Raw genomic sequence first — 144,179 nt, 5'->3', positions numbered from 1 at the left:
GCTCCTTCACCTTGTCTCAGGCCTGCCATTGCAAGGCATGTGTGTGCAGTTTCACTGTCACTTCGACTTGGGATTTAAAAGTACTTGCCATGCCTAAAAACTCCCCTTTTTCTACATATAAGTCACCCCTAATGTGTGCCCTAGGTAACCCCTAGAGCAGGGTGCTGTGTGGGTAAGAGGCAGGACATGTACCTGTCTAGTTTACATGTCCTGGTAGTGTAAAACTCCTAAATTTGTTTTTACACTACTGTGAGGCGTGTTCCCTTCATAGGCTAACATTGGGGCTGCCCTTATACATTGTTGAAATGGTAGCTGCTGATCTGAAAGGAGTATGAAGGTCATATTTAGTATGGCCAGAATGGTAGTACAAAATCCTGCTGACTGGTGAAGTTGGATTTAATATTACTATTTTAGAAATGCCACTTTTTAGAAAGTGAGCATTTCCCTGCACTAAAATCTTTCTGTGCCTTACAATCCACGTCTGGCTGGGTTTAGTTGACAGCTCCTTGTGCATTCACTCAGACACACCCCAAACACAGGGTACTCAGCCTCACTTGCATACATCTGCATTTTGAATGGGTCTTCCTGGGCTGGGAGGGTGGAGGGCCTGCTCTCACACAAAGGACTGCCACACCCCCTACTGGGACCCTGGCAGACAGGTTTGAACTGAAAGGGTACCTGGTGCACTTCTAAGCCACTCTTTGACGTCTCCCCCACTTCAAAGGCACATTTGGGTATAAAACAGGGCCTCTGCCCTACTACCTCAGACACTTCCTGGAGAAGAAACTTGAACCAGAACCTGCATCCTGACAAGAAGAACTGCCTGGCTACATAAAGGACTCACCTGACTGCTTTCTACAAAGGACTGCTGCCTTGCTGTTGCCCTGCTGTCTTGCTGCTCCCTTGCTTTGCTGCAGAAGTGCTCTCCAAGGGCTTGGATAGAGCTTGCCTCCTGTTCCCTGAAGTCTCAGGACCAAAAAGACTTCTCTCTTGCAACTGGACTCGAAACATTTGACGCACAGCTTGTTACGTGGTGAAAAATTCACCGCACGCCGGACCGGAAAGACGTCGCTCGACTTCGCGAGGAAAAGATCGACGCAGCGCCTGCGGTGCGACCGGAACTTCAACGCACGGCCCGCCTGGACAACGCTGGCTGACTTCCAGAGGGGAAATCGACTCAGCGCTTGCCGTGAGGAAGAAAATTCCACGCACAGCCTACCGGAACTACGAGCAGCCGGACAACAAGCCCAGTATTCCACGCACAGACCCCGGGGTATCTGAAAAACCCTCAACCCACAGAGGAGACCTGTCCACGCGCCAGAAATCGACACAACGTCTTCCCCGTGTGAAAAATAATGACGCAAGTCCGTGTGTGAAGGGGCGAAACTGACGCACACACCATTTTCCACACATCTCCCCCTCTGCGACCCTTTGCGGAGATTTTTCACTCCAAACCAGGTACTTTGTGCTTGAAAGAGACTTTGGCCCTCATTACAACATTGGCGGTAAAAGCCGCTTACCGTCGTGCAGAAGACCGCCAACACACCGCCGCGGCCGCGGAATTCCACCACAGCTATTATGACCCACATCTCGGAATCTGCCAAAATTCAGACACCCACACAAGTCCGCCACACCAAAGGTCAGTGATAAACTGGCAATAACAAAACCTCCACCATCACGCCAACAGAAATACGCCCACACTACCACTACACACGAATCCATGCGGCGGTCTTTCAACCGCGGTATTCCATTGGCGGTACACACCGCCGAGCTCAAAATACACACACATTTACAAAACACAGCCACATTGGACGATTCAAAATACACACACCTGAGACACATACACACAACACTCCCACACACCCATTACAATATAAACCACACACCCACATCACCCACAAACCCCCACAACAAAAAATACTGAAAGAATGCCAGAGAGAGACACCACCAGCAAGTACAACAGCATCCACAGACACATAACACCATCACCCACACAACTTCCACTCACCTCACACAACACACCACTACATATCACCACACTTATCACCACACACTCCACCCCACACATCACCTACACCACCCCATGGCACGGCAAAGACACCCCAGGTTCTCGGAGGAGGAGCTCAGGGTCATGGTGGAGGAAATCGTCTGGGTAGAGCCACAGCTATTCGGATCACAGGTGCAGCACACCTCAATTGCAAGGAAGATGGAGCTATGGCGAAGAATAGTGGACAGGATCAACGCAGTGGGACAACACCCAAGAAATCGGAAGGGCATCAGGAAAAGGTGGCACGACCTACGGGGGAAGGTGCGTTCCGTGGTCTCAAGACACCACCTGGCGGTTCAGCAGACTGGTGGCGGACCCCCACCTCCTCCCCCACAACTAACAACATGGGAGGAGCAGGTCTTGGCGATTCTGCATCCTGAGGGCCTTGCAGGAGTAGCTGGAGGAATGGACTCTGGTAAGTCAAAGCTTTACTATTACATCCCCCACCCTACCTGCATGCTATCACATACCCCCACCCTCGCCCTCACCCCCATCACACCAACTCCTCACAAATGTACCAATATCACAAACCACCCATCCCAACACCAAGCCCTGCATGCAACAACAAAGCATGGACACCCATCACTAAAGCATGCACACTGCACATAGCCATACAACCCCCTAAACCATCATCACACAAGCTCCCACACTGGAATGCCAGCACTGGGGTACACGGTCACCCACCCATTGCACACCATGGCACACAGAGATGCAATAATCATACCTTTCCACCCCTGCAGGACCCCTACCCAACGTCACCAGACAGGAGGGTCCAGACATGTCCACTCCACCCACAGAAGAGGCCCACAGTGATGACAGCAGCTCTGTCCAACTGGATCTAGATGACCAGCCCGGACCACCGGGGACCTCAGGACAGTCGGTTCCCCTCACACAGGCACAGGCCACCACAGACCTTCCCCCCTCTGGAAACACCAGCACAGCACCCACCCAGCGAGCCCATACCTCCGTCCCCAGGACACGTCAATCAGCTGTGTGTCCACCACTACAGGGAACCCAGGCTAACCCACCACCCCAACAACAACAGGGACCTGGGGGCAGTGGCAGTGGGCACACGGTCCAGGGGACGGAGGCCCAGGAACACAGGGGAACTGGGAGGGCTGCTGTGCGACAGGGGGCGGACAGGCCAAGGGAACCCACTCTCCACGTGGCCCTCTCCTCCATCATGGGAGCCTACCACCACTCCCAGGAGACGATAGCAACAGTACTGGCCAAGTTTCAGGAGACCCAGCGCATGCAGGAGGAACAGTATTTGGGCTTCAGGGAGGAACTCAGAACCATCAGCTCCACCCTGGGCACCATCGTAGGGGTGCTGAAGGAAGTACTCAACACCAGGAGGGACACTGTGGCACTACAAGGTGCCCCTGACACTAGCATGGACGATGAACTGCCCACCACCTCCGCCGGCGCTAGTGGACAGGACGCCCTGCCACAGGACCACCACACCAGCACCCCACCCCCTGCAGACGGAGAACCACCCCACAAACGGTCCCTGAGATCCAGGAACAAGACAGAGAACGATGCCAAGACCCCCGCCAAGAAATGAGACCACCCTGATTGTCATCCTACTGTCCCACTTTGTCACCCTGTCCATAATTAAACTGCCCCAGCTCCACTTCCTATGCCCATATGGGCAATGCACCTGTGAGACTAATAGACTGGACTCTGCCATGGACACTCCTCCTCCATCACCCCTCACCACTTAACTTCCCCATCCAATATTTTGCATTTAAATAAACACTCCTAAAGCACAAAATGATCTGTCTGTCTGTGATTTCGAAATAGTGTATTTGCAATTACAGTGACAAAATGTTTTTGAAATAGTAATGTCAACATACCTATGTCACACAGCTGTAGTCCATGAGGAATTTAAGCAGATGACACACAGTGGGAAACCGTAAGGGAAACCGTAAGGGAAAGTGACAACTCAGTGACCATACACTGGGTGAAAACGACAGACAGGATAGAGGTAGTAGTGTAAAAGTACATGTAGTAGGCATAATTGTATTCTCACCTGTGTTTCACTGGAAATATTGCTGGATCACTGAGTCCCTGTTCTGCATGTCTTCTTCCTGTGCCTCATCCTCATCACTGTCCACAGGCTCCACAGCGGCCACAACACCGCCATCTGGACCATCCTCCTGCAGAAAAGGCACCTGTCGTTGCAAAGCCAAGTTGTGAAGCATACAGCAGGTCATGATGATCTGGCACACCTTCTTTGGTGAGTAGAATAGGGATCCACCTGTCATGTGGAGGCACCTGAACCTGGCCTTCAGGAGGCCGAAGGTCTGCTCGATCACCCTCCTAGTTCGCCCATGGGCCTCATTGTAGCGTTCCTCTGCCCTGGTCCTGGGATTCCTCACTGAGGTCAGTAGCCATGACAGGCTGGGGTACCCAGAGTCACCTGCAAATGGCGAGGGACAACTGTTAGACACACACTAACCTGTAGGGATAACCCCAGACAACCATTCCCACTGTCTTGCTTCCAGGGGCTCACCTAATAGCCACACACGGTGCCTCTGGAGTTGACCCATCACATAAGGGATGCTGCTATTCCGCAGGATGTAGGTGTCATGCACTGAGCCAGGGAACATGGCATTCACATGGGAGATGTACTGGTCTGCCAAACATACCATCTGTACATTCATCGAATGATAACTCTTCCGGTTTCTGTACACCTGTTCACTCCTGTGGGGGGGGGACCAAAGCCACACGGGTCCCATCAATGGCACCTATGTTGTTGGGGATATGTCCCAGGGCATAGAAATCACCTTTCACTGTAGGCAAATCCTCCACCTGAGGGAAAACGATGTAGCTCCGCATTTGTTTCAGAAGGGCAGACAACACTCTGGACAATACGTTGGAAAACATAGGCTGGGACATCCCTGATACCATGGCCACAGTTGTTTGAAATGACCCACTTGCAAGGAAATGGAGCACTGACAGCACCTGCACTTGAGGGGGGATTCCTGTGGGATGGCAGATTGCTGATATCAGGTCTGGCTCCAACTGGGTACACAGTTCCTGGATTGTGGCATGGTCAAACCTGTAGGCGATTATCAAATGTCGCTCCTCCATTGTCGACAGGTCCACCAATGGTCGGTACACGGGAGGATACCGCCATCTCCTCACATGTCCCAATGGATGGTGCCTATGAAGGACAACAGCGAGCACAGAGTCAAACAACTCAGAGGTACATACCCACAGTTTACACAGAACACCAATCATACACAAAAGGTAGCCTGTATGTGTGTTGAGACTAGGCCTAAGTATGTGTGATGCAGTTAAAAATGAGGCCATGTGGGCCCCTGAATTGGCGGCTGCCTGACCTCTAAAGTGGGACAATGGTATTTGAGCTAACTGCGCTGGCATTGTACACCGTCACGGTAGTCGGTCGGAGACCGCGGCGCAATGCTGCATTGGTTAACATTGGACCCTATGGGTCCCAGGATCCAATGGCGATGTACGCTGGCGGTGATGGTACGCACCGCCGTGGACGTGACCGCCGCGGATGTGACCGCCATTTTCTATCACTTCAATCACTCGATACCTGATCTCCGACAGGAGAGGACCTACACTGCAAGTGCTGCTGTGACCTCAGTCTGGAAGAGACAATGGCTTGTGCGTCTGGGGAAAGGGCCCCTGCCTTCACATCGGAGGAGTTGGAAAAGCTCGTTGATGGGGTCCTCCCCCAGTACACGCTACTCTACGGTCCTCCAGACAAACAGGTAAGTACACAGGGAGCATGTTGTATGGGCTATGCCTGTGTGGGGAGGGCTGGACGTAAGAAGGAAGGGGGCAGAGTGCTGCGTGCATGTAAGACGATGAGTGCATGTGCCACATGGCAAGGGTAGGGATGGGGGCCACTCACTTTGACGGTGCAGTTGGTAATGACTTCTCTTCTTCCCCTCTACATTTCATGTAGGTCAGCACCCACCAGAAGAAAGATATTTGGCGTGCCATCGCCAAGGACGTCCGGACCCTGGGGGTCTACCACAGATGGAGCACCCACTGCCAGAAAAGATGGGAGGACATTCGCCGCTGGAGCAAGAAGACCGCGGAGGCTCAGCTGGGGATGGCCTCCCAACGTGGGAGGGGTGCCCGTCGAACCATGACCCCCCTGATGTTCAGGATCCTGGCGGTGGCCTACCCGTAGTTGGACGGGCGCTTGAGGGCATCACAGCAGACACAAGGGGGTGAGTACACTCTCATTCAGCTGACTTTGCGCGCAGTGGAGTTGTCTGGGTGGGGGAGGAGGGCTGTGGGTTTCCCTAGGCCAGGGTGAGTTCCGTAGTCTAGGCCCCTCCGTAAGGTATGGCCCTGTGGCCCCCCCACCCCACCTCTGTAGAGTGCCAAGTACAGCTATTCATGCCTCTGTGTCATCTATGTGTGCAGATGTCGTCCATAGCCTTGTAGGCCATTTCCCAGAATTGCACTGTGGAGCCCAAGAGTGCGGCGTAGTGCAGGGGGCCTCTGTGTCTGTGTTGTCCGCCAACGGTAGCGGTAATCCATGCACTCAACATGTCTTTTTTCTGTCTCCCACCCCTTTTTTTGGTCTTCCTGTTCTTGTGTGCATTAGCATCATCAGGCGGAGGAGCAGTGGCACCGGAGCACGAGGGAGCTGCATCCCACATGGCCCTGGAGGGCGAGACTACGGAGTCGGAATTCAGCAGTGGGACGGAGGGCGAGGGGAGCTCCACGGCGGGGACAGGAGCTGACACCAGCGACACGGACTCGTCCTCTGATGGGAGCTCCCTTGTGGTGGCGTCAACATCTGTGCCCCCGCATCTACAGGTACAGCCGCCACCCCCCCTACCAGCACCACCCTCCCAGCAGCCCCTCAGCCTTCGGCCTGTGCCCGCTCACCCACGAGGGTGGGCCTCACCTTCGCCCCAGGCACCACAGGCCCTGCCCCAGTCACCCCTGCTGCCGTCAGTGAGGAGGCCATTGACCTCCTCAGGTCCCTCACTGTTGGGCAGTCTACCATTTTGAATGCCATCCAGGGTGTAGAAAGGCTGTTGCAACAAACTAATGCATTCCTGGAGGGCATTCATTCTGGTCAGGCGGCCCTTCACCGAGCTTTTCAAACTCTGGCCTCAGCACTGATGGCAGCCATTGTCCCCGTCTGTAGCCTCCCCATCCAACTTCCTCCACCCAATCCCCTGTACCTCTGCCTATCCCAAGCACACCATCAGACCATCCTGCACACACCTCAACACACAAGGGAAGCTCAGGCAAACATAAGCACCACACATCCCACAGGCACTCACGCAAGCAACACACACATGCAGACACACCAACATCCACTGCCTCCACTGTGTCCCCCTCCTCGTCGTCTCCCTCCTCCCTCCACACCTGCATGCACTACCTTTACAGCCACTACGTCCCTCACCAGCACACCCACCAGCACACCCCGCTCATGTGCAGTCACCACCCCCACTACCATTCACACGTCCCCTGTGTCCTCTCCCAGTGTGTCTGTGACGCCCCCTCCCAAGATACACTAACACAGGCACACACACACCCAACAGCCATCCACCTCACGACAGCCTCCAGCGCATGCACCTGCACCCAAAGTCACCAAACATACACCTCCTACTACCACCACCTCTTCCTCCACTCCCAACCCCCCTCCAGCTACCCGTCCCAGTGTGTCCATAAGAAATTTCCTGTCCAGCCTTGACCTTTTTCCAACACCTCCCCCACCCCGTCCATCTCATAGGTCCCGAAGTAGCACCTCAGCCACAACATCTACGGGACCAGTGGTGCCTGTTGTCACAGGTATGTAGAGTGCACCGGCCACCAGGACAGCCAGTGTGGCACGGAGTCACAGCACAGCCAGTCCCCCCCCTGTGAAGCATCAGAAGTTGGGCAGTGCCCGGCGGGAGAGGGGGAAGACTCCAGCCACCAAAGCCGCTCCCAGGGATCCCGGTGGGAGTGTGGAGTCAGCTGTTACACCTCCCAAGGTGGGGAAGGGCCACAAGAAACCCGGCAAGTCTGGGAAGAGCTGCACGGCGGAGAAAACCACCATCATCCCCGCTGCCCAGGAGGCCACCGCCAGCCCCATCCCAGCTGCCCAGGAGGGCCCCGCCAGCCCCAGCCCAGCTGCCCAGGAGGGCCCTGCTAGCCCCATCCCAGCTGCCCAGGAGGGCCCCGCCAGCCCCATCCCAGCTGCCCAGGAGGGCCCCGCCAGCCCCAGCCCAGCTGCCCAGGAGGCCACGCCAACCCCATCCCAGCTGCCCAGGAGGGCCCCGCCAGCCCCAGCCCAGCCCAGCTGCCCAGGAGGCCACCGCCAGCACAAGCCCCGCTGGGCCATGAAGGACCTCCAGCACAAGCCCCGCTGGGCCAGGAAGGACCTGCAGCACAAGCCCCGCTGGGCCATGAAGGACCGCAAGCACAAGCCCCGCTGGGCCATGAAGGACCGCCAGCACAAGCTCCGCTGTGCCATGAAGGACCACCAGCACAAGCCACGCTGGGCCATGAAGGACCGCCAGCACAAGCCCCGCTGGGCCATGAAGGACAGCCAACTCAAGCACCGCTGAACAGGGCACCACCAACTCAAGCACGGCTGAACAGGGCACCGCCAAATCAAGCACCGCTGAACAGAGCACCGCCAAATCATGCACCGCTGGGCCGGGCACCGCCAACTCAAGCACCGCTGAACAGGGCACCGCCAAATCAAGCACTGCTGAACAGGGCACCGCTAAATCAAGCACCGCTGAACAGGGCACCGCCAAATCAAGCACCGCTAGCCCATGAGCGGCAGGGGCACTGACGCAACTGGGTCCGTTCCGGGGATGAGTGATGCACTCTCTGCACCAGTTTCCCTCCAGAACCAGTGGAGACTGTCATCCACTACCTCTGTCCTTCACAGGATGAAGCACTCTGAGCACCAGTCCCCCTCCAGAACCAGTGGAGACTGTCATCCACTACCTCTGTTCTTCAAAGGATGAAGCACTCTGGGCACCAGTCCCCCTCCAGAACCAGTGGAGACTGTTATCCACTTGAGAGACTGTGGCTTTGCACTCCCCAGGATATGGCAGTGGGCAAACCACCCACTGGAGAGACTTGAGAGACTGTGGCTTTGCACTCCCAAGGATAATGCAGTGGGCAAACCACCCACTGGAGAGACTTGAGAGACTGTGGCTTTGCACTCCCAGGATAATGCAGTGGGCAAACCTGTGTATATACATTTTTGAGTACTGGATTTTAATATATTACAATGGTTACACTCATTTCCTTTTGTCTTTGCATTCTTCCGGGGGCCTTGGGGGGTGTAACTGTAATGTATCAACATGTATTAGTGTGTGTGTTGTAGTGAGTGAGGGTGGGGGTGGGGGTGTTGCATGTGTGTCCCTGTTTTTTGCCTCCCCCCTCCCCTGTGTCGTAGGTGCAGTACTCACCGTGGTCTTCGCCACTGGCGTTCTTGCTCCTGGTAGAGGAGCAGGAAGACTATCGCAGGTAGAATTTGGAGTTCCGGTTCCATGGTGTCCTCGTTCCTCGAGCGGTGTGTAGAGGTGAGCGTTTTCCCTTCGGAATTCCTGTTTCCGCTGTGTTTTTATCCGTGGTGAATCCGCCCCGAAAAAAGGTGGCGGATTGGCCTGTCATAATAGTGTGGGCGGTACATTGTCTCCCGCCTCTCTGTTGGCGGTGACCGCCAAGCTGTTTGTTTGTACCGCCGTGGCGGTCGGAGTGTTAAAGTGGCTGTCTTTGTTGGCGGTTTCCGCCACGGTCGTAATTGCAATTTTTTTACCGCCAAGCTACCAGAGGGAGGGCACAGGATAATTTGGATTGTGTGTGACTTACCCTGACTAGAGTGAGGGTCCTTGCTTTGACAGGGGGTAACCTGACTGCCAACCAAAGACCCCATTTCTAACAAAGCCCTTGGTGATCTTCACAAGATGGAAGGCACACAAAGTCCAGTCTTTGCCCTCTTACTCTGGCAGAAGTAGCAACTGCAGGATAGCTCCACAAAGCACAGTCACAGGCATGGTAGCTCTTCTTCCTCAGTTCTTCAGCTCTTCTCCAGGCAGACGTTCCTCTTGGTCTCCAGAAGTGTTCTAAAGTATGTGGTTTTGGGTGCCCTTCTTATACCCCTTTTCTCCTTTGAAGTAGGCCTACTTCACAGCAAAGTCTCTCTTGATTGTGAAATCCTGCCTTGCCCAGGCCAGGCACCAGACACTCACCAGGAGGTTGGAGACTGCATTGTGTGAGAGCAGGCACAGCCCTTTCAGGTGTGAGTGACCCCTCCTGCCCTCCCTCTTAGCATAGATGGCTCATCAGGAAATGCAGACTACACCCCAGCTCCCTTTGTGTCACTGTCTAGTGTGAGATGCAACCAGCCCACCTGTCAAACTGGCCAAGACAGGGAATCCACAAACAGGCAGAGTCACAGAAATGGTATAAGCAAGAAAATGCTAACTTTCTAAAAGTGGCATTTTCAAACACACAATATTAAAATCTACTTTACTAAAAAGATGTATTATTAAATTGTGAGCTCAGAGACCCCAAACTCCGCATGTCCATCTGCTCCCAAAGGGAATCTACACTTTAATCAGATTTAAAGGTAGCCCCCATGTTACCCTTTGAGAGGGACAGGCCTTGCAACAGTGAAAAACTAATTTAGCAATATTTCACTGTCAGGACATATAAAACACATCACTATATGTCCTACCTTAACCATACACTGAACCCTGCCCTTGGGGCTACCTAGGGCCTACCTTAGGGGTATCTGACATGTAAGAAAAGGGAACGTTTAGACCTGGCAAGTGGGTTCACTTGCCATGTCGAATTTGTAGTCACAACTGCATACACAGACACTGCAGTGGCAGGTCTGAGACATGATTACAGAGCTACTTATGTGGGTGGCACAACCAGTGCTGCAGGCCCACTAGTAGCATTTGATTTACAGGCCCTGGGCACCTCTAGTGCACTGTACTATGGACTTACTAATAAATAAAATATGCCAATCATGGATAAGCCAATTCCATACACATTTTGTAAAGGAGCACTTGCACTTTAGCACTGGTTAGCAGTAGTAAAGTGCCCGGAGTAACAAAAACAGCAAAATCAGAGTCCAGCACACATCAACAACCTGGGAAACAGGCAAAAAGTTAAGGGAGACCACGGCAAGGATGAAAAGTCTAACACAGTGGAAATGTGCCATCTGTGTAGTCTGATCCCAATAATGCTTGTACCCTCGCATATGTACGCTCACAGCAAACATGTTGTACACATGGGAAGACATGAAGGTGGTTAATAGTAAAGCCCCTGTGTTGCTAGCAGTTGTAAATGAGACCCTAAGTATCTCCACACTTGCCAGCATCATACATTGTAACCTCCTTTGCGTGACAGCCTGATGTCTCTACTTTGGGACTCAGCACAAATTGTTTGACATCTGCACAGTCCTACATGTGGGTGTATGAACCACATTCCATGGCATCTCTGGGAGTAAACTAAACAATGGACTGTTGTGCCAACACATAGGGGCATATTAACAAGGAACTGGTGTATCAACTCCAATGGGCCAGTTTTCTTGTGCAGCCCTGCGCCCCCTAATGATACCATGATAGTGCTGTATTTACCATGGAGCTCGTTAGCACAACTGGCTTAGTTGTAGCGCTTTGCTAGATTAGCACCAAAAATTGTGCTGCTAGTCCAGCAAAGCTAAGGTAGGCCCATAAGATATAGCACTAGTGTTAGTTTAACATGGGACCTGGGCAGGCACAAAAAAATTATGCTAGACTTTTTTGGACCTCCCTGCGGGGGAATGCCCCCCTTGCATACATTATACCTGCCTCAGGTATAATGTGGTGATGGGTTTACTAAGTGGCGCGATGCTAGCATTGCACCACTTTGTAAATATGGCATACGGTAAAGGCCTGTTTACCGCCACCATAGGGTAAAAATAAATGACTCTATGGTGGCGCATAGGGGTGCAAGGAGCTTGTAAATATGCCCCATAGTTGGCACATGAGGCAACCCTCTGAAGTTGTCATGTCCATGACTCATAGGAAATGTGGCTTATGCATTGTCTGATCCTAATAAGGCATGTACCATCACCCATGAAGACTTACAAGACATACATTGAACACATGTAAAGAGCGGAGTATGTTAAAAAGAACTATTCACCGGCAACACAACAATCCACATGACTGACAACATGTAAAAATGAGTTCCACGCGACACCATATTCTTTACACATATTTCAGTTGTTTCTTCTAAAAAAAAATATTATGCATTGTCCCAATGCGTGTTATCTGAAGTCATTGTATCTGCCAAAAATAACGCATCCCATGTGACACGTCGGAATGGCCTCATGTTGCATTGTCATGTGACATAAAAAATCAAGCATTGATGCGTAGCATAAAAACTCATTGTCAAAAATGTGATGCGTCATCACTGGAAGTGAGGTAATGGATCTCCCATGCTGCACACCAGGAATTGCAAAGTTACTTTCACTTTCTTTTACAGTAACTTTCTTCTTGTCTGTGTTGGAGAGAGGTGGTGTTTTTTGTGAGGTGCGTTTAAGAGTGCTGTTAGAGGTGTCTTTTGTGCTGTCTCCATAGTGTCCCTCACATCTGTTTTGTTCTGCAAGTTTGTGAATTGTATTGTTTTATGATTGAATTGTCAGGTGTTTGTCTTTGGGGTACGTTTGTCAGTTGGGTTAGTTGGGGTAGTTTGGGGTTATATTTGCTTTTTTTGGGGTAACATGGATTTCATTAAGGACATGTCAGGAAAAGGTAGGGCCCGTCACCTAGGAGCAGATGAATTGGGAGGCTTTCTATGGCTGGTTACTCATTACCTTCCTACTATGGTGGCCATGGGGGGGAAGAGTGATACAGGGATACCTGATGGAGGCATAGAAAGCTGTGGTGGGTGAAGGTCATGTCCCACATGACCCGTATCTTCAAGGTAGAGTGCACTGCCCACCAATTGAAAATTAGCTGGGCAGGCATTATCATCATGGAAGGGGACCTTCAGGACCACCTTTGAAACAAGGTTGGTGAAACTGTGGGTGAGTACACAATCAATGTGGCTAGCTCCCATTTTGCAATTGCAACTACATGTCTGTTGTCAAGAGGGACTCCTTTACCAAGTTAAAACAACTGCCAGAGCAGTGTGTTTGGGCAAAACAGCATCCATGACAAGGGCAGCAATGCACCATTAAGAAGACAAATGGCATATTCCTGTCCTTGTCCATTGAATTTTCCACTAAATTCTGATGTGCACCAATGCCGACTCAACTCTGTCATGGTTCAACAGTACATGGTTATCACAAACATGTGTCCATGTCCACTAAGTGCCTGACTACTGTTGAATGTTGCATAGTCATGTATATCTGATGTTAAAAATGATGCAGAGGTAAAGGGAGTTATGGCTGAGTGTGTCCTGTGAGTCATGTATGTGCAGAGTGTCATTACACTTAGCTAAGCTTGGAAAATGTTGCAGTTGGAAGTCATTTGCAAAATGTGAACAATGTAGAAGAGACATGAATGTCAGGTTCCAGCACATATGTGTACATGTCAGCCTGGCCTACCAATGTATGGCATTGAGACTGGATAATGACCTTGTAGAAATGGGGTTTCTGGTTGGGTAAGGTATGTACCTAAGCAGGCAGAACACACCTACTCTAGTCAGGACGAGGGAGTTACACACCCAAGATAACCACTGCTGACCCCTTTGGTAGCTTTGCATGAGCACTCAGGCCTACCCCAGAGGCAATGTGTAAAGCGTTTGCACAACACACACAACACATTTGACTCACTATCCCCACCACAAAGGAAACACTACCCCAAGTTATATAAAAATAAACTGTATTGTACACCACATCATTAGATCAAACACAACATGTCAGTAATACACTGCTACCCAAGCAGTTGTCAGACATTACACAGTAATATTACTCTGAGAAAGCCAGCAGTAGTCACGTAAAACATACATGTTACTGGTTGTCCTGCAACATAACCAGTAGTCAGGTAAATATTACCAAAATGCACAAATCAGGGTAAAACTACACATTACCAGAAAGGCATAAGGTCACAGTAAACATGTTACTAAGAATGCACTTGCCCTAGTGAACATACCATTAAAAATGCCCCTGAAAGGAACATCAGGGCATCATATAACCCATGGGCAAGTCATGAAAAACAAGTTGCCATAATTGCATGAGTTGTAGAGAACACATTACCAGTAATGCACATGTCCCAGTAACCACATTGCCAAGAATGCCACTAAGACACCCTGGTGAATGCATTCTTACCAATACAACAAAGAGGCAGTAAATCCCAGCCCCATAAAGGTCATTCAGGAGCTCACAGGCTCCGATGGATAGAAGTCCGGTCACTGCGGCGATGCCGGGTAAACTTGGAGCAGGCCGGGGACCTCCATTGAGAATCACCACCCCGGCCTGCTCTATGTAATAAAACACGGAGATCCGGCGCGAGTCAGGGGTGTGCCCTGCCCCAAGACCATGCATCTCCTACTGCAGAGGGGCGTTCCCCCCCTTCACAGGGACCTCCGGGGGCCTGGCTCTTCTCCTTTGCTGTGGGACCTAACCTTCTGGGTCCCAGTGCGTGAAGATACACCTGCTGCCTGCAGCCGCCTGGGTCCTCAAGGTGTCCGTTGGGGCGAGCAGCTCCCCAGTGAACTGTGCTCCTCCTGGAGACTGAGGCTGAGGTCTCACTGGGTCTCCCACATCAATGGCTCGGCCCACTCCTTGGTTTCTCCTCCGCCTTCAGGTCGCACCTCATCCTCCATCTCTAAGGAGTACTTCCTGAAGCTTCTGGGCCACGGCAGTGAATTTTTAAAAAAGAGGATGCCTGGTCGTCGCCGTCAGGGCAGCGAGAGGAGCTTGTTTGCTCCTGTCCTTGGCCGTGCCCTGTGAGTCCTCAGCACAGCGTGTTTCGGGCACGTTTCAAAAATACAAGCTGCCCAGGTCGCTGAGGTGACTTCTTGGTGGCAATATTCGAGAAGTGCTCTCAAGGCACTAAACAATTAAAAGAAAGATCGCTCTCAAGGTGCTAAGGGGATAAAGTAAAGTGCTCCTGAGGTGCTGCTGTAATCAAGGCCAAAGCACTCTCTGTGCTGATTAGCAAATAGAAGCAGGATGGCAGGGGTCACAGTACCCAGCTCCTGGAGGACACAAGTGGAACACAGGGTGGTGGGGCCCAAAAAGCAGGTCAGCACAAGGTGTATGCAGTCAGTGGCAGTTCCTCCTAGGGACCCAGCAGGTCACAGGTCAGCACAGCAACAGCTCTCCAAGGTGGTTCCTGGTGAGTCCCTCCAGCAACATTCTGTGTCAATTTCTCCAAGTATGTTTGTTGTACGTTTTACATGGGAAAATCCCCTGTACTTATACTCAGTTTTGCACAACACTTTCAAAGAGGGGGAGAGGAGGTTCCAACCAGTTACAACTGGTTCTAGAGTGTCCCTTCTCTCCTCTAGCACAGGCTACAGACATCAGTTGGGGGTAAACAAGCCCTTTGTGTGAGGCCAGGGCACAGCCTTTACAAATGCAGGTGCTTCCTGTCTCCCCTTCTCTCAGCCCAGGAAGGCCATTCAAAATGCAGATGCACCTATTTGATACCTCCACTCTCCCTGTGTACAGGCTGTCTGAAAAGTATGCACAAAGCCCAGCGGTCACTCTGCCCCAGAAGTGGATTGGAGTCAAGCTGCAAGACACCAGAGTCATTAAGCACAGAGAAATGCTGATTTTCTAAAAGTGACATTTCTATAATGATAATAAAAAAAACACCTACATCAGTAAGCAGCATATCTCACTACTATTACAATCATATCAAACATGCCTACACTACCCCTCAATGATCAGACAATACCCCCTAGACTTAAGACAGGGCCTTTCCAATGCAATCCTGTGAGCAAGGCAGCATTTACTGCAGTGAGAAACCAAATAGGCTGTGTGTCACTACCAGGACAGGCCAAACAACCATGCACATGTCCTGCCTTCTACATACATAGCACCCTTCCCATAGGGCTAGCTACGGTCTACCTTAGGAGTGACTTACATGTAGTAAAAGGGGAGTTCCAGGCCTGGCAAGTAAATTTAGATGCCAGGTCCCTGTGGCAGTAAACTGTGCATGCAGGCCCTGTGCTAGCAGGCCTGAGACAGGTTTGAAAGGCTACTTCTGTGGGTGGTGCAAGCAGCGCTGCAGGCCCACTAGTAGCATTTAATTTACATGCCATGGGTATAGGGATATCACTGTACAATAGACTTACAGGTAAATTAAATGTGTCAATTAGGTGTAAGTCAATCATACCAACTTTAGAAGGGAGAGCACCTGGACTTAAGCTCTGATCAGCAGTGATAAGGTGCTCAGAGTCATTGAGCAAACAGCAAGAGGTCAAAAGAAATAGGAGGAAGACGGCAAAAAGTTTGGAGATGACCCTGCAAAAAAGGGCCAGGTCCAACAGGCCTATTTGAGCATTCACTATCTTAAGTCTTCTATGTTCATTAGCAAATCATTTCTGATGTGCAACAGTAGTCCATAGTATTCATTGTGCAACATTCACAGTGCTATGTCTTATGTTCCCTCTTGCCGGAGGACCAGAACTGTACACCATTGGAGAGATGGCAACCTTCACAGACCCCAATGCTACTGGTGAGTGTCAATCTGTATGTGTGATGTGTAGTGCAATTATTGTGTGTGCTGTTGTATGGTGTGTGCAATGCCATGTCCCAAGTGCATGTATGCTACTACAGACATCATATGCTATACATGAATATGAACTAAATGGTTGCAGTTGTGTGTAGGATGTGCATCCCAGGAAACAAATACACTGGTGGTAACATGTGCAGCAAGGGCCATGTAAATGTTGGACATGGTACATGAGTCCAAACACAGTGATAACAGGACATGTGCCTGAAGTTGAGGGTCCTACACATGTATGCAGGGTGGCAAGATATTGTTCACTAAACATGTTACCGATCTGTGTGCCAGACATAGCACACAGTAACTCTGGTCATGGTGTGATTAATGACCATGTGAATAGTTCCCTAAGTTTAGCAGGACAGTGGTCAACAAACTACACTTGAAATTGCCAAAGTTTTGGCCACCATTGTGGTGTAATGCCCCATAATGTGGCGTAGGTCACAACATTGCCAACCCGTGTCATCCTGACAGATCTTGTCATGTGTGTTTGGCCAGAGGAATGTCTATACAACATTGTCATACGACATTCAGCACTCACAACATCATCAGATCGTGGTGGTCCAGATAGTGTCCATGATGTTATGCAAACAGCTTCACACAATGTACAGCATTTGCCAGCGCTGTTTCAGGATCCCTGTGCAGTTGAGGTGTAGGGCATGCATGCACCCACATATCAGATGGCAATGATAAGTGCTGTTCTGCAACACACTGACCAGAGTTTTGGTCACATATACAGCCAATGTGCAGCATAATGGGAGACATCAAGTAACTCTGGGATTATGCATTAAGTCATGGCACAGCTCACCAGGTACTGACATGTGTGGATATGAGAGTAGTGTCATGCTCCTCTGGTGACATGAGTGGCTGCTCCACCCTCCATTTCCACATATGATACCTGTTACATCCATTGTTCACGTGGCAATGTGTCCAGACAACTGTCCTTGCCATATGAGGCACAAACTGTTGTGAGACCACATTTAACTTGCAATCCTTGCTCAGATGAGTTAGGTACATGTCAAAAGGATTTGAGATTGCTTGAGCAAGAATGAGGGACATTGATGAGAAAGCCCAACATGATGAGTGTGACCTACCATGGTCACATGGCTATGTGTATGTCAGTCTTAAGCAGTGGTGACATGCTCCTTTGAAAATTTTCCAAGATGATTCAATGTTATTGTGCAACAATAGCTAGCCTTGATACCTTGGACATGAGCAGGGTGGAGATGATGGTTGGTGTGCAGATGTGCATTGCCACTGCCCTTCAGGATGGCATTGTGATTTGTGCTGGCCACCATGTGACAACTGAAGATGGTGTTTTCATTGCATGTCTGTTATTCATTTGTCTAATATACATTTGGCTGACATGTCCCTTTCATGTTGTAGCTACAAACATGACCCCATCCCAGAAGCACCAGTTTGAAAAGCGTGCAGAATGCTACCAACACATACATCAGGTCACAAAGGGCTACTGGAGGATGGAGCGGCTGTGTGAGAGGGCATGTGTGTAGGAAGGTAGCCTCTTTCTAGCCTTGTTACCTCTACTTTTGGCCTGTTTGTGACTATATGTCAGGGTGTTTTACTGTCTCACTGGGATCCTGCTAGCCAGGGCCCCAGTGCTCATAGTGGAAACCCTGTGTTGTCAGTGTGTTTGATATGTGTCACTGGGATCCTGCTAGCCAGGTCCCCAGTGCTCATAAGTTTGTGGCCTATATGTGTTCCCTGTGTGGTGCCTAACTGTATCACTGAGGCTCTGCTAACCAGAAGCTCAGTGTTTATGCTCTCTTTGCTTTTACAATTGTCACTGCAGGCTAGTGACTAATTTTACCAATTCTCATTGGCACACTGGAACACCCTTATAATTCCCTAGTATATGGTACCTAGATACCCAGGGTATTGGGGTTCCAGGAGATCCCTATGGGCTGCAGCATTTCTTTTGCCACTCATAGGGAACTCAGACAATTTGAACACAGGACTGCCACTGCAGCCTGAGTGAAATAACGTCCACCTTATTTGACAGCCATTTTACACTGCACTTAAGTAAATTATAAGTCACCTATATGTCTAACCTTCACTTAGTGAAGGTTAGGTGCAAAGTTACTTAGTGTGAGGGAACCCTGGCACTAGCCAAGGTGCCCCCACATTGTTCAGGGCAAATTCCCCGGACTTTGTGAGTGCGGGGACACCATTACACATGTACACTACATATAGGTCAATACCTATATGTAGTGTCACCATGGTAACTCCGACCATGGCCATGTAACATGTCTAGGATCATGGAATTGTCACACCAATACCATTCTGGTAATGGGGGGACAATTCCATTCATCCCCAGGGCTCCAGCATAGAGCCCGGGTACTGCCAAACTAACGCTCCAGGGTTTTCTCTGCAGCTACCACTGCTGCCAACCCTCAGACAGGTTTCTGCCCCCCTGGGGCCTGGGCAGCCCAGTCCCAGGAAGACCGAACAAAGGATTTCCTCTGAGAGAGGGTGTTACACCTTCTCCCATTGGAAATAGGTGTTAAGGGTCAGAGAGGAGTAGCCTCTCCTGGCCTCTGTAAATGCTTTGAAGGGCACAGATGGTGCCCTCCTTGCCTCAACCAGTCTACACAGGTTCAGGGATCCCCCCAGCCCTGCTCTGGCGCGAAACTGGACAAAGGAAAGGGGAGTGACCACTCCTCTGACCAGCACCTCCCGAGTGTTCCAGACCTCTGCCATCTTGGATGCAGAGGTGTGATTGCACAATGGACACCTCTGAGTGGCCAGTGGCAGCAGGGGACGTCAGAGACCCCTCCTAATAGGTGCTTACCTCTCTGTAGCCAATCCTCCTCTGAGGACTATTTAGGGTCTCTCCTGTGAGTTTCCCTTCAGATAATAAATGCAAGAGCCCACCAGAGTTCCTCTGCACTTCCCTCTTCGACTTCTGCCAAGGATCGACCACTGACTGCTCCAGGACGCCTGCAAAACCGCAACAAAGTAGCAAGAAGACTACCAGCAACATTGTAGCGCCTCATCCTGCTGGCTTTCTCAACTGTTTCCTGGTGGTGCATGCTCTGAGGGCTGTCTGCCTTCTCCCTGCACTGGAAGCCAAGAAGAAATCTCCCGTGGGTCGACGGAATCTTCCCCCTGCTAACGCAGGCACCAAACTTCTGCATCACCTGTCCTCTGGGTCCATTCTCATCCTGACGAGCGTGGTCCCTGGAACACAGGAGCTGGGTCCAAGTGTCCCTGACAGTCCAGTGGCCCTTCTGTGCAAAATTGGTGGAGGTAAGTCCTTGCCTACCCACGCCAGACAGTAATCCTGTGTACTGCGGGAACTGCAGCTGCTAGGGCTTCTGTGCACTTTTGCAAGACTTCCTTTGTGCACTGCCTAGCCCAGGTCCCCAGCACTCCATCCTGCACTGCTCAACTCGCTGAGTTGGACTCCGACTTCGTGGGTCCCGCTTTTGTTGTGCTGAGTTAACCGTCGTGCTCAGATATTCTGAATGCCTGTTCAGGTGCTTCTGCGGGTGATGCCTGCTTCTGCGTGGGCTCTCCATATTGCTGAGCACCCCCTCTGTCTCCTCCTCCAAGGGGTGACCTCCTGGTCCTTCCTGGGCCCTGGCAGCACCAAAAACCTTCAACCACAACTCTTGCAGCTAGCAAGGCTTGTTTGTGGTCTTTCTGCGTGGAATCAACTCTGTATCCTCCAGGACACTGTGGGACATCTTCTGACCAAAGGAGAAGTTCCTGGCACCTTCCGTTGTTGCAGAATCTTCGGCTTCTTCCAACCGGAGGCAGCCCTTTTGCACCTTCACATGGGGTTTAGTGGGCTCCTGCCCCCCTGGACAATTGCGTGACTCTTGGACTTGGTCCCCTTCCTTTACAGGTCCTCAGGTCCAGGAATCCATCTACAGTGCTTTGCAGTCAGTTGTTGTCTTTGCAGAATCCCCTATCTCGACTTTACTTTACTGTCTTTCTAAGGTAGTAGGATAAATTTACTTCTACTTTTCAGGGTCTTGGGGTGGGGTATCTTGGACACCCTTAGTGTTTTCTTACACTCCCAGCGACCCTCTACACACTACACTAGGCCTGGGGTCCATCCGTGGTTCGCATTCCACTTTTGGAGTATTTGGTTTGTGTTGCCCCTAGGCCTATTTTCTCCTATTGCATTCTATTGTGTCCTACAGTGTTTGCACTACTTTTCTAACTGTTTACTTACCTGATTTTGGTTTGTGTGTATATTCTGTGTATTTTACTTACCTCCTAAGGGAGTATATCCTCCAAGATACTTTTGGCATATTGTCACTAAAATAAAGTACCTTTATTTTTAGTAACTCTGAGTATTGTGTTTCTTATGATATAGTGCTATATGATATAAGTTGTATAGTAGGAGCTTTGCATGTCTCCTAGTTCAGCCTAAGCTGCTCTGCTATAGCTACCTCTATCAGCCTAAGCTGCTAGAATGCCTCTAATATACTAATAAGGGATAACTGGACCTGGTACAAGGTGTAAATACCACAAGGTACCCACTATAAGCCAGGCCAGCCTCCTACAGCGTGCATCAGTCACAGGGAAAGCTTTCCCCCAAGGGGGTCCACCCAAGGAACCATCTGCCTTCAGGACCCACACAGCAGGCAGGTCTCACCCACAGACAGGGCATGGTGTACAGGGGCAATTGCATCAACACCAGCTGCAACAACAAGTGCCCTCACTGGTTCACAGACTGTACCAACATATGTGGAGCCACCCCATGTGCAGGAATTCATCACAGAGCTTGCAGACCAGAAATATCGGATTACCAGATTTGAACACCAGAATGATCAAATTAGGAAAATGGTCAGAGAAATCAGGGCTGCAGTGGTGATCCAATGATCTAGAGATCTAGAGAGACACTACTTCCCTTCCCCTTGTGTATATTTTTTACATTGTTGGGGCATGTAGACAGTTAGGGTTAGATAGGTTATCATAGCGTAGATTAGGTGTAAGACATATTCGTTTTTTCTTAAGGGTGGGTTTTTGGGTAACTCTTTTTTTTTGCTATGATTGGGGGTGATGTTTTGGGTATGTGTGTTGTAAAAAAAAAAATATATATATATATGATTATTTAGGCTATATGTTTAGCTGTAGTTACTGTTGTCCTTGTCCTTAGATGTCTTTTAAGAGGGGTGGGGGGTTATGTTTATCATGTGGCATTAGATGTATAGAACAAGTTAAGATAAGTTTGTTGTAGGAATAAGTTAGGAAAAGGTAGTGTAGTTTAGGTAGGTAAGTTATTTAAGGGTTTTTAGGCTAAGCTTTGTAGTTTGATTAAATCATGCTTCTTCTTACTGTATGGTCTCCATCATGATTTACTGTCTAGATGGTAGCATGTCTGCACAGGTCATGTTAGACACATGCCTTTCCAAACAATAGTTCCATGTGTGACTATGTGTGTCCACTATGGTCAAATACCTGTCAGGTTGGCCATGGAGTCCCATCAGCAAATCCAGACATCATTCAGCAATGTACATGCTGCTCTGCATGTGCTTGGATACACATCCCAAAACAGGTATTCATACACCATTTCTCTGTGTTGTGAAGTAATGTGACTTACTTTGTCATTATGGTGTTGTCATTGCACTCCCCCTAAATCAGTCCACATGTGTGATTGGTCAACAGTGGAAAAGTGAAAAAGGGACATTGATAGTTGTTGTAACACTGGCAGGATCTTAAGCACAGAGCAAAAAGGAAACTGTCCATGTACTACAGACTGGAGCTACCAGGTGGTTATGCAGGTGAAAGACGTTACTTCCATGCAGTGCCTCCTGTGCCAGGGGTAGTGCTCGTGTTGAAGTGGAGGGGGGCACACACACATCAGGGGCTGCAGATGTGGATTCAAAGGTCCCAGCAGCTGTCATTTGTGGAAAGATGAAAGGCATCACTGCAACAAGGGGGTACTGCTGGTTTCACAAAATAGCAGCAATGTCATGGTGGTTGGCAGCCAGGTTGTCAATGAGGGAGGTTAGCATCCACTTCATGGAATCCAGGACGGTTTGGATAGCCCCTAAGCCTGTTGTCAATCACGCTGGTGCCACTTTGGGAGTATATTTTTTTGTGCCTCTGCCTCATGACACCACTGATGTCGGCCAGGGTGTTCTGGAGTACACAAAGCAGAGAGTGCATGCCTCTGATGGCTGCAGAGTTGTTTTTATTCAGACTGAGGCACCTATGGACTCCCACTAGGCTGCCCACCACAGTATCCATCTCCACCCGCACCAGCTGTGCCAGCTCCTGCTGGACTCCTACGACTGTAATTTGGAAAATGACGTCTGGGTCCTGCAAGTCCAGGGGTCTGGGGGAGCTGGCAGGTGGTGTGTGTTCTCTGTTGGATGGGTGATCTGGAGATGCTGTGAGTCCTCCCTGCCACCGGTGATGGTGTCTGGATGGCACCCATGATCTGCTGAAAAGTGTTGGGATTGATGCTTGGCAGCTTTTCATCACCATCATTGGAGAAGTCTAGGACAGGCAGGTGATGGTAAGATATGGCATCATCCTCTGCAATGAGATGGAGAAATGCCAATGTGGATCTGTACTAGCTGTTCATGAGTCATCAGTTTGTTTATCATGGTGCCTTACTTACATGGCACATTAAATCCCTCATTTATGGGCTCTTAGCGGCACATGGTGCCAACTGGGCATCATTTTTTGGAACGCTTCATTGGCACATTATGCCAGTCCACATTTACAATACCAGATAAAGCCATCTTGTGTGGCTTTTCATGGGCTTCTGTATATGGACCACTTTCATGCATTACACTGCGTGGCAGTTGTGTGTTATGGGTATTGCTTGAGGTGTTCACACAGCAACACCCATGGAAGCGTACAGAATCTGTTGCATTGCCAGATCTACAATTTTTGGTATGTGTCACATTCCTCTACCAGAGCACATGTTGTAAGAGTGATGCAAGGGGAAGAACTGTCCACATTCCTCCTGCTTGTCACCTCTTTTTATGTGCGCTGTATCCTGCACCACCCATGTTAAGATGCAACCACCTCTTGTATTGTGTGTGCCTGAAGGTGTCCCTTCCTGCACAACAAAACTCATTCCTGCAACATGGATTCATGCAACGTGGAGCCTGGGTGCAAGGGTGCATACCTTACATCACTCTTACAACACATGTGGGGTGGCATAAGGACTTGGCACATTCCTAAACTTGTCAATGTTTGAATGCATCAGGTTTCTACGTTGCCTCAGGGGTGGCATTGTATTGATGCTACATATGACTAACAATGTTGTGGGCCTATTTTTGCATTTTTCAATGTGTAATGTGATCAGCAACAGACATTGGTAGTGGCAGACAGCATTCTTGATTGTTGATGTTACAGGATGTGTCCCTCCCTGCCCATGTGCAATCAGACCTGCAACACAGGCAACTCTACACTATGTTCAATGTGTGCCTGTGTTGGTGTTAAGCAGTAGTTTGTGCCCCATCACCAAGGGTAGTACTGCATGTTAATGACAACTACACATCACTGCACATTCAAGATCATGCAGCATAGCACAGTAGACTGGATTGCTGCACGTTACTGTATCATTTCATCATACCTGGTTAACAATGGACCACATTTCCCAGACACTGACAGCACACTTCCCCACCAGAGTATAGTTTTTACGTTACACTCCAGTGGTGCAGTGTACCAAGCCATATTTACCGGCCAAGGAAGGCACATTGTGTGCCTTTTCATGGCCTGGTATTTATGTGCCTCTTTCAGGCCTCATACTGCATGTATATAACATTCTATGCGTGTTGCTGGGGGTGTTCCCACACAACACATGTAACCCACCCAAGTTCTGAAGCCTTCCCAGATCTTCACATTTGGGAATGCTGCAGTTTCATACACCACTTCCAGGGTGGTGTAGAAGGGACAAGAGGGTGAGTATCATCTTTGTTTGTCCCAGTAATGTAATGTTTCTATGTGTGCTGCATTGTGCATCACACATAGTAAGACAAAAACACCACATGTGCCTGATGTTGTGCAGGAAGGTGTCTCTTCATGCACAACAGCAATCATCCCCAAAACAAAGGCACCCTTACAGCATGGTGCAGGTGGGCCTGGGTAGGCACATGGCAGGAAATTGTGCACCAGCACAGATGATAATGACAGAAATGCCCCATATGATGTGTGTATGTTACATTTGTACCCTTTCCCAGTGGTGCAGTGAGGCGTATCTCAGCCTTTGCTGCCCCGCCCTGAGCAACAGCCCTGGTACATGATGCCCAATGAGAGTTAAACATGGTCAGATGGTACAGTTGATACAGTAAAGGGAGTGGTGTGAGGGTTGTGAAGTGGCCTGTGCATTTAGTTGGGGGGTAGTGCACATAACATGTGTTTGGTGTGTGGCCATTATTGTTCTCACATGCTACCCTTTTTCATGCATACACTGCCTCCTATGTGCCTCCCCCTTATGCCATTTGTTAGCTACAACTTACCCTGTGTTTGTTGTTGGTCAACATATGCCACAAGTTTCCTGTTCTTGGACTCCGGTCACCACCTCCTCAGAGATGACTACTGCCACCATCTCCTCCACCTCATCCAGCTGCTCCTGAGGTGCAGGACTTCCACCACCCGTCTGCAGTGCTGACTTTTGGGTGCTGACCAGTTTCTCTTTTGTTCGGTGCTTGCAATCGTTTCAGTGCTTCTTACAATCCACAACAGTGCTCTTCACCTCTGCCACACTGTTAACTGTATCAAATATGAACTGACAATAGGCCTCCTTCCTACCTATTGGCAATATTAAAGTGATGAAGAGCTGGTGTTGGTGCTCTGTCGCCTCAGTGATCAAGATGTTGTTCTCCTCACTGAACATACACTTCCCCTTCTTCCTGGGAGTCTGGCTAGACATCCAGGCTTGTACTGGACTCATTGGGGTATCTCTGGGGTCTCTCCTGTCCTGACTTCTCAATTAAATCACCTTGTGGCTTCTGTTTGGCATTTACACAGGCTTTTTTAGATGCTTTTATTGCCACAAATGACAGTAGTGCAACTAGTGTAAAAAAACGTGCTGCTATTCAGCACCACTTTTGCAACACTAGCGGCATTTTATTTTTGCTTCATGTGCAAAGTCGAGTGTAATTTTTTTACACTAACCTTTTCGTACTGCCATGATGCACAAGTTTGTAAATATGGCACATGTATGGCGGTAAGAAACAAGAGCTCAGAATTCAAATTTAGTTTTTGTCTTTGAGAACAGATATTATAGACAAATCTCTGGCATGGCTACAGGCACCTGCTTCACCTCTTCCCTTCCCCAGTTACACCAACCTGTTCTGGGGCTGGTGGAGGATCAGGTGGTCTTGTCAAGAGGTAATGAAGTATGTGCCAATCAAGTCATTCTTTAGATCTGCTAAATGGATTATTTATTTTTAATTTGGGAAGGTGAGGGACAATTGGCAGAGTCCTTCACACAGGCCTTCAATGCCAATGATTTGAATTTGATATTCATCACATGCAGTGATGACAGTGAAATTAACATTTTGATTATTCATCTTGAGGTACATGATTGACAACATGAAACATGTTTGTTCAACAAAACCACATATGGCCATCGCCCTGTACTCTTTGAAATGGAGCATTCCATATACCAAAGTGGTTAGGGCCAAAAGAAACTACACCTCCACAGCTGGTTACCAGAATGAGGAGTCAGGTTTTATTAATGTTTTCATGCAAAGAGGCAACAGTGGGAAATGTCTAAAACTAGCTGCTGCAAAAATATATAACAAAACTAGGGACATTATTTTATTTAAGTCAGCCATGAAGAATAATTAGTGGGTCTTGTCAGATTTGTAATCACCTACAACCCCAAATCTCAGGAATTCAGTAGATTAATGGCCAAAAAAAGGATTGATTTATGGGGTGATGTATTTATTGGTAATCATATATTGAGATGACCCTCCATTGCATACCTTAAGCCAAATCATTAAAACATCTTCTTGTGCATAGTGACATGCAATCCTCAATATCTGCTGGTAGGATGTAACCAATACAGGGGTTTTATATTTGTGCTAGATGTAACACATGCCAGTCATGTCCAAATGTCAAGGAGCATCAGGAACCAGGAGACAAGTTCTTTAGAATCTAGAAACCCCTTACATGTGTATCTGACCATAGTGTAGATGTATTGTTGTATGTGTGCAAGTTACAATATGCTGGGAGCACAATTTTCCTCTCACACAAAAGACTCCAGGAACATCAGAGAACCACAAAACCATACATATTCTGTAGTCAGCCACTTTTGCAACAAATATGAGTTTAATGTGAAACTTATTTCCTTTTTTAGTGATTAGTAGCCCTTATCCTGTACCCCATAGCGCTGGGCAGTCTCAGTCGGACTCAGCACTGCCCAGTAATCAATCAAAAAGTCCTGTTGGGAACATCCTCGGTATTGTCTCCTGGAACACTGCTGGAGCTCGCTCAAAAATATCAAACCCAGACTGGGTCAGTTTAATAAATTCTTTAGAAATTATGGCCCATATTTATACTTTTGCCATTAAACAGCGCAAAAGCAGTTTTGCAGCAAAAAGTATAGTGCTGGCTTGCGTCATTCCAAAGCGCCAGCCAGGCGCCAAATTTATGGAATGCCTCAAGCCGGCGCTCAGTTTGGGTTAGCATCAGTAAAAATTATGTTTGCTGGGTGGGGGTACGGGTGAAGGGGGTTTTGCCTCAAAAAAATTACACTAGGATGGTTAGAGGCAAAAGAAATGCTGTTAACCAACCAAGCGTCATTTCCTGATGCACAACCATCCATACCACACGACTCCTGTCTTCTAAAAGACAGCACTCATGCCCACCACCCAAATGGCCAGCATAGGGGACCAGTGTCCCCTAGACATGGGCATGGCACCCAGTGCCATGCAGGGGGCCATGTCAGGGCCCCAATGGCACTTATTCATTGGCCCATCAGGCGAATGTTCCTCCCACATTAGTTCTACCTGGGCTGTTTGTCAGGCATGTTTATATTATTAACAATATTAACAATCACTTGGCAGAAAATGGAACGGGTGTGCCACACATGGCAAGTAGACCCATTCCCCACCCATCTATATGCTGATGATGCAGTACGTGTTGCCCGTATCGCAAAAGGCCTTTAGATTCTTTTAGATTTGTTTGTAGCTTAGATTAACAATTGGACCTCCAGGTAAATCACTCAAAGTCTTATATGATGACCTGTGGTCTTCCAAGCATGTACTCCAAACGTTTTTTTTATTTAATTTTTTTATGAGGGACTCTAATTTGGCAAAGGTAAATAAGTTTAATTACTTAGGAACTTCTTTTTAGTCAATCCCTCAGCTGGACCACACTTTTAACATCCAGACTGCAGCAATTTAACAGGAATATTGAATTCATATTCAGATTTGCCCATAAGCTAAAGAATAAACCAATTGCAGAACTGACAAGTTTATATAAAAGTAAATACACCTTGGTTGGGGTATACGGCCCTAGGCTATGGGGATAGTGTTGAGGGGGCATCCTCTAATGGGCTGAAAACTGCTTTATGCTCAGATTGTTGTCAGTCCCAGGGAGCACTGCCACCTCCAAATGTCATAAGGAACTCAGGATGCCATATTGGGAGGATCTGACTGGGCTGGCCCATTGTTACTTTGGATTATAGTTTGGGGAACTCCTGAGACCAGCCTTGTCAGAACCTGTATTACTGATTGCTTATCACGCAATAGGGCAGATCTGATACCCTGGATCTCCTACACGAGGGCACCTTTTAAAACCATAGGCCATCAAGAATTATACAATAACCATCTTAGAATTGGGCATGAACCGAAAGTATAGGTTAATTAATGCTATCTGGAATATTGTCCGAACTTATGCTTGGAGAAGGCCCAGCCTAAGAAATCAATAGTCAAATATGCATTAGTGTCAGCAGCAAGCAGGATAGAGCATTACTTAGGATGGATCACAAATCCCACATAGCGCCATTGGTCACACTTTTTAGGCTTTGCATGTTGCATTTTAAAATTGCTTTCCTCATGCCAGGGGCTTAGCAACGGGATTTACCTCCATGCGGTTTTGACAATGCTTCTATGCAAAGCACTTGACACTATAATTTGTTCTGCAGTTTATATTCAGCCTGAGGCTTTCTTTTCCAGCCCCCATTTTGCAAAAGACTAACTTGAGACATCACAAGGACGGCCTTGTATTTCTATATTGTCTAGGATTACCAGGAATTTGTTATACAATTTTAAATTGTATAGGAATGGCTTTTATTATTGGGAAAATATATGAATCCCAAAAATAATCCTAATATTAGGCTGTTAGACTATATTAAAGCATTTAATTTCTGAATGAATGAGTTCATGCCTTTGCCAAAATGTTTTCTATGCTAATGTTCAGCTTATAGTGTTAAGAAATTAATTTATGATTTTAGTATTTTAGGATATACATGTTTTATTCATTGTGCTTGAGCAAATTATTTTTTATTGTCTTGAATAAGCTGTTGCAAAATTTTTCTTTTTTGCATTCCATTTTTATTGTAACCACTGTGCTTTTATGGCTCCGGTCAAATAAAGATTGAATTGATTGATTGATTTATTGATAGTGATCAATAGAATAGCAGGATGGGTTGTGATAGAAACAATTGCTCTGAAGATGTGAATCAAGATTTATAATTTAATTGGAAACTAAATATCCAGGAAGCTTGATCTTGGATGAGGAACTGGCAGTAAACATAAAAAAATGTATTGTTGATGTTTGGTCATTATACATTACAGTATTTGAATACCGTCCGCTACCACATGTCTGATCTAAAATTGTAAAGTTGGGGTTTCACTATACTTGAAACCAATTTATTGCAATTTGGTCGCACAAATTCATCATATTTCACTGTTGATCTTGAACCAGGAAATATGTGTGCCTACCTATCTAATCAGGATCACTCCTTGAGCTTGGTACACAGCTCCCCTTTCTAAATTCATCATTAGCATATTACCCACCCACTGCTGCTCCACTGCATATGTTAGCACCAAAGAGATAACCATGTCCTTTTTATACCCACTGGGACTACAATACACTATTAATGTACATCCCAACAGTAACACATTAACAAGGGACAGCTACATCCCATGTGCAACACACCCACTTTGGGAGAACATAAATTAATATGTCTAGTCAATTGAATTAACATAGGCATTAAGGACGGTCCCATTGTAAATGGTGCTCTCAATGTAACTCTTGTTCACTTGGTATTCATTTTTCCCTAGAGAGACACACTTACTAGCATATTCATGCTTTTATAAGCAAATATATTAGAAATAAACATTTCATCCACTCATTGCATGTATATTCTGAAATATGTAAGATGCCTTTGGTTTTATACCCTTTTATATATTACAACAGTTGTGTTGCATCTAATTTACATAATGCTATCTAGTCCTGTCTCAATTTTGATCAAAGGGGAATTTTAGCTACTGACTAATGTGGGAACGAACCTACCATTATGCTGAATATTACATATACATCTATTAAATGAGTAAAGAAGCAAACATGATATTGTAAAGAATTTTATGATGGTCGGTTGATTTTTCAAGAATTAAGATGCACTTGCACTCTAATTGCACGGATCACATTCAATGAAACTTGAATGCTTTTTTAAAATGATCATATATAGTCTTTGGAAAACAAACAAAGATTGGGATGTCAGGGGGAACATGGCAGCCGGCAGGGCCACGGGCCGCGGAGCGTCGGAGTAGAGGAGCCTGACCTGAGGAGAGGAGAGGAGGGCCTATGTGCCAGCTTACCGGCGGTGCGGAGGAGGGCACAGGCGGCGCCGCTGGTGCAGTGCTTTAGGAGCGTACCGCTCTGGATCTGCGAAAGACTCGTTTGGCTGTGGCATGTTTCCCTCTCCGAGGGCGAAGCAGCAGCAGCAACAGCAGAAGCAGCAGAGTCAGCACAAGCAGGTTGCTGCCTCGGGAGCAGAGAGTGGATGATGGGGCACACAATGTATTTGTGCCTGGTGTAAAAGGAAGAAGCCTTGCAGTCCAAACTGCGGAGGAGACAGCTGGTTTGGTAAGAGGCAGAGGCAGGAGGAGACTTTGGGAGGAGAGCCTCGGCAGTACTAAAAAATCTGGTCCCCCCCCGGAGGTGAACATCAGAGGTAAGAGCGGGGGGTTTGGGGGAGTAACTTGTGAATATTTAAAGGAGACTCCGTTAGTGAGCTCCCACCGGAAAACGTTTCTTGGTGCCAAGCCTGCCAAAAAGGGGAAGGCAGACTCCCATGGGATCGCAAGGCCAAAAATAACACCCTCATTTCGGTCTTATTTCAAAATCCTCCCCCTAGTGGCGTCAGATGACTGTAGTAGGTCTATGGGACCAGAGGAAGGGACACAGCCTTCTGTAATTAAGATGATGGAGGAAGTGGGGACTGAAGCGAGAGTGGAAGAGATGGCAGTATGGGATAAGAGCAGCAAAAGAAAAGACCGGTGCCCGGTTTCAGCAGAAGACTCAGAATCACAAGAAGAACAGACTGGTGAGTCTCCCCCAGGACCGATGGGAAATAATAATCATGCACAAGGCATATTGCAGACATTAAGGGTGGAGGATGGTGAGGGGAATGCCAGGCTCTCTCCTATGGAAGAGATGATTACGAAGTTAGCGGAGGAGATCAAAAAGGGTTTCTCGATATCCGAGGCAAATCAGGCCAGCCTAAAAGAGGTGTCCGAGATATTAGAAACTAAATTTGATTTATTGACTAAAGGAACGCAGCTCTTGGAAGAGACAGTGGAGTCTCTGAAAGTAGATGTAGTACAGAATAAGTAGGATTTGCGGGAGTCGAGAGCTTGTGAACAAGACCTACAGGATAAATTGGAACGGATCAAGAATGTAGCAAGGAGGAATAATCTGAGAATTCTAAATATACCGGAGGGGTAGGAGGGGAACGATATTAAGGCATATTGTGCCTCACTCATTGAGAATTCCCTCCAGTTGGAAGAAACCGAACGGGAAATTGTGGCGGACATTCAGAGGATACATAGGGACCCGTTTAGGAGAAACCCTGGCAGGAAGAAACCTCGGAAGGTCTTGATCAATTTTTTGACCTGTGCTTTAAAGGAGAAGATCCTGTTGCAAGCGTTAAAACAAAAAACTTTAAGAGGGAAAGATTTCTCCTTTGAAGTTAGGTCGGATCATGCCAGTAGTACCCTTAATAGACAGCGGGAATTGGGTAATCGTATTGAGGATTTCAAGAAGTTTGTTGCTTCAGCGCAACTCAAATTCCCAGCCACTTTGCATGTGATGTAAAACAATAAGATGTACAATCTAAGAGATATAAAAATAGCGGATGATTTATTAGAGACGATTAGAAGTGGATCATCTTAAAATATGGGGGTTGCGTCCTCCTCTCTATGTCCCTCTAGTCAGGCATTTTCTGGTAGCGCTCCTAATTAGGGCTTTCTCATCTAGCCCAGTATGAGTCAGGGATGGGTTCCCGGGGGGGGGGGGGTTGGGGGTACATGGTAGGGTAGGGGGAGGGATCACAGGGTGGGGAGCATTGGGGAGAAAAAGAAGAAAAAAATAATAAAAGAAAAACCTCTTTCACCAGGACACATTAGAGTTGGGAGTAAGGATAAGAAGCGATAGGTGAAGGTGATGAGACACTGGGTAGGGATAGTAATCTCCTGCATGTTATGACATGGAATGTAAATGGATTAAGAATAAGCGGTAGGAGAAATAGAATTCTGCAATATTTGAGGGATTATCCAGCACACATTTTTATCTTGCAGGAGACCCATCTGACGGGGATTGAATGCTCTAAGTTATTTAAACCCCAGCAGTAGGATAGGCATGTGGTGGCCACAGAGAATACTACTAATACCAGGGGGGTTGCTATAATCATTAAGCATCAACTTAATGTAGTAGTGTTAAAAGCCTTAGTAGATAGTATGGGTCGCTGGGCAACTGTTAAACTTCAGATTCGTGATGTAGTGATAACAGTGGTTGGTTTCTATGGCCCAAACTCTGATGATTTAGGACCAATGAGGAAAATGTTTTTCCACCTCTGGGATTTTTCTAGTCCAGTAATTATAGCGGGAGATTTTAATGTGTTGTTGGATAATGATTTAGATAGATCACAAAGTGCTAGGTCCACAGTTATGTCAAAATCTCAGAGTTTCTTGAGGTCTAGGATGAGAGAACTGGGTTTGCGGGATATTTGGTTTTCTCATTTAAGAACAAGAAGTATGGCCATGCATCCAGAATAGATTACTTTTTGATAGATCAGGGATTGGTGGATATGGTTGAAAATTTAGAATACAAGGCTGCCCATCTGTCAGATCATTAAGCGGTGGTTTTAACAATAAATCTTATCACTAAAAGAGAGATGAGAAGGTGGACATTAGATCGAACCCTATTGTTGGAGAACGAAGTGAAGTCTCAATTGTTTATTGAGACGGAAGAATTATTTAAGTTTAATATTGGTTTAGCTTCAATAAGTATGGTGTGGGACACGTTTAAGGCATTTTTAAGAGGCAAAATGACAAGTCTCATCATTGCCAAGAATAAGAAGTATAGGATGAAAATGAATATATTGGAAAATAAACTGAACGAGTGTGATCGTTTGGAGATGGGTGGCCAAGAATCTCTAGAACAGCTAGAAGACATGAGGTCCCATTTGAAATTGCAACTGGAGACATTATTACAGACTAGGTTAAAAAAAAAGATGGGAATCCAGTAAGTTGGCTCATTTTTAATATGGAGAGAACCCAAGTAAATTGTTGGCTTGGAAAGCCAAGACAGATAGGACAAAAAACTTAAATTAGAGCGATTTTTGATCAAATGGTGCAGAGACAGACTAGCTCTCATGATATAAGGGAGGTTTTTTAATTTTTTTTTTCGGACTTATATAAGGAAGATACTGTGGTAACGAATGAAGAGGTATGAAGATGGCTGGATGCGGATATGCTCCCAAAAATTACAGATATAGAGAAGGAAACGATGAATCAGAAAATTACAATGGAAGAGATTAAGGTGGTCATTACAACCCTGGCGCTCGGTGTTAAAGCGGCGTTAAGACCGCCAACAGGCCGGCGGTAAAAAATTTGCACTTACGACCGTGGCAGAAACCGCCAACAAAGACAGCCACTTTAACACTCCGACTGCCACGGCGGTACAGACAAACAGCGCGGCGGTCACCACCAACAGACTGGCGGGAGATAATGTACCGCCCACACTATTATGACAGGCCAATCTGCCACCTTTTCCGGGGCGGATTCACCGCGGATAAAAAAATGTCGGAAACAGGAATCCCAAAGGGAAAACGCTCACCTCTACACACCCCACGAGGAACGAGGACGCCATGGACCCGGAACTCCAAATTCTCCCTGCGACAGTCTTCCTGCTCCTCTACCAGGAGCACGAATGCCGGCGGCGAAGACAACGGTGAGTACTGCACCTACGACACAGGGGAGGGGGAGGGAAAAAACAGGGACACACACATGCAACACCCCCACCCTCACCCACAACAACACACACACTAATGCATATCAATACATCACAGTTACACCCCCCAACCCCCTGGAAGAATGCAAAGACAATAGAAAATAAGTGTAACCATTGTAATATATTAAAAGCAAGTAGGCAGAAATATATATATACACCATGTACATGATATATACCAAGCATAGTAGTCCAGGTAGTGCTCTAAGAGAGTCTGTGGAACACTGGGACCATACGGTATGGGCGAGGCCCAACAAGATCCCCGACCATGACGGAGAGAACACTGCAGGGGCATCAGACAGCAACTAAACAGGCACCTCAGGGGGAGGGAAAGGGAGGGGGCATCTCAGCCGCTTGAGTGCATGACGCCAAATCCACGAGGGGGCCACATGCCCACTGTTCCATCCTGGGGAGTGCAAAGCCACAGTCTCACAAGTCTGTACAGTGGGTGGTTTGCCCACTGTTCAATCCTGGGGAGTGCAAAGCCACAGTCTCTCAAATCTCTATAGTGGGTGGTTTGCCCACTGTTCAATCCTGGGGAGTGCAAAGTCACAGTCTCTCAAGTCTCTACAGTGGGTGGTTTGCCCACTGGTCAATCCTGGGGAGTGCAAAGACACAGTCTCTCAAGTCTATACAGTGGGTGGGTTGCCCACTGTTCAGTCCTGGGGAGTGCAAAGCCACAGTCTCACAAGTCTCTACAGTGGGTGGGTTGCCCACTGCTGCATCCTGGGGAGTGCAAAGCCACAGTCTCTCAAGTCTCTACAGTTGGTGGGTTGCCCACTGCTGCGTCCTGGGGAGTGCAAAGCCACAGTCTCACAAGTGGATGACAGTCTCCACTGGTTCTGGAGGGGTCTTTGTGCCCAGAGTGCTTCATCCTGCCAAGGACTGAGGTAGTGGATGTGAATCTCCACTGGTTCTGGAGGGGGCATGGTGCCCAGAGTGCTTCATCCTGCCAAGGACTGAGGTAGTGGATGTCAATCTCCACTGGTTCTGGAGGGGGCATGGTGCCCAGAGTGCTTCATCCTGCTAAGTACAGAGGTAGTGGATGACAGTCTCCACTGGTTCTGGAGGGTGCATGGTGCCCAAAGTGCATCATTCACCCCGTGACGGACTCAGTTGCCTCAGTGCCCTTGCCGCTCATGGGCCAGCGGTGCTTGAGATGGGGGTGCCCTGTTCAGCGGTGATTGAGATGGCGGTGCCCTGTTCAGCGGTGCTTGAGACGGTGGTGCCCTGTTCAGCAGTGCTTGAGACGGTGGTGCCCTGTTCAGCAGTGCTTGAGACAGCGGTGCCCTGTGCAGCGGTGCTTGAGACTGCGGTGCCCTGTGCATCGGTGCCTGAGACGGCAGTGTCCTGTCCAGCGGTGCTTGAGATGGCGGTCTCCATTGCAGTGTCTCAGCTGCTGGCGGTCCTTCATGGCCCAGCGGGTCTTTTGCTGGCAGTCCTTTATGGCCCAGCGGGGCTTTTGCTGGAGGTCCTTCATGGACCAGCGGGGCTTTTGCTGGTGGTCCTTCATGGCCCAGCGGGGCTAGTGCTGGCAGTGGCCTCCAGGGCAGCTGGGCTTGTGCTGGCGGTGGCCTCCTGGGCAGCTGCGCTGGTGCTGGCGGTGGCCTCCTGGGCAGGTGGGCTGGTGCTGGCGGTGGCCTCCTGGGCAGGTGGGCTGGTGCTGGTGGTGGCCTCCTGGGCAGCTGGGCTGGTGCTGGCGGTGGCCTCCTGGGCAGCTGGGCTGGTGCTGGCGGTGGCCTCCTGGGCAGGTGGGCTGGTGCTGGCGGTCCTGTCCTGGGCAGCTGGGCTTGTGCTGGCGGTGGCCTCCTGGGCAGCTGGGCTGGTGCTGGCCTCCTGGGCAGGTGGGCTGGTGCTGGCGGTGGCCTCCTGGGCAGGTGGGCTGGTGCTGGCCTCCTGGACAGGTGGGCTGGTGCTGGCCTCCTGGGCACGTGGGCTGGTGCTGGCGGTGGCCTCCTGGGCAGCTGGGCTGGTGCTGGCGGTGGCCTCCTGGGCAGGTGGACCAGTGCTGGCGGTCCTGTCCTGGGCAGCTGGGCTTGTGTTGGCGGTGGGCTCCTGGGAATCGGGGATGATGGCAGTCTTCTCCACCTTGCTGCTCTTCCCAGACTTCCAGGGTTTCTTGTTGCCCTTCCCCACCTTGGAAGGTATCACAGCTGACTCCACACTTCCACCGGGACCCCTGGGAGCGGCTTTGGTGGCTGGAGTCTTCCCCCTCTCCCGCCGGGCACTGGCCAACTTCTGATGTTTCACAGGTGGGGGACTGTCTGTGCTGTGGCTCCGTGCCACACTGGCTGCCCTGGTGGCCGGTGCACTCCAGATTCCGGTGACTACAGGCACCACTGGTCCCGGAGATGTTGTGGCTGAGGTGCTACTTCAGGACCTATGAGACGGACGGGGTGGGGGAGGTGTGGGAAAGAGGTCAAGGTTGGACAGGAAAAGTTTTTGGGAGACACTGGGACGGGTAGCTGGAGGGGGTTTGGGAGTGGAGGAAGAGGTGGTGGTTGTAGGAGGTGTACGTTTGGTGACTTTGGGTGAAGGTGCATGCGCTGGAGGCTGTCGTGAGGTGGATGGCTGTTGCATGGGTGTGTGCCTGCGTTTGTGTATCTTGGGAGGGGGCATCACAGACACACTGGGAGAGGACACAGGGGACGTGTGAATAGTAGTGAGGGTGGTGACTGCATGTGAGCAGGGTGTGGTGGTGGGTGTGCTGGAGAGGGACGTAGTGGCTGTAGAGGTAGTGCATGCAGGTGTGAGTGTAGACGAGACAGGGAGGGAGGAGGGAGACGAGGAGGAGGGGGACACAGTGGAGGAAGGGGATGTTGTTGTGTCTGCATGTGTGTGATGCTTGCGTGAGTGCCTATGGGATGTGTGGTGCTTATGTTTGCCTGAGCTTCCCTTGTGTGTTAACGTGTGTGCAGGCTGGTCTGTAGGTGTGCTTGGGATAGGCTGAGGTACAGGGGTTTGTGTCTGGGTGGAGGAAGTTGGAGGGGGTAGGCTAGAGACGGGGACAATGGCTGCCATCAGTGCTGAGGCCAGAGTCTGAAAAGCTCGCTGAAAGGCTGCCTGACCAGAATGAATGCCCTCCAGGAATGCATTAGTTTGTTGCAACTGCCTCTCTACACCCTGGATGGCATTCAAAATGGTAGACTGCCCAACAGTGAGGGACCTGAGGAGGTCAATGGCTTCCTCACTGAGGGCAGCAGGGGTGACTGGGGCAGGGCCTGAGGTGCCTGGGGCAAAGGTGATGCCCACCCTCCTGGTTGAGCGGGCACGGGGCAAAGGCTGAGGGGCTGCTGGGAGGGCGGTGCTGGTAGGGGGGGTGGCGGCTGTACCTGTAGTTGCGGGGGGCACAGATGTTGCCACCACCACAAGGGAGCTCCCATCAGAGGACGAGTCCGTGTCGCTGGTGTCAGCTCCTGTCCCTGCCGTGGACCCCCCTTCGCCCTCCGTCCCACTGGTGAACACTAAGTCCGTAGTCTCGCCCTCCAGGGACATGTGGGATGCAGCTCCCTCGTGCTCCGGTGCCACTGCTCCTCCGCCTGATGATGCTAATGCACACAAGAACAGGGAGACCACAAAAAGGGGGGGACGACAGAAGAAAGACATGTTGAGTGCATGCATTACCGCTACGGTTGGCGGACACGACAGACACAGAGGCCCCCTGCACTACGCCGCGCTCTTGGGGTCCACAGTTCAATTCCTGGGAAATGGCCTACAAGGCTATGGACGACATCTGCACACATAGATGACACAGGGGCATGACTAGGTGTACTTGGCACTCTACAGAGGTGGGTTGGGGTGCCACATGGCCTGCCTTACTGAGGGGCCTTGCCTACGGAACTCGCCCTGGACTAGGGAAACCCACAGCCCACCTCCCCCACCCAGACACCTCCACTGCGCGCAAAGTCAGCAGAATGAGAGTGTACTCACCCCCTTGTGGCTGCTGTGATGCCCTCAAGCGCCCATCCAACTCCGGGTAGGCCACCGCTCCGCCGTCTTCTAGCTCCAGCGGTGAATGTCCTCCCATCTTTTACGGCAGTGGGTGATCCACCTGTGGTAGACCCCCAGGGTCCGGACGTCCTTGGCGATGGCACGCCAAATATCTTTTTTTCTGGTGGGTGCTGACCTACATGAAACGTACAGGGGAAAAAGAGAAGTTATTACCAACTGCACCGTCAAAGTGATTGGCCCCCATCCCTACCCTTGCCATGTGGCACATGCATTCACTGTCTTTCATGCACGCAGCACTCTCCCCACTTCCTTCTTACATCCAGCCCTCTCCACACAGGCATGGCCCATACAACATGCTCCCTGTGTACTTACCTGTTTGTCTGGAGGACCGTAGAGTAGCGTGTCCTGGGGGAGGACCCCATCCACAAGCTTCTCCAACTCCTCCGATTTGAAGGCAGGGGCCCTTTCCCCAGACACTCGAGCCATTGTCTCTTCCAGACCGAGGTCACAGCAGCACTTGCAGTGTAGGTCCTCTCCTGTCGAAGATCAGGTATCGAGTGATTGAACAGATAGAAAATGGCAGTCACGTCCGTGGTTGTGCGTACTGTCACCGCCGGCGTACATCGTCATTGGCTCCTGGGACCCATAGGGTCCAATGTTGACCAATGCAGCATTGCGCTGCGGTCTTCGACCACCTACCGCGACGGTGTACAGCGCCAGTGCAGTTACCTCACATCCCATTGTCCCACTTTAGAGGTCAGGCAGCTGCCATTTCAGGGGCCCACATGGCTTCATTTTCAACTGCGTCACACATACCTAGGCCTAGACTCTACACACATACAGGCCATCTTTTGCGAATGAATGGTGTTCTGTGTAAATCGTGGGTACGTACTGCTGAGTTGTTTGACTCTGTGCTCGCTGTTGTCCTTCATAGGCACTGTCCACTGGGACATGTGAGGAGATGGCGGCATCCTTCGGTGTACCGACCATTGGTGGACCTGTCGACAATGGAGGAGCAACATGTGATTATCACATACAGCCTTGACCGTGCCACAATCCAGGAACTGTGTACCCAGTTAGAGCCAGACCTGATGTCAGCAATCCGACATCCCACAGGAATCCCCCCTCAAGTGCAGGTGCTGTCAGTGCTCCATTTCCTTGCAAGTGGGTCTTTTCAAACAACAGTGGCCATGGTATCAGGGATGTCCCAGCCTATGTTTTCCAACGTATTGTACAGAGTGTTGTCTGCCCTTCTGAAACACATGCGGAGCTACATCGTTTTTCCTCAGGTGGAGGATTTGCCTACAGTGAAAGGTGATTTCTATGCCCTGAGACACATTCCCAACATCATAGGTGCCATTGATGGGACACATGTGGCTTTGGTACCCCCCACAGGAGTGAACAGGTGTACAGAAACCGGAAGAGTTATCATTCAATGAATGTACAGATGGTATGTTTGGCAGACCAGTACATCTCCCATGTGAATGCCATGCTCCCTGGCTCAGTGCATGACGCCTACATCCTGCGGAATAGCAGCGTCCCTTATGTGATGGCTCAACTCCAGAGGCACAATGTGTGGCTATTAGGTGAGCACCTGGAAGCAAGTCAATGGGAATGGTTGTCTGGGTCTGGGGATATCCCTCCAGGTTAGTGCGTGTCTAACAGTTGTCCCTCACCATTTGCAGGTGACTCTGGTTACCCCAACCTGTCATGGCTACTGACCCCAGTGAGGAATCCCAGGACAAGGGCAGAGGAATGCTACAATGATCTAGGAGGGTGATCGAGCGGACTTTCGGCCTCCTGAAGGCCAGGTTCCGGTGCCTCCATATGACAGGTGGATCCCTATTCTACTCACCAAAGAAGGTGTGCCAGATCAACGTGGCCCGCTGTATGCTTCACAATTTGGCTTTGTGACGACAGGTGCCTTTTCTGCAGGAGGATGGTCGAGATGGTGGTATTGTTGCAGCTGTGGAGCCTGTGGACAGAGAAGACGAGGAAGCAGAGGAAGAAGACATGAACAACAGTGACTCAGTGATCCAGCAATATTTCCAGTGAGACACAGGTAAGAGTACAGACCTGCCTACTACATGTACTTTAACACTACTACCTCTCTACTGTCTGTCGTTTTCACCCAGTGTATGGTCACTGAGTTGTCACTTTCCCTTACGATTTCACAGATGTGGGTCCCACTGTGTGACATCTGCTTCGATTCCTCATGGACTAGAGCTGTGTGACATAAGTATGTTGACATTACAATTGAAAGAGCATTTTGTCACTGTAATTGCTAATACACTATTTCAAAATCACAGACAGACTCCAGATTGTTTTGTGCTTTAAGTGTGTTTATTTAAGTGCTCAATATTGGAGGGGTAGTGAAATGGTGAGGGGTGATGGTGGAGAAATGTCCATGGCAGAGTCCAGTCTATTAGTCTCACAGGTGCATTGCCCATATGGGCATAGGAAGTGGAACTGGGGCAGTTTAAGTATGGACAGGGTGACAAAGTGAGACAGTAGGATGACAATCAGGGTGGTCTAATTTCTTGGCGGGGGTCTTGGCATCGTGCTCTGTCTTTGTCCTGGATCTCAGGGACCGTTTGCGGGGTGGTTCTCCCTCTGCAGGGCGTGGGGTGCTGGTGTGGTGCTCCTGTGGCGGGGCATCCTGTCCACTAGCGCCGGCGGAGTTGGTGGGCACTTCATCGTCCCTGCTAGTGTCAGGGGCCCCTTGTAGTGCCACAGTGTCCCTCTGGTGTTCACAAGTTTCTTCAGCACCCCTACGATGGTGCCCAGGGTGGAGCTGATGGTTCTGAGTTCCTCCCTGAAGCCCCTATACTGTTCCTCCTGCAGGCGCTGGGTCTCCTGAAACTTGGCCAGTACCGTTGCCATCGTCTCCTGGGAGTGGTGGTAGGCTCCCATGATGGAGGAGAGGGCCTCGTGGAGAGTGGGTTCCCTTGGCCTGTCCGCCCCCTGTCGCACAGCAGCCCTCCCAGTTCCCCTGTGTTCCTGGGCCTCCGTCCCCTGGACCGTGTGCCCACGGCCACTGCCCCCAGGTCCCTGTTGTTGTTGGGGTGGTGGGTTAGCCTGGGTTCCCTGTAGTGGTGGACACACTGCTGATTGACATGTCCTGGGGACGGAGGTATGGGCCCGCTGGGTTGGTGCTGTGCTGGTGTTTCCAGAGGGGGGAAGGTCTGTGGTGGCCTGTGACTAGGTGAGGGGAACCAACTGTCCCAAGGTCCCCGATTGGCCGGGCTGGTCATCTAGATCCAGTTGGACAGAGGTGCTGTCATCTCTGTGGGCCTCTTCTGTTGGTGGTGCGGACATGTGTGGACCCTCCTGTCTGGTGATGTTGGGTAGGGGTCCTGCAGGGGTATAAAATGATGGTTATGACATCTGTGTGTGTCATGGTGTGCAATGGGTGGGTGACCGTGTACCCCAGTGCTTGCATTCCTGTGTGGGACCTTGTGTGATGATGGTTTAGGGGGTTGTATGGGTATGTGCAATGGCCATGCTTTAGTGATGTGTGTCCATGCTTTGTTGTTGAATGCAGGGCTTGGTGTTGGGATGGGTGGGTTGTGATAGTGGGACATATGTGAGGAGTTGGGGTGCTGGGGGTGAGGGTGGGGGTATGTGCTGGCATGCAGGTAGGGTGGGGGATGTAATAATTAAGATTTGTCTTACCAGAGTCCATTCCTCCACCTACTCCTGCGAGGCCCTCAGGATGCAGAATCACCAAGACCTGCTCCTCCCATGTTGTTAGTTGTGGGGGAGGAGGTGGGGGTCCGCCGCCAGTCCGCTGAAACGCCAGGTGGTGTCTTGACACCACGGAACGCACCTTCCCCCGTAGGTCGTTTCACCTCTTCCTGATGTCCTCCCGATTTCTTGGGTGCTGTCCCAAAGCGTTGACCCTGTCCACTATTCTTCACCATAGCTCCATCTTCCTTGCTATTGAGGTGGGCTGCACCTGTGCTCCTAATAGCTGTGGCTCTACCCGGACGATTTCCTCCACCATGACCCTGAGCTCCTCCTCCGAGAACCTGGGGTGTCTTTGCCGTGCCATGGGGTGGTGTAGGTGATGTGTGGGGTGGAGTGTGTGGTGATAAGTGTGCTGATATGTAGTGGGGTGTTGTGTGAGGTGCGTGGAAGTTCTGTGGGTGATGGTGTGGTGTGCCTGTGGATGCTGTTGTACTTGCTGGTGCTGTCTCTCTCTGGCCTTCTTTTGGAATTTTTGGTTGTAGGGGTTTGTGGGTGATGTGGGTGTGTTTTTTATATTGTAATGGGTGTTTGGGAGTGGTATGTGTATGTGTATCAGGTGTGTGTATTTGGAATTGTCCAATGTGGCTGTGTTTTGTAAGAGTGTGTGTATTTTGAGCGCAGCGGTGTGTACCGCCAATGGAATACCGCGGTTGAAAGACCACCACGTGGATTCGTGGGTCGTGATAGTGTGGGCGTATTTCTGTTGCCGTGACGGTGGAGGTTTTGTTTTCGCCAGTTTATCACTGACCTTTGGTGTGGCGGACTTGTGTGGGTGTCTGACTTTTGGCGGATTCCGAAATGTGGGTCATAATAGCTGTGGCGGAATTCCGCAGCCGCGGCGGTGTGTTGGCGGTCTTCTGCACGGCGGTAAGTCCTTTTACCACCAATGTTTTAATGAAGGACTAAGTCTGCTATTATGTCAAGTAGGGGAGGGAAAGCGGCAGGCTCGAATGTTAGTCCAATTGAACTATATAAAATACTGGGGGATGCTATTGTCCCGATAATGTTGGCTTTGTTCAAAGAGATATGTGATAAGGGGGAGGAACTTCCTGAATCTTGGAATAATGCTATAATTACGGTGGTTATGATGCCAGGCAAAAGCCCAGTCAGATGTGAGTCTTATAGACCAATTTCTTTACTAAATGCTGATTTTAAGGTTTTTGTTGAGGTTCTGGCGGATAGATTGAATAATGTGGTAGGTGGTCTTCTGCATAAAGATCAGAAAGGGTTTATGAAGGGTAAGTATCTACATGAATTGACAGTGAGTTTAAAAGTGACCATAGATTTCGCTACAACATTTTGTTTCCCCTTATCAGCAGTAATGTTGGATGCCTCAAAGGCGTTTGATAGGGTGAATTGGGTCTTCCTGTTTACTATTTTAAAAGAATATGGTTTTGGGGATAAATTTTGTCGGATGATGCGCCAAATTTATTCGAAACCGGCAGCTAGGGTTTTAGTAAATGGGAGTTTGACTTCTCCTATTCAAATCTTTAGGGGTACGAGACAGGGATGCCCACTTTCACCATTATTGTTTAATTTATATATTGAACCTATGGCCAGAAGAATTAGACAAGAGCAGAAAATTCCATCTTTTGTATATGGTGAATGGGAGAAAAAAGCCTCCCTCTACGCTGATGATTTGTTAGTTTGTACATCTGATTTACATATAGCATTACCACCTGTTTTGGATATAGTTGAGAATTTTGGTAAAGTTTCGGGCTATCAGATAAATGCTGATAAGACAGTCATTATGGTATGGAATCAGAGCACTGGAAATCTATCAAGGAAAAGTGAAATTAGGTATCTCAGTATCAAGATACTACAAGATATTGAGCATCTTGCGTACACCAATCTTAGAATGGTGCATAGGGAGTGTTCTAATTTGATGAAAAGTTGGATGTATTTACCTTTGTCAATCTTGGGCAGAATAAATTTAGTGAAGATGATAATTTTACCCAAAGTCACTTTTCTATATAACTCAATCCCTTTGCAGTTTGATAACATTTTGATTGCCAAATTTCAGCAAGATATAAATTCATTTATATGGGCACAGAAGGGAGTAAGAATTTCTTGGAAAAAGTTGTACATGTTTATTGAATGTTCGGCGATTCAATCTTTTTGGGAAGCAGTGAGGCATACGATATCTAAGGTATTGGGGGTTGAGGTAAAGATCACTTTACTATTAGTCATTTTTGGTAGATTGGATCAGATAGTAAATTTAAGGGCGGACTCGCAGAAGTGGCTATTTTATGCTATATTATTAGCTAGACGAGAAATTTGTAGGAGATGGGTAGGCAAGGTACTTTCTCCTATGAAGAGTGGTTGGATCAAGTGAAATATGTATTTAAAATGGACACAGTAATGGGGATTACTAAGTCAAGGACATTTTGGTTACCTTTTAAAGTTTGGTTGGAGGAACATTTGGTGAATATATGAAATTTTGTCCGATGATTATTCTTCTTTCGTGTCTGTCAAATCCATAAAATTAGGGTAACATATGTGCCCTTTTCCTACCCCTCTCATTGCGTGGTGGACATGTTGGGAGAGAAAGAAGGAGGCCCCCTCCCCGGTTAAGGAGGAAGGTCGATCACAAGAGTGAAGAAAGACCTGGTGCCTGGGACGAATGAGGAAAAAAAAAAAAAGATTGGGATGTCTAAGAAATCTATTGTTCATGTTATTCTTATGTGTGCGATGTCTATGGTCACACACCATATTTACAGTGTTGGATTGACAAAGTTGTAGAGCTCCGAAACTCCTCATCTTCACTGAACTTCACAGGGAACTCTGCATATGAGTGTCGAATCTTTTCAATAGGTTTGTCTGTTTACAATTTGTGAAACATTGCCAAGTTACCTATTCTAAAATATTCTCAATCTGTTAAAATCATTTTCTATATTTTCTACAAAGCATTATTTGCTTTCTCACTTTAAATGCTCATTTACTTGGTATAAAACCTACAAGCGATTTAAAGTAATAAATTGTTTGTTGGAGTAAACGGAAAGATTAAGGTATGTCAAGGATTAATCAGACATTCGATGGAAGGACAGCTATATTTTCATTGCCTGTCTCTATCAAGAATGATAATATAATCCTTTATTTTGCTGTTTCTAAATTTTATGCTAAAACTCTGCTATGGTTATGCTTACATTATCAACAAGTATTTGGATAAACTTAACTAGACTAGTTTGCTATAAAAGGTTGTACAAGTTTACAGAATAAGTTGACAACCTACTTCACCAAGACCGAAATACCTTGTTGAGTCCTCCTGGTAAAAGATCCACGCCTGGTGAAATATTCAGCAGTTAAACTTCATATGGTTGAAGACAATTAAAATTAATACCACTCAGATTTCTTTTATTGTTTATTACTCCCCAGTAATGCTAGATTAAGTGACTTTGTGAATGGGAAATTGAACTATATTAGATATATAAATTAGAAATTATACTTTACTTCCCCAGTTATATGAATGCAAGTATGTATTTTCTTTTTGAACAGAATTCTGTTTGGTAAAAATGCATTGACATTTTTAAAACGGTTATTTATTTGTCATTTCAAAATATTTTCCTAAGATCTTGTGCTTTCTGTCTGACTAATTTTGTTAGGCATTACAATATGGTTGGTATATTTTTTGTCACTACATATAAACAGTTTGCAGCCCTCTGGAAAGCTTCTACAAAGTTGTCATATTAGTCATGGTGGAATGATATATGCGACAACCATTAAGTTGACAATTCAATTGCCATGTAGAGTTTAAGAGTAAACTTAAGAAGGATTTGTTCTGAGTGACATCCATTTATCTATACAGACATCTAGTAGGAATGTTTCAAAACACAATGAAGTTTGTTTCTCTTCTTTCGTATTTGTACTGATTTACAATACTTTCCAAAAATTTCTTTTATATGAACATCAATAAGAAATGGTGGTCATGCTAACAACAGTGCACTTCCCACAAATGCCTGAACGTAGACGTATTATCAATATATGGTGGTGCAATGTGGCCCAATTGTCTTATTACTAAAAGATATAAAATGTATGTATCACATGGATACACAACATGCCATAATTAAATAAGAACCACAGCACTGAATCAAAACATTATATAGCAGGTTAGGTAAATCACTAAATATATGATAGTATTTAAAAACACATTCTTAAGTACACAGTAGAAACTGCAGCGCAATGTCAATTCTTTTTCCTTGTAATCTTCTTGGTTTATTTGTATCCAAAAATGAACACACAGTACATACAGTAACAGCTCATATGAGGTCTAATAAAGAACAGCCAACACGTGTTTTATCACACAGTGACTTTTTCAAGGCTGATCAAGCGAAACATAAGGTCCCTATGTACTAGGATAACGTCAAAGATGAGTAAGCTGCATTCTGGTATTTTATATAAGCAGCGTGGTTCAAAAGTAATGTGTTCTGTAGCATTGTCTGCATAAGTAGGATCCAATGTTCAAAATCTTTAGGTAGTACACTCTAGATGTGGACCACTTATCAGAGATCGGGACTTATCATGGTCTGTTGCACTATTACTTGTACCTAAAGATTTTGTGTGTACTTAAGAATGTGTTTTTAAAAACTATCATATATTTAGTGATTTACCTAACCTGCTATATAATTTTTTGATTGAGTGCTGTGGTTCTTATTTAATACAAGAAATGTCTTTATTTGAGCGATGATCTGTATCTAGTGTGGTACTTAGAAGTCATTTTATCCTTCTTCTCTTTCTTCTTCTCCAACTCTTCATCTGTTTTTAACTTAATTTAAGTTTGTGAAAAGATGATAATTTATAATACATTTGCTCTCATCTTAATACTGAGAGATACAATCTCTATTTACTAGTTATCTATATTATATGCACTCTCTTTGTGATACTTTGTTTACTTCTGTATTATTCTAAATAGCAATACAAATTATCTTAAATAAATATGGGGCAGGAAGATATGCTCTGTAGCTGTTCTCTCCCTAGTGCAGATAACACAGTGCTGTTTCATTTTTAATTAGAGAAGCCCAGCTTGATTTGAATACTGGCTCGATGGAGGGGATCTTAGCGGCTCCACAATTCAAATTCTGAAAAGTATTCACAAAGGGTCTAATTCAAAAGGGCATTAGTAAATCTGCACAAGTAAAATAATGCCTACAAAAAAGTGCATATTTGGTGCTTTTTTGAATTTCCAAACAATATCTGTAGCACACCTCAGAATACAAAGCAAGCTCATATTTACAGGTTTGCTACTTATCATGTTATGTTACTATTTCACTAGACACCCAAACATACATCTACATAGCATAGGCTTTGGTATTAGGAAAATTGAACATTTGAGCAAATGCACATTGTTTTCTTCTCTTTTGTTTTTGCCATGGTGAAAACATTTCTCTCAGTAAAGAGGCATGCACTCCTATATTTCCTTGAACTTTCATAGAGATCCATTCTTCTGTAAGAGGTGTTTCTCCAGTCCTTTGCTCAAGTAAATGTCCTACCATTTCAAGGGTGGGAAAGGGTTAAAGGAAAGTTTCTGAATGCCTACAGATATACAAGGCTGTGGATGTTTTCAAGTTTATGAGGCTAAGCATGACTTTTATCACTCACTTCTCACCATTTGCATGGATGTTACTCCTGTTTTTTTCTCACAGTAGACCAATTTACAGCTGCCAGGTTTTCTTTTGTAAATTACAGCTGGTGTAAATGTAGAAGGTTTGAGACATAGTTGTATTTATGGCCATAATTCCTACATGAATTGCCCCCTAATTCTCCAAAGTATGTTAATGGTTATGTAAGTCCTGGTTTAAAGAGCCTAGCTCCTTTTGCTCGGTCCCACAAAGCAAAAGCTTTCTCTGGATCAAAGCCTATCAGGGGGACTCTTTTGCAAAGAGGAGACCAGTATTTCTGGTGACAAAAGTAGAAATAGGAGAAAGGGATAACTTTTCTACTGTAAAGGTCAATGGCAGACAGACAGGTAGGTATGCAAGAATTATTCAGCTTCTTAGGAAAGCAATGATGTTTATCTGCTTCAGCTCCAAGCAGGCTCTTTCTTTGCAGTAACTCAAATAGGGGCTTTTAAAGGATGGTTATAATTTGATAAAATCAGTAAAACTAATAATAAAACTTTTGTAGTTCGTAGTCAAACGTTTCTGACAGGATGAAATTTCACTACTCCCAGATGATGTATCATGTCACAAAATAACCCAAACTCTCTTTACACTCAGAATACAACGAGGCACAATACTGTCACAGCAATACAGAATTTCTGTCTGCTTCCCAACTTCATCAAGGTTGCTCCTAGCCCAGTCTTGCTGAACTCTAATGCAAAACCATACCACCAATTAGCTATAGCCCTAGGTTAACCACTTGGCAGAGGTACCAAAAAGCCTACTCTTGCATATCTCTGAATGGAGAAGGTTATCCCAGGCAGTTTTTCAATAACATATTTTCCCTAAATAGGTCTAGCCTATTGTTCACATTCTGTTCATTAAGTGAGAAGCTCTTAAATATTGCATTAATTCGCTACTCTGTTGGGTATTCAATATCTGGTTTCCTGAATGGGATTTTTTTACCCCTACATCACCTGTCTGTGATGGGGTGAAGATGGAATACCTTGCATTAGTGGGAGGTACTTCTGCATCTTCTGGGGCCCAAAACAGCACGCTTTCACTGATGTTTCCAAGGTTGCCCAATAGAAATATAGCTCTCTCCAGCATTATGCCTGGTGGCCTAACTGGTTGTACAACACTTTGGTTAGTCACACTTCCATTAGATATAGCTTGCGGACCCCCCATGGCTCCTGATTCTCCCAACCAGCATCCTTGTCCAATTCAGAGTCAGATTTGGTCAAACTACGGATCTCAGAGAAGTCAGATAGTCAGAAGAAGGACTCTAGAGAGTCTTGGGTTTCATGCGGTTCATTAGAATCATGGACGTCCAACACAGATGTACTTTCACATGCACTTTCAGGGTAGAGGGACCATGGGCGGTAAGTTGCAGCCTCATGTGAAGGAGGGGTAGCTGACTAATGTCTCCTGCATTATTAACAGCCTCCCCTACCTGAGTCAGATTGTTTATGCCAGCTGGAGGATGCACCTCTATTGTTGATGTAAAAGAGCCAGAGATAGTGGAGGAAATCATACAGGATTCAAAGGTTAGAGAAACAGGCAAAGTATAGCAGGGTCACCAGTCCCCTTAAGGTGAAAAAAGTCTATTATAGTTCTCTTGGCAGAAAAAATAGAAGAGACCTCTGTTGAGATATTTATTTGTGTGCTTACCTTATTTGCCGGGGTCACAGATGGCAGAGCCGGCCTTTTGTCAATGCAGTTAGCCCCCACATTCTCTTCATAAATCCCTCCATCCTTCTCCAGGGTTCCCAGCTCACACTATTTACCTTGCTCTTGCTCTGTTTCTCCAGTTGATGAGGGCCCCATTGGAACATTCCTATCAGCCTTGGGCCCCAGGGTCACTACAGGCTGACTGTGCTTTGGGATTCTTGGTGCTTTCAGCTTCTTGCTGTGTGGTTCGGAAGATAGCCCAGTGGTAACCCTGGCAGCTGCACTGTCTCTCTACACTTGTTAGTCCAGAAGCCCATCCAAGCCAGCAGTCCGTCCAGACTGGGTGTGTCGTAGGCGTGGATGGGGAACTCTGCCTTCCATGGACCCCGTCCCAGCACCTGATCTTCCACGAGGGCATGACATCCTCCTTTTGCAGGTCAGCTTCCTGCATGATCACAGGCTCCACAACACCAGTTAAGAGGCCTGCAAGAGTAACAGGGAAAGGCGTCCGTCTCCTTCCCCTAACTGTAGTGTGGGAACAAGGTCGGGTTGAAATCCCAGAGGTGATCCTCTTGTATGTAGCCTGCAACCATGAAGAGTGGCAGTAGAAAAAAAAGGCACCACAACAGTATTCAGCATTTAGTAGGTCTCAGACCTCGTTAAAACAGAGGTTCCAACATGCAGATAAGGCATTCTCTATCACACAGTGTTATGTGTGAAAGGGGTCCATATTCACAATGCCATGAAAAGCCACACAAGGTGGCTTGGTGTGGCCTTATAAATATGGACAGGCACACGGCCTCCGAGCATAAGAAAATGATGCTTCAGTGGTGCAATGTGCCGCTAGGGCCTCGTAAATGAGGCTCCAGGTTTGTCACACGCTTCAACATTTTTGCTATTTAAATGTTGAAATTTAAAGGACATGGTACAATTAACTAGGAGAAGATATACGTTTTACTAAAACATAGATGAGACTCCACTTTTGGCAACTGTGCAAATGATTTTCATACAGTTGATTTACATGGCAGCCATTCATCACAATTCTGGAAAGAAAGGGCATTTGTACGTTTTGCAAAAGCAAATTTGATTGCGCCAAACAAGTGGAACTCAAATTCAAATCGAAAAACCTGAAGTGACAGTCCAGAATATAATGCAATATCACACTAATCCAGAACCAGGAAAATGTCCTTGCTACCAGGTGAACAAAATAGAAGGAGAGCAGTATTGATCACCCACTGGAATTCTGCATGAACGACATGTCCTAGTACGGTGGGATACAGTAGCTTGAACAGATTAAGAGGTTAGTGCATTCTTTGTCTGCTGCACATAGCCTATAACCACATTTGAACCTTGTCTTCTGAGTTTAAAATACCTGCATCTGAAAGATAATTGACTGGAGGATGCCTTAGAATTCCCAGTTCACTGCTCTTGCCCCTGTTGCCAGTTTTGTAGAAGTGTGTACATTAAAAGTTCCTGTAAATGGGTGAATCTACCTGGATCTCATACCCTAGATTGAGACTCTCTCCTCCTGGCTTCAGGACCTGACCAGCATGAAAATGTACAAAGATGACAGCATCAGAAAAAATCAGAGAGAAGAAGATAGAGGCAGAGAAAATACAGATAGAAAAGAAAGACTAAGTGCAAGAAAGGAGACAAGCACAAGAGACATAAAAAGAGAGTGGAATGAGTTGTAGACAGAAATGGGGTGTTTCTAGTTGGCAGTGGCTTGAACCCTGTCCAAGTAGGGATCCTTCCTTCTAGTCAGGGTAAGGGCATTACACAACTAAGATAACCCCTGTTCACCCCCTGGGTAGCTTGACACAAGAAGTCAGGCTTATCTCAGAGGAAATATGTAAAGTAATTGTACATAACACACACAAAAACACAGTGAAAACACTACAAATGAACACCACACCAGTTCAGAAAATAGTCAATCTTTATCTAAACTAACCAAGACCAGAATGACAAAAATCCAACATGCAGAACAAAAAAAGATGACTCTTTAAAGGTTTAAGCAATTCTGGCCATAGAACTCTATGGATGGGGGGATGTTACACACAGTACCTTTGAGTGCCTCAAAATTGAAGGCAGAAACAGCTGCAAAGGGAGAAATGGCCAGAAAGCACAGGGATGCATTGGTTCCAGAGTCCAAGAGGAGACGATGAGTCAGTTCTGCTGCACGCAGTAAAAGTGCTGCGTCGAATCTGAACTGTAAGGGGAAGCGAGGTGTTGAGTTCTGAGACGGTTCCTTTCAAGGGCACTGTGTTAGAAACTTGGACACATAGGAGTGATGTGTAGAAATCATGATGCTCTGAAGGTCGATGCGGCAGTGGCAAATAAGTGCTGTGCAAATAGGTGCTGTGTCAATTTCCTCAGCTGTGGTCCAATAATGCGTTGATTCTTTCAGCTGCACAGCAGGGCCTGCATCAGAGTGAGTGCAGGGGTCTCAGGCACCAGAGACACGGGGCGCTGGACTCAGGTGGCGGCAGTTCTTTTTGCCACCCGCAGGAGCTGCGTCAATTCCTTCAGCCACACAGTGGCAATGCATGGAAGTTTCTCCCACACAGCAGTGTTGCATCAGAAACACAGGAGCTGTAGGAGCAATGGGTTAATTTTGTAGATTAATGCAGCAAGACAATCACAATGGGCCCAGGACTAGAATGGGCACCACTTAGAAGGTCAGAACTCCCAGCAGTGGAGCTCAGGGGCACTGCAGGTAATGTTTTTCTGGCCCTGAGACTTCCAAAAGGAGGCAAGCACACACAAGCCCTTGGAGAACCTTCACAAGCAGGATACACCGCAAAGTCCAGTCCTTGTTCTCTCCAAAGCAGAAGTAGCAACTGCAGGCTGGCCCAACACAGCAACACACAGCAAAGGGGCAGCATTCCTCCTTACCACGGCTCCTAAAGGAGCAGTAGCAGCACCTTGCCCTCCTCCCTTCTCCCCCACTCCCCTACTCAGCGCCTTGAGACCCTCACAGGTGAGTAGTGCACTTTGAAAATTCCTGATTGATTGATTGATTACAGCTCTTCAGCTGTTCTGCTTGGCAGAGTCTCTTTTTGATCCAGAAGTGTTCTAAAAGTCTGGGGTTTTAGGTCCAATACTTATACCCCTTTTGGACCTTGAAGTAGGCATACTTCGAAGGAAAGTCTTTGTTGTTCACAAGATCCTCCCTTGCCCTGGCATGGTTCCTGATGCACTCAAGGGCTAGGGGACAGCATTGTAAGAAGACAGCCCTAACCAGGTGTCAGTGACTACTCTTCCCACCACACCGGTTGTTGGGCCATTAGGATATGCAAGGCATACCTCAGCTCCCTTTGTGTGACTGTCTACAGTGTATGCACAACCATCCCCTGACAGTCTAGAAATTTAAAAACCACATTCACTAAAATATGTATCTTTGATTTCTGAGTTCAGGAAACCCAAACTCCAAATCTCTAGCCCTTCCAAATTGTAAGCTACACTTGTAAGGTGTTACAAGGCAGCTCCAATGTTAACCCATAGGAATGATAGGCCTTGCAATAGTGAGACACACATTTAGCAGTACTTCACCATTAGGACATGTAAAACACACCATTGCATGTTCTCCCTTTCACATACACTACACCCTGCCCACGGGGCTACCTTGGACCTACCTTAGGGGTGTCTTGCATGTACTACAAGGGATGGGGCCTGGCAAGTTGGTGCAATTTCCAGGTTGACATGGCAGTTTAAAACTGCAGTCACAGACACTGCAGTACCAGGTCTGAGCCAGGGTTGTGGGGCTACTCATGTGTGTGGCACAATCAGTGCTGCAGGCCGCTAGTGGAATTTTATTTACCAGCCCTAGGCACACACAGTGCACTTTACTGGGGACTTTACTAGAAGATCAAATATGGCAATCATGGATAACCAATCATAATCACAATTTACACAGGGAGCACTTGAACTTTAGCATTGACCAGCAGAGATAAAGTGCCCAGAGTACCAAAACCAGCAAAAGCAAAATCCAGCATACATTTAGAAATTCTTGAGGTAGAAGCACAAAAACAGGGGAAACCACACCAAGGATGCCAGATCTAACACAGACATAAAACGGGAGCAGGAGGAGTTGCTGTGTTGACAATGCTGACCCAGAGAAGGACATGTTTCACTGAACTGAAGAAAGATTAAATCAGGAGTCCACCACAACAACAAAGCAAACTGTTGTTAAATTGCCAGGAGAATTTGTGGGGGGAGGTATGTTGAACATGGAAGAAAGGGAATGAGAAGAGTCAGTGGAGATTTGCTCTGAGGTTTTATGGTGTATGCCCACCCACTGCTAAAGTTTATTATTATGTCACAGTCCAGGAGGCCTGTAGCTAGGCCAGACGTGTTTGATGAAGGGGGGGCGGGGCAGGTAAGGAAAGACACATCACCAGAAATATTTCAATGATATATGCCTAACTATTGCTATAACTACATGCAATTTTGAGTGAGCAAGAAATCAGCATAAAATAGAAGTAATTGCCTTGTGTATGTTCTGTTTACCTCTCCATATGTTTCAATCAAGAGTTGATGGGAAGGTGTTTAATAAAGGATGACAGATGAAGATACAAAGACAGTGTAAGACAAGTTTCCAAAGAAAGACAGTTATAGGAGCAAGAGGAAAGAGACTAGGAAAAGGACACATAAATATAGGATAAATAAAAATATGATATCTTGTTATGTAACCAGAAATGAATTTGCTTGGCAAGAAATGTCTCTGCATGAGACTTGGGGGCAGATTTAAGAAAAGTGGCACTGCCCCCAGTGCAGCACCACTTTTCTTGCACCCCTTAGCGTCCCCCTACCTCCACCATGTGTACGCCGTATTTAATATATGGCGCACCATGGCGCAGCGTAGTGGGCAATAGTGTCAAAATTTCCCACAGACCACTGCCTACTCTTAAAAAATGGGAAGAACACTTTACATTTTTCTTTTTTAAATGCATCCCATTTTCCTTTAAGGAAAACGAGCTGCATTTTTAACAAAAAAGATTGCTTTATTGAATAACAATCACAGACATGGTGGTCTGCGGATATCAGCAGGCCACCGTCCCTGTAATTGCAGCCTGCAAATTGCGACTTACCTCATGAATATTAATGAGGTAGGTCCATTTGCGAGCCCTTGCAAATCGCTATATGAAACTCCTGGAGTTTCATATATTCCAATAGTGATTACGTAATTGCAATTCGCAAAAAATCGCAATTTGGTCATCGTTATTGGAAAACTTGATACATCTGACCCCAGATCCTCTTTCTAACTTAGGGATTCTCAAAAACCAATATTTCTTGTCATCTTGAAGAAAGTATTTCTACAGTGGTAATTGTAGTTTCCTGTATACCGACTGTGTCATTCCATGTGGAGGATATAAATCAAACCCTTGGAGAAAATCTCTTTTTTACTTGGAAAAAATCTCTTTATGTCATATATGGATATATATAAACAACACAAAAACATTTAAATATGAAAGTCCTTTAAATCCATTCTGGTGTAGGGAGTGGAGGGAGGAGTGGTCACTTACATCTGAATGGGCTGTGCCTGCCCTTACACAATGTTGTCTCCAACCTCCCTGGTGTGTGTCTGGGGCCAGGCCTGGGTAAGGCAGAATTATGTAAACAACAGAGCCCTTTCTTTGAAGTTGGGCTACTTCAAAGGCAGAAAAGAGTATAAGTATTGGACCCAAAACCCCAGACTTCCGATTACTTCAATAATTCAAGAGGAACCTCTGCCATGAGAAGAGCTAAAGAGCTGAGGAAAAGAGCTGGCCCTGCCTGTGACTGTGCTTTGGTGGGCTATCCTGCAGTTGCTGCTTTCAAGGGCCCAGGGACAGGATAGGGCACCCCTCGGTAAGGCAGGAGTCTCAGCAGAGAGTCTAGCTGCTGGAAGAGGAAGTCTTTGATGGCCCTGAGACTTCAAAACAGGAGGCAAGCTCAGTCAAATGCCTTGAAGATTCTTCACAAGCAGTAATATACCACAAAGTCCAGTCTTTGTCCCCTTCCTCAGGCAGAAACAGCAACTCCAGGATACCCCAAAAAAGCACAGTCAAAGGCAGGGGCAGGGGCAGCACGTCTTCTCAGCTCTTCAGCTCTTCTCCTTGGCAGAGATTCCTCTTAGTTCCAGAAGCAAATTTAAAAATCGGGGGTTATGAGTCCACTACTTATACCCCTTTCTGCCTTCGAAGTAGGCAAACTTCAAAGGAAAGTCTCTGTTGTTCACAAGATACTGCCTTGCCCAGGCCTGGTTCCAGATTCACACCAGAAGGTTGGAGACTGCATTGTGTGAGGGCAGGCACAGCCCATTCAGGTATAAGTGACCACTCCTCCCTCCACTCTAGCCCATATGGCCCATTAGGATATGCAGGATACACCCCAGCTCCTTTGTGTCCCTTTGTGTCACTGTCTAGAGGGGATTCACAAGCAGCCCAACTGTCCGTCTGACCCAGACAGGGAATACACAAGCAGGAAGAGTCACAGAATGGCTTAAGCAAGAAAATGCCATTTTCTAAAAGTGGCATTTTCAAACTGACAATTTAAAAAACAACTTTACCAAAAGATGCATTTATAAGTTGTGAGTTCAGAGGCACCAAACTCCAAATTTCTATTGGCTCCCAAAGGGAAACTGTACTTAAAAGATTTTAAAGGCAGTCCCCATGTTAACCTGTGAGAGAAATAGGCCTTGCAACAGTGAAAACCACATTTGTCAGTATTTCACTGTTAGGACATATAAAACACATCAGCACATTTCCCACCTTTAACATATACTGCACTTTGTCCATGGGACTAACTAGGGCCTAACTTAGGGGTGCCGTACATATATAAAAAGGGAAGGTTTGGGCCTGGCAAGTGGGTACACTTGCTTGGTCAAATTGGCAGGTTAAACTGCGGACACAGACACTGCAATGGCAGGTCTGAGCACTGTTTACAGGGCTACTCATTTGGGTGGTGCAGCCAGTGCTGCAGGCCCACTAATAGCATTTGATTTACAAGCCCTGGGCACCTCTAGTGCACCTTGCTAGGGACATACTAGTAACCCAAATATGCCAATCATGGATAAACCAATCACCAATACATTTTACACGGAGAGCACTTTAGCACTGGTTAGCAGTGGTAAAGTGCCCAGAATCCTAAAACCAATAAAAACTGGTCAAAAAAAATAGGAGGAAGGAGGGAACAAGTTTGAGAATTATGCTGCAAAAAAGGGCCAGGTCCAACATGGATATTATAAAATATTGCTGCACTATTTGCAAGAGAGGCAATGCACTTGCAAAATCACAAATGAAATGAATCAGTGTTTACCACTTTATGTTGGGGGATAAAAAAACAGTATCTTGTCCATGCCAGTAAGCAGTCTCCTCTTGTGCCATACCACAATCTGAGATGCATTCAGCAAAACAATAAATCAAAATTCTTAACTGCATATTCCGTAAATGCCAAGCTTTGAAATATCATGGTTTGTTTGAGTCGCCTCATGTGTGAACCGGCCACACTTTGGATGCTAAACATAACGTAATCAATGTCTGTGATCATCTTTCCCCAATATTGAAATTGGTGTCCGGATGAGGACTGATTACTGAGACAGTCTTAAGTGTGTTTAGACCAGTTATTCTCTACATTCATTGTTATTTCGTCCAGTGAGTTATAGATGCACATGCTTATAAAACTTGTCGTCCACTTTAGATTAGTGATGTGTGAATGTTGTATATGAGTAAATGCATGAGGCTACAATTGTTGAAGACACGTGTACAGAATGTTTGTTTAATATATTTGACTGTGTTAAGTTTACTGAATTGAGTCAAATGCCGAGGGGAAATAGGAAAATCTGTTGTTTCTAGAATTGAGGGATGACATGTTTGTTGGATCAGTTGTTTCTGAGTAATTTAATGTGTTGTTGTTTTCCATTTATTGGTAACCATGTAAATAATAAGTCTGAATGATAACCTGCATTACTTTCAGATATAGCAGCCTTATTCACTAAGTACATAGTTAAGCTTCAGATGGTTTGCTAATAAGCTTAGGTTTTCACCAGTCATAAAATAAGTAAAGTTAAAAGTACTATGCATAGGAATATGTCCAGTATGTTATACTGTGCTAACCAAGCTACAAAGTAATGAAGATAATCCTGTCAGTGGGAAAGGGTGCATGGGGGTGGTTACAGAAATGAGGGAGTGGGTGTAGTGTTCAACCAAGAAAATGCATGAGTAGGAGTTAGCAGAAGGAGAGAGAGCATAGTGATTACACAAGGGTGGCAAAAGAGGTCAAGGGTTGTGCAAGTGGGTAACGTGTGTATAGAGAATGAGGTAGGCAGAGGCAGTAAGACCAAGGGGATGAGAAGCAGTTTTTTTTCTTAGATAACCAGAGGACACACAGGAATAAGATATTGCTTGTGTGGACACAGAATGGACCATGTAGGATAGAAATCCTTTATGCTCTGATCACCCCTCATTTTTTAACTGATGCTGGTGGTTACTGACTCAGAACATGCCCCTGTTTCTGCTAACTAGGCCTAAGGCCAGTGCTCTATTCTCTAAAGGTATAGTCTGATTAATACAATTCTGATTGGGAAGGACAACCTACCTGTAAGTACCTAATATATAGTATGGCATGTACGTTTAGAGACCCCAGTGGCCCTAATGCACCTAACTGTGCATTGCTGTGGTGTCTGATGTCATTTTAAAGCCAAGCCAGTCTTGCAGGTTAGTTTTAAAATAAAACTTGATCTAAATTTGACTTTAGAATTAAAAGCACTTCCACGGTTTCCTGCATCATGTTGCAAGGGTGCCTCCATTGTAGGTAGGTTTGTATTTGTGCAAGAAGGGTACCTTCTAGCACAAAACAATTCTTAAATGCATTTTCCGGTATGTGTGCTGCACAATGCAGCATACTTAGGAAGAGGAAACAACAAGGAGAAATAAAGATATGTCTTCTTGTTGCTCCTCTAAGGGTGAGACATACAATTGTGATGTATTCCCAGGTCTATCATTGTTGGTGGATCTGGGAATGTGTCACACTCCACCAATGGAACACCTCCTTGCTGCAGGTTAACCCAAGGAAGCAACTTGCTCTGACTTCCTTTGCTCTAGATTTATCAAGCCAAGCAGGGCCATGCAAGGTGGCCTTGCGTGGATTGATAAATCTCATTTAGGTTTTGCATTGCCCTTGTGCCTCTTTGCATGACACAAGGGTGTTTCAAAAACGTGATAAATCTAGCCCCATGTGACCCTGCCACCCCCACTTCCTTGATCTCTAGTCAGATGGGATCCCCCCAGTTAGATAAGAAGAGGGAAGGGGAGTCAGTGTTAGCCAGGCCACAGGGTTGAATTACACACACTACAAGGAGAGATTGATTCCATTTTGATTTTGGGAGAAAGTTGCAATCTGGACTTGAAGTTGAGAGTAGAAGAAAAAAGACTAACTATTGCTTCTCTCCTTTTTGCATGTACTATATTGATGAGTAGCTTGTGTCACCACCCAGCAGGCTTTACCATACTTGCCCAGAACTGTAGTATGACTGAACATTAATGGTATGTTAACTTAGACACCCTTTGAACAAACTATGCTTATCGGTTTATGTGAGAAATATTGATAACTAATAATGAGAAGTGTGAAGGAGAGAATGAACAAGACAGGGAAAACAGTGGGCAGTATGCATTAGGAAATTAGACTACTGGATTAAGGGTGAGACTGTAGGATGCACTTAGTAGGAAAAGATAGATGAGGTATTTATTAGTGAATATAGGACATGAAAAGAAGACTATTCCAGAGGAAAGGCTTGGTGGTGGGAAATAGGGACCTACCGAAGTTGTTGAGTCAAGTTGGAGCTTCAGCTTCAATCTGCTGATCATAACTGCACTTCCAGCAGGGCAAAAATGCATCACCTGGTGCTGATTGTTCAAGGCCCCATAGGTTTCAGGGCCCACCTCCTCCTTCACTGCTAAATCTATTTGTAGATCACAAAAACAAGCTTAGCCTGCTTATTGTGATATATACTCTATAAGACAGGTAGAATTAGCTGCCACTAACAGTCATCATAAAGCCAGATCAGGGCTGCACATCACATTTGTAACCTTTGCCCCTCAAAATTCTTCTGACTAGCCAGCCTTCTTGAGCAGCAGCTGTGGATGGCTCACCGGAAACTTCAGGTCAGCCAGGAAGAGGCATGTCTTGGCATTGGAGAAACAAATGCCCAGCAACTCTTATGAAGACTAAACTGCATAGAAGAAGAGAAGTGATGAAGGAATAGCGTGGTTCATAGGGAGGGGAAAGCACAGAGGAGGCATGATTAGCATCAAGAAATCAAGTCATCTTACCTATTCGACTGCAGAGGAATAGTAGCTCTTTCTTTTCCTAAGTGCTCTTGCGCGCTGTCTATTGAATGTCCTCTACACAGAGTTCATGTTGACCGTGAGAAATTGGAAACTTAGATGTAGCATGGGAGGAGTTCATTAACATTTAATGAAATGCAGATTATTCCAAGATTTCTATAGCTTCTTCCTAGATTGAGTTGTCATGATCTAATCTTTATTCCTAGGTATAATGTTCATGCTCAGAATCGAGCAAAATAAAAATGGTGCATCTCCGCCCAAAATGATCTAATATGGGCATGCACAGGGTGTGGTCTCTTGTGCACAAAACGTATCTAGAGTAACAGAGACCCTCTCATAACTCAAACCACAATCTCCATTATGAACTCCTTGGACTGGGGAGCACCCATGGACCCATGTCCCCACCACATCTTCAACTTCAGGAGTAAGACTATTGGTGATGAGCTAAAATAAAGTCATGAACACCTCCATTCCCTTAGCCTCCTTCTCTGAGGACTGAAAACAGGCTGAAGTGAGGGCCGTCCTGAAGACACCATCCTCTGAACCGGCAGAAATGTAGAACTACCTTCCCATTTCCCTGTTCCCCCTTTTCCAGGAAAGAGTCTCAAGAAGGCAATCAACCAACAACTCACTGAACACCTGGAACACAACAACCTCCTGGACCCCTCTCAATCCAGGATCCAAGCCAACCACAGCACCGATACAGCCCTGATTGCAGCCACTGATTATATCAGGGCCCTCTTAGACCATGGTGAAATGGCAGCCCTCATCCTACTGAACCTGTCAGCTAATTTCAACGCCATCTCCCACCACTTCTTGATCAACCAACTGCACCACATTGGAATGTAAGGATATTCCCTCATTTGGATCGCCTCATACCTCACCAGAAAAACTCAGAGAATCCGTCTCCCAGTGTTCACCTTGGAGCAGAAGAAGATCATCTGCGGGGTTCCCCAAGGATCATCCTTCAGCCCCACCCTCTACAACACGTACATGACCCCTCCCTGGCTAACACCATCAGATCGCACTGACTCAATATCATCATCTCTTATGATGACACCCAGGTCACTACTCCACCACCAGAGCCAACTTCCTCAGATGTATGATGAATGTCACCCACTGGATGAAGGACAATTGTCTCAAGCTCAATTCTGACATGATGGAAGTCTGCATCTTTGGAAACAACACTTCACCATGGAACGATGTATTAGTGGCCTGCTGAACTCAGCCCATCCCCCACCATGACAGACCACACCCGCTACCTCGGCATCATCTTGAACTGAAAGCTATCTATGAAGAAACAAGTAAAGGCAGTTTCATCCACCTGCTTCCACACCCTAGACATGCTCCCAAGATCTTCAAGTGGCTCACAGTCAACACCAGAAGGGCCGTCACTGTATGTATGATGTTAGGTGATGATTAGTGATGATTAGTTCCGTCATCTCTTTGCCTGCAGTCAGCAGCTACCACCAATCACAGCTAAACACAGAATCATACAGCTTGCAATCGCAAATGAGGGCTGATTGACATTTGAATGCATGAGCATCCAAACAAATGTACCCAGTGATGCCACCACAAATATCAAGGGGGAGTTGGGGCCGGGATGGGGGATTTACAGTTCATATTCTATAGTGCTTTTACCATCATTTGAACTCATGCTCTAGTCAGTTCACTAGAGATGCCATCATCCACCAACTTGGGGCTGGTAACACAGTAATAGGAAGGGAGAAGACTCTTTGTAGGGCTGACCAAACGTATTGATATGCACAGGTGTACTCCCTAAATATCAAAACCACATCATCGCTCACACAGTATGGAGGACAGAATATCGAAAATAAAATATCACAAGTAAACAAGTTTAGATATTCTATACCTAACTCCTCGTATGTGCACCCTTGTGGTACATATATCTTCAAGGTACGTAGATGTGGAGTTAGGAATACCAAATCTATTTCAATATTTTGTACCTCCATATTCTATTCTCGATATTCTTGTACCACGATATTGTGTCGAAATTCAGTAGTATAATCACATGGAAGGAGTGAATTCAGTTTGACGCCACACCCTGGCAAACTGTACATAAGCTGTGGTCTTTGTCAGGGTGCTGTGATATCCACTTTAGGAAAAAAGCTAATGCGTGATAGCCCTGTATGCATTATGCTGTATTTTACAAAGGCAAAAACACAATTTCGTCAATTGAACAAGGCCTCGTGATATTAATGACAACAATTATATAGCCAAATAGATATTTAACATAATTTACATATAAATAACGTTCGAAACGGAGTATCTGGATACCTCAGGCAGGGCATTTCCAATCGCCACAGGCTGTAAAACTACAGCTGCTCTGCCTTTTTCAGAAGTGTATTACACAAGAGAAGAATCAGAACTGTGAGCAGAGCGTTTTTGGCAGGTGTTTAAAAACCCCGTGTACTATGATGAACGCAGTACGTATTGGAAAGCGCCATACAAAGAATCTATTTTTATTCTAGCTGAAACAAGGTTGACTTGAGACGTACTGAATCATTATGCAATGACCTTATCTAATGCGTTAGTGCACTCACAGTGTCAGCATACTTCAATAGGATATGTATTGTAATTTTTATGATGAAAAACAAATACAGGAAGACCACAGACAACTCATGTCAACATTCTGGCTAGTAATTACTCAATTTTTTGGCTGAGTCCACCGAGAAATTTGATGAAAATATAATCAATTCCAGCACCTGCATTCTGCAGCAAGGCAACACAGATAACACAGAAAATATGTTTTTCAATCCAGCCGCACACCTGTCTCATTTCCCACTGCAGGGCCAGGTTTGCCAGGCCAGAGAGAGAAAGCGCGCGCTGCCAGGGTCTTTCGTGCATTCCTTAATGGGCTGTGATGGGTTTCATTTAACCAAGACATAATGAATGTCCTCTGCAAGCTGTGAAAAAACGGCTTTATTCTGAAGTAATTGAAAATATGTTTTGCAGCTACTTACAAAGCCTTTCCCAGTAGTTTCAGTTTTATTCCCTTTGCTCTTTAACGCATCTTAATGTAAGCTTTTGGTGGATAATGAGTGACACCTAGTGACGAAGAAGCAAAATTGCATGTTGGAAGCACACGGAGATGTTGAACATTATAATTTATGCCCGAAGCGCTTCTTCATCATACCTTGATGTATGTTAATTTCCCCGTGAAATATTTAATGGGACGGATTCACAAAGCTTTGAGTATTTGTGGCTTACTGCTATCTTTGATGAGAATTATAGCTAGTTACATTTATTCTGTGAACAATTGTTTCTCACTTTAAGCCTAGCTATGGTCTCCACTTGCATTAAAAAAAAGTGAAACACAGTCCTTTTTTCATTAGTATTTTTATCTTGGTCCTGAAAATTAAATGTATGAGTAGGTCACACGTAAGCCAAAGTCAATCAGTCCTGGTAAATAACTGCATTTTGAAATAGCATAATTAAATCTGCTCTTGTTCAGCATACATTCGTAAATAATGTAGGCGAGCTGATCACATTTTACAGTACAAAATGAGAACACTGGTCGTTTTATATTTCTCTCGCACCAATAGCCACCATTTTAAAATTATCCACGGTCAATTCACCAAAATGCCAGGGGTAGCGGAAGGGGCCTCACATAACCATTTTGACATCAATTCCACTCATACACACGTTCACACTTACACACACATTCGCTCATCGAAACAGACACATCCTCAAGCACGCACACAACGTACATGTCTAAGATTTTTTGTTGTTTTTTAACTCTGCTGTGATGGAGGGTCTTATCCTGCTAACTGTGCTACAGTTTTTAAATTACACTAATAGTGAATAATTAAACATTTTTCATTGTTAGTGTAATAAAACAAAATGAGAGAAAACAAAGAGAAAGGAGCTCCAACCAAACTCCACAACTTAGAGCTGCTACTGTGTTTCTAGCACTACTTGTGTCACCTCTGAAACCAGGAGTCGCAAAGGCAGGGGTCGCAGCTGCGACCCTTGCGACCCCAAATGACGTCCTTAATTAAACCTCTGTCTGCTGTTGCCGATGATTTTATAGATGGATTTATTTTCAGTCTTTAAAGGCATTCAGGGTAACATTATATTCTTGCATCAGATGTATGCGATCATTATTTTCATTTAAGGTTTGTTCTAATCCATCTAAGGTCAGTATCATCATGGATAGGGCTATAATAAAACCCCAAGTCTAAGCATACAGTACTACCACGAATTACCTTAACCATAGTGCTTGATTTGAGCTGCTGGTTGCTCGTGGGGCCCACCAACACTCATTTTTGGGGACCAGTCTATATTATTCCTCATTAGGGTTTGATCAAAGGCAAAATAGAGGAAAAGACATAAGGAGTAGAAAATGAGGAAAAGAACGACAGAAAAAGAATGACAAAGTGAGAAAGCACAGATGAAAAAGAACATTCAAGAATGAGATAAAGGGGCAAGGCGTGTCGGTGGAGTAAAGAGGTATTTGGCTGAAACAAGACTATGCACCTGTTAACAGGAAGACTTCTCAAGTGTAGAGGTATGTACAGTGCTTAATTTGTAAATAAAAACATGCCAGTGCCCAAAACTCTCCTCTGAAACAAGCGGCTGCCACAATTAAATGTGCCAGCACAGAATACTGAGGAGGCGTAATCCTAAAGCCATCTCAGGCTTTGTTAATCCATTTACAGCTACTCCCTGACTCTTCAGCTCTCTCCTGCCACTTTCTGCATTCTCCCTTTGTGCACTTTCACATCTTTTTCTCCCTCCGTCTTTCTCATATGTGCTGTTTGCCCGCAGTAAATGCCTGATGTACAAAAATAAGTATCAACCCTGAAAAATAAGTGCCACGCACTGGAAACCACCGTCTAAAATGAAGCGCTGGGTATGTTTTACAAGTTTATTTCCTTAATCCCAGTATCAGTGATAAGGAGCACACAATCATTCTATGTCAGGACTGGAGGCTTTGGATTATGCTTCTCCTTCTTTGCTGCTTATTAACGTCTAAAACACAGCAGCCAATAAAATTAGACTTTAAAAAAAACTGCATTACCCATTAAGATATGACATCACAGTATCAGTACCAATCACATTACATCATGTAATATATAATTGTGATGACCTATAAATCCTCCTCTTTCTTTGCTGCTTCGCAGAAAGGTGAGTACCTTATTTTATTCATTCCATTTTGATAGTGAATTTACTATTTATATTTGATGTGCGCATGAGCTATTGGCCTATTTCAGCAGCGTGTGGACCTACCACAGTGCACGTGATTCTATTTTCAGAACACCGCCACCTGGAGTGATATGAGCGGGTAAATTTTTGACCGCAAGCAGCCCCTGTGATTCATTCTGGCAGCAAGCCACAGGATGCTAGTTATATATTGCACCCGGCGGGAGTGCGAGGAAGCAGAGGAACAAGGAGTATTGCGCAAGGACCTTAGTCCACTTTCTGGCTCGCTGCCTGCGCATGCGCTTTGCGTTGCGGGTCAGTTTCCAGTTTGAATCTGGACAGCGAGCCCACATCTCAGACTCGGCATGATGGAGTCAGCTCCCGAGATGATTTTAGCGGTAGAGCATAGCGTTCCTCTCACGCCCCTATGCCTGGGCTGAACTAAGGCTAGCACAGGTTTTATTCCTGAGGGGCAGACAAATTGAAGTAAGAGCTTCTTGTCAATATTTATGCTGCCTCCTTATTCACCTGAAACTTCTGGGGACCTCCACCTGGTTATAATCACGGCACAAGGCCTCCTTCTCTCCTCTTTATTAATACACAGACCTGTGACTATTTCTTTACCGCTCACGAGAACAATGACAGAAAGACAGAACCCAGATAATATCACATACTACCAAAAGCGGGAAGACTTACTTCTTGCAGAGGACATCCTACATACCCTGGATGCCTCAGTGGCACAATCATTTAATAGGGCCCTTGCAATAGTGCTCCAACCAATTGTCCGACAACTGAAGAGGTATGCTCTGACACTTCCTTCTTATGGCCAACCCAACCCCATGCTCCTCAGTTTCCACAAAAAGGAACAATCCCCTCCTGTCCACGAACAGCTCCACACAGCCCCCATGGCTCAGCTGTCAAAGTCTATGGCCTTGGACCACCAATACTCAAAGCAACCCTCCACTACCGCCAAGCTCTCTCTTCCCCTCCTCGAGATGATGTCTGAGAAGACTCACACTCCCCCCGAGACTGATTTAGACGACGACTCGCATCCCCAAAAACAACAACGACACACCTTGGTTGCCCAACAGACAGGTACCCCTTCTGCTGAAGGTCTAGATCCCACATCTGCCCTCACCCTTGACCCGGATGCGATCATTCACCCCAGGTCATCTGACTGGACTCCCCTGCCCACAGTTGCAGACTGCTCCCAATCAAGACTAAGAAAGGCCTTAGACAAGAAAGTCGGGAACTGCCTACATTCTGAAAGCCCTTGTCCTGACATTCCTGGCAAGGTAGCCCTGACTCCTGAACTGGACCCAAATCTAGCGACCTTTATCAAGCGCTCCTCTAAAGACCCAAAAGGGGCATAGACAGATCATGGAAGTCCTATCAGGACAAAGTTTTAGACCTTGCAGGCTCATTGTGGAAAATTTTGGACCTGGCAGTAAACACAAAACAATCTGGCTCCCTGATAGACCCTGATACCCTAGCAGGGTGGACACAGTGCACATTGCGTATCCTGGGCAATGCAAATTGTGCCATCTCCATTGGAAAGGAGACAATCATTCTTTGTACGCATAGATTCCAAACTGGCTGATCAAGCCAACGCTGAGATGGGTCCCCTGGCTAATGGCCTCCTGTTTGGTAATACATCTGTAAAAGACTTGGGCAAGTTTGTCCACTCATTCATGGCCCTCGACATCCTTGAACAAAGTGCTTCAACAATGCATTTTTGCCAGGGCCAGCAGAAATAGAGGGCGTATGTCCAGCCGCTCCATTGCACGCAGTGCTCATCAAGGCTACACTGCCTCGGGCAGAGAATACTCGTCTCAATCCAGAGGCACCGTCTACCCCACCAGAGCACGGGCAGGATGTGCCCGCTTCAACCAGGTGGCTTCCGGAGCAACTACAATTCTGGCTCCATTTCCCAAGGTAAGCCTGACCTCACCCTCAACAGTAAAACTGGGGGGTAGAACCAGATTCTTTCTACACAATTGGTAATCACTTACATCAGTTCAATGGGTACAGGAGACAGTGGCAGGTTTTCATCTATCATTTTTTGGGAACCCCCAACAGATGGGCATACCAAAACCATCCAATGTTTCCTTTATGCAACAAGAGGTACACCAGTTGTTGAACAAAGATGCAATTGCCCCATGTCAAGTAGACCCTTTGGGGTTTTGCAGCAATATATTTGCCGTAGATAAGAAAGGAGGGGGATCATGCCTAGTAATCAACTTGAAAGAATTCAACAGTGGGATTCTTTATTATCACTTGAAGATGGAAGGAATCCATCTTCTCAGAGACATTCTCAGGGAAGGCGATTGTATGGTTTGCTTAGACCTGAAGGACGGCTATCTCTCAATCCTGATATTTCCCCCTCACAGGAAGTTCCTACAATTCAGGTGGGACAATCAATGGTTCCACATCAAGGGTCTTCCCTTCGGACTCTCGTCCGCCTCTTGGTGCTGCTTCACCAAGGTTATATGTCCAGTGGCAGAGAAGCTACGTTCTAAAGGAGTTCAAATAATCGTCTACTTAGATGACATACTGCTCATGGCCCAAGATGTCCAGTCACTCACACAAATTTGAGAAAGGACCATTCAGTTACTCCAGGATATGGGCTTTCTGATCAATGCAAAGAAATCTCATCTGACACCTTCTTGTCAGATGGAGTTTCTGGGTTTCCGGATCGACTCTTCCACTTCTCTTCTATCTCTTCTGGCCTAGAAATTACACTCATTCCAGAAGGAGATCCCATCTACTCTCCGCAAAGACAAGATTTCCCTCAGGAGACTAGCCAGTATAGTAGGCTTACTAGCGTTTTCCATACAAGCCATCTTTCCAGCACCTCTACATTACTGGGTCCTCCAACGCGTAAAGAACCATCACCTACAGAAAGGCCTGACATATGCAGAACTTACAGACTTGACCGAAGAGACTCGCAGCAAACTTCAGTGGTGGCTGTACCACGTGTCAGTGTGAACAACAGAGCCATCTTTGGCTCTCGGCCAGATGTCATTCTAGAATCAGGCTCCAGCAGGTGGGGTTGGGGAGCCAGGTGCATCTCCATCTCCACTGGAGGCTGCTGCTCTCACAAAAATCGCAACTTCACATAAGCTGCTTGTAGCTGTTAGCAGGCTCCTTTGTGATAAGGACACTAGCCCCATGCTCCACCTGTTGCGTACTACTGCGCATGGACAGCATTTCTGCGGTACGATTTTCCAACAAACTAGACGGGGCAAGATCACAAGCTCTAGCAGAGATAGCAAAGAACTTCTGGCATTACTGCCTCCAGAATCAGATTGCAGTGACAGCGTAATACCTCCCGGGCCAACTAAATACAATAGCGGACTGGAACTCCAGGTATTTCAGAGATCCCAGCTAATGGAAGCTCCGCAAGTCTGTATTCCAGGCCCTTCAAATGACACAGGGCCAATGTCACATAGACCTATTCGCATCCTGTCTCTCACATCAACTGCACCACTTATTTTCTTGGAGACCGGAACCCATTGCCATGGCCATAGATGCCTTTCTTCAACAGTGGACAGGGCCACTTATGTATGCCTTTCATCCATTCATAATGATACCAAGAGTAGCAACTGGAACTCTGAAACATAAAGCAGAGCTGATCCTGATCCATCTACTATGGAGAGCTCAACCTTGGTTTCCAGTTCTATTAGAAATGTCCAGAGACCCTCCATTCAGATCCCTTCGATCCCACAGCACTTGTTAGACCCAGCAGGTCTGCCTCATCCCCTTCTCAGTCAGAACAAACTGCAGGTCATAGCCTGGCACATTTCCGGCAACGTTGGTACCTACCAGACCTTTCAGGGCAATCTATCTCTTTTATGTCCGCCTCCTGGTCAAATTCCACTCATAAACCCTACGTCCCGGCTTGGTGTAGATGTGTGTGTTGGTGCAGTACACAGGGTCTGGATCCCTTGGGGGCCCCCATTGCTCCTGCAATCAATTTCTTGGCAGAGATGGCATCTAAAGGCTTAATCTACTTCTCGGACAACAATTACTGATCAGCCATCTCAGCAGGTCACATGTCCATTGATGGGAAACCAGTAGGGGAACACCCTTTGGTAAGTAGGGTGATGATAGGCATCCAATTGGCTAATCCTCCCCAACCAAAGTATGCACATTTGTGGTATGTTAACATCATCCTAACCTGTGCTTGATATCATGTAGAAGGGTTTCAGACATTAGAGCTCTGGATATTTCCAGCAAAGTCTTTTCCCCAGATGGGGTTACTTTTTCCATCTCTAAAAGACCAAAAACGTTTTGTAAGCAAGTAACTTATCCTAGTTTTCCAGAAGATTCTAAACTATGCATTGTACAATTCTTAAGGGAATACGTAGATCGAACCAGGGAGCATCAACAGTCTCCCAGAGGTCAACTCCTGATTTCTATTCAGGAGCCTTTTCATGCAGTATCTTAGGCCACCCAAGCTCGCTGGGTGAGATGGATTCTGGCTTAAGCAGGAGTTCAATATTTGCAGCTCACTCCGTACAAGGTGCCATTGCATCAAAACATTTTTTATAGGATCCCAATAACAAGACATATTGAGAGCAGCAGATTGGTCAACTGACTCCAATTTTAGATGTAGTTTCTATTGTGTTACAACAGTTTTGAACAAGCATAATCCGAAGACTCCGATCTTGACATGGAAAAAAAGATTTTTTAGCTTATGCGCCAAGAATTTTCAATTCTATTAAGGAAACGGAGGCGAGGATTATCCCACCCAATCACTTTACACATTTCCCCCCAGAAAATGTTAAATTAAATAGTAAATCATCATTGAGAGGGTATGATATATGAAAGGATTTTATGTTCAATGTGATTCTGAATTGTACACCACAATTTCTTGAGTTCTGAATACTTTCATTGGTGTGCTAGATTCCCATAAGATTAAATGAGTGCAGTTGTATAATTCAAACTGTCTGCAACAGAATGATACAATGATGTTTTTTCTGTTTTCCCAGTTTCTGATCAGAAGACTGGGTGACTGAGAAGAGATAGACCTCGTTTCTCACTTCAGGCCTGTTAGCCTGTCTGTTCAATCGGACAATCCCTTCTCCACGTTTGGAACCAGTCAAAGAAGTTCTTGTTAAGACTTTTTTCTTTTGAGATTTAAGACTTATGATCCTCAACACAAAGAAAGAGGAGGATATATGGGTCATCACAAGTATATATTACATGATGTACTGATACTGTGATGTCATATCTTATGGGTAATGTCGTTTTTTGAAAAGTCAAATTTTATTGGCTGCTGTGTTTTGTACGTTAATAAACAGCAAAGAAGGAGAAGCATAATCCTCGCCTCTGTGTCGTTAATAGAATTGAAAATTCTTGGCGCTTAAGCTAGAACATTGTTTGTCCCTCTTGCGACAGCCTCTCAGAGAGATCTGAGACTACCAATCCTGGAGGAGGCATGGGTCCTGTATTTACAATTAAAGAAGAAAAAGGAACTTAACAATTTAGTGACAAATTATGTGAAAATGGAACAAATGGGACTGTTAAAATGTACTACACAAGTTTGATAGATAGTAATAAGCAGCTGTGACATGAAAACAGAAAGTTATAACGTGTTTCAGAGGACTTTTACAGACGTGTGTTGGGGAAAAGTGAACCAGCAGCTTTATTCTTCAGAGCAAATAAAATCACATTTTATCAACGTAATAATAGGTGGAAGCTCTGTGAAACCTATTGTCAGTGGCCACATTGTTCAAGTAGTGTAAGGGAGCTCCATGGGCTGTCATTCTTCACACATGCTCTGTACAGGCATTGTTTGGACGCTTCAATCCAATACAATGTGTAGGCAGAAAGGCTTCTACGTAGCAGTAACACACGACGCACAGCACGTTGGGGTCATGTTGCATGACCTTACGTGGGGGGCATTTTTTAAATGTTATCTGCCTAAAATTTGAAACAAGATAGTACGACTGGTGTGAACGCACCGCATGGTGTGTGTGATTTGCACATTTTAGAACAGTCAGAAAGAGCAACATGCACATTCACAGGAAACAGGTCAGGGCACTACCCTACATTTCTACAGAAAGTTTATTTTGTAAAATACTATTGAATGATATTTTATAATACCCATTGATATTGTGCATTTACATTATTGAGTTATCATCTATTGTCATGGCACAACAAAGCTTTACAATAAGTCCTCTTCATGCCTTCTGGGTTTCTGCAACATAGCCTTCCTTAAAGTGAGAAGAGTGGATAGAGTTTTTCGTGAATTATATAAATGCTATTGATGAAACAAATACAATGTCTGCTGATATAAAAAAAAGGAATACTTCTACGTTCTTTAAGACCTGTAGAGCTGAAGACTTTAATTCACATGCCAAAAACAGTGACAAGTGGTGATGTGAGTGCGTTTCCAGTTGCACTACAGGATTTAGACAAATACTTTGCACCTAAACTATGCATAGGAATCACAAGATACAAATGTTTCCAGTGCAGACAGAATAAAGGAGAATATCTGGATGACTATGTGGTTAAACTGAAAAAAATAGCAATTGACTGTAGATTTGGGGGCATATTTACAAGAGAGTGGTGAATCAGACCCAATGGCCCACTTTTCTTGCATCGCCCCGCCCCATCGAATGACACCATGGTTGGACTGTATTTACAATACAGCTCTCAGTGGTGGTCATTAGGACAATATCATCAAAATGTTTGACACTATTGTGGCACTTTTCTGCTCTAGCGTCAAAAATTCTGATGCTAGCGCAACAAAGCACAGGGGCACCCATTGATTAAAATGGGTGCATCATTTGAACGCCTTCTCTGAGCAGGCATTAAAAATGACAGAAAAAATGGCACACTGAAAACTTGTAAATTTCACTGCCCCATTTTCTCGGGCCTCCCTGCTTCGGAACGCCCCCTATGCACACATTATGCCTGGCATAGGCATAATGTGGCACAAAGTTTTACAAAGTGGCGCTGTTGAAACATTGCACCACTTTGTAAATACAGCACGGGAGAAAGGCCCCCTTATTGCCACAGTTGCACACAAAAAATGACACTAGGGTGGCACAAGGTGGCACTAGGGGCTTGTAAATATGCCCCTTGGTGAACCTATAGAATGTTCGGACTGGATTTCTCCTGTGGTGGTGGGAAATCGAAGTAATAGGACAATTTGCCTATATGTGCATTTACATCACTTGAACAACAACATAGTTATTGATCATTTTCCACTAGCAAAGATTACAGAAATCGTCTCATGTTTGAAGGGAGCCACATGGTTCTCAATCATAGAACTATCGGCTGTGTATCACCAGATTTTCCTCACTCTAGCGTCTAGGAGGTTTGTGGCATTTATAACGCCATTGGGTTGCTTTCAATTTAAAAGAATGCTGTTTGGCCTGGTATTGGCGAAAGCTGTTTTTTCAGCGTCTCACGCACAATCGTTTTTGAGAAAGAAAGGGGAATAACGTTCCTCAAGATGACATTTTCATTTTTGGTGATAATAGATCCTGCCATGATGAGAAGTTGCAGAATTGCCAGACTACCCATGAGGGTGAAAGATTATATTTATCGTAGTTGTGTATGTTCCTGGGAGGGACAATGTAGTAGCAGATTGTTTATCTTGAATGCCTTGGCCATTAGAGAGATGTGAGCATGGCCCATGGAGTGATTTTTTAAAAGTTGCATTGGTACATTATTGTGGTACACCGGCTATGAAAAAAAAAAAATTTTGTAACAATGTATAGATGTTTTTAAAAAGTGGTGAAGTACATGTGTAAGGGATATCCCAGGAAAGGTCAGTTGGAAGAGGGTATCAAACCTTTTTGGGAGGTTAGATCAGAACTGTCTGTGGGAAAAGAACTGGTATTCAGAGTAAGAAACATTGTTCTGCCTATTGTGTTGCATGAAGTAATAATGATTTCGTGCTATGAAGGTATTTCGGAATAGTAAAGACCAAATCAGTTTTTAAAGATATGTTTTCGTTGCCTGTGATAGATAGTTCTGGCTGTAGAAAGATGTGTTGGAACATGTGAAAACTGTTCTTCTACAGACTATCTTTACATACAATAAGGCCACCAATGAGTGTATGTTTAGTTCCAAAACAACTATGGAAGTGTGTAGTAGTTGACTTTATTGATCCTGTTGGAGAGACGCAGAAGTACATGATTGTTTTGATTGATTTAAAAAAAATGGCCTGTGGTGGACATAATAGAGAGAGCAGACACTACTACAGTTCTATAGTTTACGAATAGAACATTATTGACCAAAGGAATTCCTGCAGTACTATTAAGTGATAATGGGGTCCAATTTGCTTCTAAAGCAACAAAAATGTATTTTGAGAAAGTAGGTATAAAACATAAAAACACTTCACTTTACAATCCCAGTGGAAATGGTATGGTGGAAAGGTTCAAGCACTTAATTAAAGGTGTCTATCCGAGGAAACAACATAATTGGAGGACTGAAGGGCAAGAGGCTGGATGAGCATTGTTAGACCTGACAGCCTTAGGGTGCACTTTTTGCCTGCCTCCCTCCACTTTTTGGACACTGTTTTTGCTGGTTTTAGCACTTTACCACTGCTAACCAGTGCTAAAGTGCATATGCTCTCTCCCTTAAAACAAGATGACACTGGCTCATACCCAACTGGCTCATTCAATGTACTTATAAGTCCCTAGTAAGGTGCACTACATGTTCCCAGGGCCTGTAGATTAAATCCTACTAGTGGGCCTGCAGCACTGGTTGTGCCACCCACATAAGTAGCCCCTTAGCCATGTCTCTGGGCCTGCCTTTGCAAGGCCTGTGTGTGCAGTTTCACCGCCAATCTGACTTAGCATTTCAAAAGTACTTGCCAAACCTTAAACTCCCCTATATATAAGTCACCCTTAAGGTAGGCCCTAGGTAACCCATAGGGCAGGGTGTTGTGTAGGTAAAAGGTAGGACATGTACCTGTGTAGTTTATATGTCCTGGTAGTGTAAACTCCTAAATTTGTTTTACATTGCTGTGAGGCCTACCCCTTTCATAGGCTAACAGTAGGGCTACCCTCATATACTGTTGGAATGGTAGATTCTGATCTGAAGGGAGTAACAAGGTCATATTTAGTATGGCCAGAATGGTACTGCTGACTGGTGAAGTTTGATTTAATATTACTATTTTAGAAAATCCACTTTTAGAAAGTGACATTTCTCTGCACTTAAATCCTTCTGTGCCTTACAATCCAGGTCTGTCTGGGTTAGTTGACAGCTCCCTTGTGCATTTCACTCAGACAACTCCAAACACAAGATGCTCAGTCACACCTGCACACATCTCACATTTGCATACTGATTGGGTCTTCCTGGGCTCGGAGGGTGGAGGGTCTGACAGTGGCCTGCCCTCACACAACGGACTGCCAAACCCCTACTGGGACCCTGGTAGACAGGATGGAACTGAAAGGGGAACTTGTGCATTTCTAAAGCACTCTTTGAAGTCTTCCCCACTTCTAAGGCACATTTGGGTATTTAAACAGAGCCTGTGACCCTACCAACTCAGACCTTCTGGACAAGATAGCAGTGGGGAAGAAACGCTGAACCAGAACCTGCAACCTGCCAAGAGAAGCTGCCTGGCTGCCCAAAGGACTCATCTGACTGCTTTGCTGAAAAGGACTGCTGCCTTGCTGCTGGCCTGCTGCCTTGCTGCCCTCTGGCTCTGCTGAAAAGTGATCTCTAAGGGCTTGAATTGGAGAGAGGCGAGGGAATTTCAATTACAAATGGCAAAGTTAAACATGGAGACAGATGAAAGAAAATCTCGGAGAGAGGCAGAGGAGAGGAGAGCTGAGTCTGCACCTCAGAGAGCTTTGGCTGAGATGTAGATTCTTCTGCCTCATGAACTGAGTCTCAAAGAGCTGGATATCAAGGTGAGGCAGTCTGAGTCCAGCAGTGATGATGGCAGCAGTGATGGTGGGGAAAGGAAGGTTCGTATACCCAAAAATGTGGTCCCCAGTTATGTGGTGGGAGATGACATTGATAAGTGGGTGGCTGCTCATGAAGTTGCACTAAGGGCTCATGGGGTTTCTGAGGAGCAATGGGGGGCCGCCTTGTGGTGGTATGTACCAGCTGTGGGGAGGGACACACTCCTTCCACTGGATCCAAGAGATCAAAATGTATACGCGCCCATGAAAACTGCTTTATTGCCAAGTTTTGGCTGATGCTCAGAAACACTGTCAGTGGTTCAGAGACAGCACCAAACTTTCCACACAAACCTGGGTAGAGTTTTATTTAATTTTTCTAGAAAGGCACTGAATGGGTGGGTGTGGGGCAGCAAAGTAAATGATTACCCAGGTTTGTATAATCTGATCCTAAGGGAGCATATGCTCAGTGATTACTTTACAGAGTTGTGCTAGCACCTAGTTGACAGTAAGCTGACTGATCCTAGAAAGCTTGCTGAGGAGGCGAACCACTGGGCTAGCACTAGAGTGTTCAAAAATGTATCTGAGGGGAAACCCACAAAGGTGGTCAGGGTCCCCACCAGAAGAAAGAGGGGGGAGAAAAACTTATGAATAAGGAGTTCTGATTCCCAGAGGGGTGGTGGTACCCAGTCCCAGCCTGAGTCTGAGAAGAGGCCAAGATTCTTTGACAAGAAGTAAGGGAAGTTTATCCCCAAATGCTTAGAGTACTTCAAGCATGGGCACTCTAAGGGTGACTCCCAGTGTCCCAAGAGGGCACAGCCCCCACCTGGAGGGCAGACACCTGAGTTGGCTTGTGAAGCGCTCAGGGGCAGATAGACCCAGTTAGCTTTGGGGAGCAGATAGAGATGTCCCTAGTATCCGTGGGAGGTAAGGAAATGGTGCAAAAAGCCCACATGCCTGCCAACACTTCCAAGTATAGGCAGTGGGTCACCATTAATTGGCAAAGGGTGGAGGCTCTACATGACACAGGAGCCAGTATGACTACTGTCAGGGGTCAGCTGGTGTCAGCAGAGCAGGTCATCCCTAATACATTCCACCAGGTCATAGTCGCTGACAGTCGCGAGAGTCCCCTACCGGTAGCTCTGGTTCCCTTTGAGTGGAAGGGTCTCTGGTACACTAAAAGTTGCTATGAGTCCTGCCATGCCTTTAGAATGTCTGTTAGGCAATAATCTTGAGCACACTACCTGGAAGGAGGTAGAGTTCAGATCCCATCTGAGATGTTAGGTTTGCCTGAATGGGTCTGCATGGCCACACAGCCCATGGCTACCTAGGAAGGGAGTCAAGGGCGTCTGGAGCCTGGAACAAGGGCCCACACAGCCGCACAGAGGAAGGCAAAGGAGCGCTTGGAAACCGGCCCCAGATAGTCCCATGGTGGTTGACAGGGTCCCAGAAGAGGAGGTCCCTGAGCCAACTGGGGAGGAGATTGCCGTCCTGGGTAACCTGCCTGAGCTTGCTTGCTGGCAAGTGGAAGGTGGGCCAACCAGGGAGGAATTCTGCAAAGCACAGAAGGAGTGCCCCACTCTTGAGGATCTGAGGCAACAGGCCTCAGCCCAAGCAGCAGGTGAAGCCTCTGGTGATCACTGCATATATTGGGAGAATGAGCTCCTCTACAGTGAGCCTAAGGCAATGGTGCTGGGGCAGCACATGTGCAGGTGGTCTCCCAGTGTTACCGGGCCTTCCTACTGGGCCTGGCTCACGACATCCCCCTGGAAGGACATTTGGGGCAAGACAAGACCTTTGCCCGGCTTGTCACCCACTTTTATTGGCCCGAATGTGGGTTGCCTCAGATAATTGTAGGAGGTTTCTATATATGTACTATTAACATCTACTTTAAAATGATGCTCATAAATTTACTGTTTCAGACCTACTTCATTGAAGAGACGGCCATACATGCATTATAATGATCTATTCTAAGATGGCGCTCATGATTTTATTTGCGATATTCTCATGTTGGTTTAGTGTCCTTTGTTTCCATCATTGAATCTAGGTCACTCGGGTTAACGCAGGGTTTTCTTGTCTTTAAGTATCATCTGTCTCCTCTGTCAGTTTGACTCGTGCTTTCATAACGGACTGGACTTTTGCCGTTCCGAGGATTGCCTACATTGAGGATAGTGGTGAGCTCCCTGTCGGGGAGTACATGTAGCCGGCTGTGGTGTTGATATGGCTGTATTGGCCTTCCATTGTGTGTAGTGTATGGCCTCTCAGTTTGTGCATCGTTATGAGCATAAGGTCAGAAAAGAGACAAGAATCATTGTCACTGACTAATATGTATCAACTGGAGGAAATGCTTCTGATTAGAGATGTCTCCCTGACATAATTTTTTACAGGTGCAAAATAATATTAGGACCTCTATATCTACAAACGTTGTTTGATCTTCTGCAGGTACTTCTGGGCAATTTAGCCGTAAGAGTGACCCAGTTGGGTGGAGACCATTGCCATCTACTGTATCAATTTTTCTCAATACACAGTGAGGTATCATATTTTTCCCCATCAGTCTCTATATAGAGCACCTTGGGTTAATAAGAAAAGACAGCACCTTTGGTGTATTCTTTCTGGATTTGAGTTATTGCTCTGGGCACGTATATTTAAATTACATCTGCAGCACAGGGATACACTTGGACTACGAAATGTAGGGAAGACAATTTTTTATTATCCTCCTTTGTATGTACACTATAGGTACAGGCACTATCATAAATTATTAGTTTTTTCCTTGTTTCCTTTCACCTTTTCTATCTTCTTTTTACTTTTGGGTATTCTGTCTGTTTGTCTTATTTTTGTATTGTTAGTATGGAGATCTCATAATTATAGATACATTTATTTTGTTTTTTTACATTCCAGAATTATGTATTTAATAAACTGTTCCCTGGAAATACTGAATATATATATATATTAAGGTCTTGTGCCCTGTAGAAGGTGAGCGACCCGTGTCTGGCCGTTGGTCACTGAAACGTACGTTGGCACTACTACAAGTGAAAAGGACATTTGTTTGGATCAACATGGACATTTTTCTTCAAAGCATAATTAATTAATTGGTCTAACATGAGGAGGGACCAAAAGATTCACTTTATAAAGAAAGAAGAACTTAGAAACTAAAAAGTTGGACTAATAAGAGAGTACAACGGATATTGTGGACCCCATCTGTTGGGTTTGTAGTCAGTAGATTACATCCTCATTGGATAATTATTTTGCTGTGTTATTCCTGGCGAGACCGAGTGGCCCGCCAGGTATTGTTATAATGTGTAATCTTACAGACTAAGGCCCGTATTTATACTTTTTTAGCGCCGCATTTGCATAATTTTTTGACGCGAAAGTGGCGCAAACTTACAAAATACAATTGTATTTTTTACGTTTGCGCCGCTTTTGCGTCAAAAAGTGACACAAAATAGGCGCAAACATAGTATAAATATGGGCCTAAATATTTGTTAGTCCTATTGTATCTAGTTTAGTCCATGTCATTCACGTTTTTTAATATGGTATGAGTGAAGTGACTATGAATGTGATTATTCGTGTTTTAGTTTTTGCTTGTTTTCGAGGGTTTAGACTGTGGATTCTTATTAGATTACTATTTATCTTTTTGGCATTAGCTTGAGTGTATTTATCATATTTAAATAAATATACCATTGTTAGAAATGGGGTTTTTGGTTGGCAGTCAGGTTACCCTCTGTCCACGCAATAACCCTCACTCTAGTCAGGGTAAGTCACACACAATCCAAATTATCCTGTGCCCACCCTCTGGTAGCTTGGCACAAGCAGTCAGGCTTAACTTAGAAGGCAATGTGTAAAGCATTTGTGCAATAAATCATACAATAACATAATATAGCACCACAAAAATACACCACACAGTGTTTAGAAAAATATATAATATTTATCTGGGTATTTGCAGGTCAAAACAATCAAAGATGCAATATGAATTTGTAAAGATATCACTAAAAAGTGATATGAAGTGTCTTAAGTCTTTAAAAAGTAAACAAAGTCTCTTTCAAGCACAAAGTACCTGCTTTGGAGTGGAAAATCTCAGCAGAGGGCCGCAGAAGAGGAGATGCGTGGAAAAATGGTGTGTGTGTCGGTTACGCCCCTTCACACACAGACTACCCTCCTGGCGTTACCTCATGGAACCCTCTAGGACCTAGGACCTACCTGGGACACTACAATCCTCTCCCACCTCACTTGGTTGGGAAACACCTAGACCACTCCCTTCAGGAGCACCCTCAAATGCCTCTTCAGACTCTCTGGTATTCACCCAGAAGTCTGCCTCCATTGTAAGCTCCCTGGGGTCAGAGAACTCACACTCCACCTGGTGTTGGCGTAGCTCTGGAAAATAAGGACCAGACATATGCTCTCCAGCAATTGCATCACTCTGCCCTTCACATGTATTAACCACAGTACCCTTCACCCAACTATCCAGTGACTCAGCCTTAAAAAAGCACTCTACATCACCCTCCTGAGACTGGTGAGACAGTATCTGACTGTCCCTGACACTCAACCCATACTCTTCTGGGATGTCTCCACACTCTATATCCAGGACGTCCACCAGGGGGGAACCCTTTTCCCTATCACTCTCTTCTAGAGCCAGTAAAGTGTCCCTCCCCCATTAGGAATATGACTCCCTGTTCCAGTTCCCCAATCCTTCTCAGGGACCCTGTGCATAACAGGAACTACCTCATACTCTTGAACCGCCTGGGGTGTGTCAACTCCCTTCTTCAAGTTGGGCACCACATCTCTGGGCTTGTGCCCTTCTTCAGCAGTACTGGATGCAAGATTTTTGCTGCCACCATCTGAACTGGACTCAGCCCTTCCGGCTTCCAGTTTCAGCTCTTCACAGCTCAGCTCTTAAGCTGCAATCCTTTCTTTTTCCAGGGCTAAGGCTCTTGCTGCCTCAGCCCTTTCAATAAAGTCATCTAGCTCCTCCAGCGACCACTCTGCCTCTAGGAGCCATTCTTCTCTCACTGGTTCTCTTTCCTCATCTGAGTAGTCCTCCTCCTCATCTGAGCACTCCTCCTCCTCATCTGAGGAGTCCCTAATCATTTGTTTTTTTGCTGCCTCTTCCTCTGCCCATCTTTCTTCCCCCAGGTTATGTAGGTATCTAGCAGTTCCATCTTAGTAGATCTCCTTGACATATGAAGTCCCCATTTTCTGCAAAGCCTCCTTAGGTCAGCCTTAGTGAGGGATTCAGTAGGCACAAAGAATGACACATGGTAGATACCCATACTCAATCTGATAAGGTATCACAGGCAAAAACCAAAATCCAAAGTCCAAAATATCAATAATATATCCAGGAGGACATCAGAGAACAAAAAGCAAAAAGATGAAAAATCAAGTTGACCTTCAACTGTGGATATTTAGTGAAATACCTAGCTACTATATGTCACTGCACAAATACAAGTCCTATCCTCACCGCTGATCACCAATGTTAGAAATGGGGTTTTTGGTTGGCAGTCAGGTTACCCTCTGTCCAAGCAAGAACCCTCACTCTAGTCAGGGTAAGTCCCACACAATCCAAATTATCCTGTGCCCACCCTCTGGTAGCTTGGCACGAGCAGTCAGGCTTAACTTAGAAGGCAATGTGTAAAGCATTTGTGCAATAAATCTTACATTAACATAATATAGCACCACAAAAATACACCACACAGTGTTTAGAAAAATGTATAATATTTATCTGGGTATTTGCAGGTCAAAACGATCAAAGATGCAATATGAATTTGTAAAGATATCACTAAAAAGTGATATGAAGTGTCTTAAGTCTTTAAAAAGTAAACAAAGTCTCTTTCAAGCACAAAGTACCTGGTTTGGAGTGGAAAATCTCAGTAGAGGGCCGCAAAAGAGGAGATGCGTGGAAAAATGGTGTGTGCGTCGGTTACGCCCCTTCACACATGGACTTGCGTCATTATTTTTCACGCAGGGAGACGTGCGTCGTTCTACGGGAGGAAAAATGGTGTGTGCATCAGGACTTGCGTAGTTATTTTTCACTCGGGGAAGACGTGCGTCATTTTCCAGCACGCGGACCGTCTCCTTCTATGGGTCGCGGGATTACCAGATGTCCCAGGGTCTGTGCGTGGATTCCTCAGCTTGTTTTCTGGCTGTGTGTCGTTCCGGGGGGCTGTGCGTGGAATTTTCTTCCTCACGGCAGGCGTCACGTCGATTTCCTCTCGGGAAGGCGGGTGGCATTGTCCATGTGGGTCCGTGCATCGAAGCTCCGGTCGCACGGTAGGCGTCGCGTCGAGCGGCGTCTTTCAGGATCGCGTGCAGCGATTTTCACACCAAGGAGCAAGCTGTGCATCAAATTTTTAGGCACACGAGTAGTCCAAATGAAAAAGAGAAGTCTTTTTGGTCCTGAGACTTCAGGGAACAGGAGGCAAGCTCTAGCCAAGCCCTTGGAGAGACTTTTGCAGCCAGACAAGAGTTCAGCAAGGCAGCAGGCCAACAGCAAGGCAGCAGTCCTTTGTAGAAAGCAGACCGGTGAGTCCTTTGAGCAGCCAGGCAGTTCTTCTTGGCAGGATGCAGGTTCTGGTTCAGGTTTCTTCTCCGGCGAGTGTCTGATGAGGTAGGGCAGAGGCCCTGTTTTATACTAAATTGTGCCTTTGAAGTGGGGGTGACTTCAAAGAGTGACTAAGAAATGCACCAGGTCCCCTTTCAGTTCAATCCAGTCTGCCAGGGTCCCAGTAGGGGGTGTGGCAGTCCTTTGTGTGAGGGCAGGCCCTCCACCCTCCCAGCCCAGGAAGACCCATTCTAAATACAGATGTATGCAAGTGAGGCTGAGTACCCTGTGTTTGGGATGTGTCTGAGTGAATGCACAAGGAGCTGTCAACTAAACCTAGCCAGACGTGGATTGTAAGGCACAGAAAGATTTAAGTGCAAAGAAATGCTCACTTTCTAAAAGTGGAATTTCTAGAATAGTAATATTAAATCTAACTTCTCCAGTCAGCAGGACTTTGTATTACCATTCTGGCCATACTAAATATGACCTTCCTGCTCCTTTCAGATCAGCAGCTGCCACTTCAACAATGTATGAGGGCAGCCCCAATGTTAGCCTATGAAGGCAGAAGGCCTTACAGTAGTGTAAAAACAAATTTAGGAGTTTTACACTACCAGGACATATAAACTATACAGGTACATGTCCTGCCTTTTACCCACACAGCACCCTGCTGTAGGGGTTACCTATGGCACACATTAGGGGTGACTTATATGTAGAAAAAGGGGAGTTTTCGGCTTGGCAAGTACTTTTAAATGCCAAGTCGAAGTGGCAGTGAAACTACACACACAGGCCTTGCAATGGCAGGCCTGAGGCAAGGTTAAGGGGCTACTGAAGTGGGTGGCACAACCAGTGCTGCAGGCCCACTAGTAGCATTTAATCTACAGGCCCTTGGCACATACAGTGCACTCTACTAGGGTCTTACAAGCAAATTAAATAGCCAATCATGGATAAACCAATCAACAGTACAATGTACACAGAGAGCATATGCACTCTAGCACTGGTTAGCAGTGGTAAAGCGCCCAGAGTTCAAAAGCCAACAACAACAGGTCAGAAAAAAAAAGGAGGAAGGAGGCAAAAAGTTTGGGGATGACCCTGTCAAAAAGCCAGGTCCAACAATCATTATGTACTATTGTTAGATATATCTTTATGCATCTCGCTTGTCTGGTCTGTATCTTTGAGATCTCCTCTTTGGATACCTGAGATTCCTTCCTTGGTACCCAGAGTATCCTTGGGACATTTTCTGTATATTTTTGGAAGCCTCTGGTGATCACAACGTATATTGGGAGAATTATCTCCTCTACAGTGAGCCTAAGGCACCGGTGGTGGGGCAGCATGTGTGCAGGTGGTCCCCCAGTGTTACCGGGCCTTCCTACTGGGCCTGGATCACGACATCCCCCTGGACGGACATTTGGGGCAAGACAAGACCTTTGCCAGGCTTGTCACCTACTTTTATTGGCCCCGAATGCGGGTAGCCTCAGATAATTTCTGTAGGCCCTGCCAAACCTGCCAGGCTAGTGGAAAGACAGGGAAAAGGTTCAAGGTCCCACTGACCCCACTCCCCGTCATCGGTACCCCCTTAGAAAGGGTGGGCATCGACGTAATTAGTCCCTTGGACCTCAAAACCGCTGCAGGCAACAGGTATATCCAGGTTTTGGTGGACCATGTCACTGGCTATCCAGAGGCAATCCCTCCAAGGGCAGTGGCTGCACCAGTGGTGTCCAGAGCCCCAATGGGGATATTTACCCGTGTGGGGTTCCCAAAAGAGGTTGTGTCTGACTGAGGCACAAACGTCATGTCAGAATACATGAAGTCCCTGTGGGATGAGTGTGGGGCAACCTACTAGTTTACCACCCCTTACCATGCTCAAACCAATGGGCTTGTGGAAAGGTTCAACAAGCCCATTGGTTTGAGGATGACCCTCCTCCTTGACAGACAAGAAAGCATAACATTTTGCCAATTTAAGTAGTCTCACAAATGTATAAATATTTGTAAGAAATAAGGATATTTATTTGAGGGTGGGTGACTACTACCAACTTAATTAATACTATTATTCATTTGGTTGGGGTTTTATCAGTAGGAAAGTGCTTCTTTATATAATGTACTTATCACATAGTTTGGAAGGCACACTTTGCAGCTTTATCTTCCCATATATTCATCCAGTGTAGCATTTCAGTGAAAAGTTGGGCAGTGTTTCTCCATAACCCAAGGAGTGCAAGGAAGTATTCTAGGGAGAAATTGATCCCAGGCAATGATGTGTGCATGAAGCAGAGACAACAGGTGAGCAGCCAGGTACGGTGTCTGTGAGGGACAGGGATCTGCACTGAGGCTGGGCAGCTAGGATAGAGCAGCCGAAACTGGCCCCATTGTTTAATTTGAGCCAGTGGTTTCCGGTGCTAGGCACCGGCACTTAGTTGTTAGCACTAGTACTTATGATAGTTATGACAGTCTAGCATGTGGTGGTGCTGCTTGTATTATTTAGAGATGAGCACAGAAACAGCTGTTTGTTAATTAAGTATATCTTGATAATGACTAATACCTGCTTCCCAGACCATTCCTATACCTTGGAATAGTCTCAATTGTCACACCTGTAAGTGTCTGATGGTTAGTAGTTGTGTTTTACTGTCATTGGAAGTGCTGGCAGGGGCAATGGGTGGTGCAAGCTGCAGTGGCCTCCTGACAAGGGCCTCAGCACTTTTTTTTTTCACAAATTAAGCACTAGCTAGCCTCCTACCCCAGGCAGTTCAAATCTCCTTTTGTGTACCTCACAACACTCTGTTTAGGAGGGAGACCCTCTTTGTATTTATCCAAACATGTTAACATTTCTTAACATTTGTGGTCATCCTCTTGAATAAAAGCACCACTTGTTGCAATGCAGTCACTTGAACACCATAGTCAGCCTCTTTTTTTCTGCTCCACTAGCTCCCTTTGTGTATGCATGCCTAAATGATTGAACATGTCGTTGTTTTTGTTAAGGAGATTGGCTTAGTTTGAGGGGACCTACGTTTAGGGGTATTGCACGGATGGAGCTTAGAAGGGATTTGGGTCTGCTGGTGTTTCAAAATGAGCTTGTGTGGATGTTTTGTTTTGCACAATTGTGACTTTGGGTAAAGTGTTTTTTGCCTGGCCGAGTCACACTCCCTGGCCCAGTTCAACCTCCACCTGTGGGTGGTGGGCAAAATGGCCATCTGCTGGCCTAGGCCCTATAAACCAACCACTGGGTGCAGAGAGAACATAATTTGGTAAATGTATAGGGAACATTTTCCAATACTTTATAATAACAAGGTCTCTCAGTTGGGTGGAAATGAATCTTCCTGTGGTATAGTACAGGAAACAGTTTCCTATACTTTACCTTAGGAGATCTTCATCCAGTGGCATTAATCTCTCTGTAGTAGTAGTAACACATATTTTATTGTATAAGGTTAATTAAATCAATCACAATATATAATACAAAAACACTCAAACTGGTTTAAAAGGTATGTTTGAAAGCAATAAAAAGTCAGCCCAAGTAAATTTCCAAAATGGCAGTCAAAATTGGGACAGTCCACAGCTCGTTCCAACTCATTTTGGTCAATGAAGATTCTAAGTATTTGTGCCATGGGTTGGCCAGTCTGAGGTGTACAAACTCCTGCCATACATGATAGCTCAATGTACTTTCTAATGCTTCCTTTATCTTTTAACAAATTTTAAAATATGCACTCCACCAAGTTAATTGTTGTTACACAAGGCTGAACTCCATCTCTCTACATTGAAGTATAGGGAAATTATACATTTGTATTAAACTTGGAACAAGTTAGTAAAACATTTTTATGATAAACATTAGTGTAAATTCATTGTATGTATTTATATAAATGTGGCCAAAAAATGCAAACATTCTACAGCACACTTAACTTAATTTTGAATAAATCTTTATTCATTATTGTTTGTTTAAAAAAAAAAATATTTATTTGTTATGCATTAAGTTATTCATAGTGATGTATAAAATTAAAAGCACTTTAATTATATTTTGTTAAAAGTTAGTGTTAGTAAGTTTTAAATTCAACACCTTTGTTAAAATATATTATAATTAAATAATAAACATATAATAATTGTAGACATTTTCCTTAACATTAAAATATAATTATGGTTATTTTTCCCTATCTTAAATAATTCATTTTAATTGAACATTATTTCTTATCAGGTTTTAATAAACTTGCTATCTCCATTGTTTTCTACTGTATGGTGTTGCAGTACCAGTGTCTGGCTAGGTGTGGTGGACATTTTTTACTATGTTTTTTTTTCTAAATTGCTGTTTCCATTATTTTTTGTGGGAGGGTATTGCATTACCAGTGGTTGGCCATGTGTGGTGCTGGACTTACTACTCTTTCTTTTTAGGAGCAGTAATACAAACTTTTGAATTTTTCTCCACCACCTTTTTTTGGGTTAGAGCTGTACAAGTCTACATTTTTCATTAACTTTACACTTGGATTTTGTGAATAGCCCAAAGTGGGAAACCTATTTAAAAATTACACATGTATATTGCTAATAAGTCTAAGTTGCATTTGTAATAGTCCCCATAAAAAGTGAAAACGTATTTCAGTAGCAAACAGTGAACAGGACAACTGCATGGTGGCTGTGCCCTTCTTCTCCAGCAAGGTTTTGCCATTATTCCATGGTCCCACTTATGATAGTAACATTGATGTAGCTGTCTAATAGCCCCATTTCATTAATGGTGGAACCGTGTTTCCTGCCCTCCCTTGTGCAAGGTGGTGAGTGAACAGATTTATGGCGATGGTGAGGCTGGGGAAGTTCGGGGACATGGGGTGAGTTAAAAAGATCTTGGTATATGGATTTGGTTGGGGAGTTAAATTTATTTAGGAAAGGTGAAGACAGGGCCAACCCTCCCTAGTCTTTGTCAAAGCCAGGGTGGTATAGTTTGAAAGGGTGGCAGGGAGATACAGAATGTTAACCCTTGTTGACCTTTGATTTCTAGGTAATATTCAGTGCGGTTGTTGCAGGTTGTAGGTGCAACGATAAACCTCGCTGATCCTTGGGCAAGGCCATAGAGAATAGGTAGGGCAATACTAAATGTTGTCCAAGGAGGACGGTTTAAAGGCACCCCCAGAAGGGTTGATTGTTATTTCCCAGGTGTGGTCAGGCAATGTGTGGTTGGAGGTAAAATCCCTTTTGTTTTTCACTTGTCTAGGGTCAAGGAGTAAATTTGTTATGTGAGTGTTGCCAAGGCCAAATATTGATTTCTTTGAATAAGGTGTCAATAAGAGACACCGTTACCTACCACTTAGCACTGGTACCAAGGGATCAATGTATCCTATCTGTAAAGAAATAAACAAGTGCAGCAACTTTGTCAGAATCATCAAACATGATGGAGGATGACACTCAAGCACTGCATACATCACCAATAAAAATGCTGAAAAGGGTCACTTTCCACACACTCACACATACTGTTAGAAATTGGTTTGTTGGTTGATTAGGGTGTGATCCCTGGTCAAGCAATAGCCACAGTATGTGGCAGGGTGAACCACAAAAAATAATTAAAATAACATGTGCTTAACCCCTGGTAGCTTGGCACAAAAGCAGTCAGACTTTACTTAAATAATTTAGAGGACTTTTCAATGGCCCTGCTCAACTCAGCCTACCTATTCTGACAATTCCCTTACAAAAACAACCCTTTGGCGAGGAATTAATATAGATGTACAAATGGTGAATGGTGAAGACTGAATAACATGATTTCACTATTCTTACTTTGCTCATCAAATTTATTATACATTAAGTCATGTTTTCATGTAAACAAATGTTAAACACATGCAATGCATTTAGAACTGATATCCATGAATGCATAATTTACATCAGTTTACACTCAAAATGTACTAATGTTTTACTTATTCTTAAAATATTTGGCAATATTACAGTCTAAGTTGGCATTATTATACTACAGCCAACGTGTGTTTTGCAGCAACTGAAATGCCACTTTTTCTGGGCTGTTGGGAAATCAATATGAAAAACAAAAAAGAACAATTGGATCATTAATATCAATCAAATAACGTTCTAGTATTGGATATTCACTGTACCAATATCACACAATTAAAAAATTACAAATTCAAAACCTCTCATTGTTTTATTTCGGAACACAAATCATTAAAAAAAGAAATTGGCCCCAACAGAAATTCTGAATACGAAGATGTCCCTTAATCCAACCATTGCTAATGAAATGTACATATTTTCCTCTGTTGTAGCTCACTATATTTATATGTAATTATACGATCTCAATCGTGATGTATGTTTTCACTAATGTATATCTGCTTACCTCTAGAGGCACATGTACAGTATTATATATTAGTTGTGATTCACTTCCCAACAATTTAATGTTCTTTCAAGAGATCTATTACCCAAGGTAGCTTCACAAACTTCTACAAAAACCCATGCTATGTCACAGGACTCTTACCTTGTGGATACGACTGTGTAGTTTAGGATGATAGCACCACAAAGTGAGGGATACTGAGTCGGTCCTGTGAGAGCAGAGATTTTACTGATGAAATTTATAATTAATAATGTACTGATCATTGATGAACTAATGTGTGATTTTTCCAATGAACGATAACAAAACGGATGACTTTTGTAAATGGCCACCATAATCCATTTTGTTTTCTACTTAGGCTAACTTTAGCTTATAATGGAGTTGCTTTTCATTTCTCAATGCTTACTCAAAAAGAGTGCGTTTAATAGTTTATAGACATGTAAACATCTACCCCAAGTGGAATTTTGTGTTATGCTTTACAAGGTCAGACTCATTAGGTCATTGCTAGAGTTTGACTGCCCTATTGTTTAGAGAATGTCAATAACGTGTGTTTTTTCCTCGAGGATGGAAGTAGATGCAAAAATTTGTTAGAAGTTTCTTCCTGAACACAGGATTTGACGAGATGAAACAATGGAGACACAGACGAGGCAGAAGAGAAGAAGACATTTTTATAAATTGTGTTTAGCTAATGATTTCGTCAATGAAGCTATGGCGAATCAGAACTTAGTGTAATATGACTGTGTAACTTTTAGTTATCTAACAGTGGTTTTATTGGCTGAATGTACAACACCCCCTGTCCTGACCAATCATGAGCTTTGTGAAAATTATTTTAATGTTCTGTCATTTATTTTTTGAGTCAGAGAGATTTCTCGAGACCTTACCAGACTTTTCAGTAATATTTTCAGATTTGGATTTATGAAGGAGTTTTGCAGCCATGTAGACTTAGGGGGGATTTTCAGATCGTTCCTACTGATGGTATCCCCTTGCTGAAGTGAATCCTGTTGTTATTCATTGATCTTATGGGTAATGTATGAAATGCAAATTGTTATATGTGTCTTTTGTTTAACAGGTACCAGCTGAAACTTGTGAATTAATGGCTGCATAATAATAATTATTATTTTTGATATAACCCAAGTTAGTATGTTTTTCTAAATTTGTATTACCTAAAACGTTTATATGAAGACCAACATGTTATTGCTAATTAGAGGTTAGTGAGGGTGCCTGTCTTTACATGCTCATGATTCATATTGACGTTCTATGATCTATTGCTTCAATGAATTTTATCTTTAGTGCTATTAAGTTGTGTTATAACTCTTGAGATAATTTTTCATTTGCTTTGATTAAACTCAAATATATGAGGAGTTCTAACCTACCATTGATGATTCTTTATATGTATCATTTGTGTTTGAGAATTATTTTCATGACTTTAGCATTGTTAAAATAGGGAAATAAAATTTTCAAACCTTCTTCATAAACTGGTGTGGACATTGCAGTGTAATCAGATTGTCGATCTCTTACTTTATTGATGTTTATTGTGAAGATTATGACTTGTGCTATTGACATCCTCTCTTATCAATGTTGTGTCGGTCCATTGGACTAAGGCGCAACATCCACTATTTGGGTCTGAGATGATAGCTAGGATTTCTCTGTGCTGCAGCAGTTTTACGGTTATGTCATTTTTGAATGATGTCATGGTGATGTTTGTGAAAGAACTTTCTTGAAATTGTTTTTACAAATTTTTCTGAAATGTTTTATGGATCTGAGAAAATTAGTTGCTAGATGCCTTAAGTGACTTTCCCCAGTCCTTGGAGACGCTCTATGTTGAAGGGTATGTTCTTAGCAGGGTTTGATTGAATCGAGTGAGGTGAGATTTTGTGCTTGCACAGCTTGAACTAATTTGCAGATGATTGAGGTGTTCATGAGTTTAGAAGGAGTGGGTGTACTCCAGTAGAGTTTATAGGGAGTGGGAGTACTCCAATAGGTATGAGAGTAGGGAAGCTGCATTCTTCATTTGAGTGTGGCACTTAATGCAGGAAAAATTGTCCACGTGTTGTTGATAAGAAGGACTTAATGAGAGAGGTCTAAGACTCCTGAGTATATTAACAAGTGTAGAGAGACACTTGGTACAAGTGTAGAGAGAAACTTGGTACATGTTGTAATTTGTCTCTTTAGTAGACCGATTGGTGTGGTTGGTAAGTTGAGTTTGTGGGATAATTTGTGCGGTTGAAATTATAACTGGGATTTGGTGAGTACTAAGTGCACTAGGACAACAATCCAATTGACCAATTGCGAAGTGAAATTTGCAGGTTGAATTTTGCTTACGAACGTGGGCAACTGTAAAAAAGAGTAACTGTAGATGCGCAAGCTGAATGCGAAATTTGGAAGGTTCCTAATGCAATTGTGTTACCCTACCTGTAATAAATAGACACATTTGTTTTCTTTATTTTTGGTTTAAGGTTTGCTCGCAAACTAATATTGTATTAGTTGGGTGTGTTAGTTGTGTGAAAGTCAAGCCGAAAGACTTTGTCTTGTCTCATCGGTTGCGCTGAGAGAAGGTGTGTGTATTAGTGTAATGTAAGTTGTGCCGCGCTAGGATAGGTTGGTTGGTGAGAAGGGTCGTGCACTCATTCGTCCATCAGTCCGACACTTGTGTAGTGCGATTGGAAGGTGAGAGCGTCAAAGAGGATTGTGGGATTGTAGTCACTCATTCTGATTGGTTATTTTTGAATGGATTTCGTTGTTTTGTTTGGTTTGAAATAGATTTGTAAATCACTTATTGGTTAAATTGTTTTTTGAACAAATTTTGTTGAAAAATTAAGATTTTCAAAGCTTTAAGAAGTGCCTTTAGAGGTGATGAGCATATTCCTGCAAGAGAGGGAGAAATGTGTCCGCCAGAAAATACTCTAGCTTATATCGTGATTAAGGTGAAGGATACGGGAGCGTGCCTTTGGATGAAACATTGAGTTAAGATCACAAAGAAAGAAGGTTGTTTGGCTTTTCCAGAAAATTTTACTTTTAATTTGAGAATTTTGGAGAATCTGAGGCAGAAAATTTACAGTTTAAAACCTCCTCTGAGACCAGCTCAGTATGAAGCTTTAGAGATTTGCGAGATAGTAGCTAAATAGCAACAAGCTTTGAAATTCGAGAGGAGAATGAGGAGAGTAGAAAAGACAGTAGCAGAAGCTAAATAAGACGAGGAGCAGAAGGAGTGGAGACTAGCTACCCTACAGGGAATTAGGTTATTTCCTGCAAGAACAAAGGATGATGAGGACAAGTCAAAAGCAGAGAAGAAAAAAGAAAAAGAGCTTTTTAGTAAATAAGGAACGAAAATTAAAGGAACTGAAAAGAGCTATGTTTAATGATGATGATGAATTGGATGAGGATGAATTATTTTCTCAGTTTATGCGAAATCATCCACCACCATATGCAGCTCAAAGAGGTCATGGAACCGGTGAGAGTAGAACTAGTGAGAGTGGAACCATTGGAAGTGGGATTGTTATATGAGTCCTACTGCATCATCCACCTTGGGGTTATCACAGAATATCCTGAAAAGAGAACAAGTTCAGATGCAGAGTAGTTTTAATGATTCATTGAACAATGGATAGGAGTTAGAGATAAACATTCCTGAAACTTATCCAGAAGTTCCGATTGTACGGATGACTACTAATTTAGTGTTGTCCCCAGGTCAACAAGGGCTGAGTGTAATTCAGAAAGAGCCTGTTCAAATACAGATTCCTCAAATGCAGAGCATGAGAACAATACAGACACAGAATACTGGATCTCTTGCTAATCCAGATGTGATTTCAGTACCTATTTCAATGGGTCCGCTTATACCACTATGGCCCTCATTATGACATTGGGGGTAAATCCCACTTACCGCCACTCTGACTGCCGCCAACATACTGCCGCCGCCATCTGCTCACCATTTTATGACACACACACCAATCGGTCACTATTCAGGCCCAAACACAAGTCCGCCACACCAAAGGTCAGTGATAAACTCGCCGTATCAAAACCCACACAGTTACACCAAAAGAACAACGCCCATCACATTATGACCCACGAATCACCACGGTGGACATTCAATGGTGGTAAACCATTGGTGGTACATACTGCCGAGCTCAAAATACACATATACAAACAAAACACCACCACATTGGACAATTCAAACTACACACACCTGACACTCATACACATACCACACCCACACACCCACACCACCGTAAAACACACATCCTCAGTACCCACAACCCTTAATGACTACACACCATTGGCACAAGACAGACACCACGACCACAGACAAGACCAGACCCACACACCACCTACGCCAGTGGTCTCCAAACTTTTTAATGCTGCGCCCCCCGTTGAAAAATAAAAATTATTGGGGCCCCCCTCAGAATTTTTCACAAATATTTTATAAAGATGCCAATGTTTAAATAAGTCTAGACGGATTTAAACATTGCAGTTAAGTACTGTTACCTTTTTTTGAACGCAATAGCATGTTTCTGCTTAAAACAAAACACTGTTATCTGTGTAATTCTTCTTTTGGCCAGAGTCTGGCACCCCCCCTGGGATCCCTTGAGGCCCCCCTAGGGGGGCCCGCCCCACAGTTTGAAGACCCCTGACCTACACATATACACCACCCATGCAACTTTCATCACACACCCCTACACATCACCCTACACACCCTTACCCACACTACTCACACAACACCCATGGCACCACAGAGACACCCCAGATTTTTAAAGGAAAAGCTAAGGGTCATGGTGGAGGAAATCATCAGGGTAGAGGCACAGCTGTTTGGAGAACAGGTGCAGCAGATATCCCTTTCTAGGAAGATGGAACTATGGCGGAGGATCGTGGACAGGGTCAACGTCATGGGACAGCACCCCAGAACAAGGGATGACATCAGGAAGAGGTGGAACGACCTATGGGGGAAGGTACGTTCCATTGCAGCAATACACCAACTCACTGTACAAAGAACTGGGGGTGGACCCCCACCTCCTTCCCCACAGCTAACAACATGGGAGGAGCAAGTCTTGGCAATCATGCATTCTGAGGGCCTGGCAGGAGTAGCAGGATGACTGGACTCTGGTAAGTCAACTCTCTATTATTATCACCCCCCTACCTGCATTCCATCACATACTCTCACCCTCACTCCCATCACTCCACCACTTCCCACACACTCTAACATCACATATCACCCATCCCAATGCCAAACCCTGCATGCACCACCAATGCATGGACACGACTCACAGTCCTTCATCAACACCTATCACTAAAGCATGCACACTAGAGAGAATCAGCTAGCCCACCATATACCATCACACACAAGTGAAAGCTGCCAGGGCGAATACAACCAAAGAGGCCAACCCAACGATGCATAATACGTCACACATAGAAACAATAACAATGCATTCACATCCCCACAGGTACCCCAGCCAATATCCGCAGAGATGAGGTTGCAGCAATATCCAGTCCTCCCACAGAAGAGGCCCACAGTGATGACAGTGACGCTGATCACATGGATCTGAATGACCAACCTGGCCCATCAGGGACCTCTGGACTGCCGGTTACCCAGCCACCGTCACACACCACCACAGAGCCTCCCCCCTCAGGAAACACCACCACAGCATCACCCAGCGTACCCCTACCTCTGTCCACAGGACACGTCAATCAGCAGTGTGTACACCACTACAGGGACCCCAGGGCACACCTCACCCACAAGACAATCAGGGACATGGGGTCAGTGGGGGTGGGCACATGGTTCAGAGGACAGAGGCACAGGACCACAGGGAAGCTGGGAGTACTGCTGTGCGACAGGGGGAGGACAGGCCCAGGGAACCGACTCTCCAGGAGGCACTCACCGAGATCCTGGGAACATACCAACATTCGAAGGACTCGCTGGGCCAGATCCTGGCCAACATGCAGGAGAACAGGCGGCTGCAGGAAGGACAGTACCAGGGGATCAGGGAGGACTTGCAGGCCATTAACATCACCCTGGTCTTCATAGCAGGGGTGCTGGCAGACATGGCCAACATTACGAGGGAGGCAGTATCACAACAGCGGGCCCCTGCCACTAGCCAGACATCTGAACTGCCTTCCACCTCTGCTGCCGCTAGTGGACTGAGGTCCCTCCACAGGACCAACAGGCCACCAGCACCCCTCCCCCTGCAGAAGGTGAACCACCCTGCAAACGTTCCTGGCAATCCAGGCAGAAGCCAAAGACTATTGTCATGGCACCCGCCAGGAAATGAGACTCTCCTGATTGTGACCCTATGTCCCACTCTGTTACTCTGCCCCCTTGAACTGCCATTGCTCCCCTTCCTATGTCCCCTTGGACAATGCACCAGTGCACCAAATAGACTGGAACTATACCCTGGACTTTCTTCCATCATCACCCCAGCCCAATGCACTTGCACCTCTACTCCTTAGCACTTAAATAAACACCCTTTGAAAAAATACAAGTATGGAGTATGTCAAATGATTTAAGTATGTATTTGTTTAACCAGGTTCAAACATTGCATTTCAAATGTACATTAATGTTCACATTGGAAGACCTGTATTTGGATGCAGTGATCACACCAGGAGCGATACTGGCACACCAACATCTGTAAAATCAGTTACCAAAGGGTAAAGTGAGTGGGAATAGAAGTGGGAAAAACAGCATGGCAGTGATAAAGATAAACAAGAAAGTGTCAATGAAAGATGAAGTAACACTGTCCTACCTGTGTGTCATTGAAAGTAATGTCGGATCACTGCAGTTCTGTTGTCCTCATCTTCAAACTCTGCATCCTCCTCCTCACTGTCCACAGGGTGCACAGCTGCCACAAGGCCATCTCCAGCCTCCTGCTCCTGCAGAAAAGGCATATGGTGTCTTAAGGCAAGCTTGTGCAACATGCAGCATTCCACGATGATCTGGCAGACCTTCTTGGGTGAGTAGCACAGGGATCCACCTGTTAGATGGAGGCATCAAAACCTGGCCCTCAGGAGGCCAAAGGTACGTTCTATTATCCTTCTTGTACAGCCATGTGCCTCATTGTAACATTCTTCTGCCTTGTCCAGGCATTCCTCACAGGGGTCAGTAGCCATGATAGGTTGGGGTAACCCGAGTCACCTGCAAATATGGAGGGACAACATTTAGCCATACACCATCCCATATGGCCTACACCATACCCACACACCAACATCCACTGGTTTGGGACCAGGGCTCACCTATCAGCCACATCCTGTGCCTCTGAGGTTGGACCATCACATTTGGGATGCTGCTATTCCTCAGAATAAAGGCATCATGCACAGACCCAGGATAATTAGCATTGACATGGGAGATGTACTGGTCCGCCAGGCACACCATCTGGACATTCATGGAATGAAAACTCTTTCAATTTCTGAATACCTGTTCATTTTGCCGGGGAGTAAAAATGCAATATGTGTTCCATCAATTGCCCCAAATATGTTGGGGATATGTCCCATTGCATAGAAGTCAGCCTTCACTGTGGCCAAATCCTCCACCTGGGGGAAAACAATGTAGCTGCACATGTGTTTAATCAGGGCAGAAAACACTCTGGTCAGCACTATTGAGAACATTGGCTGTGACATTCCTGCTGCCAAGCCCACTGTCACTTGTTAAGAACCAGTTGCCAGGAAACGGAGCAGTGATAGAACTTGCACAAGATGGGGGATCCCAGTGGGATGACGGATACCAGATATCAGGTCAGGCTCCAGTTGGGCACACAGCTCTTTGATTGTGGCCCTGTCAAGTCTATAGGTGAGGATAATGTGCCTGTCCTCCATTGTTGCCAAGCCAACCAGGGGTCTGTACAAGGGGGTATGCCTCCATCTCCTATTCATCTACAGCAGTTGCAGTCTAAGGGACAAAAGAGTGAGGAGCCGGTCACAAACTGAACATAGTAGCCACAACAGTACAATGCATGAAGTTAATTTGAAGTAGTTAATTGGCAATTGTCCTGTATGCCCAACTGTGACACAGTTATAATCCAGGGCCTCCCCTCCCCCCTGAAATGGCATCCACCTGTCCTGTGAGGAGGGACCAGTGGAAGTGAGGTAATTCTGCTGACGTTTTGCACCATTGCGGGAGGCGGTCGGGAACCGCTGTGCAACTCCTCATTGGATAATATTGGCCCCTATGGGGTACAGTGGCCAATGGTGATGTACGTCGGCAGTGACGGTATGCACCGCCACGGATGTCAACGCCATTTTCTATCTGTACTCTTACTTGCTACCTGTCCTTCAACAGTAGAGGACCTACACTGCATGTGCTGCTGTGACCTGTGTCTGGCAACTACCATGGCGCATGTGACTGCAGAAAGAGCCCCTGCCTTCACCTTGGAGGAGTTGCAGAGACTGGTGGATGGGGTCCTACCCCAGTATGGACTGCTGTATGGGCCTTGTTAGACTTTTCATCCTTGGTGTGGTCTCCCTTAACTTTTTGCCTCTGTTTCCCAGGTTGTTGATGTGTGCAGGACTCTGATTTTGCTGTTTTTGTTTCTCTGGGCACTTTACCACTGCTAACCAGTGCTAAAGTGCAAGTGTTCCTTTACAAAATGTGTATGGAATTGGCTTATCCATGATTGGCATAATTGATTCATTAGTAAGTCCCTAGTACAGTGCACTAGAGGTGCCCAGGGCCTGTAAAACAACTACTAGTGGGCCTGCAGCACTGGTTGTGCCACCCACATAAGTAGCTCTGTAATCATGCCTCAGACCTGCCACTGCAGTGTCTGTGTGTGCAGTTTTAACTGTAAATTTGACTTGGCAAGTGTACCCACTTGCCAGACCTCAACCGTCCCTTTTCTTACATGTCAGACACCCCTAAGGTAGGCCCTAGGTACCCCCAAGGGCAGGCTGCAGGGTATGGTGAAGGTAGGACATATAGTAATGTGTTTTATATGTCCTGACAGTGAACTATTGCTAAATTCATTTTTTACTGTTGCAAGGCATGTCCCTCTCAGGTTAACATAGGGGCTACCTTTAAATCTGATTAAAGTATACATTCCCTTTGGGAGCAGATGGACATGTGGAGTTTAGGCCCATATTTATACTTTTTGACGCTAAACTGCGCTAACGCAGTTTAGCGTCAAAAAGTTTTGCGCCGGCTAACGCCATTCTGAAGCGCCATGCGGGCGCCGTATTTATTGAATGGCGTTAGCCGGCGCAAGCAGACCGGCGCTGCCTGGTGTGCGCGAGAAAAACCACGTACACCAGGCAGCGCCGGCGTAGGGGGAAAATGGCGCATGGGCGTCTTAAAATGGGGCAAGTCAGGTTACGTCGAAAAAATCATCGTAACCCGACTTGCGCCATTTATTTTCGACGCCCATCCCCCATCAACATGACTCCTATCATTGTAAAGATAGGAGTCATGCCCCCTTGCCCAATGGCCATGCCCAGGGGACTTCTGTCCCCTGGGCATGGTCATTGGGCATAGTGGCATGTAGGGGGGCACAAATCAGGCCCCCCTATGCCACAAAAAAAAAAAAAAAAATACTTACCTGAACTTACCTGAATGTCCCTGGGGTGGGTCCCTCCGTCCTTGGCTGTCCTCCTGGGGTGGGCAAGGGTGGCAGGGGGGGTCCCTGGGGGCAGGGGAGGGCACTCTGGGCTCATTTTGAGCCCACTTGTCCCTTAACGCCATGCCTGACCCAGGCGTTAAAAAGCGGCGCAAATGCGCCGTTTTTAGCCACGCCCACTCCCGGGCGTCTCTTTTGCCCGGGAGTATAAATACCACGTAAAGGCCTGGGAGTCATTTTTTAGACGGGAACGCCTCCCTTGCATATCATTAACGCAAGGAAGGGGTTCACGCTAAAAAATGACGCACATTCCGGGAACTTTGGCGCTAGACGCCTCTAACGCCATAGTATAAATATGGCGTTAGTTGGCGTTAGTTTAGCGTCGAATTTGCGTCGAAAAAAATGACGCAAATTCGGCGCAAACGGAGTATAAATACGGCCCTTAGGGTCTCTGAGCTCACAATTTAAAAATGCATCTTTTAGTAAAGTTGATTTTAAGATTGTGTGTTTGAAAATGCCACTTTTAGAAAGTGAGCATTTTCTTGCTTATACCATTTCTGTGACTCTGCCTGTTTGTGGATTCCCTGTCTGGGTCAGTTTGACAGTTGGGCTGATTGCACCTCACACTAGACAGTGACACAAAGGGAGATGGGGTGTAGCCTGCATATCCTGATGAGCCACCTGTGCTAGGAGGAAGGGGAGGAGTGGTCACCCACACCTGAAAGGGCTGTGCCTGCCCTCACACAATGCAGTCTCCAACCCCCTGGTGAGTGTCTGAGGCCTGGCATGGGCAAGGCAGGAATTCACATTCAAAACAGACTCTATTTTGAAGTAGGCCTACTTCAAAGGATAAATTGGGTATAAGAAGGGCACCCAAAACCACAGATTTTAGAACACTTCTGGAAACAAGAGGAACCTCTGCCTGGAGAAGAGCTGAGGAGCTGAGGTAGAAGAGCTGCCCTGCCTGTGACTGTGCTTTGTGGAGCTATCCTGCAGTTTCTGCTTTTGCCAGAGTAAGAGGGCACCTCTTACCTTCTATCTGGAGAAGAACTCTCCAAGGGCTTGATTTAGAGCTTGCCTCCTGTTGTTTGAAGTTTCAGGGACAGCAAAGACTTCTCTATGCCAGCACCTGGAATCTCTGGATAGACGTCTACTCTGCCATGTGGTGCCCATCCAGTTCCTGGGACCCTGAAAGGAGAAGTTAGCAGCCTAAGAGTAGGAAATCCACGCACAGAGCGCCGTGAGGGGAAATATCAACGCAACTCCATTCTGTGCCTGAAGAAATGACACGCCGGTGGCTCTGCGGCTGAAAAACGATGCTCGCCGGAAACGCAACCGAAGAATCGATGTACGGAGCTGGAGAAACAAAGTGCAACATCGCTGACAGAGGCTGGAAGATCGCAACACGCGCTGTGTGGTTTTCGGATCATCCTGCGGCTAGATTTCTGACGCAAGTACCCCTGGGTGTGTAAAAACAATGCAAGGCCTGCCCAGGTCCGAGAGTGCTGACCGGATCGACGCATCGCTCTCCTGCGGAGAGAAGAAACTTCATGCCCGACCCGGCGAAAGGATTAACAACTCAAGATCTCGCTCGTGACGAATCGCAAGCCCTTTTTGAGACACACTCGTCTGTGCAGGGTTATTTTTGACGCACCCAAGGTATTTTTTCATGCTAACAGTGTTAGTGTGTGTTTTAAATTACATAAAGACTATTTTGGGCTTTTTAATTGATAACTTGACTTGTGTATTGTGGGGTTGTGTCATTTTGGTCAAGTTTTGTTCAGATAAATATTTCCTATTTTTCTAAATTTGTATTGTGTCATTTTGTAGTGTTTTCATTAAGTTACTGTATGTGTTGGTACAAATACTTGACACCTAGCACTCTGAAGTTAAGCCTACTGCTCTGCCAAGCTACCAAGGGGGTGAGCAGGGGTTAGCTGAGGGTGATTCTCTTTTACCCTGACAAGAGTGATGGTCCTTGCTTGGACAGGAGGTAACCTGAATGCCAACTAAAGACCCCATTTCTAACAGGCCTCCAGGCCAACAGGTGAGTATACTGTGAGCACGATGCATGGGGCATGAATGCACTGGAGTGATGTGTGTAAAGGCCTCATGTGAGGGGTTGGTGGATGTCCCCTGGGCCCCAAATGTGCAATGTGAAGGGGTATGGTGGGCCATAAGTGTAACAGGCAGGACGGTCTGACTAATAGCTTTCCCTGCGTGTATTTCTCTGCAGGTCAGCGCCCATCGAAAGAAGGGTCTATGGCGTGCCATCGCAAAGGACGTGCAGACCCTGGGGGGTCTAGGCAGGTCGAGCACCCACTGTTGCAAATGGTGGGTGGACCTGAGATGCTGGGCACGGAAGACGGCGGAGGTCCAGCGAGGGATTGCCTCCCAATGAAGAAGGGGTCCCCATCGTACCCTGACCACCCTGATGGCCCGCATACTGGCAGTGGCCTATCCAGAGCTGGATTGGCACTTGAGGGCATCACAGCAGCCACAAGGGAGTGAGTACAGTGCCCATCATTACAACTTACGCCTGGTGGGGTGGTATCTGGGTGGTGGATGTGTGGCTGTGGGTGCCCCTAGGCCAGGCCTGACATTACAGAGCAGGTCCCATGTTGGGCAGGGTTCAGATGTAATATTCCTCCTACCTAGCTTGTGGGCATCCTCTACTGGGCAGGGTTTTGTGGGTCCCAGGTATGCTGCAATTGGCGGTATGTGTCCCTCACCATGCCCTGGTGGCTAGCATTGGTACTGGTAGTGAGTTGAATAGTGCGTAGGCCTGTTCCATGTGTGTGAGGGTGGTATGTACGACTGCAGTGGTGTTGGTGCAGGCATTGACCAGGTGTATTCTTTGTCTCTTCCCCCCCTTTTTGTTTTGTCATCCTGTCCTTATGTGCATTAGCATCATCTGGTGGATGAGCAGAGGCATCAGTGACAGAGGGAGCTGCATCCCACATGACCCAGGAGGCAGAGTCCACTGACGGTGAGGGCACCGGTAGGACGGAGAGGGAGGGAAGCACTAAGACAGAGACTGGAGGGGACAGTTTGGACACAGATACCTCCTCCGATGGGAGCTCCCTGGTGTTGGCGGACACTTCTGTGACCACCCCAGCTACAGGTACAGCCTCCACCCCCGTACCAGCACCGCCCTTCCAGCAGCCCCTCATCGAGTTGCTCGTGCCCGCTTACCCAAGAGGGTGGGCATCTCCTTTGCCTCAGGCACCTCAGGCCCTGCCCCAGTAAGCCCTGCTGCACCGAGTGAGGAGGCTATTGACCTCCTGCAATCCATCTCTGTTGGGCAGTCAACCATTGCGAATGCCATTCAGGGGCTGACAGCCCAAATGCAACAGACTAATGCATTTCTGGAGGGCATTCACACTGGCTTGGCGGAACAACAAAGATCAATCCAGGCTCTGGCCTCCTCTCTGATGGTAGCCATTGTTCCTGTTTCCACCCTCCCCCCTCTAACTTCCTCTTCCCAATCCCAGTCCCCTCAACCCCAACCTATCCCAAGCACACAGGCAGACGAGCATGCACATAAGACAACACACAAGAGAGGCCGAGGCAAACACAAGCACCACACTTCATCCCAGAGGCACTCACACAAACACCATCCAGTTGCAGACATACCAAATCCACTGCCTCTACTGTATCCTCCTCCTCCTCCTATATTTCCCTCCCAGTTGCGTCTACATTCACACCTGCATGCACTACACCATCATCCACTACCAGCATCACGACCACACCTAGCAGAACATACACCTCACTTGCAGACACTACTACACCAGACATGCCCACGTCCCCTGTGTCATCTCCCACTGTGTCTGTCACCCCCCTCCCAAGGTACACAAACGCAAGCAGTCAGACACACAACAGCCATCCACCTCACAACAGCATCCACCCCATGCACCTGCACCCAAACAGAGGAGACAGACACCACCTGCAACTGCTCCCTCTTCCTCCACTCCCAAACCTTCTCCCTCTTCCTGTCCCAATGTCTCTAAGCAGATTTTCCTCTTCACCATTGACCTCTTTCCTTTCCCCCCATCCTTCATGTCTGGCCAGGGTGGCAAAAACTCAGGCAAGCACCTCAGCCACCCAGTCCACGGGCCCAGTAGTGTCCACATCCACTTGCGGTGGTAAAGGTTCCAGGGCACCAGGCAGCCTCAAGGAAGGGGTGCCATCCCCAAGTGTACCCGGCAGGGCAAGGAAGGGCAAGGTGCCATCATCAGCTGCTGCCAGGAAGGGCAAGGAGCCTGCCCCAAGTGCTGCAAAGAAGAGCAAGGAGCAATCCCGAGCTGCTGCCACAAAGGGCAAGGGGCTTGCACCAGCAGGCAGGAAGGACAAGGGGCCTGGTAATGGGACTCAGTTGTAGCTCCCACCACCATCCATGTTTGTGCAGCTGGCCGAGGCTGCAGGTGATGGGCAGGAGCTTCCCCACACAACTGCCGCCAGCAGCAGCAGCAGCACCACCACCACCAGCAGTGGGCAGCCGTCTGAAGCTGCAGGGGATGGACAGGAGCTTCCTCCCACAACCGCCACCAGCAGCAGCAACCCTACCACCACTGAGCAGTCGTCACTGCCGGTGGACGGTCTGTAGACCTTCCTCCAAGAGCTGTTGTGCGTCCTGCCCCCTGCAAATCCTGTGGGTATGACACCCACTTGAGAGACTGTGACCTTGCACTACCCACAATCTGAGGCACAGGGCCTCGATGCCCCCTCCAGAACCAGTGGATATGACATCTATTCACCCCATCCTAAGCAGGATCAGAAGCACAGGGCATGATGCACCTTCCAGAACCAGTGGCTATGACACCCACTCACCCCATCCTCAGCAGGATCTGAAGCACAGGGCAGGATGTCCCCTCCAGAACATGAGGGTGTGACACCCCATTCTCCCCAGGATCAGAACCACAATGCATGTGGCCCCCTCCAGAGCATGTGGGCACGTCACCCACTTGAGAGACTGTGGCCATGCACTCACCAGGACCAAGCACAGGGCAAATTGCCCCCTCCAGAGCCAGTGGGCAAGTCACCCACTTAAGTGACGGTGGCCTTGCACTCCCCACAAAAGAGCAGTGGGCATGTTGCCCCCTCCAGAGCCAGTGGGCAAGTCACCCACTTGAGAGACTGTGGCCTTGCACTCCCCAGGACAGACCAATGGGCATGTTGCCCCTACAGTACCAGTGGATTTGTTCCATCTGCCGGCTGAGGTGACCCCCCATTACCCATCCCCCTGAGGTGCCTGCCTATTTTCCAACTGATGCCCCTGCACTGTTCTCTCCGTGTCGGTGCAGGAGACAGGTGGGGCCTCGGACTTTGTCATGTGGCCCTGTGGCCCACGCACATTGAGGACTGGGCAGTGTCCCTTGAACTGTACATATGTATATACATTTTGATTGAATGTTCGTATTTTTACTATATTTATATTATTACACTCACTTTCATCTATTTGTGTTGTCCTTGCATTATTCCTGACGGGTACGGGGTCAAAATGTTTTCTTACTGCACCTGATTGTGTGTATGGTGCTGGGGGTGGAGGTGTGTGTATGGTGCGTGTGTGTGTCACTCTCTTTTTAATCCCCTCCTCCCCTGTGTGCTAGGCGGCTGTACTCACCGTGGTCGTCTTCGCCATCGTTGGTGTTCGTGGTGGAGCAGGATGTAAAATATAATGGGAAAGATTTGCGGCTCGGGCTCCATGGCGTCGTGGTTGTTCCATGTGTCTCCAAAGGTGAGTCCTTTCCCTTCAGAGGTCTGTTTCCACCAGGCTTTTGATGTCGTTGGTACCACCCCAGAAAAGGTAATGGTTTCAGGGGTCATAATATGGTGGGAGGAACATTGACTTCTGCCAGGCTATAGGCGGCTACCGTGGTGCCTGTTGTTTCCGCCCTGGTGGTCGGTGTGGTAAAGTGGCTGTCTATCTGAGATCTTTCTGCCATGGTCATAATTTGGCGGTAGTTGCCGCCACCTGTTGGTGGTATTACAGCCACTTTATCACCAACGGCCAGGGTTGTAATGAGGGCCACTAATAATAGTGGAGTGAGTTCTTTGGTCCAGTTTCAGAATTGGGTTTTGGAGAAATCGACTACAAGGCAAGAACAAAACCTGAATGAGACCAGGTCTTTAACAGAATTGTCTCCTGTTGGGAATTCTGGGATCAGATCCTGCAGTAATCAGGAGGAGAGATTATTGTCTTTACAGCAAAGTGCGAGTACAGTACAACAGCAAAGCTTGAGTGCACAGACAAATGAGATTTCTTTAAAGGGTCTACCTACACAAGAAATAACCAAATGGTTAGAATATCTAGGTAGTTCAAAGACCCTAGAGAGACAGAATATGGAGGAAGACTCAATAGACAGAGTACGATTGTCAATGGAAGGAAATTAATTTCTTGAAAGGACAATGGGTGTGAACAGACTTGAGTCATATACTGAAGTGCAATTGAGGTACTTGTGTAAGATCATTACAAGGGGGCAGGAAAGGTACCCCAGCAGTTACAAGAATTAGCAGATGAGTATAACATTGATCTCACAAATTTGAAAAGCCTGAAGAGAAGTTATAGATTAAGGGGGTCATTAGGACCTCTGTGGTCTTTTTGCAAGACCGCTGAGGTACCGTGCTTAAGACCGCAAGTGGATGAAAGCCACCAGCAGCCTTACTGGCGGACGGCAGGAAAGTGGAGGTTGCTCAACCTCCACCGCCACGTCAACAGAACACCGCCCACTGAATCACGTCCTATGATTCAGTGTGGCGGTGTTATGGTGACGGTGTGTTGGTGGTGGAGCTGCCCCCATGGATCCCGTCCCCTCCTGGAGGATCAACGGACAAGGTAAGTTGATCTTCCGTTAGGGAAGGGGGAGGGGGGTGTTGTGTGTTGTGTGCGTGCATGGGGGTGTGTGTGTGAGAGTGTAGAGGGGGTGAGTGAGTGAGTGTATGCGTACGGGGGTGTTGTGTGTATGGAAAATGTGTGCGGGTCGGACGGTGTGCATGTCTGTATGTGTGCGGGTATGTGTTGTCGGGGTGTATGTGTGCGTGTAGGGGTGTGTATATGTGCATGTTGGGGGTGTGTGCGTGTAGGGGTGTGTATATGTGCATGTTTGGGGTCGGGTGGGAAGGGGGGTTGTGCCACCTTTGGGGGATTGCAGGGGGGTGAGGGGTGTGGGGGGAGGATTTGTGGGGGGTAGCGGGGGTGGGGAAGACCCCTATCAGTCCCAGGGAAGGAATTCCCTGGCACTGATAGTGCCTACCGCCATGGATCTCATGGCGGTTCCCAACCAACCGAGATCCATGGCGGTATGCAGGGTCCTGATACCATCGGCGGTCTAGTGACGACCGCCGGGCTGGAGACCGCAATCTCCAGCCCAGCGGTCTTCACCGCCAATGCGGTTGGAATGGTGAAGTGGCGGATGACCGCGGCGGTAACCGCCGCAGTCATAATTCCATTTTTTTTCCGCCGCCCTTTTTGCGGTCTTACCGCCGCTTTACCACCGACCGCCAGGGTCATAATGACCCCCTAAATCTTGAAGAAGCAGATTTTGCACACATGATGTCTGCAGGGATGAAGACACATCTTAGGGAATTGCTGGAAAGAGTACAAGTTTGGAGAGCCTTAGATAAATGGTAAGGCAGATGGGTCAAGAAAAGAGAAAGACCGAAGAAAGGAGATGTGAGGCAGACAGGAGAATCAGTGAAGATGTTACCGATGAGAGAAACACCAGGAGGGAATTTTGTTCAGGTATCCTAGAGTAGGAGTGATATCTTAAATTTTACAAATGATTACCGAAGGTTGGGAGAAAATCCGGTAGAATGGTATCAGCAGACACACAGGTTTGTGAAGCTTGCAAAATGTCTGTGGGAGGTCCTGAATATTCTCTTTGATATTGTTGTTCCAGCATATTTGTGGACTGATTGCAAAAGGAGTGTGGATTGGCCGAAAAGTGAGCCCCAGAGAGATTTGAAAACAGATGCACCATCTCCAGAAGTAATTAACTATTACTATAAGATTGTTGAGTTCCTGAAAACAAGTTTCGCCGAAAAATATTGATTGGCAAAGCATAGATAGAAAATCGCAGGAAGCACAAGAATCAATTCATTCATATTATGAAAGGTTGTTGAAGGCATTTAAACATTTCAGTGGTACAGAGATAATCGAGCAACAGACATGTATCATTTCGTGTTCAGATTTTTTGAAGGATTGAGACCAGAGATTAGCCAGATGATTAAGAATCATTTGATCTGTTGGCAAGCCAAACTGACTGATGAGGTGTTACAGTATGCAAAATACTGTAGTAACGAGATTGAAATGAAGCAGAAAAGGTTGAAGGAGAAAGCAAGGGTGATGCAGATCAAGACTGCACAGACAGGAATGCAGGGACATTTTCATTCACAGTTGCAAGGAAATGGTATGTTTCAGAGTCAAGGCAGAGGTAGAGGTCGAGGTAGAATGATGCGTCCGGTCGTCAATAGAAAGGTGGATCTGAGTTCAGTGGTGATGCAGGATGAGCAGCAAAGAAAAAGAGTGTTACCTTGTCATAATTGCGGGGAAATGGACATTAGAAAAGACCATTGTTAAATCAAGGTGGTGTCGTGCAACTGACAAATTGTGTCAATTCTTATCAGAGCATAAAAGGACCTAGATTGAGAGGTCAAAATTAGAATTTCCAGAATAATGTAAATACTATGCAGGGTTTTCAACATTTGCAGCCGATGCAGCAGATGCAAAATGTACAACCACAGGTACAGCAAGTACAAATGCCACAGGTACAACAATTGCAGCCACAAGTGTAGATGCAGATGGTGCCTGCACAACAAATTCACATGCCAAGACAAATTCAAATGACACAGGGTCCTAATTATCAACAACAGGTGATGCTTTCGCAGATGGTCACGAACCAGAAGTCAAGCAAAGGTGTAAAAACAGTTGATCAATTTCCTTTACACAGTGAGAATGAAATAAACAATGAATGGCCGTTGGATAGTTCAGATGAGGAGGAGTGTGTGATGACAACATCATTAGAAGTGGATCTGAACGGTCCTTATGTAAAGGGTAAAGTACATGGTCATGAAGTTTCTTTTCTGGTTGATACAGGAGCCACACGCTCAACAGTAAGATCTGCAGAGGTTCCAGATTTACCTTTATCAGAGAGGACAGTTCAGATTATAGGAGTTGCGAACAAGCATTTGACTAACGCTCTTACAGAACCAGTTATTGTTAAAATTGGTAATTTTGAAGGTTTGCACAGATTTGTTGTATGCGATTCCAGTCCACTGTCTCTTCTGGTAAGATATCTGTTGTGTAAAATAAATTGTTGCCTGTTCAATAGAGGGATATGAGATTGAGATAAACAGTGATGAGGAAAATTCAGGGCCATATTTATACTTTTTGACGCAAAGCTGCGGCGCTGCAGTTTTGCGTCAAAAATTTTACTGCCGGCTAACGCCATTTCGATGCACCGTGCGGGCGTCAAATTTATACTTTGAAGCACGGCGGCGCAATCCACAGATGGGAGTCATTTTTTTTTACGCACATCGCGGCGTCAAGTCGTAAAGGAAAACGACGTTAACGCGACGTAAATGACTGTGGGTCGATTTACGACAGCGCAACCGGGAAAGCGCCGTTTTTTTTGACGCAATAGCGTCAAAAATACCCGCGAACACTGCCCTTTCAGCAGAGGCGAGCCAAAATGGATCCCAGATGCCACTACAGACCCCAGGAAGATGACAGCAGACCAGGAACCAGCCAGGATGATCCATACAGGAACCAGGACATATATAGAAAAAAAAGAAAGTGTCGCTTCAGTGCAGAGGAGCAGGAAATCCTGGTTTAAGAGGTGACGGAACACCAGCACCAACTGTTCATCACCTCTAAGTTGCCAATCAGTAGGAGAGACGCCATATGGCAACAAATTGTTGACAAGATCAACAGTGTGGCTGAAGTACGCAGAACAGTCACCGAGTGTAAGAAACGCTGGCATGACTGCAAACGTAGGACAAAGGAAAAAATGGCCAGGAACAGGAAGGCAGCACTGCAGACTGGAGGGGGGAGTCCAGCACACCAGGAGGCCCTGGACCACATGGAGGAGATGGTCGCAGCCATCATCCCTGAGGAGATCGTCACAGGGATTCAAGGACAGGACAGTGCAGACTACCACGAGACAATACACATGCAGGGTAAGTCGCATGGGGAATTAAAATGCAATAATGTTGACTGTAAGCAGGGGGGAAATACCACTACACATTGCATGTAAGTCAGCATATACATGGAGTGGCATGGGTAAAGGGGCACGGCAGGGGGGCATGCCCTGCACATACAGAAGCTGGGGTACAACATTACACAACACCAACAACAGTCCCATGGGGGCATCCTGTCATGACAACAATGGAGCTAAGGGAAAGCCTCGACAGGAGGGAAGGCCACTACGTCAAACTTACATCCTGGCACTCGTCAGCCAAAATATCTCCTACATCAACTAGGGCCCTATCAGCAATCCACTAGCCAAAACAACAACTGCAATGTAACTGCAACAACAGTTGACACTAACACCTCTGATCTCTGTGCAGCTCAAGTAGCCAATGGCAGTAACCACCCCATGGAACATACATACCTAAATTAGGGGGTGAGGATGACATCTGCAACAATCTCCTGAAACAAGACAAAGGCCCCAGTACACTCATATGTCAATGCCCATAGTTGTCACATACATCACCCAAAGTAAACAGCAATAGGAGCGACACAGCACTAAGGACACACACATGCTGCATATGTCAGGGTCCTTCACATGCCTGGCTATCAAGGCAACATCACAAATGTCATACTGCTCAGACAACAGCATTGAGGAGGGGACATATGCAACTGGTCACTTAAATACACCTGCACAGTCAGAGGACCAAATAGGACATTGATACGATAATCAGGGCAATCCAATTAAACACACATTACCCAACATCAGCTGGACACATTAACAATGTCTACATCCATATCACATCAAAACATTGCCATGCATAGGATATGCCACATGTCAATTACAGTTAAGTCAATGTGAACAATCAGGGATTGGGGCAGGTCCTGAGAGGCAAGTGTGCTGCCAGGGCAATCAGAACAACCACAGCCAGTGAAAGGTCTCACCATAAGAATAGATATACACGGAGGGACGAGTAGGACAAAAAGATGGCTATTCCTTATTTGGTACAAAGCAACACCTAGAGGCGATTAGGCAGACAAGTCTGATAACTCTATATCATACATGTGACACACAGGTGGGCCATAGGCCTATAACAATGCCCATATCAAGGACAGCAGATACCAAACAAGATCACAAAGTAAATCCATCAAAAGGCTGGCATGTTACGTCAAAATTGTCACAACACAGACACACTAATTGTACCCTGTTTCATTGCAGAGGAACATGGATCACCTGCCGATATGCCTGTCCCAGATTTCCCTGATGACATGGATGACGAGCCCATAAACATTCCCCAGGAGACCAACCAAAAGGTCATTGAAACCCTCCAGACCCCACCTTCAGTCACAAGGAGGAGCACAGAACAAGCAGCCATCACAGAAGAACCACCCACCACCCCAATTGCAAGACCTGCCAGCTCCAACACAGCTGAGGATTCTGACGACACTGGCACCAGCTTTGAAAGAACTGTAGTTGGAGTACAGGGGGAGCTGGCCAAGGAGGTGCGGGTGGGGATGCAAAATATGGCAGCCAGCCTTGAGGGGGTGCGCTCGTGCATGATGTCATCTGCAGATCAGGCAGCAGCCATGCAAGCCCTAACATCCATACTGCAAGGACTACAAGAAACTATAAAGGAATTCACCACTGCAGTAAGGGAGTTGCCACAACACCTCACACCCCAAACTTTCCACTGCATGCACAAATGCAATCATGACTCCCTCAGGGCCGACCTGGCTGCCTACCATCGTGATGTAGCTGCTATTCTCAAGAACCAGCAGACCCTCCTTGCTGCAGTACTGCCCTTAAGACCTTCACAGGGAGCAGCCACTGGGAAGTCTGACTCCACGTCTTCTAACACTGAGGTGTGTGTTGCCCCTTCACAACCAACAACAAGGACAAAGCAGGCAACACACACATCAGAAGAAGAAGACATGGAACAGATCACATTCACACGGAAGAGTACCCGGAAGCACTAGTCAATGCACAATGGCCTACTTTGACCAAGGTCCTACGTTTTGTCAAATGCCAGTCTCACTACAACTATACTCAATGACTGTTCTGCTAACCACTTTATAACTTGTCAGCATTGCCAGTGAATGTCTCTCTCCTACTAATTGGCAAATCCTGTCCCTCTGCACTGTCTGTAACATCACCCCAGCATGTCAGGAGCATCATCCACACCCCTTCTGTATGATCACCATGTAAGAATGCACTAGAACGGACTCAGCAAACATGGACAATGTACATTTTACACTACAGCACCTATCAATAAATAGCACTTGCCCACCTAATATGTCTCTGTGTTTTTTGACACATCAACTGTGCAGTAGATAACTCTAAAGTGCCTGTGTGACAACCATGTAGCTTGTCAATACAACTGTCCTGACATCATGTAGTCTGATACATCTGTGCAGTGGCCAGGATTGCATCATAGACTGCCCATCCTGAGGAGAATAACTGATGAAGGGAGAAACCACACACAATCATGCTGTGTTGGACAGAATAATGCTCCATCAATAGCAATCAAAGTCAACTAATGGTGGCTGATAAATGTGGGCACCATGCAATACTAAAACATTAAATTATGCAGTATAATCTAAACAAACACAACTAAACACAGCATCATATCACCCTTTCTGAGTATACTTCCATGAAGGGAAGTTATGCTGAATTTTTGCACACGTGATCTATGTCAGTAATGAAGACAACAAGACAAGAGTGTTAACAACACCTCATCTACAAAGATGTCCCTGAACATCACACTGCAGTCCGACCTAATAAATTACCCACAACACCAAGGGCCTGATTCTAACTTTGGAGGACGGTGTTAAACCGTCCCAAAAGTGGCGGATATACCACCTACCGTATTACGAGTTCCATAGGATATAATGGACTCGTAATACGGTAGGTGGTATATCCGCCACTTTTGGGACGGTTTAACACCGTCCTCCAAAGTTAGAATCAGGCCCCAAGTCTGGAAGCACACTTTGTGATGTAGAAAACATACTCATCAACACAAATCCTTGGTGATCCATGTAAACTCCAAATGGTGGTTCTATCAAATGGTGGATACTTACCAAGTTAGCACAGTGGTAGCTGCCATTTTAAACCTCTATTTTCTTTGGTGTGTAGCATAGGACACAAATGTCATAGAACAACAATCACCTACACTGATGACAAGGCCATGATCAAGTAGCAGTTAACACATAATGCAAAGGGTTAGCTATATATTTATTCATATGTATTCACACCAGAGGCAACTAAGGGAAAAGTCATACCTACACTAATCTAACCTGACTACTCCTAACCCACAACTGTCCCTAACTAACCTAAGCTAAACTTACTCTACACATATAACAAATTGATCTAAACATCAACCCCCCACCCACCATTATGAGACAGGACACATGCAGGACAACACATACTAATCTACACACATACTATACTATCCTAAACAATCATATATTTTTTTGTATTTTTATATATATATATATATTTTTTTTTTTTCTTCTAAACAGACAGGAATCCCAACATTGAACCCCACCCACCCACCCACACACTCAAAAATGAAAAACAGAAAGAATAAGGACCCCCCACCCTCCTCCCTAACACTAACTAAGCTTACAACCTATACTAACCTAACACTAATCCCCAAAACCCACCTATCATGATAAAAAGGAAAGAGGAGAGAGGGGAGGGATAAATCAAAATAGACCAAATAAGTCCTAGAGGTTGGCCCTCCGTAGGATCCGCCTGATGGACCTGACCCGCTTCTTTATGTACGCCACATCCTGGCTCAGCTTGTCCACCTTCCGAATGAACTTGTCCATTTTCAATAGGAGGTGCTGCTGCTGTCTGTGTGCTGGCAGAGGTGCTCTGTGTGGGAGTTGTTTGTAGCCCACTGGACTGTCCTGCAGCTCTGATATTGCTGGGTCCAGGTCGTGCTGCAGAGGCAGGGACAACTGTCCCTGCCATTGCTGGGGCCACTTGGGGAGAACTGGTGGATGTAGTGGTGGTGGCTGTAGTGGGCAACGTTGGGCCACCCTGTGGTGAGGCCCACCATGCTCCGGAGGCCCGATCCGCCTGGTATTTTCGGGCCATCCGTCGGAACCCCGACTGCACCTGCAGGATGTGCCGGTATCTCATGGCCCGCCTTTCAAAATCATGCCTCTGTGCGGCACTCATGTTTGCAGCTGTGAAGAGAAAGGGCAACTATTTACCATAGGAAATGCATTGGGTGGAATAGCACAATGGGTCAATTGGAAATTACTTTTACTGTAGTTGTAACAGCTCATATCACCACATAGATCATTGAAAGTCTCAGAAGAAGTACATGGGAAGCCTGCATATAAAAGGGCATCTCACACCTAGCATATACATGTCTATACATGATGGGTGACATCAGCCTAAACTTCTCATCAAAATAATTACTAATGCAGCTGACATTATGGCTGCACCTCCTCTGCCTATTGCCTTGACTACATATGTCAGTGTATGTGATAACAATCACAACCCTCAATATCTGCGATTTGTAATTGTTTTTGCTAGTATAGAACTCATGTGCCATAGCCGAGTGTGTACACTAGGTTCAAAACAAAGTTTCAAATGGTCACAAGTATGTGTGACATACTGGTTGCTACAGTCCTAGGTACCCTATTCCCAAACACATGGCAGTCTTTGAGGGTGGGGTGGGAAGAACCTCCAACAATCCCATAATCTATGCACACCCAGGAGTGTATAGAAAGCTCAACAAGTTTTTGCCTCCACACACACAACACCAGTGAAGGCCTAGCAACAAATTGGAGTCAGCTAAACCTTGTCCTATCCAAGGTCCACACAAGACCAAATGTACTGACTTAGGCCAACATCACATACTAACAGTGAGGCATATTTTACTACAGACACAGAGGAGCAAGAACACCCATGATCATGAATAGCATGTACACCTAGGCCATTGCACTCTAGTCCCACACACTTCTAGTTCAACTTGTGGAAGTATATGCCCCCGGAAGATCCAACCTACAGTGTACTCAGTCCATCGTTAACTAGGGAAGCAGCAGATTTCAGTCAAGCCTTTTGCAGAAGCTATCTGGGAGAATGTCAGTCTGAAATGCAGACTCAGTCCTAGACAAGTCCCAGAGCAACTTTTACATTAACCAGTGTATTCCACATGACTCACCCCATTCCCCATAGCGGGCCCTACTGGAATGGCCTACAGACCCAAAATCTGAGAAATGGATAAGCATAGGTCAACTCAAAATGAAGTGATAATTGAAATCCCACTAATGGAACAATACTAATGAATGGGCAGCGCATCAAACCTAGAATTCTGTTGAACACACAGTAGTCCATCATGCATCACCACCAAACATTAAAAATAGCACACATGCAACACTCACTGTAGGTGTCGGGTCCTCAAAGTGAGCCACCTCTCCCACTGTGTACGGTGCAGGTCCACCTGTAAAGCATGGAAGGAAGAATACACTCAGAATCCGTGCACTGACAAACAATTGCAATTACAAAGACAATGTGAGAATATGGCATGAGTAATGAAACCCTTTCACACATGCTCATACTGCATGGAATTATTCATGAGCAACATTTACATTGGATGAGTGTCCTGCTACAGTTACACACCCTACTACACACATGCAGTGGCCTGGACAGTCATGTGGTGTCAAAGATGCACCTCCATTAGTATGCCCCAACAATATAGGGGTGCATTCATCTCATCATGTGCATCCAAGAGAGACATCCAAAAGCTGGTTACTTGAGGACTGCTTGACCTCTCAAACTCAAACAGCCTATGTGGTCATTTTCCCTACACACCAACCAGACACACATGTGACATATGTGTGTACAACATTGCTAACTTCAATTGACGTGAAGGCAGCACTCATTTATAGCATCATGTAGGGTTTACAAATGTCAGTCTAGCTATGGCGTATACATATGTAGGTATGATATTTCAACATCCATTTTTCATTGGCTATTGTGAGCTGTAGAGTTCTAATTGAGTCATTAATGTGTTGCTTGTCTGACACAAAGGCAGCACTACATTACATACTGCTACAGGCAACCGGTATGTGTAGAAAACATGAGCTACCTGACTGCTAGCATTTGTCTTCCTTCACATTGTGCATCAATTACCCAGTAGGTTTCCCTAGCATTACACACAGTCAGCTACTTATCTGGCAGATTGGGTAACAATCATCACATGTCACCACACAGCTTTAAATTGTGCACATGTAATTGATGTGTACTCACCAACATGGCCACCAATCCTGATTCCCAGGTGGTCCAGCAGATCTTGCTCCCTGGATATCAGATCAGCCCAGCGGTGCTTCAGTTGATGTTCATTCCTTAGGCTACCATATACACGGACCAAGTGATGGCGCACCTTCCCCCACCGGACTTTACGGGCCTCCGTGTGATACCTCTGTATCACCCTACCCCCAGCCTCCAGCATGAGTGGGAGGAAATGGCAAACAAGCCATATAAATCCACCCAATTCCTCCTCACCCATCCTGGCAAGCCGTGGCCTACCAGACATGTCAGCACTGACAAAGGTGAAAAAGTTGAAGAAAAAGGAAAAGGGGGAAATGGGGAAAGGCAGAGTGGTGAAATACAAAGAAAACTTAAGAAGAAGAGCCCAACTAACCCCTATATTACAGTACCCACAACAGACTCCCACAGACAATAAATGAAACACTGGACTTGACAAATAAATACAACACAGACTCAGACAGTATTCAACAACAAGACAATGATGACAAAAGCACAATTGAGAAGGTACACTGGACACAAAAGCACTAATACACAGGACAACACTTTCCACACAGCCACACAGTCTAGAATAATCTGAGACTGCAAAGTGAAAGTGAAAGTACACCCACTGTACAGATTCTGTAAACAGGATATCCTATCACATCACATCCTGCATAAAATGGCCGCCGTTTTTTTTCCGCTATGCGTACTTTTTTCACACATACAGCTTGTGCGTCATATTTTTTGACACATAGGAGTGCACATAATGCAGAGTCAAAAATGTTTTCTTCATTGGTCCATTATATTTGTTTGATGCTTATTTTACAGTTCTAGAGTTGAAAATTAAGCCGCTGGCAATTATGATATCTAAATATGAAAAATAATTTTGACTCTGCATTATCTGCACTCATGTGCGTCAAAAATTATGACGCACAAGCTGTATGCGTGGAAATATGACGCATTATGGAAAAAAATGGAGGCCATGTAATGCTGGATATTATTATATCTATTTTTAAAATAATTTTTTGACTCAGCATTATCTGCACTCCTGTGCATCAAAAATTATGACGCACAAGCTGTATGCGTGTAAATATGACGCATTATGACAAATATGTCTTTCATTTGTCAAATTGTAAAATGAATTTTGTCATGACCAAACGGTGCTAAGTGATACACATTTGGGGTTAGCTATGGCAAATGTCCCTTATAGGATGTATAGAAGGTATTCACAGTGCAATAGTAATGATTGGTCAGAATGGATATTACTCATAATTGTACACATATGTGGGTAATTGCTGATGGCTATTTTCAAAATATGAATGGGATACCAGGATGTATTCCTTAGCAAAAATGTGTCCACATTTATCACGGTAATCAAAATTATATAAAGGCCAAATAGGTAGTGCAATTGTTGCCTACACTTTTTAAGGGGGTAACCATGTCCTAATTACGAGTTAATGTATCTTAAATGTGTTTTACTTTTGACATGTAGGCCACACATGCGCCTTATGCATGTGTGTGTTTCACATGTGCATAAATAATGTCTATTTGGGGGGCAGTAGAGGTGGACTTAGGCCCCCAGCACCCTAGGGTTTGCTCTTCCAGACTTGTAAATTTATCCAAGGGTTTCCCAAATTCAGTAATGCTAAACGTTCAGCAGCAGGCTCATGGAAGCAAATAGGGTATGATTCACTGTTTGCCATTCTGTAATCCCATTTGCCCATTTTACGTTTGCCCTATTGATTCTTTGGAGAAATCTGACATACCATTTTGCATTGATATTTTTTGCAAAATCTCAACTTTCCTCATGTCCTGATAGCAAATAGGTTGTTGATGTATGTGGCCCTTTATGCATTACCTGGTTTAGTGGCATCTTTCATTCTTCCTGCTAGGTTACAACTGGGACACTACTGTGATCGGCTGCTTGCAAATATTTTGTTGATTGGATGGTACATGTACATGTGTGTGGTCCAATATTGATCCAGTATCAACTGTCAGGGTGTATGTTGTCACTGTAACTTCCAGGTCTCCTCATTAGTTAGTGGCAGCTAATCTTGTTTCTATTGGGTATTGTTTGTAGCAAAATTTGAGAGAAGCCATTGAGGACATGGTCACCTACACATGGATGGTCCCACCCTGTCACTGAAAACGTGTAATGAGACTTTCAACTGGGCAACCTTGGTGTGCTGAATGAGAGAATGTCTCAGGTGTCTGGATCCGGCATGTGTCATTGCAACATTTGTACTCCAGTTGGCCTCTGTGGATGGTAATGTATCAGGAAACATCATAGCCTCTGTGCAGAAGTAAATGGCTTGTATTCAACACACACGACTCATCTTTATCATTTGAACAATGTTACTCAGCGTTTGAACAGTCAGGGTCCTCATATGTGTTACCTTTTCATGGACATTATCTGAGGTTGCTGGCTTTGATGGAGGCCATTTACACCATCATACACTATGGTCCTGGTCCACTGTCACACTTTGTAGTTTAGGCATTAATGAGGGCCAGACAACGGAAGGGCCAAGATTTGGTTATTCAAGGGCACTGTCACAAATCGGATGCAAATAACAGTCAGATGATGCTATACTATGTATTTGAGTATACATTGATGAGGCTAATGACAAATTAGTGTCTGAGGTACAAGAGGTTTTGGACAGCACGTGTGGTCCATAGGTGGACCCCACGTATCTGTAGAGTGACCCACGGACAGGTGCCAGTCAGGCTGACAGGATGCTGGGTCAATCAGGAGCAAGTTCTTTCAGTAATTACATGATCACGTGTTCTGACTAGGACTGGTCAGAGGGAGCAGTAGACAGTTGAGATGTCACACTGTGTATGTCCTGTGTTGTTTTGAAGGTGACACATGAACCCTGATAAAGTTTTCTACGGCAACATTAGTGTCAAAGCTTAATGATGTAATAGCTCAAATTCAAACATGTATGCAGAAGGAGGCATCAGCAGGGACGGAGCATGTACATTTGGGTGGTGTGCATGGAGGGGATCACTGGTGTGGCCTCCATCTGTGTCTCACTAGTACTGTCAGATGGGATTTGCTGATAAATAGCCTACAGTACCTTTCACAGAAGAATCAATCTACAGGTGATACCAGGCCTTATAAACTCAAAGCCAGTGTATTATATGAGCTGAGTTCCATGCAGTGAGATGGTAGTATGACAATGGTAGGCATAGGAAAGGGTGTGGCACACTGGATGACTCTTGTGAGTGTGTGTGTGTAGATGAGGGAATCTCAGTGTACACAAATCGGCATTCCAGGGACCTCTTCAGACAGGTGGGGTGTGAGCAGCTGCAAGTTTGTGTAATGTTTTTAGAAAAGGGCTGACATGTAGATGGGATGTGATGTGCTGGATGCTTGTCATAGTTGTAGCACTTGTGCTGTGTATGTTCTGCTTATGTGTAACTCTAGTGACAGATAGTCATTGCAATGATAGTAAGTAGTTGGAATTACTGTTGGCAAGAGTCTAGTACTACATTCCTGTTCCTGAAGCATTAGCATGTGAACTGCCTGATGTATGAGGCCTGTTTTCCCCTAGTTGAGTGATGGTGTTTTAGGTGTGTGCCATCTGCTGCGATGATCCATGTTTACTACATGTATGTGAGTCATATGTGTGGTCCTCAGCTATTGCCCTTCAAAGGTGACCTGTACAGGATGTCTGTCATATACATTGTGTGTGTATTTGACCATTGTATGGTGGCCATTACATTTGTGGTGCATTTTGTTGTGTCATGATTGTTATATCATTATTGCTCAATGGGACGACATTCTTCTTCAGATATTTCAAGCTAAAGGTGGGCAGAAATGAATAGGCCAAACCATGATGTGGTGTTTGTTATCAGTGTTTATTTACAATAGTGCATTAAGTGGTGATGGTGATAATTATGAAAAGAAATTATTTACAATGTGTTGGCGCCTCTGCACTCCAGCAGCCGTGTTTGGTTGTTCCCCCTCCTGTTGCAGGCCAGCATCCTCCTCTTCGTCGTGTTCAGGCATGTATTGGTCTGGTTCGAGGAGGGGAATGTTCCTTTTTATACAAATGTTGTGCAATATTGCACATGTGAGTATGATCCTACAGACCATTTCGGGGGAATATAGTAGGCTACCGCCAGTGATGTCAAGGCAGCGGAACCTTGACTTGAGGATCCCAAAGGTGCGCTCGACAATGCTGCGTGTCCTCTTATGGGCATCGTTGTATGCCCGCTCTGCAGCAGTGCTCGGGTTCCCAAATGGTGTCATTAGCCATGGCTGGATGCCATACCCCTGATCAGCTGAAAGAAAAACACAGAATGGGATCATGTAGATGTTGCTTGCATTATTGAAAAGACCTTTAATGGCAGTAGTTGTCTTGTGTCGTGTGTGACTCTTTTGTATACTGATGTGACATCCTATACTTGCAGGCTATACCATCTGCATTGTGTTGTTTCCTTGGCTGAGCAAGTGTTTTCTGCTAACCGTTTGTCAGCAGTATGTTTTGGGATTTGCAGTACAGTGTGGCCTCCCTAGCATTGTGACTTGTGATACAGGTGTCCGTGTGTCTTCACTGAGGGTGAGATGATAGTTCCATGCACATTTAAATTTGGAAGTGTTGTTAACACGTTCATATCAAAGTACCCTGTACATCCCATACCTTGAAACTTATGCAGTGTTTTAATGTACAGGTCATTGTGACACCTACAATTTGCAAGGTGACATTTAGGCAACCACACTCATTAATGTCTTCACATAAGGCTGTACAGTAAATTCCAATGTGTGACAGGTTCAATGGTGACTTAAGAAACATGGCTAGTGATGTAAGGACCTCAGTGTGTTCCTGTCTAGATGTTGATGTTGTGGTGTATGTGTTGTGTGTCCTAGAGGGTTGCTGTGCAGTGTGTATATAATTAGGTTTCTGTTCTTACCAACAAGTAGTCCATTGCCATACCTTCCATCCTGGAAGTGTTGGTTGATGGTGCAGTGACGGATGATGAAGGAGTCATGTACACTCCCAGGATATTTAGCCACGATGTTGGTGATCAATCCCTGGTGATCGACTATGGCCTGCACGTTGATTGAATGTGTGTGCTTCCTGTTGCGGTAGAGGTGTTCTGTTGCAGCAGGTGGCACAAGGCGCACGTGTGTGCAGTCGATTGCACCAAGGACGTATGGGAAGCCACTGATTGCGTAAAACCCCTGTTTTGTTTCCTGCTGCTTCTGCAGTGTGTTAGGGAAGCAGATGTGGAGGGGTGTCAGGCGAATGATGGCATCCAGTACTTTTGGCAGAAATGCGGAGAATGATGGTTGGGATATTCCGCCAACCAGGGCACCAGTTGTTTGAAACAAGCCACTTGCCAGCAGGTGAAGTACGGCAAGCAGCTTTGTTTCTGTTGGGATGGTGCGGGGTGTCACTAAAGTGGGGGCCAACTGTGGTTCAATGTTGCACAGCAGCTGCTGAATGGCCTGCCAGTTCAACCAGTACCTCTGTATGATGTTGTGTTCCCTGAGGCCATGCAGGGTTGCTCTTGGGCGGAATATCCTCTCCTGCCTTCTGCGCTGCTTTTGGGGTCCCTGCTGGTGTTGTTGTAGCTGCTGTTGTTGCTGCTGGGCTCTGCGTCTGCGTGCACGCTGGATAAATATCACCTCCATGTCTCCCTGTTGCTGCTCTGCTGTTTGTTCTGTGTCTTCTGATTAAATACAGGTGTGTTTGCCCCATTTTAACGCCTGCCCTGACACAGGCGTTAAATTTTGATGCAAATCGGGCTGTGCGTTGTTTTTTTGTTCCGCCTCCCGGCCGAGAGTCATTTTTCCCCGGAAGCATAAATACGACGCACGGCCGTGTGCGTTGTTTTTTGGACGGGAACGCCTACCCTGCATATCATTAACGCAGGGCAGGTTGCCGCATCCAAAAAATTACGCACACAGCGGAATTTTGTCGTCCGTGGGCTCGGGCGTCATAGTTTAAATATGGGGCAACGTTTGTGCTGATTGTGCGTCAAATGTTTTGACGCACAATCGGCGCAAACAGAGTATAAATATGCCCCTCAGTGTTTACTGCTGACAATGAACAAGTGTCCAGAGAGTTTCCTCTGATTAATTTCGATCAACAAGAAAATGAGGAGAATAATTTGGTAGATTTATTAATTTCTTTCCAGTTTTTTAAATCAAAGATCTTCCAGTTGATTTGCAGGAAAGGGTTAAGTCAAAAGTTTGGGCTCTTTCAGGGAAAGACATTGGTTTGGTTAAGGGAGATGAAGGACACAAAGTGGGAGTGAAAGAGAATGTGGTATTTCCACAGACTGCACAATACTCAATGACAAATGAAGCAATCAAAGGTATAAGACCTTTGATAGAGCAGTTTTTGGAACAAGAAGTTCTGAAAGAAGTGATGAGTAGTCTGTGTAATTCAGCAATAATGGGCTTGAGAAAGCCAAATGGGAAAATGTGTCTTGTCCAGGATTTGAGAAAAATAAATGATATTGTGGTTAAATGTTGTCCAGTTGTGCCAAATCCAGCTGTAATTATGTTCTAGATTCCATGTGATGCTGAATGGTTTACTGTGGTAGATTTATGCCAAGCATTTTTCTCCATGCATCTTCATGAGGAAAGTAGATTTGTTTTAAATTGCTGACCAGAGTCTATTGTTGGGGTAGAATTCCTCAAGGTTTTCTCAGTGTCACCATTGATTTTCAATCACCTTTTGAAAAAGAACCTGGAGTCATTGGTAATGCCTTACCAATCGACATTAGTGAAGTACATAGATGATCTATTGATTGCATCAGAGACAAAAGAAGGATACTATTGCATTGTTGACTTTTCTGGGAGACAATGGCCACAAGATGTCTCCTACAAAATTGCAGTATTGTCAAAAAGAGGTGAAATACTTGGGTCATTTGATTGAGAAAGGGTCCAGGAAAATTTCAAGAAAAAGAGTAGCGACAATTGTGGAAATGAAAATACCAAGTACTCAGAAAGAGATGAGGATGTTTCTGGGAATGGTAGGATATTGTCGTCAATGGATTCCAAATTTTTCACCTATTTCAAGACCTTTGCAAAAGCTGACACATAAGGATGTTTCAGATCCTATAATCATGAATGAAGACTGTATGGAAGCATCTACTGAGTTGAAAGAGAGTTTGTGCCGAGGTCCAGCTTTAGATATGCCTGATTACATAAAATGTTTTCTGTTGTTTTGTCATGAACAAGATGGATGTTCTTTATCTGTTTTAACACAGAAACAGAAAAAGAGCATATTTTTCAGCTACTTTGGATCCAGTCACAGCAGCCTTACTGGGATGTTTGTGAGCAGTTGCAGCAGTAGAGCAGAGTATAACCCAGAGTGAGAATATTGTGATGGGTTATTCTCTGACATTAATGGTACCTCAATCAATAGAGATTCTGCTGACACGATCAAAGACACAATACTTGACCAATGCAAGACTGACACGTTATGAGACAGTGATTGTAGGAGCACCCAATGTAACAATTAAGAGATGTACAGTGCTTAACCCAGCAACTTTATTACCAGTTGAATGGATGATACTGAACTTTATTGGAAGTTACAGAATTATGCACAAAACCAAGGGCAGATATTGGAGACACCTGCCTAGAAGATAATTATCGAATTATCTTTGTAGATGGTTCCTGCTTGAGAGATAACGTGGGTACATTGAGAGCAGGATATGCAGTATTTACAATTACTGGCATACTGGAAGCTTCATGACTTCGAGGAGTGTTTTCTGCTCAGATCACAGAATTGGTGGCTCTTACTGCAGCATGCCAAATTTCAGACCAGATTAAAGTAACGATCTAAACAGATAGTCAATATGGATTCAGCATTGTGCATGATTTTGGACAGATTTGTCACAGAGAGGTTTTCTAACTTCGTCTGGTTCACCTGTAAGAAATGGTGAGAGAATACATGAATTGTTACAAGCTGAAAAAATTGCTGTGGTTAATTGCAGTGCACATCAAAGAGGACAGGATTATGTGACTTTGGAAAATGCTTATGCAGATCAGGTTGCAAAATTCTGTGCCTTAAATGGTATCTCTATCAAGGGAAAGTGGGAACTGATGCCTGAAAATGATGAGGTGTATACAGATTTTATGATGCAAATTGTTGAGACTTTGGAAGAGTTGAAAACTTTACAAAACAATGATCCAGAAGAACACAGAGATTGGGTGAAGCAAAAATGTATATAAAGGGAAGATGATATTTGGGTGACAGCGGAAGGAAAGGTAGTTCTGCCAAACAGTTTGCTGACTCAGATGGGCAGATACTATCATGGTCAAGCACACATAGGGAGAGATGCAATGATTAGGAGTTTTAAACAGTTTGGGTTCAATCCAAAATGTAGACAAGCTGCCTAAGTAGTTTGTCATAGGTGCATTGTCTGCCAGCAGATGAATGTTGGTAAAGGAACAGTGGTCAACATGGGACACATAGGCATGGCAGGAGGTTCATTCAGCAGGATGGAAATGGATTTTATTGAGATGCCTGTGTGTGCTGGTTCGAAATATGTGTTGGTGATTGTATGCATTTTCAATCACTGGATTGAGGCTTAACCTACAAGAAGAAATTATAGCCTTACAGTAGGTAAGATACTTCTAAGAGAGATGATTCCACGTTTCGGTTGCCGGTCTATTTAGAATCAGATAGAGGAAGTCACTTCAACAATGAGGTGATAAAGTTACTATTTTCTGCTTTAAACATTCAGCAGAAGCTACATTGTAGTTATTGCCCACAAGCTTTTGGACTTGTAGAGCAGATGAATGGCACTCTAAAGTCCCAACTGGCAAAGGTGTGTGCATCAATGAATTTGAAATGGCCAGATGCTTTGCCTTTGGTTCTAATGTCAATGAGAAGTACTCCTTATAAAAAGACTGGCTTGTCTCCTAACGAGATCCTGATGGGGAGAGCAAAGATATTGCCAGCAATACCTGCAAATGCTCTTGTAAATATTGCAGATGACATGGTGTTAGACTATTGCAAAGGCTTGGCTGATGTGGTCCAATATTTTTTTCATCAGGTGGAAGCCACAACAGTTCAACAATCTCAAGGTTAAGGTCACAACTTGAGAGATGGTGATTGGGTCATCATATGAAAGCACATGAGGAACTCGTGTTTGGAGCCACAGTGGAAGGGGCCCTATCGGATTATCCTCATAACAATGACAGCTGTGAAGTGTGCAGGTTTTCTGAACTGGGTGCATGCCAGACATACGAGGAAGATGAATAATCCAACAGAACAAGAAGAGGAGCTGTTGAGATTACCAACAGCTAACAGCATTCCAGGTCAAGAACAAGAAAGAACTGGAGAAAATTCCTGAGAATGTTAGAGATGTACCTACTCCTATGACAGATGGAAAAGAGAGAAGCTTGGAGGAAAGTGAGTCCTCTACAAGTGGAGTAGTGGGAAAATTGGTACAAGAGGAAACAGCAATACCGGTTGAGAGAAGTTCTGATCAGAGGAGGGTGTCCTCAGAAGAGAGTGATCAGAGACGACCAAATGAGAGACAATCTGCTCAAAGGAGGTTGTCCTCAGCAGCAGGTGGTTTGACATACCAAACTGAACAAGTGACTGACCCCATTGGAAAAGGAATCAAGACAGATCCCGCCCAAGTGGATTGGATTCTTCCTGAACCAGTTGTGGGAACGTCGGAAGAAAATGGTTCAAGTTTGAGTTCAAGTTTGAGTTCAAATTCGATTTTGAAAAAGTTGCTGACAAGAAAGCCAATGAAAGGTGATAATTAGCCAGAGAAAATTTCAAAAGAAGAGAAGATAAGTGTAGTTCCGCCAATTCAGGAGGAGAAAGAATTGAATGAAGGAGAAAATACTAGTGGAGAAGAAGATAAAATAAGTAAAAGACCAAAAAGGAAGAGCGTTGCAAGCAGAAGATATTCTGGTCCAGAATGGGCATATGTAACTACCAATGAATGGCAAGAAGAATTTTTGTTTTATTGTTTTGATAGAGACATTGCAAATTTTCATTTTGGCATGTGAAGAACAACAGTACATGGTTGGGAAAAGCTGAAATAGAAAGAAGACTTGAAAAGTTGTGCCTAAAAGAGACATTAATAACTGATTTTGACAAGCTGTGACACTGATTTGGCAAGCTGCTATAGCGGATTTGACAAAAAGACTGTCCTGTGTGAATGAACTTTTGAAAAAAAAAAAAGAATTAGGAGGGATTTGCTGAGAAGTTTTGAAAATGTTTGAATGTTTTTTTTTTTTTCTGATTCTTCAAAGACCATGGGAAACTTTAGTAATGAAAACAGTAGAATTAGCCATTTCAAATGTGTAGGTATTGGTTTGGCGGTAGCGAGTGTGCTAATATGATTATTGTTATTTTTAGGTGTGATTGTTTAGATTGTGAGATGAGTATGGCCAGCCATATTGTGGAGATTGACAATTCTTTAGAGACTACTACAACATCATTAACAAAATATAGGTTTAGAATAAATGTCACATATTTGCATGAAGAGAAAGAGCTTTCTTCTAATGTTTTCTATCGCTTATTGCGTGAGTATGTTGAAGTGATGGACGCAAAAGATTGTTATGTCTGTACACAGATTCCGACTTCGGTGGAAGAAGGAACTACTTATCGTAGTCTACCCGTAACTTATGCTATAAGTTGCAGTCTTTCACTAATGCATTTCTTTAACCAAGAGTATATCCAATATTTCTTCTCTAATTATGAAGTTGTGTTTTCATTTGTGCCTGTCATTGGTTATTTGAATAAAATAGCCAAGGATAATAACTTGGTCATTATGAGAGATTTATTTGAGCCTACATTAACCTTTGGTACTGCTTTTGCACATAGGAATAATTTAACCTGTTTACTAACACCTGTAGAAAAGAAATGTTTATGTAACACAGAAGACAGGAGAAGAGAAATAAAGGCTAAGATAAATAGGGGAAATGATTAGTCGTAGACCTGGGATTAATTATGCTTATAATGACATTACTAAACAAGGAAAATTAACACTGGATGCTGAGCATGTGGAAAGGCCACAGAGTAGTAGTGATAGAGTGTTTGTGGGCATGAGTGAATGTAGACGTGTTTATATTTCATAGTAAATGGGATTTTATGATGAATGGACAGGACCCAGCAGTGCCCGGTGTTTAATGTTTTTGTGAAAGAAATGCTTATTACTGTTTTCCTAGAGTGAGGTATGGCACATGTTATTTGGGAATAGTCTTTCAGAAAATGTACCAACTGGAAGACTTGGATATATTTCCTAAATTGACGAGAATTCAAAGGAGGCACAACCAAGAATCAATTTCTAGCATTGTGGGAAACATTTTTGGAGCTATAATTCCCTCAGTGGGAGTAGATCTGAATTCAATCAAGATATAGACGTTGTCTACTATAGTAGATAACATGTTGATGAGCTATTCTGGACCTATCATACTCCTAGATACTGAATTAGCTGCTAGAAGAGCCATAGCTCTTCAGAACTGCCTTGCGTTAGATATTCTTTTGGCGAAAGAGGACGGAGTTTGTAAATTACTTGGTTTGAGTCATTGTTGCACGTATATACTGGATAACTCTAAAGAAGTTAGAGGTTTGATAAATAATGTAACAAATAACAAAGAAGATTTAAAGAGCTAACTGAAACTACTATCTGGGAGAAAGCTGGTAAGGGAATTGCAACTGTAGGAAATTGGTTTGGCAACTTGGGAAAAGGAATTATATTAAAAATAGTCAAATAGTTTTCAATAATTTTGTTTTGTTTAATTGGAGTTTGGGGATCATATAAATTATTTAAATGGATGAAAAGGAAAATGTTTGAAAATAATCAGGAGGGATTTGATGTGCAAATGGATACATTTTATGGGAAAAATACAAGGAAAAAGAAAATTCATGAAAAGGTGAAAGAAACAAGATTTTAAATTTGAAAAGAAAATAAATAAATGTATTTGGGATTTGTTTGATGACATAACTAGTCATCAGAAGAGTGAGAGCAGAGATTTTACAAATGAAATTTATAATTAATAATTTACTGATCATTGATGAACTTATGTGTGATTTTTCTAATGAATGCTAACAAAACGGGCGACTTTTGTAAATGGCCACCATAATCCATTTTGTTTTATATTTAGGCTAACTTTAGCTTATAACGGAGTTGCTTTTCTTTTCTCAATGCTTACTTGAAAAGAGTGTGTTTAATAGTTTATAGACATGTAAACAGCTACCCCTAGTGGAATTTTGTGTTATGCCTTACAAGGTCAGATTTATTAGGTGATTGTCACAGTTTGGCTGTTCTATTGTAAGGAAAATGTCACTACATTGTTAGAGGTTTCTTCCTGAACATGATATTTGATGAGATAGAATAATGGAGCCACAGACGAGATGGAAGAGAAGAAGAAATTGTTATGAATTGTGTTTAGCTAATGATTTCGCCAACGAAGCTATGGTGAATTAGAACTTAGTATACTATTAATGTATAAATTATAGTTACCTAACAGTGGTTTTATTGGCTGAATGTACAACACCCCATGTCCTGACCAATCATAAGCTTTGTGAAAATTAATGTAACATTCTGTCATTTATTCTTTGAGGCAGAGAGACTTTATGAGCCTTTACCAGACTTTCCAGAGATATTTTCAGATTTAGATTAATGAGGGAGTTTTGCAGTCATGTAGACTTAGGGGGGATTTTCAGACCGTTCCTACCGATGGTGTTCCCCTTGCTGAAGTGATTCCTGTTGTTATTCATTGATCTTATGGGTAATGTATGAAATGCAAATTGTTATGTGTCTTTTGTTTTACAGGTACCAGCTGCAACTCGTGAATGTATTGTTGCATTATAATAATTATTATTTTTGATATAACCCATGTTAGTATGTTTTTCTAAATTTGTGTTTGTAAAACTTTTACATGAAGCCCAACATGTTAATGCTAATTAGAGGTTAGTGAGGGAGCCTGTCTTTACATGCTCATGATTCCTATTGACGTTCTTTGATCTATTGCTTCAATGTATATTATCTCACTGGCACAGATTTTAGTGCTGTTAAGTTGTGTTATAACTCTTGAGATAATTTGTTTATTTGCTTTGATTAAACTCAGATATATAAGGCGTTCATGTATCATTTGTGTTTGAGAATTATTTTCATGACTTTAGCATTGTTAATATAGGGAAATAAAATTTACAAACCTTCTTAATAAATGGGTGTGGACATTGCAGTGTAATCAGATTGTCGATACCTTGTTTTATTGATGTTTATTGTGATGATGATGACATTTATTATTGACATCTTCTCTAATCAATGTCGCGTCGGTCCCTTGGCCTAAGGGTGAGATCCACTATTTTGTCCTGAGATAATAGCTAAGATTTCTCTGCGCTGCAGCAGTCCCACACAGTCCTGAAGCTTTCAGCCTGAGTTTTTTGGCTAATTCACAGTGCCACGCCCAAACCTGGAAAGTAAAGGTGATTTGTGACAGCCTAAAAACATTTTCTCTCAGCTACACAAGGTCTCATACATGCCAAGGCAAATGAGGAGATACAAAATAGGTTTCAATATACTTATTGAAGTGGTTGCATCTAATTAGAAAAAGCATGAGCTTCTTAGTGAATCCTACCTACACCCTAATGTCTAAAATCTGAGGGCATAGTGGTGTCATCCCTTCTGTCTATACCGGTCTACAGGAAGAGCCCCGACCCCATACCTGAAAGACGAGCAAGGGTCTGCCTGTTATCTACTGGCAACTCTCCCAGTTGACTGAAGAGTCAGTGCCAGGTTCAGGGAAGCTGTCAATGAAATGTTGTACGTCGCAAGACACCCATGGTTTAGATTATTTCAAGCATTCCATCCACCTTATTAATATATTCTTTTAGAAAGTTAGCATGTTCTTATCCCATTCATTTGTGCCAGTGGTTTGTGTCATTTGACTGTGAATGGTTTTGCTGTAGGGGTTGTGGATTTCTTCCAGACAGTGTAGCGAGGGGGGCTAGCATGTAGACAGGAAGTGCAATCCTTGCAGGATGACTGGGAGGGGCTCCTGCATACAAAGGAATTTGACACAAGGCCATTGTTATTTTACACACCATGCCACTTCAGCTGGGACTCAGCTGTATGCAAATAAGGCTTGACCCTTCTCCAATCGGAATGGTCCAATCTGAACTGCCAAGCCAGGTCCTCCCTGTACTGGAAAACACACATTCCATGACAGGGTTTGCCTTAGTTATGGGCTTATCGGCTGAGTACAGCTTGGTTCCAGTGACACAGTGTGCACATGACCCGTCTAGACATACCCATCCCACTGGGAAAAAACTGGTCCTAGGTTGTTTGTTTTCCAGTTGAGGAAGTACCTGGTGTGGCAGTTCCAGCTGAACTGTTCCCATGAAAAGCAGGGTCAAAATTGATTTGCCTATTGCTGGGTCCACACTGAGATGGCATGGTGAGCAAAAAATAATGGGTTGAGATGCGGCCTCAGCGATTCCTAGTGACTAACACTAACTCAAGCATTCCATCTATCAACTTGTTGTTTTTGCATTTGCCACCCTGAGCGCTCTGTGTATGCCCAGGCGTGGGTCCTGTGCTTACTGTATCACTAGAACCAAGCTATACAGATTGAAGAATCATACTTAGGGTAAACTGGTTCTGGGCTGTTTGTGTTCTGGTTCAGGGAGTCTGGCAGTTTGGGAAGGCTGCTCCCATTAGGAGCAGGGTCAAAACTGATTTGCTTATGGCTGAGTCCAAACTGAGTGTCATGGTGAGCCAAAATGGTGTATCTGGATGTGACCTAAGTGATTGCCAGAGATTAATTCAAGCATTCCATCCATCGCCTTGTTGTTTTTGCATTTGCATTACACCAGGTATGCCCAGACCTTGGTTGTGGAATTACTGTGCCACTGAAACCAAGCTATGTCTAGATGAAGAACCCTAACTAGGGGGAAACTGGTCCTAGGTCTCTTGTGTTCTGGATCAGAGAGGACCTGGCCTGGAATTTCAGGTTGAACTGTTCCCATGAGGAGCAGGGTGAAGACTAATCTGAATATGGCTGGATCCACACTGAGGTGGCATGGTGGGCTAAAATGGTGGATTGGGATGTAGTCTCAAAGGATTGCTAGTGGCTCAGATTAATTCAAGCATTCCATTCATCACGTTGTTGTTTTTTAACTTTCTAAAAGTGTCATTTTCAGAATTGCAAACAGAACATCTGTATCTGCTCCCAAGCTGAAGTTACCACGTATTAAATGTAATAAGGTATCCAAGAGTTGGTCAGTAGGAGAGATGCGCCTCACAACAGTAAAAACAACTTTAGCAGTTTTTCACTGTCAGGACATTTAACACTTAAGTACACATGTCCAATATTTTAAATACATGCAGCCGGCGTTTTAAGCCTTTAGGGCCTACCCTGGAGCTGACTTATGAGTATTAAAAAGAGGGATTGAAGCTCGGTAAAGGGTTTATTTTGCCAAATCAGTTTAAAACCACACTACAGTCTGCAGTGGCAGGCTTGAGACTATTGTATTGTAAAGTGCTACTTTAGTGGCTGGCACAATAAGTACTGCAGCCCACTAGTAGCATTTAAATTGCAGGCTCTGGATACATGTAGTACCATATAATAGGGGTTTGCAAGTAAATGAAACATACCATATTTTAGGAAGAGAGTACACACACTTTACCACTGGTCAGTAGGGAAAAAATGCACAGTCATAAAGCCAAAAATGTGTTTCTGCGACAGAAGGCAAAAAGCATTTGCAAAGCCACTAGGTCTCACCTGTGGGTGAGTTATTAGCTTTGGCAATTGAGTGAGTGAGGGTGAGTCATAGGTGGGTAACAGAAAGGTTAAAAAAGCACTTTGGAGCGACCAGAGAGGCTGTTTCATAGCATGTTCCTAACTCCTGTCAGTGGTAGAAAGAGAAGAAAAAAGAATCAGAGGGAGGATGGTACGAGAAGAAAAAGGGACGGGGAGAAAAAAAGGAACAGACTGACAAAAATTCGAATCACACTCTCGTTTAAAATTTCGAGGTAGGCGAGGGAGCATTTATGGCTAAGTAGAAATGTCATGTTTCACTAAAAACTTCTGATTTCGCGCAGGGCCCACTCATCTTGTGCCACCCCACTGCCATGCAAATCACAGTTCCTGAGGTCAAAATGACAGTCATAGCAACTAAGGAGCATTCACTGGTCTTAAAAAGGCTATGAAGTAGTCAAGAAGCTTCTTTGAGCACTGTTCTGCAGTATGCAAAATTGGTGGAGTTCGCAATGTTGGAAACTTCCATTTTCAAACCCCTCAAGCTTTCTCTTGCGCTGCATCCACTCCTAGAGTTCCCAGTTTTAGGAAGCGCTATGTCACAAGCAACACTCACTCGTTAGAGGGAGAGTGACTCTCCACCCCATGATAATAAACAATGACCCAGTGAGCAATAGGATTGCTAGTGCACCATTAATGTGATACGGTGTCAGAGGTAATTTTCTAGGAGAGATGAGCTATGAGTCTCCTGTCCTCTCAGGTGGTAAGGTGTTCATAAATTAACCAATATTTAGGGTGATTTCTACAGCGTGCCTTGAATGTACCTATGCAATGCAGGGATGCCACTCACGTGGTATATCGCATAGAAGCTGAAATCTATATTTAATGGGAAGTGCCCCTCTTTTTAAATAGAATGAGTGCTATTGCCAATGTTTTCACTGTTCATATGGTCAAATATATTCAGTTCAAATGTAGAACAACGGGCAGCTAACACATTCTTTTTTTGCTAAAATCCATCTCATAAGATGTAGCTAACTTCAGTGCAAATCGAGTGACAAGTAGCAGTTCCATTCCCCCTGTATGTCTCCCCTGTAACCCTCCGTAAATCTCTCTATGGCTTGCTTCTGAATGTTGTTTTCCCTGATTTAGCAAAAATTACATTCAATAGCCCTCTGTGGTAGCATTTTGTTTATTTCTAAAGAATTCCAACCATGTCAAACATGGGAACTGACGCACATGTAGGTTAGACGCTTAGATCAGCCAATGCAATTAAGTTGTTGCGCCGGGATTCAAAACCCGCTGCTTTATAGCAGCTTTGAGTTTAGAAACTATGCAACCTCTTAAACGATACACACACTGCCAATGCCAATAGGTCTACCCCTATGGGCGAACAATTGGTGATGGAAATTGGGTGGGGTTGGGTAATGGGGGGCCGATGAGGGTGTCTATCAGTGAAAAAAAGCAGTACAAAGCAGCCAGCGCTTGTCGCTTCATAGCATGTTTTTTACTTCTGTAAGTGGGAGGGGGAGAAGAAAAAACAGGAGGGAGGCTGGTAGGCGAGACCCAGCAATCGCTACCATGTCCCATTTTTTAGTGTCACAATCTGCACATATTTTGAAATTGCTGAGAAGAGGAGAGAAGGTGTGGGGTGATGACCATAGGTGCAGGCCTTGGAGTTGGGAACTGGGTTCAAGTCTCAGCGTTGGCTCGACATACTGTGATTCTGGGCAAATCATTTAATCTCCCCATGCCTACCAAAATAAGAATTAAAAGCACCATGAAGCACGAAGAAGGAACAAAATGGGGGGAACAATGAGAAGTAACTGGTAGTCATGCAAAGCGATCCAATACTGCTGATTGAGTTCGCTCTGTGTAAGACTTGAAAGAGCTATTGAGCGCAAAGGGTAGAGACAAAATAAATAAAAAAGTAGTCCGTTCACAGTGAAGTATATCAGCCATCATGAAATTATCCATGAAACAAGGTTGATCCCCAAGGCGGTAACAAAGCAGCCTCAAGGCAGGACAAATGTAAATCATTTACCAATGACATCAAAGCATTTTTTAAAGCAAGCCCATGAATGAGTGAAAGTGATGGAAGTGAGGTGGGCATGGTTAAAATATCACAATACTTACAACAGGTCAGAAGCATTTTCGCCCTTTACTTAAAACTCTGGGGGTGACCCTGCGAAAACAGCCAAGTACAACAAGGACCACACACATAGACCGAAACCTAAACAATAGTAAAATTGAAGATCATCATCAGGGTTTTTAGCAATGAATACATAGGTGAGCATGAATGCCTCTGAGGTTTCCTATCTGCTGACAGTTTGCATACCTTTCTGACTGCTGCTTAAACAATGGAGCACAATTTAATGTTGGTATTTCAGATATAATCAAGTTATAGCACTATATAAACCTTCATTATTGATCTACTCGCACAATCATCACCATGGTGAATTATTTGGTGGCCTTAGAATTCAGGGCATCATGATGGATTGGTGCTTCAAAGATTCAGTGCAGTATCACGGGTGGATGTCCTTAGAATTCACCCAGTTAGGCAGTTTTGATACGGTCCAGTGTAGTTGGATAGTGACTCTCAGATGTAGTGCAATAATTCCACAGATTCTGGTGTGTCATGACACAGTTTCTAGGGTGCACTGTGGTGGATTAGTGCAATGGAGTGCAAATAGTTAGTCTTCCTGAAATGTGGTCTTCCTGAAATGCAATGAGCTGAATAAACAGCTGGGGTCATTGTGTATTGCAACTGTAGTTCATTAGAATCCCTAAGGGTACAGTTCAGTGTGCTATTATCTCTTTTTTGGGTCCCCGAGATGTTGTGTAGAGTAATACAGTAAAGTTCCTGGGTCTCACAGAAGTGAGGTGTGAATGGGTAGTGTCCATAAGATGCAATCCTTCTTGCCACTGTGGTAGGGTAGGGGTCCCTTTGTGCAGTAATGCGTGGTGCATTTGAATCTCTGGGATTCATTATAAGTTGGTCAGTTAATATTAGGCCTGGGTGGAACTAACAGAGTTTCACTGCACTGAATTCCGTGGAGTTATATAAAAACTCCACAATGTTCCACAGAGTTCCCCAAGCGGGTGGAATGCAGGCACGTTGCACTGCATGCACTGATTTTTAGCACCAGGTGCTTGTTCTGCACTGTCAAATCAGTACAAATGGCACCACGTGTCATACCAGTAGGCTCTGCTACTTTCTGTCGCCCAAGTAGATTTTCTACTTGAGCTGAAGCTGGTCTAGACCTGCCATGACCTCCGGCGTGCAAAGTGCACTGTGGGAAGTTAGGCTGTTTGTTGCAGTGCAATGAGTTAGTGTACACATGATGCAATGCAGTGTGGTGGGTTGGTTTTCCTCTAAAGTACTGTATTGCATAGGATTAGAGCATGTTTGCCCAATGTGGTGTATTCAGCATTTAAATAGTTTGGGTAACTGTGCCCAAACGACTCATCAAAACATGGCAGATTAGTTTGTATCTTCTATGTGTAATGCTGAAAGGTGTAGCATCCCCCAGATGAATTGTATTCACAGAGATTTACAGAGATTCACATCCTTAATGTTCTGTCTGTAGGGTAAGTGTGAAAAAGGCAGTTTCATATGTTAGTGTCTGTATAAAGTGGTGCACTGTACTGGGTTACTATCCGTTGCGTGCAGTGTGACATCATTATAGTGTAGTGCATTTGCCTATTTGGGAAACAGCGCATTCGGGTACTGTACATAGCAAAGAATGTGATAATTAATTTCTATAGGAAACTATGGAGTTGATATGCTTTTCTTCATCTGATGGAGTATTATGTGTAATGTAATTAGTTGTCATGTCAATATGATGCAGTGCACTGCAATAGGTTAGTTTATCAGTGGTGCAGTATAGAGAGGTGGGTTAACACATTACAGAATGGTAGTTTGGTATCGTTAGGATGCACAGAGTAGTATTTTTTTTCCTAGCTGCATTGAATCATGGTGGATTAGTATTTCAAAGGTACAGTGCTGTCACTGACATGCCTACCAGTGTCATTGAGTACAATCCCTAAGGTAAAGTGAAATGGTGTATGTTAGTATCCCAAGAGTGCACTGCTGATGAAGTTGGTGAAGTTTGCTTTGGCGGTGCTGGTTGAGTCCGTAAGGGAGGGGATGAGCTGTGTGTCATTGGCATAAGATACCATGTTGATGCTGTGGACTCTGATGAAGTCTGAGAGGAATGTAATATTGATGTTGAAGAGTTTTGTGCTGAGTGCTGAGTCTTGAGGGACTCCGCAGATGAGTTTCTTGGGTTCCGAGGTGTAGGGGAATTTTAACTCATTGAGTTTTGTCTGTGAGGGAGGAAGATATGAACTTGAGAGCTGGTCCGTAGATTTCCAAGTGCTGAAGCATTCTGATGAGTGAGTTCTGGAAGACACTGTTGAAAGCTGCTGAAAGGTCAACGAGGATGAGTGTGGCCATTTCTTTTCAGTAGTGGATTCTTATGATGTCATTGGTGCCCACTATGAGGGTTGTTTCGGTGTTGTGGTTGGTGCGAAAGCCAGATTGAGAGCTGTCAAGGAGTTGACGGAGTTCTAGATGGTCTGCAAGTTGGGAATTGATAGCTTTCTCCATGACTTTAGCTGGAAAAGACAGGAACGAGATGGGTCTGTAGCTACTGAGGGTATTGGGTTCTGCTGTTGGTTTCTTCAATAGGGCATCGACTTCTGCAGTTTTCCAGCAAGATGGGAACATGGTGGCTGTTATGGATGTTTTGATGATAGCGGTGAGTTTAGAAGAAATGATGGTTCTTCCAAGGATGTTTATGAAAACGGGCATAGGTCTGAGGGGGCTCCTGAGTATATGGTATTCATCAATGCATAAGGGTCTTCATTTGACGGGAGCTACCAGTTGCTTAACTGCTGTTCACCAATGACGGAGCTGTTCTGATGAACATTTCTATCAGTACACTGTGGACTGAATGTATTTTAGATCTTGGCAATCATCTGTTTGAAAAACTTTGAGAGTTTGTTGAAGAGTGATGGCCATGGGATGATTCGTTGTTGGCAGCTGCAGGGTTGGAGAACTCATTGACGATGGTGAAGAGTTTTTTGGCATTGTTGTGGCTAGCTTCCAGTGTAAGAGTTAGGGCCTTTTTCTTTCCATCTTGTAGTTTTTGGTAGTAGAGGGTGAGAGTGGCTTTGTATGTGGATGTTGCATGGTGTTTTTGTGAAGTCTCCATTTTCTTTCAAGTTTATTACAGTGATGTTTGGACTCCCCAAGTTTATTCATATACGAACTGAGCAGCTTGTTGTTTTTGGAGGTCTTGTTTCTGGTGGGAGCGGTGTGGATGATGTAGTCAAAGAGCCATTTATTGAAGAGCTTGGTGTTGGGGTTCTCAGTGTGGTCAGATGGGCATTCCTATAGGGTCTTGGTCCAGTTTTCTTCGGATATTTTGCTGCAGTATGTTGATGGCACTTTGGATTTTTCTGGTGGAGTGGCTTGGTAGGCAGGTATCTTGAAAAGTATGATGTAGTGGTCAGACCACTTGAGCAGGTTTGTATGGGTGGTGGTAATCCTGTTGTTGGAGGAGAAAATATGGTCACGTATATAGCCTGCTGTGTGGGTTGGTCCTTGGATGAGCTGGGTGAGATGGAGGTTCCTCAGGCTGTTGAGTAGAGCCATAAAGTTGGGGACCGTGGTGTCTTCCATGTGGAAATTGAGGTCCAGGAGGAGGATGTTGTTGGTTGTTCTGATAGAGGGGGAGCAATGAAGTCTGCAATGTGGCTGCAGAATTCTGCTCAGGGGCCCAGAGAATGGCAGGCAAGGGTTCCCTTCAGAGTGGCGCTGTAGTCCGTTCATATTTGAAATGGAGGTGTTTCATGAGGTTAGTGCCTGAGTCTGTGAAGGTGGTTCAGTCTATTGTACTTTTGTAGATGATTGTGAGTCCGTCCCTTAATTTGTGGGCTTGATCATGGCATGAGATTTTGTAGGCTGGCAGGATCGCTCCATTGATGTCCGGGTTGGAGGCTGTACTGAGCCATGTTTCAGTCAGGAAGAAAAGACTGGGTGCACTGTTGTTAAGGAGGTCCCAGATTTTGGTAGAGTGTTTCACGAGAGACTGAATGTTAAGGAGTGTGGTGGACACTTGGTGTGAGGTGGCGGTGGTGGCTTCCATTGTTGTTTGGAGGTAGTGGTGTTGGTGTCTGAGGCGTTGAATGAGAAGTTGCAGGAGGTGCAGAAGAAAGGTCTTGCCATGGTAGAAGCGACTTTGGCAGTGTGCGTTGCTGAAGTTGCAAAGGAAGGCAGAGGAGTAGTGGCAACATTCTTTGGCTCTGGCAGCAGCATCGGCTGTGCTTGTGGTGTTGCATTGGATGGTCATGGAGCCATGGTTCCTAGTCTAGAGCGCAGTGCAGGCATGAATGGGTTCAGACGAGCTAGCCTTTGGCGTGCGTTCGGTCCATCAGCAGCACACCTGCTGTGCAATTGTGCTGTGGCCTGCATTAAGTAGGTCCTCAAGCGGGTGGGGCTTTTGTTGGTGGAAGAATGGTGAGTGGGAAAACTTGGACAGTGGTAGTGTCACTTGGTCAAATGGCAGCAACTAGATCAGGCTGGTACAAGCAGTACCTGGTGGCCACAGGCAATAACAAGCAGACTAGGTTCCAAGGTACTCTTCTCAACTAGCCTTGGCTTGCTTTATTTCAAGCAGCTATTCAGTTTCGCACTCCCTAATCTCGTGTCTTACTCCATTTTTGTTTGTTCCAAGAAGATTTCTCTTTGCAACTCTGCAATGTTGTGAAAAACACCCATTCTGGCTAACCTTCTCAGGGGCCTTTGTAAACTTTGTGAGAAAAAAATATTTAAGCTCAGCAAACAATTTAACATGCTCAGTGAAAATCAAGCAATTGGTCCCCAATTATCAGACATTGCTGCCATATGAGCAACATCTAAATACATATCCAAAACTACCTTAGGCAAAGAACCCACAGCTTACCACTGCAAGTTCCTACGATTGCTTTTGAATAACTGCCCACAAGACTTGGAGAAAGGGAGCAAGACATGAGGAATCAAGTCCTTACCAGATACAACTAAGGAATTATGTTCACACTCATCCATATTTTTCACTTCCTTATCTTCCATCAACTGTCATATTTTGACATCTAAAATGATATAATCAACACAACTTGCAGAAGCCCCACTTCTAAATGTTGGTAGAGGGGGGTGGCTGATGGTGAACGTCCATTGCAGTCCCGAAGCCCATCAGTAAAGTTGAGACCTGCCATTTGTAAATTGTAAAATGGCATTGCACTGGTAAAAGGTAATTCAGGGATTTCCCACACTGATTCTTCATCATGGCACAGATCCTTGATAGTTTCATTGGGTTCATAAGTTATATGCAAGCCAGCTGCCACAATAACAAAATGGAAGAATGCAAATCCAAGATCTCATCCAACAAGTGGAGAGAGGGGGATCCTTTGCAATTTCCAAGACTCTGATTGTATCTGCTGATCAATAAGAGGGATGCTTCCTTTGTAAAGTTAAAGATTGACTCTTGAATGAGGACTGATCCTGTGTAGAGTTCTACTAGAGAACAGGAAAATGTGGTATTCACTCAAGCAAGTAATCCATTCAATGTACCTCCTGCTGAAGACCTAGTAGCAAGTACACAGTAGCTCTTGAGCCCACTTCTAAATCCAATTTCAGTGCCCCATGTTAACTGGAAAAGGCAAATCCTAGGGTTTTTAATATATTGACCCCACGCTTGGACTTCTAGTTTTGATTTTATCCCAGCACTATTCCAAATGATGACTGCTGCAGTGTTTGGCAACGATTTTGAAAGGGAGGGAGAATTAAGGGGTATACCTGGGGGTCTGGACAAAAGGCATGCAATGGGCCTGGTCCTCGAATAATGACTGTGTTTCAGCAAGAGATGGTTGCAAGACATCAACATGGATCCTGGTAATGGTGTCTGAAATCAACCAAGGTGCTAGCAATAGCAGAACTCTAAGGGAATACACAGGGATATTTCCAGTTACCAACCCAGAGTATCCCAGTGTCAAAATTCCAAAGACAGAAGCAGGGGAGAGCGGGGTGGCCCTAGTGCTCTGATCAATCTTCAGTCAATCAACTTTAGTGACAATTGCAGGCACCAAGAGGTGGCTGGCAATAGCTCTACTTAGAGACATTGGCCTGGATTGCTGAATGGGAGGTGCAAACCTTGGCTGCAAGTGTCGATAAAAAGAACTCAATGGAAGAAAGGAAATAGCAGTTTGAGATATGCTAGAAGGGTGACAGTTAAACAACAGTTTCTGGATAATAGCTGGGGATCTACAATTAATTGTTATGAGGCCCTCTTGGATCCACCTTGGTTCTCCATTTTAGCTTTGTTTTAAATGTTATACTTTATACATGTTAGCTGACATCTCTTTTAGAAGTGACATTGTTCACACTTAGGCTTGCATGATAATATTCTAAAAATACATTGTATGAGAGGATTGTTATAGTCAGACTTTCTTGACGTGTAATCTGTACGTTCTGTTCAAGGCTAGGAACACAGTTCAAGATATCATAGTGCTTGTGTTGCTCTTTCGAAGATAGATTCTAATATCTAGACATAGCTGTGCCCCTAGCATAGTTGGGCCATTATTATAAAAAAGAGGCATTGACCCAAAAGGGGCAGAGGGGCACTCCAGTCGTAACGTCTTGGAACAAATGCTGTATTTGACATGCAGCTCTGTTGGTGCTGATCTTCCAATATCTAGAAAGGGAATGCCACCTGCACTGTAGGCTGAATCCTGATTCAGTTTTTCAGGTATGGGTTCTAAGGCTTTCCACTTAGATCGGGCAAAGGCAGAAGGTACAATAACTATGCTTTCAGTATAGGGTTAGTGATAGGAAAGAATATCTAGAAAACAGTTTCCATGGTTGAACTGTTTATTCTTTTTACCATGTTTATGATGCTGGTAACTTTGCTTTGTTTCATATGGTTAGTTATTGCAGCTCATTCTCTAAGAGGAACAATGATTGTTTCACTAAATGTAATGAAAACTTATCTTGTATCTCTCTTATGATTTAACTGGGCATATATAAGGAATACAACTAAAGAGTAAAATCTGTTTCCATGATTCCTTGAGGGATCAAAGCATCATGTTTAGTTTGCCATAATCATCTTTCACCCTGGTAAAGTGAGGAGTTTGGTTGAGGGACTATGAGCTTGCCAGGAATTGGGTTGACAGCTCTCTATGTTGTAGATGGACATAGTCCCCACATTCTGAAGTTCTGTCATCCTAATGCACAGTCCCATTACTTTAGCAGAAAACATATAACATGGTGGCACTACCTTCATAGTGCAGGTAATTATTAAATGGGTCTCCTCAGTAGTTATCTTGTTTGCCAAAAATCCCCTATTCACCTTAAAATGGAGACATCTGTGGTGTTAAGGATTAAAATCCTCCTCAGCATCAGAGGAAGCACATATCTTTCTCTGTAGTTTGTTCAAATTTGAACATTTCAAAGGATACCTCAGCATATTAATTCCCTCTCTGAATTCCATATATTAACAAGGAAAATGCAATAATATTCCAGCTAACTGCAAGCATGCTGTTAAAGCAGATTTAAATTTGCATGGTCTACAAAATGGGGGTAGAGATGTTACTTTTGTGGTTGAGACTCACAATGTGTACAAAACTGAAATATTTTACTCATGGGTCGCTTTTCCTGCAGTCAATGCTAACACAAACACATTTCACACATACACTGAGGCTAACACACTAGGCCAACATAGAGCATATTAAGACTTAGAAATACCATTAATATTCCAAGAACATCAAAACTGGTTTCAAAGTGGCCTACCACACATTTTAGAAAATGTTAGATTGGGTCTTCTCAGCAATGGTGGGCCACATGACCAGTTCTAGCTGGCTACACACTATCTCCTAATATACAACAACCAGCTATGGGAGATTTGCGCTCATGTATGAACTACCAACAATTATTCTAGATACCTATACCTCTATAGGTCAAGATAATTTGGGGGCCAAACCGAATAAGCCACAACTTAAAGGTAGTTCTGACAAAACAATACTAAGAAAGCACCAGAGTCTTCTTTAAAACACTGGGATAAACAAAAAGAAAAAAGAAAATCATGGGGAGAAGCTTTGCAGCTGGAGACCTCTGACAAACATCATAATGTATGTAATTGTGATGCTTTAAAACAAACTGATTGGTGTCAGTGCACTGATACACATCCTTCTCATTCCTTTCAGGAATCATCTGATGAATCATCAGACAGAGGGGGATGTTCAGAGCACAGACAAGAAAATTATGGGAAACCCAAAAAGGGCTTGCAATGCTCGTCTGACATCATCACAAAAAAGAAAGGGAAACTTCCTCAACAAAAACCCTACTTCAAGAAGAAGAAAGGTGCAGGAATTGTGGAAAAATATGCCACGTGTACTGAGACCTCTTCTTCAGAACAGGACTTGGGCAGAGAATCTGCTGGAGAGCGTGGCAGATGTCACTATGGCTCGCTAGAATCTTCAAGTGTATCTGGATGCAAAAGCAACTAATGACTTTATAGAAGTCGAAACCCCAGACAAGTGAGAGGCCCCTACTGACAGATGGTACAAATCAAACAGACAGATTGAAAGTAATATAACTTTTACAAATAAAGTAATATTCTAGGAAAATGAAACACTTAGCTATGTCATTCTCTTGGCTAAACAAGACAAGGAGTTTGTTGAAATACTCCCACAAGGGGATGATGTAATACTAGCATCTTTCTAAGTCCTTGTTCCTGAAGAAGTCAAACAAGTGTATGCTGCAGAATGGGCTCTTTACAAGCCCTGGCATTATACAGCTACCATATGGGCTTGAATAAGGAATCACCTTATCATATTACACCCCTAAGGTCTAGCCCACAAGTGCAACCACAATATTCAATTAAACGTAAAGCAAGCCCCAATAAGGGAAGTTCTTTCACAGCTCGAGTACTAGGGAGTAATTCAACCTTGGATATCTCAAATGAACAACTCTTTATTTCTAGTAGCTAAACCAAATCACTCCTACAACACAGTGTAGATTATAGACATCTAAACAGTCATACACACACATATGCAATACGAATTTACACAGTCCGGCTTTAATTAACAAAATTGTCTGTAAAAAAACACATGACAACCTTGGATATTTCCAGTGAGGGTTGCTGCCCAAATGTAGCACCTAAAAGCAGGGGTTAACATCTTTTTTCTGTGCTAGGCTCCCAAACAATTCCTGTCGGCCACCTCAAGGGTATAAGAATAGTCGTGGATTGCTGGTGGCCCGTGTAACTAGTTGAGCCTAGCGGGTCCCAGGGTCTGGCTGGGTTTAATCTCAGAAAGGAGAAACACAACCTTTTGTTTTTGAACTGGGTGTCTTTCTGATTTGAACATGCAATGGTTATTGTATTAGTTTATGAATGTATTAATTCTCTGAGTCATAATTCAGTGCATGATTTTATAATGTTTGTGAGAAGGCAGATATATGAACTGTCTTTATGAAATTCCACCTAGGTTTCTTTGTATGGGTATTTTGTAAACAACAAATAAAAAAAATGATTTTGCACCGACTGGAAAAATACTGACTGCAGTTCAGATGGCTGTCATAAAGGAAGTACCACTGGCTCAAGGGAAACGCACAATTCTGGTTACTGCTGCCCCAGCCTTAGAGGCTGTCACAAAGCCCAGCATACTGAACGTGAAAGCCTTACATCCTATAGGGATACAATGGGCCATTTCCCTGAAGGCTACTGATGTAGACTATTGTTTTTTACTCTACCTTACAAACTCAAGAATTTCTCCAATATAAACAATAATACCTCATGCCCACTAATATAATGCCTTTAGGCCAGTATAAATATATAGTAATATATACTGACAGTTCAGCCTAGTCTGTTATAGACACCAAACACAGATACTACATGGCTCAGCTGTACATTAAGTAATGAGGGACGGAGAATCCCACCCTCAACAAACTTTCATGCAGTCATTAGGGGGATTGCACTGCACAACTAGCTGAGTTGAAAGCTAAGATTGTGGCACTAGAACATATGGATCGAAAATTCCCCACCCTGGTAGTGTGTAATTCATATTAATGTGTCCAGTCTTTTGACGAAAATTTACATTACTGGCACCTAAATGGATTCAGAGACTCAAAAGGGAATATTATAAAGCATAAAGGCCCTCATTACAACCCTGGCGGTCCGTGTTAAAGCGGCGGTTATACCGCCAACAGGCCGTCAGTAAACAAAATGGTATGATGACCAAGACGGAAACCGCCAACACAGACAGCCACTTTAATACTCCGTCCACCACAGCGGTAGCAACAAATACCGCAGTGGTAACTGCCAACAGCCAGGTGGAAGACAATGTACCGCCCACTCCATTGCAGCCCGCCCATCTGCCAGATTTTCCGGGGCAGTACCAATACCATCAAAAGCACAGCAGAAACACTGCTCTGAAGGGAAACCACTTATATCTCGACACTCAAGGAAGAACCAGGACACCATGGAGCCCGAGCTGCAGGCCTTCCCCATGCTGGTGTATCTATTCATATACCAGGAGCACCAATGCCGGCGACAACGACCACTGTGAGTACTGCACTAGCACACAAGGGTGGGGGCGAGGAAAAAGAGAGTGACACACACACGCAAAATGCAACACCACCAACCCCACCCCCAACAACATACACAGTAACACATGCTACAAAATTACAAATACACCCCATAACCCTCTGGAATAACGCAAGAACAAAAGGAATGGAGTAAAATGAGTGTAATATTAGACATTTTTAGAAATACCTTCATAAATAAATAAACAGTATGTACAATATATACAATATATACAAAATGAGGGACAATGTCCACGCAAAAATAGTCTGTGGCCCACTGGCCCAAAACACATAGGCCAAGCCCACACTTGACTCCTGCCTCAATACGGAGAAAACACTGCAGGGGCATCAGGTCGAAAACACACAGGCACCTCAGGAGGACGGAGAAGGGGGGGCACCTCAGCCGGAAGATGATACTACGCCACTGATCCTGGAGGGGGCTGCATGCCTACTGCTTGGTCCTGGGAAGTGCAAAGCCACAGTCTCTCTCTAGTGGGTGGTTTGCCCACTGCTTGCTCCTGGGGAGTGCAAAGCCACAGTCTCTCAAGTGGATGCCTTCTTCCACTGGTTCTGGAGGGGGCCTTTTACCCAGTGTGCTTCATCCTACCAAGGAAAGGGTGAGTGGATGCCTTCTTCCACTGGTTCTGGAGGGGGCCTTGTGTCCAGTGTGCTTCATCCTGCCAAGGATAGGGTGAGTGGGTACCTTCTTCCACTGGTTCTGGATGGGGCTGTGTGTCCAGTGTGCTTCATCGTGCCAAGGATATGGTGAGTGGATGCCTTCTTCCACTGGTTATGGGGGGGGGCTTGTGCCCAGTGTGCTTCATCCTGCCAAGGATAGGGTGAGTGGATGCCTTCTTCCACTGGTTCTGGGGGGGGTGTGTGCCCAGTGTGCTTCATCCTACCAAGGATAGGGTGAGTGGATGCCTTCTACCACTGGTTCTGGAGGGGGCTTTGTGCCCAGTGATGCAGTAGTTCATAAATTGGTTTTAACTTAGCCTCTATAACGTCAAATATTTTAATGCATAAATCCCCCACTACATCAGCAGGGATATCCTTGTCACTAATAGCACATGCACTCTTGTAGCTAAGACTTGATAATCATGTTTGCTTGGATTTGGCAAACAGTTTGGCCCTCTCTAAAATAGCGATTCCTTAAAATTGCGACCCTGTTTAGAGAGTCGCAAATTGTGACTCTCTAAATTAGAAATCGCAAATGAGGATTCCTCATTTGCGATTTCTTAGCACATGTATGAAGCAATTCCTAAATGCGATTTTGGCATTTAGGAATCGCTAATTACCACCAAGTTGAACTTGGTGGTAACCATGTGCAAAATTTAAAAATGCATTTAAAATGCATTTTTAAATTGTACATGTAAAGCACACATGCCCTTTTGGCATGTGTGCACCTTACATGTCCCCCAAAAATATTTTGGGGTGCAGCAGAGGGGGCCTTAGCCCCCCAGCACCCTGGGGTTTTGCATTTCCAAAATTGCGATTTCTGATTCAGAAATCACAATTTTGGAAATGCAGAAAATTCGCAGATATGGGCCAACAGGCCCATAGCTGCGAATGGGGCCGGTATGGCAATTTGCGATTTGGTAGTAGCATTTGCAATTTTTAGGAAATCGCTATTGCCGATTCGCAAATGTGATACATGGCACTTTGCGAGTCGGAAATAGCGATTTCTTAAAAATCGCTATTTCCGAATTGCAAAGGGCCGTGATGATACATCCTGCCCCATATCTTTAAAAATTGGATGATTGAAATGGATTTTAGCCGTTCTGATGTTATTGTTCTGAGTACATTTTTCTCTATTTTTAGAAATTGGTTGAGGGATTTTCATTGTCTTGTTTTCTGAATTGTTAATTATTTTGGTACTGTTAAATACTTTACACACTTTTCCCACAGTTAACCCTGCCCTCTTTGTGCAATAATTACCAGTAGTTGCGGCCAGGATTATTAATGTAACTTGGGTGTTGGATTTGACCAGATTTTGGATGAATTATGTGAGAAGGACTGACATCCTCTCCAGACAATAACCCATTCTCTTATAATATACAAAACAAAATTTTACTTCCAGGATCGTCATCAAGAATTACAATTAACAGACTATGGCCTAGATTCTGGTAGATGATAGGAAATGCAGCGCAGCACCCATAGTTTCTGTGCTGCTGCTTTGGGAGACAAGGAGAGCAGGAGAGCTCCATATTCTGATAGAAATGGCACTCTCCTTCTCTTTTCCTAGTGCTGGCGCTGTTTTCAGCTGCTGTGCACTACAGACACTTTAGCGCCATATTGCTAGGGTGCGTGAATCTAGCATAGGTTTGTACAGGATGGTAATCCTTCCCGTACAAAATGCTAAGCCTATGCAAGTGCAAATGCTTTTCCCACTTTGTGTGTGTGCTGTACAGTGCAGCACACATGCAAAGTCGGAAAAGCAGGGAGAAATAAAAATAATACTCCTTTTTGCACCTGCTTTTAAAAGCTGTTAATTTTTGGTGCTGAACCATTTCTTCTGATGCTCAAGAATTGGGTTTA

The sequence above is a fragment of the Pleurodeles waltl genome, chromosome 1_2 (assembly GCF_031143425.1).
Source record: "Pleurodeles waltl isolate 20211129_DDA chromosome 1_2, aPleWal1.hap1.20221129, whole genome shotgun sequence".
Classification (NCBI taxonomy): Eukaryota; Metazoa; Chordata; class Amphibia; order Caudata; family Salamandridae; genus Pleurodeles; species Pleurodeles waltl.
This window is presented reverse-complemented; position numbering follows the sequence as displayed.